General features: G+C 45.0%; 1 protein-coding gene across 2 annotated transcripts; it reads left to right on the top strand.

Annotated features, from left to right (window-relative positions):
• Nucleotides 1–37,601: 37,601 nt before the first annotated feature.
• On the top strand, nt 37,602–109,767 carry LOC138260009 (cdc42 effector protein 2-like). 2 transcript variants are annotated; one of them, XM_069208068.1, is made up of 2 exons: nt 37,602–37,710; nt 108,236–109,767. In XM_069208068.1, exon 2 carries the CDS (start codon nt 108,653–108,655, stop codon nt 109,412–109,414), a length of 762 nt encoding a protein of 253 aa, XP_069064169.1. In that variant the 5' UTR covers nt 37,602–37,710; nt 108,236–108,652; the 3' UTR covers nt 109,415–109,767. The 2 variants fall into 2 exon arrangements, with proteins under 2 accessions (XP_069064169.1, XP_069064170.1); XM_069208069.1 differs by lacking the exon at nt 37,602–37,710 and adding an exon at nt 77,644–77,663.
• The last annotated feature ends 34,412 nt before the right edge of the window (nt 109,768–144,179 follow it).

The following is a 144,179-nucleotide window of genomic DNA, read 5'->3' as shown; positions in this document are numbered from 1 at the left end:
AAATGCTGAGGTTAGTAAAAAGTCTATAGACAATTAGCATGTTTACGCCGATATTATACTTTTAACTAATAGTATGTCTTTTGCTTTTTGTTTGAACCGTAGAAAACAACTGCAGAAAGAGATGCTCTAGAGGGGTCTACGCCAAAGGTCAACAACATAAAATTTTACTGTTTATGCTGTTCCAGACAGTCTGAAACTGTTACACGCCAGAACAAAGAGCCGCCTAAGAAATGTGTCAGCACATACAATAGCACCGATTTTGAAAAGGAAACGCCGGGCGTACCCTACAACGCCATACGGCCTGTTAAAGGTTTTGCGGCGACCGTTGTGAACACGTGTGTTAACCCCTTCTGTGCCTTGGACGAGATCATCTCGTCCAAGGCTACAGTTCCCCTGTGCCTTGGACGAGATCATCTCGTCCTAGGCACAGGGGAACTTGGGGGCGCGCTAGCGCGCCCCCCCGTGCACCCCCCTTCCCCCCCCAGGCGGGGATGGAAGGGGAAGACCTTCCCCTTCCACCCCCGCCCCCCCCCCCCACGGCAATCCGATGACGTCAGCGCGCGCGCAGCGTGCTGACGTCATCTAGTGTTGCCGGCGCGCTGGAAGCCATTTGCTTCCAGCGCGTCTTCGGAGCAGGAGCTCAAAGGTGAGTCCTCTTCGTTTTTGGGGGGCGGGGGGGTTGAGAAAACAGACATGGGGGGAAAGGAAAGGGTTTTTCCTTTCCCCCTGTGTCTGTTTTCTCAAGATTCCTGCTCCACGATCGCCGGCAGGGCCCGCGATCGTGGAGCAGGAATCTCCACTAGCCACCAGGGATTTTCTTTGTGCCTAAATTTGGGGGCGACCCCTTGGGCAAGGGTGGCCCCCCCAGGGGGCAATTTTTATTTGGATTTCGCCCCCCCCCGGTGGCAGATCCGCCGTTTTTTCGGCAGATCTGCCCCCGGGGGGGGGGGGGGGGCGAAAACCACTAGACACCAGGGATCTCTTTGTTTATGTGTGTTTTTGGGGGCGACCCCTTGGGCAAGGGTCCCCCCCCCCGGGGGCAATTTTTATTTGTATTTCGCCCCCCCCTGGGGGCAGATCCGCCGTTTTTTCGGCAGATCTGCCCCCAGGGGGGGGCGAAAACCACTAGACACCAGGGATATCTTTGTTTATGTGTGTTTTTGGGGGCGACCCCTTGGGCAAGGGTGGCCCCCCCGGGGGCAATTTTTATTTGTATTTCGCCCCCCCCTGGGGGCAGATCTGCTGATTTTTCGGCGGATCTGCCCCCAGGGGGGGGCGAAAACCACTAGACACCAGGGATATCTTTGTTTATGTGTGTTTTTGGGGGCGACCCCTTGGGCAAGGGTCGCCCCCCCCGGGGGCAATTTTTATTTGTATTTCGTCCCCCCTGGGGGCAGATCTGCTGATTTTTCGGCGGATCTGCCCCCAGGGGGGGGCGAAAACCACTAGACACCAGGGATATCTTTGTTTATGTGTGTTTTCGGGGGCAATTTTTATTTGTATTTTGCCCCCCCCCCCGGGGGCAGATCAGCCGATTTTTGGGCTGATCTGCCCCCGGGGGGGGGGGGGGGCGAAAACCACTAGACACCAGGGATTTTGTTTTTATTGTTTATTTTGGGGGCAACTCCTGTGGCAAGGGTCGCTCCCCTGGGGAGCTTTTTTTTTCTGTTTCACCCCCCCCGATGGCAGACCAGCCATTTTTTGGACGATCTGGCCCCGGGGGGGTGGAAGCACACTAGGTGCCAGGGATTGTGTTTGGTGTGTGTTTGGGGGCACCCCTTGGGCAACGGTCGCCCCCCTAAGGTGGGGAAAATTTGTATTGCCCATCTCTGCCCGTAATTTTGTAGGGCCATCTGCCCCCAAGGAGGGCAGAGACCACCAATACGGCAGGGATTTTTTTGTTTTGTGTTGTGCTGGGGGTGCCCCCTTGGGGAAGGGTCGCCCCCTGAAAGGGGGCACAGAGGTGTTGCCCATTTCTGCCCCCCTTGGGGTCAGATTGGCCAATTCTTTTACGCCCATCTACCCCGAGGGGGGCAGGATCTACAGGTAGGCACTTCGCAAAAAAACACCTCTGTTTTTTTCCAAAATTTAGGATGTGTCCACGTTGCGCTTTGGGGTGTTTCCTGTCGCCGGCGCTAGGCCTACCCACGCAAGTGAGGTATCATTTTTATCGGGAGATTTGGGGGAACGCTGGGTGGAAGGAAATTTGTAGCTCCTCTCAGATTCCAGAACTTTCTGCCACAGAAATGTGAGGAACATGTGTTTTTTTAGCCAAATTTTGAGGTTTGCAAAGGATTCTGGGTAACAGAACCTGGTCCGAGCCCCACAAGTCACCCCTCCTTGGATTCCCCTAGGTCTCTAGTTTTCAGAAATGCACAGGTTTGGTAGGTTTCCCTAGGTGCCGGCTGAGCTAGAGGCCAAAATCTACAGGTAGGCACTTCGCAAAAAACACCTCTGTTTTTTCCCAAAATTTAGGAAGTGTCCACGTTGCGCTTTGGGCTGTTTCCTGTCGCCGGCGCTAGGCCTACCCACGCAAGTGAGGTATCATTTTTATCGGGAGACTTGGGGGAACGCTGGGTGGAAGGAAATTTGTAGCTCCTCTCAGATTCCAGAACTTTTTGCCACAGAAATGTGAGGAAAACTTGTTTTTTTAGCCAAATTTTGAGGTTTGCAAAGGATTCTGGGTAACAGAACCTGGTCTGAGCCCCGCAAGTCACCCCTCCTTGGATTCCCCGAGGTCTCTAGTTTTCAGAAATGCACAGGTCTGGTAGGTTTCCCTAGGTGCCGGCTGAGCTAGAGGCCAAAATCTACAGGTAGGCACTTCGCAAAAAACACCTCTGTTTTTTTCCAAAATTTAGGATGTGTCCACGTTGCGCTTTGGGGTGTTTCCTGTCGCCGGCGCTAGGCCTACCCACGCAAGTGAGGTATCATTTTTATCGGGAGACTTGGGGGAACGCTGGGTGGAAGGAAATTTGTAGCTCCTCTCAGATTCCAGAACTTTTTGCCACAGAAATGTGAGGAAAACTTGTTTTTTTAGCCAAATTTTGAGGTTTGCAAAGGATTCTGGGTAACAGAACCTGGTCCGAGCCCCGCAAGTCACCCCTCCTTGGATTCCCCTAGGTCTCTAGTTTTCAGAAATGCACAGGTTTGGTAGGTTTCCCTATGTGCCGGCTGAGCTAGAGGCCAAAATCTACAGGTAGGCACTTCGCAAAAAACACCTCTGTTTTTTCCCAAAATTTAGGATGTGTCCACGTTGCGCTTTGGGCTGTTTCCTGTCGCCGGCGCTAGGCCTACCCACGCAAGTGAGGTATCATTTTTATCGGGAGACTTGGGGGAACACTGGGTGGAAGGAAATTTGTAGCTCCTCTCAGATTCCAGAACTTTTTGCCACAGAAATGTGAGGAACATGTGTTTTTTTAGCCAAATTTTGAGGTTTGCAAAGGATTCTGGGTAACAGAACCTGGTCCGAGCCCCGCAAGTCACCCCTCCTTGGATTCCCCTAGGTCTCTAGTTTTCAGAAATGCACAGGTTTGGTAGGTTTCCCTAGGTGCCGGCTGAGCTAGAGGCCAAAATCTACAGGTAGGCACTTCGCAAAAAACACCTCTGTTTTTTTCCAAAATTTAGGATGTATGCACGTTGCACTTTGGGCTGTTTCCTGTCGCCGGCGCTAGGCCTACCCACGCAAGTGAGGTATAATTTTTATCGGGAGACTTGGGGGAACGCTGGGTGGAAGGAAATTTGTAGCTCCTCTCAGATTCCAGAACTTTCTGCCACAGAAATGTGAGGAACATGTGTTTTTTTAGCCAAATTTTGAGGTTTGCAAAGGATTCTGAGTAACAGAACCTGGTCCGAGCCCCGCAAGTCACCCCTCCTTGGATTCCCCTAGCTCTCTAGTTTTCAGAAATGCACAGGTTTGGTAGGTTTCCCTAGGTGCCGGCTGAGCTAGAGGCCAAAATCTACAGGTAGGCACTTCGCAAAAAAACACCTCTGTTTTCTCCCAAAATTTTGGATGTGTCCACGTTGCGCTTTGGGGCGTTTCCTGTCGCGGGCGCTAGGCCTACCCACACAAGTGAGGTATCATTTTTATCGGGAGACTTGGGGGAACATAGATTAGCAAAACAAGTGCTATTGCCCCTTGTCTTTCTCTACATTTTTTCCTTCCAAATATAGGAGAGTGTGTAAAAAAGACATCTATTTGAGAAATTCCCTATAATTTACATGCTTGTATGGTCACCCCGGAATTCAGAGATGTGCAAATAACCACTGCTTCTCAGCACCTTATCTTGTGCCCTTTTTGGAAATGCAAAGGTTTTCTTGATAGCAATTTTTTACTCTTTATATTTCAGCAAATGAATTACTGTATACCCGGTATAGAATGAAAACGCACTGCAGGGTGCAGCTCATTTATTGGCTCTGGGTTCCTCGGGTTCTTGATGAACCTACAAGCCCTATATATCCCCGCAACCGGAGGAGTCCAGCAGACGTAACGGTATATTGCTTTCCATAATCTGACATTGCAGGGAAAAGTTACAGAGTAAAACGTAGAGAAAAATTGATGTTTTTTTCACCTCAATTTCAATATTTTTCTTTTTCAGCTGTTATTTTCTGTAGGAAACCCTTGTAGGATCTACACAAATGACCCCTTGCTGAATTCAGAATTTTGTCTACTTTTCAGAAATGGTTAGGTTTCTGGGCTCCAGCATTGGTTTCATGCCCATTCCTGTCACTGACTGGAAGGAGGCTGAAAGCACAAAAAATTGCAAAAATGGGGTATGCCCCAGTAAAATGCCAAAATTGTGTTGAAAAATTGGGTTTTCTGATTCAAGTCTGCCTGTTCCTGAAAGCTAGGAAGCTGCTGAGTTTAGCACTACAAACCCTTTGTTGATGCCATTTTCAGGGGGAAATCCACAAGCCTTCTTCTGCAGCCACTTTTTCCATTTTTTTTTAAAAAAACGAAATTTTCACTGTATTTTGGCCAATTTCTTGGCCTCCTTCAAGGGAATCCACAAAGTCTGGGTACCTCTAGAATCCCTAGGATGTTGGAAAAAAAGGACGCAAATTTGGCTTGGTTAGCTTATGTGGACAAAAAGTTATGAGGGCCTAAGCGCGAACTGCCCCAAATAGGCAAAAAAGGCCTGGCACAGGAGGGGGAAAAGGCCTGGCAGCGAAGGGGTTAAACGTGACTGTTATAACCTGTGTTACAGGCATAAAATTAATGAGCCACAGCAGGAGGCTCACAACTGTCTATACAAGTCTGTTAGAAATGGGGTCTTTGGTTGGCAGTCAGGTTACCCCCGGTCCAAGCAAGGACCCTCACTCTAGTCAGGGTAATTCACACACAATCCAAATTATCCTGGGCTCACCCTCTGGTAGCTTGGCACTGAGCAGTCAGGCTTAACTTAGAAGGCAATTTGTAAAGTATTTCTGCAATAAATCATACAATAACACCATATAGCATCACAAAAAATACACCACACAGTGTTTAGAAAATATATCATATTTATCTGGATAAATGCAGGTCAAACGATCAAAGATGCAATAAGTAAATGTAGAGATATCACTGAAAAGTGATATAAAGTGTCTTAAGTCTTTTAGAAGCAAACAAAGTCTCTTTCAAGCACAAAGTACATGGTTCGCATGAAAATTCTCCGCAAAGAACTGCAGAGGAGGAGAAGCATGGAAACAAAGGGATGTGTGTCAATTTCTCGCGCTCACACGGTGATGCGTCATTTAGTTTTCATGCAGGGACGGCTGTGCGTCGATTTCCGGTGCACAGTCGTGGATCCTCTTCGGGTTGCGGGGTTTTTAGATGCCCTGGGGACGGTGCGTGGATTTCCTGCGCTGGCAGGACGAAGTCACAGGAGCTGCGTTGATCCGTTGGTCGTTGCGTCAAATTTTCTACCACATAGCAGGCGCTGCGTCGATTCCTCTCTGGAAGTTGGGCTGCATTGTTCCAGGTCAGCCATGCGTCGAAGTTCCGGTCGCTACGCTGGCACTGCGTCAATCGTCTTGTTGCGAAGTCAGGCTGTGTTTTTCCAGTTCAGCGTGTGGTGACATTTCCACCACGGTGCAGACTGTGCGTCATTTCTGGCAGGCTGTGCGTCGAATTTAACCGCACAAGGAGTCCTTCTTGAAGAGATGAAGTCTTTTTGGTCCTGAGACTTCAGGGAACAGGAGGCAAGCTCTATCCAAGCCCTTGGAGAGCACTTCTTCACCTCAGCCATAGAGCAGCAAGGCAGCAGGGCAACAGCAAGGCAGCAGCCCTTCACAGAAAGCAGACAGGTGAGTCCTTTGGGCAGCCAGGCAGTTCTTCTTGGCAGGATGCAGGTTCTGTGTCCAGTTTTCTTTTCCAGGAAGTGTCTGAGTTGGTAGGGGCAGAGGCCCTGCTTATATACCTAAATGTGCCTTTGAAGTGGGGGAGACTTCAAAGAGTGGCTTAGAAGTGCACCAGGTCCCCTTTCAGTTCAGTCCTGTCTGCCAGGGTCCCAGTAGGGGGTGTGGCGATCCTTTGTGTGAGAGCAGGCCCTCCACCCTCCCAGCCCAGGAAGACCCATTCAAAACGCAGATGTATGCAAGTGAGGCTGAGTATCCTGTGTTCGAGGTGTGTCTGAGTGAATGCACAAGGAGCTGTCAACTAAACCCAGCAAGATGTGGATTGTAAGGCACAGAAAGATTTAAGTGCAGAGAAATGCACACTTTCTAAAAGTGGCATTTCTAAAATAGTAATATTAAATCCAACATCCCCCATCAGCAGGATTTTGTATCACCATTCTGGCCATACTAAATATGACCTTCCTACTCCTTTCAGATTAGCAGTTACCACTCAAACAATGTATGAGGGCAGCTCCAATGTTAGCCTATGAAGGGAGCAGGCCTCACAGCAGGGTAAAAAACGAATTTAGGAGTTTTACACTACTAGGCACGTAAACTACATAGGTACATGCCCTGCCATTGCCTACACAACACCCTGCCCTATGGGTTACCTAGGGCATACCTTAGGGGTGTCTTAGATGTAGAAAAAGGGGGAGTTTTAGGCTTGGCAAGTACTTTTAAATGCCAAGTTGAATTGGCAGTGAAACTGCACACGCAGGCCTTGCAATGGCAGGCCTGACACAAGGTTAAGGGGCTATTTAAGTGGGTGGCACAATCAGTGCTGCAGTCCTCTAGTAGCATTTAATCTACAGGCCCTGGGCACACATAGTGCACTCTACTAGGGACTTATAAGTAAATTAAATAGTCCATTTGGGTGAGATCCAATGTTACCATGTTTAAAGGGAGAGAGCATATGCACTTTAGCACTGGTTAGCAATCTAAAAACCAGCAATAACAGTATCCAAAAAGTGGAGAGAGGCAGGCAAAAAGTTAGGGGTGACCACCGTAAGGCTGTCAGGTCTAAGAGAGTCGTACACTTCAATTCGGCACATATGTAGCTGTTAGACCCACACAGGGTATATAGGTTGTTAAGGGTGGTGTACGGGTTGTCAGCTGTGAAGAAAGGTGTCCACGTCAATATGATTAAGGTCTTGGCGGCATTGGTCAATGAGATCTGATACGCTGCTGAGCCCTGCTCAAAACTTGAACGTATGCAGGGGCTGTGTACCTATTTTGACAAAAGCTTGATAGAAGGGGTCATAGAAAGACGAATGTGTGATATTTATTATAAAAATAGAAGAATGAGGTCTTTAGCTCCAAGAAAGTTGTTTAAAAAAAAAAACAGATGTTGTGGATAGCAGACCATAACAGTGTTACTTAACGCTACACGCTTACTCACTTTTAGGGCGAGAATCAGAGTGTTGCGGTGCAAGATGTCTATAAGTTACACCCAGGCTACATCTGTATTGGGAGACTGATATATGTGCTGGTTAAAGAGAGAATAGCTGAAACACACCCTGTGACTCTGCGTTATCTGAACATTACGGAACCTCCAGCTGCGTTGCAGTGCGACAGCCCTGTGTGTATCGCCAACTGGAGTATCAACGCGTGGCTACCCACAGCGGATAAATACTTGAGCGCAGCCCAAGACAGTGCGCGTGAGTTAAGACTTTCAGTACGGACTAGGCTACACTGTGCTTTGTCACTCCTGACTGAAGATGATTTCACAAATAAAGATCCTGTATTATCCGACCTAGAACTGTATGAACTGTTCAATGTGTCGTCCAGAGTTATAGGAGAGGGGAGCACGAAGGCATGTCTAGAGCTGTTGAGTGTATAGCTATAAAAATATCAAAGCTTGCGACACTGACACCTAGTAAAAGGAACAGCTCTGAGTAATATGTGTAACATGTATCGCACTACCTATATGTCATCAAAAGGCCTCAAGGTGTCCAGGAGCGGCGACCGCTATAAGCTGTGTACCGAGAAATGTAAAGTACACGGTGTTTATGTAGCGCTAACCCACTTTTATTTATTGTTTTTTATGTTTAATAAAATGGCCTTACACAAAACAAATGTCTTTCATTTCTTGGTTGCGGTGTGACAGCATGACGGGGTCTGCTTTAAGGAAGCTTTATTAAAATACACAAGGGGTTGTAAGCTTCGGAGGCTCTGAAGCTCTATTTAGAAGGGCTCAAGTTGAAAATGAATCTGTAAACCGATCAAGGGTGAAGACTTGGTTTGCGGGGGAAGAGGCGTATGCACTCCACAAACCAGCCAGGAGATGTTTTGAGAGGAGGGCCGCTGTTGTTAGCGCACAGCTAGATTATCAGTGGCAGGCGGACATAATCAGTCTTCAAGATCTAGCAAAACATAACAACGGCGTAATGTATATATTAACAGTCATAGACATATTGTCCAAGGTCGCCTCTGCAGAGGCGTTAAACAATAAAAGTGCTACCAGCGTAACCGCCACTTTAAAGACAGCTTCGCGAGAGGTTGAGTACCTCAAAAACTACAAACAGACGTTGAAAGGAATTTTTAAACAAACCTTTTCAGAAATTATTAAAGCAGCACGCTGTTCAGAATTTTGTAACGCACACCTAGGTAAAAGCAGCGGTTGTAGCGCGTTTTAACAGAACTTTAAAATCAAAGATGTGGCGATATTTCCCAGCCAACAATACCTACAGATGCGTTGATGTTCTACAGGTTTTTATAAATGTTTATAACACTTGTTACCATAGGACCATCAAAATGTCTCCAGTGGAGGTAACGGCGGATAATTAGTTAATGGTGTGGAGAACTGTGTACGGGAGTCGTCTCGAGGCTAAGGTCAAGAAACCAGCTTCAAAAAGGGGATCATGTCCTGGTTTCAAAGATGAAGAGTGCCTTCACCAAGGGCTACCAACAGACATTTACAGGTGTCTTTTACAACGAAGAGTTACAAAAGGTGCCCTATGATCTGAACAGGGTGTACAGGGTTGAAAAGGTTCTGAAAAGGAAAGGCAGCAGAGCTATGAGACAGGCGGAGGTCAAATGGCAGAGGTGGCCTGGGAAATTTAACAGTTGGGTTTTGGCCAGCTCGCTGCACGGTGTGTGAGGTCGTGCTGTAAGCGCAGAGATGGAGACCTCGCCTTTTTATATTACACTACCATCCAACGCCTCGAAGGACATGTTCCCCAACAATCAGATTTCTAATTATACGGTGAAACTGGCTAAACCGGTGGACCTGAAAGGGTCCTGGGAGGGGGCCCTAACGGAGATACAGTACCCTAGAACGTGGAATACATTTACAAAGCATGGGGCTAAATTTCATACAAAGCGCTCTCAGGACTTCTTGAGCTTCCCCATGAGTATTGCACCACAGTAGTGGCGGTGGGCGACGCCATCAACAGAGCCATAGCTGTCGTTGAAGAGTATGCAAATATACAGCTAGTGTCAGATAACGTTAGAAGAAAAGTGTTTCTTAAAGCCCCTGAGCTCAATACCAGGTTTACCTGTACCGGTAAATTACAAAGGGTTTTAGGGACCATACAACATGTGAAAAGACAGGGGAATCCAGACCCTACGTGCCCTGACATTAACGGCGGATTGTATACACTCTACGGGTATAGCGACATCGTGGAACCTCAGAGTATAGGGGATAGTTATTCGCCATTGTTGAGATGGATCCCTGTGAAGGGCAAAAATAACACAATGGTTAATATACAATATCACAAACCCGCCTACATGGCAATTTCCCAAAAACATTTTGACAGTATAACCATCATGATCTATGATGATCAGTCAGAGCCAATGGCCTTTAAATACGGGAAAGTTATTGTTAAGCTTCATTTAAGGCCGCTGCGCAACGGTGACTATTATACAATAGCGATGGTCATTATGAAAACATACGGTGATCCCTCTATGTACAGGGACTATTATAGAGCTCAGGCCGGTTATGGAGGACTGCTGCCCTATTTTCAAGGGCCCCCGTTATGTACGGGCCGGTTTGGGGGGCTTCTTTCAGAGTTTGTTCGGAAGACCCATGCCATTTTTGAGAAGAGGATACGAAATTGCAAAACCTAACATTAAAGCGGCTGCTACGAACATTGCCCATGACGTTGTGGGCTCTGTAATATCGGCTGTCCCTGAGCACATGAACAAACAGCTCCAGGAAGGAGCTAAGTTGTTGTACAAGGTGCGTGCGGGTGTTAAAAGGAAATGAAGGGCTTCGAGGCATAGGGGCCCGCCAAAGCCCTATAAAAAACGGAGGAGTTCTTCAAAAGGCCCACACAAAAGAAGAGTCGTAAGATGGAAGAGATCTTCCAAGAAGAAGAAGAGAACACCCTCTAGTGCGAATATTTTTTAAATCAGCTATCATGGCCTTTGTATACTGTGCCTCGGGGTGAATGAGACAAATCTGAACTAGATTTGTTTTCTCTTAAACCAACACAGACCAGCATCGAGAACAGTTTTTTCATGGAAGTATCGCCTCTAGCCTCTCTGACGCCTCTGGCGCCAATAGAGTTTTATGGGCGGGGTCCACGGATATGTATTTGGATCTCAACAACACTCTGCTACACATCATCTGCAAAATAACCAAAGTGAACAGCACCAACAAAGAGGCTGATGCTAAAGAGGCGCCGATCGCCTACCCCGTCGCAACCATGTTTAATCAGGTGGACATTAAGCTGGACAATCGACTCGTCACGCAGAGTGATAGCATGTACGCCTACAGGGCCTACATCAAGAGTATTCTAAATTACAGTCATAAAGCCCTGGACACACAGCTTTCAGCTGGACTCTTCTACAAAGATACTGAAGGGCAATTTGAGGACACGGCGTTAGCAGGTGGCAACAATGGTTTTTAAACAAGAGCCAGCTTCGCCGCTGCCAGTAGGCAGTTTGACCTCCTGGGGCGCATACATTCAGACCTTTTCTTCCAAGATAAGCTTCTAGTCAACGGTATCGATCTTAAGATCAAACTCAACTGCAACTAAGACGCGTTCTGTCTCATCAGCGGCGATGCAGAGCAGTATAAACTGGTTATATTGTCCACAAGCCTGTTTGTAAAGAGAGTGAAAGTGTCACCGAGCGTCAGACTGGCCCACGCTGAAGCTTTACAACTATCGAACGCCAAGTATGACGTTGAAAGAGTGGCTCTGAAGATATTCAGCACCCCAGCCGGTACTAGATTAACGGAGCAGCAGAATCTATTTCTGGGACAACTACCGAAACTCATCATCATAGGGTTCGTGGACAATACAGCTTTTAGCGGACTCGATCCCTCTAACCCTTTCAACTTCAAACACTATGACATCAACTACGTCGCTTTGGTCCACAAAGCTGGGAGCTGTTATCCCTGCAAAACCGTTTACTCCAAGTTTTGGAACAGCCAATTTTGTCAGGAAATATCTCAGTCTGGTCTCGATAATGGGGAAACATCTGCATGACTCAGGAGTCATTGTTTCAAGAGAGGGGTAAGGGGCCGGTTACACGTTGTTTGCGTTCGACCCGACTCCTGACCTGGAAGATGGTGACCACTACAACTTGATCAAAAACAGAAATCTAAAAGCTGAAATACGGTTTACACAGGCACTGGTACCAACGTGAATATGGTTGTATTCGCGGTATTCAACGGCATTATCCAGGTCAATCGTGCTCAACAGCTTATGTTTGACTATCATTAAAAGATTGTAAAATGGACACTGTGGAGATAAGTGACTTCTTAAGTAGGCATAAATACGCTAAGAAATAAGTTTTAGGTGTATTTCTTAGCGACGGGCTACCTGAAAAGATAGACCCAGAGAGGCCCCACACCCTAGTCTTTAACACCGACCCACATTACAAGGGTGGTGCACATTGGGCGGCCATGTTTCTGGATGTAGACAAGGTTATAGTGTTTGACAGTTTAGCGGAGTTCCCCGACCATAACATTTATACAAAACTGATATTCAAATATGTAAAAAAAAAGCATCGCCCACGGTTGAATAGAACAAACGGCATGTACAGGATTCTCTAGCCATCACATGTGGGGAACATTGTATATATTTCATTATTAAAATATCTGAGGGTATGACGTTTACAAATTTTTTTAATCTGTATTCCGACGATCTAGTAAACAACGATGGTATTGTTATGAAATATGTGAATGAAAACACTAGGACTATGTCGAGCATTGTTAAAACAGAATACGGTGTTTGTCAAAAGTGTAAGGCCTTGTAACACCGCTATTTGTACTGATGACTGTCTAAAATAAAAACATCTTAGACATGAATTCAGACTATGCATTTTATTCACCCACCACACATTTTAAAACCATTTTTAAAAAGATGTTGGACTACTGTTGAAAAGTTAAAAGTGTTTTTTATAAACAGTTTACACCACAAACATTTACGAGGGTAAAGAAATAATTGAAGCAAAAATCTTTTGAGACATGAACCTTTTTTAAAAAAAACTGTACAACGGTTCAAATTTCGTGATTACATTAGAGCAGTAACCATGTGTTCATTTTGAACAGTCTCTTTTTAGGTTCCATAGTTAGAGCGTAGCTGCTCCTAGAAGAATTTGTGTGTATGGTCCCTATTGGGGCTTTTTTTACTTGCTATGCCAAGCTAATTATGCATAGGTATTGTTGAGGGGCGGGCTCAAAAATATATTATGCTTTATGGTTACACTTTCATAACACTACACCAGGGGGCTACCATTTTCCACGTTGACAACTGTTAGCATGTATGGGTCATTCTGACTTGCAAAAAACACACGTTGAAAGTTCACTGTTTGACGTAAGCAATAACAAGCAGGTCAGATAAGATACTACGGGTGGTGGGCTACAAATCCTCTAGAAAACTACATATCTGTCTGAAGACAGTCGTGGGTCACTCTGACTTGCAAAAAACATAGGCCCTCATTCCGATTCTGGCGGGCGGCAGAGGCCGCCCGCCAGAATTCAGCCCTCCATAATACCGCTCCGCGGTCAAAAGACCGCGGAGGGTATTGCGACGGGTGCTACTGCACCCGTCGCGTATTTCACTGTCTGCTATGCAGACAGTGAAATACATTTTGGGGCCCTCTTACGGGGGCCCCTCGACTCCCCCTCCCGCCATCCGGTTCCCGGCGGGAGAACCGCCAGGAACTGGATGGCGGGAGGGGGAGTCGGAATCCCCAAGCCGGCGCAGGATTCCTTGGGGGCAGCGGGAAACCGGCGGGAGACCGCCGGTTTCCCTTCTCTGACCGCGGCTAAGCCGCCGCGGTCAGAATGCCCCGCGGGGCACCGCCGGCCTGTCGGCGGTGCAACCGCGTCCCGCGGCCCTGGCGGTTCTATACCGCCAGGGTCGTAATGAGGGCCATAGTTTGAAAGTTTGCTGTTTGACGTAAGCAGTAACAACTGGGCCAGATAAGATACTAGGGGTGGTGGTCAGCAACTCCTCTACAAACTACTTATCAGCCTGAAGACCCCCACGGGCCCGGTTAGGTCACACCTATCTTCCCCTTACACACAGCTAACCCCCTTAGGTAACTGTGACTTGTGTTTTTAAAGGTCATGCTCTATGTTCATATACACCCTGCTTGGCCCTTTCTGTGCCTGGGGGCTTCAAGATTATTATTATTATTATTTTTTTAAAAGGTCACTATCATACATTCCCTCTAGGTTATGCAAGGCTCTGTGGAGGGTGGGTGGGGGCTCTGTACTTCCACCGGTCCTCCCTCTGAGGAGGCACATCGCAGCCCAGCCCCTCTTTTTGGATTAGCCAGCAGTGTGGAGGTTTGGCCTTACACTCCCAATGCGCCGCCCTGAAAGGAGGCCCCCAAGCAGCCACTTGGGCCTGAATGTCTGACATGTCCAGACCTGTCCTCTTAGGGCATGAAACAGGTTGCACACCAGCACAGCCCTCATTTTACACAGCCCATAGATCTAGACACAGGGGCTAGGACCCAGGCACATGACTAACACGGGACTCCCTGATGTCACAACCACGTGACGCACCTGCACCTACGTCAGTGCCTACATCAGCACGGGGCAGGGGCACCCACGTCACCACCTTCGTCATTGCCTACGTCAGCATGGGGGAGGTGCACCTGTCAAAGGTTTGATGGAAGGTATCCCCTCCTACTGCTGTGATGTGTTCACATTTATTAATTACACACACACTTTACAGCGTTCGTTTTATAGAGTAACTTGTACATTAAATTACTTACTCATAGATTTACCTTTCCATAGGTTTTGTTCAAAGCAAGACCGGACAAAGTAAAATGGGTTAACAGTGGGGTTCTCCTGTTGAATGGTAGGAATATTAGTATTGGTAGTAATAAAACTAGTGATGGAATCAGTAACAGTTGCACTAGTGTTAGTTTTAGTAAAATAAACAAACTGTGGTGTCACTAGGCATAGTTCTACTAGTGGTAGTACTGAAATTAGTAGTGGAATAAGTTGGAGCTGCGCCAGGAGTCATGTTTATAGTTATGAGTAGTACTACTAGCATTAGAAACACTTGTCGACTGCAACAGACTGATGAAATTCATCCATCCATCTATCTATAGACTGGCCAGCCATACACCAATCTAACAGCAGTCTTTGGGCAAGCAAGTTCCTAATGAGAAGAGAAAAACACCAACTCTTCTAAGAAAGGTGGTTTTGGAGACTTCAAGAGTGAATAGCTAACAGAACATATGTGCTATTAAAACCGATCATGCACATTCCACTAACCCATAACTAATAATATTATTATGTGGATTTGTTTTGAAGTGCAGCATTCAAACAAATCGAATTTCTTGCCACAAGTATATATTTGATGGCATTAAAAAGCTTCCCAGGGCGCAAAATAGAGGAACCAATATAACAGCTGCCATCTGACAACTGAGGGTGCAAAAGGAATACTTGCTGAAGCTGTTGGCTGTCATCTTAAGGAAGCTTAAGAGTCGGGATCAAACTTTAGCAAAATAGGAAAGGTCCCTCTGGATCAGAAAAGAACACTGATAATAGTCACAAGAGGCCTAGAAGAGGAAAACGCAACTAATTTGGAGGACAGAGGTGAAATACCGGAACTGCTTCCTTTAAGCCTGAAGTCCTTGTATGCTTCTGACCCGGAAGTCTTTTGTAGTTGCGTCCTCCAAACACTGTCCGAAGCTAGAGACCAGTCGGCTATATTCTCTATTGTCCAGCGAAGCAACAGTGGTGGACTCACTCTGTTTGAAAGAGTTCTTCATATTTCTCTCATTGCTGCAAGGGCGACAGTCGTACAATTAATACCAGACAAAATATTAACAGAAGGCGATCCAATAGAGGTATACGTGGCAGCAGTAGTATTTGTTTCACTAATTATGGAAAAGGGGTCTGAAGTAGTGGTGTCTACCATAGCAGTATGTTATATTAGCAGCACCATTAGTAGTTCTGATATCAGCGGTAACACTTAGGGGGTTATTCCAACTTTGGAGGAGGTGGTAATCCGTCCCAAATGTGACGGATTTACCACCAGCCGTATTACGAGTTCCATAGGATATAATGGACTCGTAATACGGCTGGTGGTAAATCCGTCACTTTTCCGTCACTTTTGGGACGGATTAACACCTCCTCCCAAGTTAGAATAACCCCCTTAATGTTCTCCTACTAACTATGCTGTGGGTAGTGCTGATGACAATAGTAGCTGCTGTATGGATGGTACGTCACTTTGTATTTTAAGGGAAATCACTACCAGTAGTGGTAGTTCACATACTAGTAGCGCTAGTAGTGGGACTGAAGGCAGTTCTGCTAGCAGTAGTGATACATGCCTACTTTTAAGTGTTAAAACTTTCCAAATTGTTTTATTTATTACATTTAGTGTGATGTATTCTGTTCATTTGAGGTGCTAGATAAAACGGGAACTCGGATTTAGATTTTACTCCAGGGAATAGGACTCCTAAAGTTAATGTATGAGTAGATTAAACTGACGGAGTATGGGAGTAGATGAAATGGAGTTAATGAAATCACACAGATCAGTGTGGTGTACAGCTATAGTGGGCAACATGAATAAACAACCTGTTGATTTGAAAACATATTAACAAATAACAGTTGTTAACTTACCTCAGTTCTAGACCATATGACTGCATAAATGGCACCACAAAAACTACATTAGTGACATATACGAATGTGCAATTTTAATCATCCCCAAACCTCATGTGACCAATTTGACCCTTTCCCTAAAAAACTGTAACTGGATACCTTCAATGTAGCATTGGTGTCAGTCATATTCAAGCATACAGGAACACCCTTCTACACTCAGCTCAGGGCTCCAGTTCACTGGTCATGCTAAGCAACCCTTTTGTTTGTGTTTGTGAAGTAGCCTGCCTATTACTGTCCATAGATGATGTATTTTTAGAACAACTTCTGTGGCCACAGACTATATGATCCATGTAGATCACAAAGCAATTATCCTTTTCTTCCAAATAACTAATATCGCAAGTTTGGGTCAACAAGGTTTTCAAAATGTTCTTTCAAAGAATTGTTGTGTAGGTTAATTATTCAGCTTTAAAATACATTAGGCACAACAGGACATTACAAAGCTTAAAATAAATACGCATGTCAAAACTAACCCAAGAGTTGCACTAGAATGTAAAAAAACAAGTTTATAAAAAACAATGTAGTCTGTGAATCTGCAAATTGGACCATTCAAACACTTTTTCCTGTTGTCAGAGCGAAAGGTCTCTCATCTCTGTAGGGACTGCATATCTGCATTATGTCCAGGAGTACATTTGGTGTGCCAATGTAGGTGCATATGCATGCACAAGGTACATGAATCTGTCATTGAGACAAGTGTACAGGATAATACATTTCTCTTTAATGTCAGCGAAATAACCTCAAATCGACCAACACCATACAAAACTGCAGCCACTTCTTGAATCCAATGAATAACCGAAGAGAAAAACCTGCCCCCCACCATTCTCTGACAAGCCATATGTGTTCCTCAGGATTTGAATGCAGCTCAGTAGGAAGTATAAGCTAACACTGAGGCTGTCATTAGGACCCTGGCAGTCTACAGACCACCAGGGCCGCTTTTGCTGTCTGACAGCTGCCAAAGCGGTGGTCCGACCACTTTAGCGGCGGTCAGACTGCTACATTATGACTGTGGCGGTTCATCCATGGTCAGACCGCCAGCACTGCCAGTTTCCCTCCACTGGATGGACTGGCGCTGCTGCAGGTCCTACTCTGCCAGGGCAGCGCTGCTTGCAGCTCCGCCCTGGGGATTACGAGCCCTCTCTCCTCAAGCTATTACATCGCGGTTGCACCGCCATGTAAAAGCTGGTGGAGATGGGGTGCAGAGGGCCCAATGGGGGCCCCTGCACTGCCCATTCACATGGCATGGGCAGTGCAGGGGCCCTCATGGACAGCCCCGTTGCGCTTTTCACTGTCTTCTATGCAGACAGTGAAAAGCGTGCCCAGTGCTGTTGCACCCTACGCACTGCAACATTGTCTCCGGCTCCATCATGTGCCGGCATCAGTGTTGTGGGCTGTTCCCCGCTGGGACAGCAGGGAACTTGTATTGGGGCCCGTGGGAAGGCCGCCGCACTGGCGGAAGCCTGACCGCAGGAGTTTGGCAGGCAGGCTTTTCCGCCAGCCAAACTCAAAATGACCCCCTGAGTCTCCTTGCATGAGCATTAATGACAAAAACATTCCACTAGTTTATTTTATGGCTTCCCATCCTGGGTCACACCTGTAATGTTAACGTGACTTTTAAACTTGATACAACATTCAACCCCATCTTTCTTATAAAATCGACCTCTCATCCTGGCTTTGACTGAGCACTGCACATTCTCCCATAGACCCATTGCCAACAAAACAAAGTTCTGAATCACAAACAAAGACCTGAAGACGTCACCATAGCTTATGTGTTCCCATCCAGTGTCCCAAGACAGGTCACCCTGTTCCTATTACACAAACGAAAATGAGGCTTGCTTGCGCTGGTATTCAAGAAACTTGTGAGTGATTACCTAACTGCCAGCTTGTACAATTATTCATGTATGATTACAGAATGTAAATGTACAACAATTATTTAACTGCCAACTAGTACAATTACACCTTTACAATTAGAGTATGTAATCTCCCACCTGCTCAGATTACATGGTGATAGTATGCCTATGGCGTGACCCTCAACCATGGGGGACCTCTCTCTACCACGTGCAGACTGGTAACCCAAAGCAGCCCTAGCAATTTGTCACACCAGCCCCCAGGTTGGGGGGGGGGGTGCAAGCTTGGACCACTGCTGCTTTTGTTACTGAAGGTCAATTTTGCAGTACATCGACAAAACCAGCCTCCCAGTAACAAAACCAGCCCCTACCATTGCAAAACCAGACCCTCACCCTTCCAGCCTCCCAGGAAAACACCCAATGTCTGCTACGGCCAGTCCAGCCCTGCTCTCTACCCCTTCTCAGTGATGAACCACATATAGGGACTTTAACTTCAACAATTTATTGGAGCATGCTCTGAGTTTTACAATACTTCTTAAAATTCACCCAGTTGCATTGTCTCGCTCAGTTATTGGCAACTTAATTTTTAATGGCGTCACTGTTCCTTGCCTTCTCTGAAATGTGTTCATTAGCAGAGCTCGTCCTAGCCAATATCTTATTGTTCTTAAGTGAGATAACTAACAAAATATTGGAAACAAAAATATTGTATGGACAGATTACTGTGTCAAAAATATTAAGAAGGTAAGTATAGATTCACTATTCTTAACTCCACATCTATGTACCTTGATGATATATATATATATATATCAAGGTACATATATAGTAAAACTTTGCTTATCTATAGAAAGTTTCCTTTACAATATTTCTTTAAGTTTCCTCTATATTCTTGACATGATATTTTGTCCACACAATATTTTTTCTCCAATATTTTGTCCAAACACCTTTTAAGTGTCCACTTCTCATCAAATTAACTATGGTTGGGCTTTGCTCGAATCTTCATGGTGGCATATCTTGATCTCTGATGCTTTTAGTCTTTGGAGCCTCTCTACACCAGGGGTATTCAAACTGGGGGGGCCTCAAGTGATCCTGGAGGAAGGGGTGGGGCTTCAGGCTCTGGCCAAAAGAAGCATTATACTAATAACAGGGCTTTGTTTTAAGCTGAAAACATTAAGAAGCAGTAAACCGCTCCAAAGTGGGCCATCACTAACATGTTATGTCATTTATATCCAAGCTGGGAGTATGTGTCAAATGGGAAGGGACTCCAAATACTCTTCAAAACCACAGCCCCTACTTCTAATAATCACACTGTGAATAACTTTACACGTTAGTAAGGCCTGCCTGGTATGGTATGTTTGGCGTCATTTATTTGATTACATATTTAAAGCAGCAACAGAATTTAACTGCTATGTTTAAATAAGTCCACACATTTAAACATTGCCAGTTTAATAGAATAATTGTGAAAACATCATAGGGGTCCCCGATAAAATAAATTTCATGGGGGGGAGGGTGGCACTGAAAAGCTTGAAGACCACTGCTCTACACCACAGCACAGTTCAATTCCTTCTTTGGGTCACTGAAACACGAGGATGCCTAACCATCTATGAACCCCATCCCAGCTGGAAAACATGATTTCTGAACTCACCTCGACTCCATTTTGAAGGTCTTAAAACATGTTTCTTTTACAAAATACTGTGCTTTAAATACCCCCTCATAATCCACACTCCGTTCTCTTTCTACTGGCCCTTAAGACCCCCTCATGCTCTTGAAATTTTCAGTAAATCATAAGCTCACATCCCCGGACCCCCCAACCCAAGTCTTACTGACCAAGCTACGCCCCTGACTACTTGTGTGTCTTCAGGAAAATATCAGTATTTTAGGCCCCTCATTTAAAACATGGCCTCCCTCTGTGAAGTCAGATCTGGGTGTCGAGTTGAGACGTTTCGATAACAAAGTTCTAGAAGATCTCTCCTCTGAGAGATAACTGAGTAGACACTAGCATCTTAATCTCATGTTTCATTTGCAGCTCCATGTTTGTTCCCTTCACTAAGTCATTGTTCCCACTACAAGTGTTTTCTTAGGGGAACAGAATTTGGCAACCTCTATCTCTACTCTACTTTATAGGTCCTGTTAAGCAGGCCTTTTGTTTCTATTTTTAAAGTAGCCACCTACTATTCAAGGCCTGTGTTTCACTCCACTTTGGTTGCTCTGTCTGCACATCACTTGTTAGATTATGTCCACAGAGTACATCTTCTGATCCAAGTGGTTGTGTGATTTTTAAAAGCTATTAGTTTCTTTGTGAGTGCTGCAGCGCCCTCAACACCCTCAACTTCATTTGGGAAACTCCCTCCTGCTCTTGGGCTTGCAACTGGCTTTTCCACTCACATCCATACTTGTACATTCTGTAATTTTGCACTTGCTTAGATGCTTTATATTTTACCATGTGGTGCACCAGACCTTAACCACCTTCAGAGATGATACATTTCGGAATGTGGAGGTCTTTGGTATCCCCCAATGTCCCAACTGTTAAATGTTCTGGTAACAGGAAATACAGCCGTACTTACCCACTTACTGCCCTGCCAGCAACGTCGGGGATAACACTGCCAGGTATGTCATCACCGAATTCTCGCAGCCCTGGTGTGATAAAATGTCAGCAGTCAGGACTGGGAGAGGCTATTACTAGTCAGGGCGGGAGCATTACCCCTGCAAACACACTGTACAAAATGTATCATCTAGAACCATCTCAGATGGGGATTGAGTGCTCATGACCCCACATCAAGTCTAATGTTTCAATTTAATCATAAAAGACTCGGTCCCTCATTTTTCTGCTGCCTGCCAAAGTTCCCTCCGCGGTATGACCGCATATGCTGCAGTCCCTCCGCGGTACCTATTAAGAGTTTCCTTCTGGGCCCGCAGGCGGAAACAGCATTTCCACCCGTCAGCCCAGCAGGAAACACACCACAACATTGAATGTTGCAGTGCGTCGGATGCGACAGCACCCTTCGTGCTTTTCACTGCCCGTAATTTTGGTAAGATATGAGTATAATCAATAAAACAGATGAATATTAAGAGCCTTCCAAAACATAGGGGGGTCTGCACTTTACCCTCAGAGCCCAATAATACAATCAGATCCTCTTCGACACAGGTGACATCACAGTCGATGTCAGGGGTGACTCAGAGGCGTCGGCTAAGGCGCCAGGTGCATCACTGAGACTAATGCCAGTAGAGCCCACTCCAAAGGGATAGTAAGCATCAGGCATGGTGCCAAACTCGAAGTCAGTGGAGTCTGGTTAAAAGAATATTTCAACCCTACATGGCAGTAGAACTGTACAGATTCTGCTGGGGAAGTACTCTCTGGTGCCGAAAGGACTGGAAGCCACCTCAAATTAATAGGGCTCAAGGGTGCTCCAGAGGCACCATAGATCTTCTCAGGCACCATAGATCTTCTCAGACCAGTTTCAGCTTGCCTATCTGTTGCAGCGTCACTGTGCGTTCCAGGCTGAATCGGGATCAGCACCAGCACGGACTCCCTGGATATAGGCAGGAGCTGTGGTCTAGAGCTGCCTGGTTGATCTCACGACACCGAACGGTAGGAGCAGCGAGCTAGGAAGCCGCTCTTTGTCTTTTTGTGTCTTGTGCGACCTCTTGGACTTACCTTAGCCACACAACTTCAACAAAGACTGTTCATGAGAGCGACCTAGAGAAAGGGATCTGAACTAGTCTGCGCAAGTGACCTTGATTGGGACAGCTTCTTCGACTTGCTGAGTTTGGCGACTGCTAACTTGGCTTCCTCTTCCCAGATGACCTCTTTATGTATGTTCGTACAGCATTCACATGATTTGAGTTGTGTTTAGTGCAAAAGTACCAGAGATAATAGTCATGACTGTCTGTAACTGATATCTGCTAATTTTAGAGTGAGACATGCACACTTTTGTGCAAAATTTTGAGGGAAATCACAGTCAGAATGACAGGAGCAAGAGCTCCAGTTCCACGTCAATAGGTGCAGAAAGAAAATAATTGATGTCAGAGCATGCAAATGGTGCTCTTATAGTGTCCTGGACATCATACCCGGAACCGAGGGATCCAAAGCAGAGCCACACAATGCCATCTATCAACAGGCATGGAAACTGATTTAACGTTTGCAGATCCAGATCCAGTCTGCACATGGAGAAATTCACAAGGTTAGAAATCTGCAGCTAGAAGTCTCTATCAGAAGTACCACTGCTGTGTATTTGTAGAGGTTGTGGATCTGATAACTGTTCATTTCATTCCTCTTGATCTATATTCAGGCACTTTAAGAGAAGCTCATCGTGGCCAGATTACAAGTTTCACAGTGCTGACGGCTGCAAACTCTGCTTCAGTAGTTACCAGTACAGTGCAGTAATGCCCCACCAGTACTGTGCACTTACGAATTGACCCACACAGAACTGGGAAATGGTGTGCACCCTGACTTTACCATATGGTACTCTGCACGGTGTTTCCTTTTCATTGGGGATCAACTCACACATTTACCACCTGTTCTAAGAAGGCAGTAAAAGTATGCAGGGGGCTGTGGTAAACGTGTGCATGTTGCTGTTGTAAAGCAGAAGTGGACAGAGGGTGGAGGAGGTTAAAGGAAGTAGTGGGGAATGTTGTCTTGTGGGGGGAGCATGTAATTCTCCACTCGTATCCTTGCCTGAGGTTGGGCAGGGGTTATAGAAGGGGTCTGAGCTACAGTGTAGCCTTCTCCCACAGTGATCTGTCCCATTGAATTTTCATGCAGGAAAATTGGGATATTGTCCCTGTAGCCAGTAAATCTGTGTGCCACAAAACAGGGCATCTTATAATTTTGCGGAACAGAATTCCAGTCTGCACAGTTCAAATCAGGGTCCATTTCTTAAATAGGCATCTTGCAAGTAGTGTGAATAGGCAGTGAGAACGCAACACCATGAGACTTGAGAAGCAATGAAAGAACAAAGCCTCCTCTACCTTTAAATGGATTTTTAATTACTTCAGTGATAGCAGTGGGTGAGATCTATTGGAAACGATGTTCCCAATTGTAGCAGTGGGCCAGGTGATAATAAGGACTCGGATGCTTGAGTGGGTGTGAAACCGTGAATTTATTTATACTTCTTTATAGTCTTTTGTTTTTGTCAACAGTGTAGGGGTGGTGTGCTCCTTCCCATAGAATGCCTCTTCTCTCTCTTTTCCCAGGTCCCTTCTTGACCGGCGAAGATGTTCTGTCGTACTCCCAGACGCACCGGAAAGAGGAATGAAAATGAAGGTAAGTCAGGGTTATATGGGGTTAGCAGCTTATAGCAGGAGTAGATAGGAGGGGGGGTAGGAGGAGGAGGAGAAGGAGGAGGCTGAGGAGGAGGAGGAGGAGGAGAGAGAGAGAGAGAGAGAGAGAGAGAGAGAGAGAGAAATAGCTAGCTCCCGGGTGTGTAAAGTGTTATTATATAAGTGAGTTTGTGCACAGTCACCTCGTTGTGCTTTTTCCCGTGAATAGGACTTTTGTTTCATGTGCTCTTTAGGGTTTCTAAGTGAAGAAAGTCTTGTAATTTACATCCCCTTTTTTTATTCCTGCTCGTCTCCCCTCTGCCCCTTCCAAGCTCTCCCCTCCCCTCTCCCCGCACTGTCCCTCCCCTCTCCCCTCCTGCCGTAACTCTCCCCTTTCGTAAATATACTGTCCTTCAAAAAGGACCGTACCTTCGCTAGCCACGTCCCTCCTGGGGCGTGGCGGAATGCGCGTGTGTCACCGTTCCTCTCCGTTCCCCGCTGGTCGGTTGTTTCCGAGGGAACCACGCTGTTCCTGTTCCTTTTGCCGTCGTCGTCCTCCTTCCTTTCCTCGTTCTCTGTGTTTTCCTCGTTCTCCTTCCTTTCTGTCTTCTCCGCCTTCTCCGCGTCCTCCTTCTCCCTGAAGTGTAGTCCGTCCACACTTTTAGTTCTGTCGGGAACCCGGATATCCGGGTTCCAGAGGGAGGTTCCTGCATCTCCGTTGCCCAGGGAACAGGGCAAGCCGTCTTCTCGCCGCGGACGCCGAGTGGCAAACGCTACTCTGGGGCGTCATGAGCCGGGTTCTCCGATAACTGGCTACACACCCCATCCCAAGATCGGGACTGATACAGTACCGAAGGATCCGGAAAACGAGACAGAAAGTCCGCGGGCCCTTGGAGAGCACCCGGAATATGCCGGATCTGAAAGGAGAAGGGCTGAAGTTCCATAAACCATCGAAGTATTCGGGAGTTGGAATCCTTATTAGAAGCTAACCAAGTCAAAGGAGCATGGTCTGTGAACAGCACGAAAGGGCGGCCCAGTAAATAATATCTCAGGTTGTCCACAACCCATTTAATAGCCAAGCATTCTCGTTCAATAATCGGATAATTACATTCCCTGGGAAGCAATTTTCTACTAATGTAAACAATAGGGTGGTCCCGTCCCTCCTCGTCGGGTTGTGAGAGTACAGCCCCTAACCCCACATCCGAAGCATCCGTGTGGAGATGAAAAATCCTGGAAAAGTCAAGGCACTGTAAGACCGGCTCTGTAGTGAGGCATGTTTTCAAGTGGTGGAAACTAGATAATTGTATATCTGATAGGGATGGCAATTTTGACGGGAAATTTTTCCTGAGGAGGTCAGTGAGGGGGGCGGCTAAGGTAGAATATTGTGGTATAAAGCGACGATAATACCCAACCAACCCCAGGAAGAAGCGAAGCCCCGTTTTGGTAGTGGGTATGGGGACCTGTTGGATGGCCTCGACCTTGCTTTTCTGTGGGCGTAGCTGGCCTTTCCCTATGAAATATCCCAGGTATGCAATATGATCGTATCCTAGATTGCATTTGTTTGGATTGGCTGTGAGACCGGCCTTGTGCAATGTGCAGAATATTTCATGGAGGTGCTTAATATGGTCATTCCATGTGTTTCTGAATACTACAATATCGTCTAAATATGCGGCAGCGAAAGTTTGGAATGGTCTCAAAAGGTGGTCCATTAATCTTTGGAACGTGGCTGGGACCCCGTGTAGACCGAAAGGGAGTACGGTAAAGTGGTACAACCCTGACTGTGTGGAGAAAGCAGTTTTTTCCTTATCAGCTGGCGCGAGTGGTATTTGCCAGTATCCCTTTGTTAGGTCTAGGGTGGACATATAACGGGCTTTTCCCAATTTTTCTAGTAAGTCATCAACTCTGGGTATGGGATAGGTGTCAAATAGTGATATTTCATTCAGTCAGCGGAAGTCAATACAAAAACGGATTGACCCGTCAGGTTTTGGCACTATGACCACTGGGGAGCACCAAGGGCTCGTTGATGGTTCTATTACTTTCAGTTTTAGCATATTTTGTACTTCTTTTTCAATTAAGTGTCTGCGGGCTTCGGGAATACGGTAGGGTCGTAATCTTATTACTTTTCCCTCAGGGGTTCTTATATGATGTTGGATTAAATTGGTTTTTCCAGGACTTCCCGAGAAGAACTGTTGATGATTTTTTAATAAGTCCTCTAGTTGGGTCTTCTGACCCTCTGTAAGATCGATATTGATATGGGGAGTCTTAACTGTTTCCTGCGTGTTTGTAGGATATAACTCTATGTCTAGTGGTTCTTCAGGGGTTACTAAGAAACCTGTAGCCGATTGTGTTGGGGTCCCAGTAGGTTCTTCCCATTTTTTTAACAGGTTAACATGGTAAATTTGTGTTCTTTTGGGGTGTTGGGACAGTTCTATCAGGTAAGTAACCGGGGATATGACTTTTAAGATGGTGTACGGACCCTGCCACCTAGCTAAGAGTTTATTATCGGAGCAGGGTCTTAATATCAGGACTTTATCATTCGGTTGAAAAGACCGGGTTTTCGTTCCTTGATCATAATACCTCTTTTGGTTAATTTGGGACTTTTCTAGATGTTTACGAACGTCTTCCCATACGGACTGTAGGTGAGTTTTCAATTTATGTACATATTCTAACAGAGGCTTTTCCTCCTTGCCCTCTTCTTCCCAAAATTCCGCTGCCATGTCTAATAGGCTTTGGGGTTGTCTCCCGAAGACCAATTCAAAGGGGCTGTGTCCTGTTGAAGCCTGTTTGTGTGTCCTTATGGCATATAGGACTAAAGGGAGCTTTTGATCCCAATCACGTCCAGATTCAGTGACTGTTTTCCGTAGTAGTGTTTTTATAGTCCGGTTATAACGCTCAACCAACCCATCCGTCTGGGGGTGATAAACCGAGGTTTTTAGTTGCTTGATCCCAAGGATCTTACAGATATTATTCATCAGTGAGGACATAAAGGGCGTTGCCTGATCAGTCAGGATTTCCTGGGGAAATCCAACCCTAGAAAAGAAAGTGATCATGGCATGGGCCACTGTTTTAGAGGTCATGTTAGAAAGGGGTATAGCCTCGGGATACCTCGTAGCATAACCAACTAACACTAAAATATATGTGTATCCCTTTGTGGAGGGTAAAAGGGGACCTACCAAGTCCATACCGATCTAGGAGAAGGGAACCTCAATGATAGGAAGGGGTTGAAGTGGCGCTTTTCTTTGGGGTCCCGGATCAATTAGTTGACACCGTGGGCACTGAGCACAGTATTGTCTGAGTTGAGCATACACCCCTGGCCAATAAAATCTCCTCAATAGGTATTCCTCGGTCTTTTCCCTACCATAGTGTCCCCCTCCTGGTTGGTTGTGTGCCAGAAAAAGGACCTGTAAGCGATACGGTTCTGGTACAACTAGTTGTCTTTTTTCGATGTTGTTATATTTTACGACCCTGTAAAGGAGATTATTTTGGATGATAAAGTAGGGACCCACCTCATTAGTGGACTCAGATTTGGCTGTCCTCCAAGCATGACATAATGTCGGGTCTTCTCGCTGACTGACTTGGAACGACGGAGGAGGGACTGTAACATTGGCCACTACTCTCTCTACGACCCTTCCCTTTCCAGTGGCGTGATATGTCTGTTTTACTTGTCTCTTCTCTCGTCTAGTAAGTCTTGTATGACATGGTTTGTTTTCAATGTGACTATCATGAAATAGCGCTTCTTACCACCAGTCTTCGGACAGGGTCCGCGATTTTACCCTGTCTAAAAGCTCAGTGAACCGTATATAGTCCGTTCCCAGTATACACTCCTCCACTAAGCAATCCATGACCCCAACAGGTTGAATGGGAAGAGAACCAGGATTTACTATGTGTACGAGTGACAGGGGGTAGTTGGTTTTGTCCCCATGTATGCAACAGATTGATACCCATTGATTGGTATTTTGATCTGAAGGGTTTAGCACATCTGCTTGCACCACAGATTGGCTACATCCTGAATCTATGAGAGCCAGGAGTACCTTTCCGTTCACGTTAATTGTTTGTTTGTATTTGGGATTACCCCCACCGGTACACAAGACCCTCCCTCTAGTAACCCCGATTTCCATGGGTTCCGCTCTTTCCCCTTTTCTAGGGCACAATCTCGCTATGTGGCCCCACTCGCCACAGCTATAACACTGTGGTTGCTGCATAGGTGGGTTTTCTCCAATTATGGGAGGTCCTGCCTCTTCTGGGGGTTTCTGAGAAAAGTTCCTGAAAGGTACAACGGTCGGTTTTGGTGATATCTTAGGGCTAAGGTTCTTGAAGTCGACCGACCGATGGTAGGCACAAGCTAAGTCCACAGCCATATCGGTATTAACATTTGGGTGCTGCCTTATCCAACTCCGAGTGGATGAGGGAAGAGATTCCAAATATTGTTCCAATATTACTGCCTTTATGATATCCTCCCTCTCAGTCCCTAGAGGTCCCAACCATTTCAAACCCAGGTCCTTGACTTTAAAATAAAAGGTTTGAGGATCCTGTCTGCCCCCACTTGATCTTCCGGAATCGTAGATGGTAATATTCAGAATCATGGCCTACTCGCTCCAATATACTTCTTTTGATGTCTTTGTAGGGTGTGGTACCACCTGGGTTGGCGGCCTGATATGCCGTTTGGAGGATACCGGTTAATAGCGGTGCGATATACTTACCCCAACGGTCTTCTGGCCATTGGGCAGAGGAGGCCACTCGTTCAAAATTAATGAAGAACGCGTCAGGATCCTCACCGTCTTGGAACTTCTGAAGCACGGAGCTAGGTACATTGGGGTGGACCTTACTAGCTGCTATGGTATCCGTAATCTTTTGGAGGGCCGTCTCATGCACTAATTGGTTATTGGCCATTATGATGGCTTGGCTCTTTAGCGCACTCTGTAGTGCCTCCCGGTCCTCCTTCGCCTCTCTCTGATGTGCCTCCCATACTAGCTGAAGGTGTTGTTGTCCTTCAGCTAGCTGTTGTATCATGTCCTCCAGTGTAGGTTTTTCCCCCATGGTTTCCTGTTTTATCCTTTTATCACCTTTCACAGTCCCACTTCTGACACCATTGTAGCTATGGGCCAGGTGATAATAAGGACTCGGATGCTTGAGTGGGTGTGAAACCGTGAATTTATTTATACTTCTTTATAGTCTTTTGTTTTTGTCAACAGTGTAGGGGTAGTGTGCTCCTTCCCTTAGAATGCCTCTTCTCCCTCTCTTCCCAGGTCCCTTCTTGACCGGCGAAGATGTTCTGTCATACTCCCAGACGCACCGGAAAGAGGAACGAAAATGAAGGTAAGTCAGGGTTATATAGGGTTAGCAGCTCATAGCAGGACTAGATGGGGGGGGGGGGGGGGGGGGGGAGAGAGAGAGAGAGAGAGAGAGAGAGAGAGAGAGAGAGAGAGAGAGAGAGAGAGAGAGAGAGAGCGAGCTCCCGGGTGTGTAAAGTGTTATTATATAAGTGAGTGTGTGCACAGTCCCCTCGTTGTGCTTTTTCCCGTGAATAGGACTTTTGTTTCACGTGCTCTTTAGGGTTTCTAAGGAAGGAAGTCTTGTAATTTACATCCCCTTTCTTTATTCCTGTTCGTCTCCCCTCTGCCCATTCCAAGCTCTCCCCTACGCTCTCCCCACACTGTCCCTCCCCTCTCCCCTCCTGCCGTAAATCTCCCCTTTCGTAAATATACTGTCCTTCAAAAAGGACCGTACCTTTGCTAGCCACGTCCCTCCTGGGGCGTGGCGGAATGCGCGTGTGTCACCGTTCCTCTCCGTTCTCCGCTGGTCGGTTGTTTCCGAGGGAACCACGCTGTTCCCGTTCCTTCTGCCGTCGTGGTCCTCCTTCCTTTCCTCGTTCTCTGTGTTTTCCTCGTTCTCCTTCCTTTCTGTCTTCTCCGCCTTCTCCGCGTCCTCCTTCTCCCCGAAGTGTAGTCCGTTCTCTCTTTTAGTTCTGTCGGGAACCCGGATATCCGGGTTCCCGAGGGAGGTTCAGCGTATTCGTTGCCCAGGGAACAGGGCAAGCCGTCTTTCTCGCCGCGGACGCCGAGTGGCAGACGCCACTCTGGGGCGTCATGAGCCAGGTTCTCCGATAACCGGCTACACCAATCTTTTTACATTTCCCATACTTTCTGTTAAAAAAGAGCAGTTCCAGAACATAGTGCCGATGTTTCAGGTGCCTCAGGTTGAAAGGGAAGCAAGGGGGTCTCCTGTTCTGTGAAGCCAAGTGAGAGGCAAACAGCAAAAGAAGAAACAAACATTCTCACCAAGTTGCTGACTAACTTAAATAAATGTAAATGTGTGCTATTGGATAAATAGCAAATTTAAAGGTTGCGTGCGAGCCAGTATATGACTTCAATTGATGGAGTCATTTGAGATTTCATAGGGACAAAGATTAATTATTTTTGAGAGGTAATGTAAGGGTGTCATCAGCTAAGTTCTGGAGTGTTTCCTTCTAATGGAAATGTATTAAACAAACACCGGCAAAGCCAATAGGCTTTGCCTATGCAAGAGCTATTTGCTTTGCCAATATGTTTTAGCAAAGTTGTACACCCGTGTTGCTGCTGTTCAGCATGGCTAAGAAGTTAATGGGGTAAAGGAGAGTGGAGTGGAGTGGAGTAGAGTGGTGTATTATGGCGTGGCAAAGAGAGCTGTGGAGTGGCGTGGAAAGGCATAGAGTAGAGCTGAGTAAAGTGAAGTGGAGTGTCATGAGTGGAGTAGTGTAGAGTATTGTGGAGTGTCATGGCAGGAGCAGAATGTCATAGAGTGGAAGGGCGTAAAGTAGAGTAGAGTTGACTGGTGTAGAGTGGAGTAGAGTGTAAGAGTGAAGTGGCACAGAGTGGTGTAGGGCAGAGTGGAGTGGTGTAACGGGTGTTTCGTATAGTGTTGTAGAGCTGAGTCACGTAGAGCAGAGGATGTTGTTGAGTGGAGTGGTGAATGAGAGTCGAATGGCATAGAGCGGAGTAGAATGTTGTAGAGTCGTGAGTGGAGTGGCATAGTCTGTCAGAGTGGAGCGGCACAGAGTGGAGTTGGTTAGAGTGGAGCTGTGGAGTAGAGAATACAGTTGTAGAACAAAGTGGAATATAGTGGCATAGAATGGCTTAGAAGGAGTTGTGTAGGGCGTTGTAGTGCAGTAGTGTTGTAGAGAGGTGAAGAGTGGAGTAGAGTGTTGTAGAGTGGAGTGTCGTATAGTAGAGAAGAGTTTAATGGCATCGAGTGTCATAGAGTGGAGTATTATTGAGTGTAGTGTTGTAGAGTGGACAAGAGTGTAGTAGCATAAAGTACAATAGTGCAGAGTAGATTGGAATGGAGTGCATTGACTTTGAGTACAGTGGTGCAGAGACCATTGGCGTAGAGTGCATTGACATAGAGTACAGTGGAGCAGAGTAGATTGCTGTAGCGTAGAATGCAATGAAGGAGAGTGGTGTTGCGCAGAGTGGTGTAGAGTGCAGTGGTATAGAGTGCAGTGACGTAGAGTAGATTGTTTCAGAGTAGAGTGAAGTGGCATAGAGTGGAGTTGTGCAAGATAAGGGTGCAGATGTGTAGAATAGAGTGACTAAGAGTACAGCGACATAGAGTGGAGTGGTGTAGTAGTGCAGTGGTGCACAATAGAATAGAGTGGTGTAGAGTGGAGTGATGCATAATGGAGTGGCATAGTGTAGTGGCATAGAGTGCACTAGAGTTGCATAGAGTTTAGTGATGCAGGGTAGAGTGCAGCGGCACGGATTAGAGTAGTGGTGTGTTCACTGACAGAGAGTGCAGTGTTGTAGAATAGAGTGTCATAGAGTGCATTGGAGTAGTGTGCATTGGCGTAGAGCGGTGCAGAGTACAGTGATGCTGTGGAGAAGAGTGCAGTGGTTGTAGGAAGGTAGCCTCTTTCTAGCATTGTTACCCCCACTTTTGGCCTGTTTGTGAGTATATGTCAGGGTGTTTTTACTGTCTCACTGGGATCCTGTTAGCCAGGACCCCAGTGCTCATAGTGAAAACCCTAGTTGTCACTGTGTTTTATATGTCTCACTGGGACCCTGCTAGCCAGGACCCCAGTGCTCATAGTTTGTGGCTGGAATGTGTGTCCCTGTGTAGTGAGTAACTGTGTCACTGAGGCTCTGCTAATCAGAACCTCAATGCTTATGCTCTCTCTGCCTTTAAAATTGTCACTATAGGCTAGGGACCATTTTCACCAATTCTAATTGGCACACTGGAACACCCTTATAATTCCCTAGTATATGGTACCTAGGTACCCAGGGTATTGGGGTTCCAGGAGATCCCTATGGGCTGCAGCATTTCTTTTGCCACCCATAGGAAGCTCAGACAATTCTTACACAGGACTGCCACTGCAGCCTGAGTGAAATAACATCCATGTTATTTCACAGCCATTTTACACTGGACTTAAGTAACTTATAAGCCACCTATATGTCTAACCCTCACTTGATGAAGGTTAGGTGCAAAGTTACTAAGTGTGAGGGCACCCTGGCACTAGCCAAGGTGCCCCCACATAGGTCAGGGCAATTTCCCCGGACTTTGTGAGTGCGGGGACACCATTACACGTGTGCACTACATATAGGTCAATACCTATATGTAGTCACACAATGGTAGCTCCGAATATGGTCATGTAACATGTCTAAGATCATGGAATTGTCCCTCCATGCCAAATCTGGTATTGGGGTGCCAATCCCATGCATCCCCGGGGCTCCAGCATGGACCCCGGGTACTGCCAAACCAGCTCTTTGGGGTTTTCTCTGCAGCTACCGCTGCTGCCAACCCACAGACAGGCTTCTGCCCTCCTGGGATCTGGGCAGCCCAGTCCCAGGAAGGCAGAACAAAGGATTTCCTCTGAGGGAGGGTGTTACACCCTCTCCCTTTGGAAATAGGTGTTAAGGGCCTGAGAGGAGTAGCCTCTCCAGGCCTCTGGAAATGCTTTGAAGGGCGCTGATGCTGCCCTCCTTGCATAAACCAGTCTACACTGGTTCAGGGAACCCCCAGCCCCTGCGCTAGCACGAAACTGGACAAAGGAAAGGGGAGTGACCACTCCCCTGTCCATCACCACCCCAAAGGTGGTGCCCAGAGCTCCTCCAGTGTGTCCCAGACCTCTGCCATCTTGAATCCAGAGGTGTAAGGGCACAATGGAGGCCTCTGAGTGGCCAGTGCCAGCAGGTGACTTCAGAGACCCCTCCTGATAGGTGCTTACCTGACTAGGTGGCCAATCCTCCTCTGAGGGCTATTTAGGGTCTCTCCTGTGGGCTTTTCCTCAGATAACGACGTGCAAGAATTCACCAGAGTTCCTCTGCATCTCCCTTTTCAACTTTTGCTAAAGATGGACCACTGACTGCTCCAAGACGCCTGCAAAACTGCAACAAAGTAGCAAGAAGACTACCGGCGACATTGTAGCGCCTAATCCTGCCGGCTTTCTCGACTGTTTCCTGGTGGTGCATGATCTGGGGGCTGTCTGCCTTCACCCTGCACTGGAAGCCAAGAAGAAATCTCCTGTGGGTCGACTGAATTTTCCCCCGGCTAACGCAGGCACCAAACTTCAGCTTCACCGGTCCTCTGGGACCCCTCTCATCATGACGAGCGTGGTCCCTGGAACACAGGTGGTGGATGCAAGTGACCCTGACAGTCCACAGGTCCATCTCTCCAAATTTGGCAGAGGTAAGCCCTTGCCTCCCCTCGCCAGACAGTAATCCTGTGTACTGCGTGAACTGCAGCTGCTAGGGCTTCAGTGCACTTTTGCATGGAATCCTTCGTGCATAACCTAGCCCAGGTCCCCAGCACTCCATCCTGCATTGCTCAACTCGCTGAGTTGACCACCGGCTTCGTGGGACCCTCTTTTGTAGTGTTGAGACGACTGCTGTGCTCAGTTTTCTTGAACCCTTGTGCAAGTACTTCTTGTGCGTGGGCTCTCTGTGTTTCTGAGGGCCCCCTCTGTCTCCTCTTCCAAGTGGGACCTCCTGGTCCTTCCTGGGCCCGGGCAGCACCCTTTACCTTCAACTGCAACCTTTACAGCTAGCAAGGCTTGTTTGCGGTCTTTCTTCAAAGAAACAACTCTGCATCCTCCAGCATTCCGTGGGACATCTTCTGTGCAAAGGAGAAGTTCCTGGCATCATCCGTTGTTGCAGAATCTTCAGCTCCTTCCACCCGGAGGCAGCCATTTTCCCCCCCCACACTTTGTGACTCTTGGACTTGGTTCCCTTCCTTTACAGGTCCTCAGGTCCAGGAATCCGTCTTCAGTGCTTTGCAGTCAGTTGTGGTCTTTGCAGAATCTCCTATCACAACTTTAGTGTGTTTCTGGGGGAAGTAGGGTCACTTTACTCCTACTTTTCAGGGTCTTGGGGTGGGGTATCTTGAACACCCTTAGTGTTTTCTTACACTCCCAGCTACCCTCTACACACTACACTAGGCCTGGGGTCCCTAAGTGGTTCGCATTCCACTTTCTTAGTATATGGTTTGTGTTGCCCCAAGGCCTATTGCACCCTATTGTATTCTACAGTGTTTGCACTACTTTTCTAACTGTTTACTTACCTGATTTTGGTTTCTGTGTATATTTTGTGTATTTTACTTACCTCCTAAGGGAGTATATCTTCAGATATTTTTGGCATATTGTCACTAAAATAAAGTACCTTTATTTTTAGTAACTCTGAGTATTTTGATTCTTATGATATAGTGCTATATGATATAAGTGGTATGGTAGGAGCTTTGCATGTCTCCTAGTTCAGCCTAAGCTGGTCTGCTATAGCTACCTCTATCAGCCTAAGCTGCTAGAACACTAATAATCTACTAATAAGGGATAACTGGACCTGGCACAGGGTGTAAGTACCATCAGGTACCCACTACAAGCCAGGCCAGCCTCTTACAGTGGTGCATAGTAGAGTGGGGTGGAGTGCACTGGCATACAGTAGAGTTTGCAGAGTGCAGTACAGAGGCATAGAGTGCAGTAGTGCACAGTTGATAAGAGTTGCGCAGTGTGTATGGATAGTGGCATGGAGCGCAGTGGAGTAGGTTGCAGTAGAGTGACATAGAGTGGTGCAAATCAGAGTGAAGTGGCATAGAGCAGTGGTTCCCGACCTTTTGACTCTTGAGGACCCCCAATTAATCATTACTGGAAGCTGGGGACCCCCAGCAATTTGTACGATTTAATTTGCAAACATTAAAACAGTAATTCGCAAAAAATTTAACAAGTACACACCAAACAAATACTCAAATTACTAAAGATAAAATTCTTTTATATTGAAAAAATATGCAAAAATCAAAACATTTTATTGGAAAGGTTGCCGCTGCATTTCGGCAACTACCTTTTCAATGTTTGGTTTTATTTAGGAAAGGTGAATCCTCAGGTCAGATTCTACATTTCCGGAGCAATTTCTGTTTTAATTTTTTAGGTATGCAAGATCTGGGAAAGCGTTTTCACATAAATAAGTGAAGGGGAAAGGAAGTAAACCATAAGGGCTTCTCATCTCTCCCCAGCCTCTCTGTCACATGTACTTCATTTGTTTGATTGCACCTCTCATACCACTGTAGGGTGTCAGGGCACTTTACAGGGGACTACAAGGTGTAGGATTCACATCTCATCCACACTGGTAGGCATTTTCTAAGAGTGCTTGGTCCGGAGAAGCACAAACTTAGGATTCAGAACACAGCACAGTGATTAGTGATGACGTTAGCACAGTGCTTAATTTGTAAATAAAAACGTGCCGGTGCCCAAAGCCCTCTCTTAAACACGTGGCTACTGCAATTAAATGTGGGAACACGGAATACTGAGGCAGCTTAAGCCTGAGGCCATCTCGGGCCTCTTCAATCCATACAAAGCCACTCCCTGCCACTTCTGCTCGCTCTAGCAGCTTTCTACTTTATCCCTTTGTGATGCTTTTTCGTTTTTCCCTTCCTCCGTCTTTCCCAAATGTGTCTTTTGCTCGCATCAAATGCTTGAGGCAGAAGAATAAGCCCCGTCCCTCAAAAATAAGTGCCGGTGCTCAGCACCAGAAACAACAAGCACAAATGAAGCACTGCGTTAGCAATAAGAATGTATTTCTACAAAGCAAACCTTTTTTAGCAGCATAAGGAAAATGAAATACTAGGAAAAAAACAACTTTCTAATTTGTGCCATGCGGTTTACATGCAGATCTTTAATGGCAGTTCACAGCTCACTATGCTAGATTACGATTATGAACTGCACAGTAACAAAATAATCTCTGTGACAAAAGCAGTAACACACTCTGCCATGCACATACTGTTCTTTGCATGATGCATATTCTTTGCAGTAGGCATATTAACCATCTGCGCTACCTTTGAGTCAAAACTGCCACTGCACAAAACTCCCATCTCTCTCCAGCAGATACATTAATAACTTGAGTTGGCTTGACGGTTTTATTTTTGTAGTACAAGGAGCTTTGCAGTGCGTTTAAAAATACTCAACAAAAGAAGTAATAAATATGAAAACACGCACGCTCGTGTTTGTCAGAGGCCCCAACTGGAGAAGTGCCTTCCTCCCAGCCCAGGCCTGCGGACCCCCTGGGAATGTGTCACGGACCCCTGGGGGTCCGCGGACCACAGGTTGGGAACCACTGGCATAGAGTACAATTGTGCACAGTAGAGTGGCATAGATTTCAACAGCATAGAGTGCAGTGTTGCAGAGTACAGTGTCGTCGAGTGAAATGGTGCACAGTAGAGTGGCGTAGAGTGCATTGGTGTAGAGTGCTGTGGCACAGAGTGGTGCAGAGTACAGTGATGTAGAGTGGGACAAGATTTAAGGGCCTGTTTATAGAAATTCACTAATAAGTGGAAAAATACAGTAAATAGGGTTTGGGCAAGGAAATGGAGAGACAAACTCAAGCTGGATAGCCTAAAACAAATATAGCAAATAAATATAAAGCAAGCAAATGTGAGTTACTAATCACAAAGCCATTAGAAGGCAATGGGTGGAATGCATTCCCAGGGAAGCTTCCGAATGGCCCCGAGATGTTGTTAGCAAAAGACCCAAAAACGGTTTACACTGGGAACAGTCGAATTTCTCTGCACTAAAAATATATATTTAGTGCTTGTTATTTCTTTCTCTAACACACTAAGGGCATTGTTTATAGCTTACAATAATAAGGGTCTTGTTTATAGCTTGAAGGCTGGGGTGCTCCAGCACCAATGTGGCAGTTGTATCATTCTCCTTATAACACGTGCATTTTAGCCTAAGGCACTTGTAATTCAGCAGATGGGATATCTGTCACATTTAAAGGAGCAGGCCATCTGCCAACCGCTAAATGCACCTTTAATTTCCTTGCACATTATGAGGAACTCTATCTTATACTGTGTCTAATAGTTTTAAACTAATGACTTGTATATTTTCACTCACAGACTGGGACCTTGGGCACTGCACAAATAGGTCACTATTTCCATGTGCCTGGTCTGGTGCAGCATTCTGTTTTGTTACTGGTTACACATAGACATCTGCAAGGATGGCATTAACCAACTGAACGTTCATAACATGAAAGAATGCATTTCTCAATGATTACTTTAGGTTGCATTTATTTTCAATTTGGGGTGTGTAGGTTATACCAACATAAATGCATAATATTTTGTTCTTTCAGGCTTGTCTCTAGTACTGCCGGTCTTGAAACTCCCCGGCCTTGCTCCCATAGCACTCAGAATCACAGTTCCTATCTTTGTATGCGGTTCAACCTCTGAATGACCCGCGAGACACTTTGTAAGAGGTTGTCATTGAGGCCTCATCTACCGCCCACCCAGATAAGAAAATTGTGTGTGTCCTGGAAGCCTTTGCTAAGAAACACGAAAGGGGTGCTGAAACCCTTTCACCGCAAAGGGCGTTGGACGCCTGTGTACAGCTGTTTCGCATGATCATAACATGGCGGCAGAGCTAAGAATGGGGCGTTCACTCAGCATCGGCAACGGGATCACCCTTTTGGCTGCCGGTGTAACCGCAATGTTAGCGCCAATACCGTACAATCGCGACAACACGCGCGCCACCCAAGTGCGTGACGTCTACTCGCCCCGCCTTAGTGTGGGCATGACGACAGAGGGAGGGCAGTGAGGGGCGTGGTTGTATGCCTGCGAGGGGTGTATCACTAAGAAGGGGCACGGCACTGTAGCTGAGGCTTGATCGCATACTTTTCTGGAGTTCTGCTGAGTTGCGTATTTCTGGGACAGGTGGGTGAGGAGCGGATTCGGTACATGTCGTAGTGCTTAACAGATCACTTTAAATGTTTGTCACGGGTTAATCTGCCGTCTTGTGTGCTATGTCATGCCTGTTAAGAAGTACGTTTATATCGTGCGTTGAGTGAGCTATAATATTTTCTTGTACCGATCGTTCTATAAATTGTGCTATATTTAATGTATCGAGTGAGTGTATTGTGTACACAAACCCTAATGTGCAGTATAGTTACATTCTGTGTGATAGAATAGGTAGTATATGTTTATTGCGTGATTGCATGTGATTGTTTTTGAAGTGCTATACTTATTGCAATTTATAGTGAGTGGAGGTGTCTTGCCTCGTGAAAGGCAGGGTCTTGTGTTGGTCATCATGTTGGCCCTCCTTCCCCCTCTCTAAAGGCAATAAATAGCGTGTTACTGCCTCGCGATCTGCATCAAGGTTATATGCCATGCAGTGGTTTTCACGTACCCTTGTTATGAAGAAAAACATTTAACTGCTACTGGTGCACAAAGAGTTAGATCCATGTATAAGATAAAAGTACTGTGGGTAGTCCTTGTGAGAAAAATCTTTGTAATGTACAGCCTGTTAAGTAGTGTGTTTCACATTACCGTGATAGTACTATAGTGGTAACTTATAATTTGACCTTTCTACTGTAGTAGAAAATGGTGGCCTTATGTTTCTCAGGGCAGTTGTTATATATAACATTTTTTATTGCTCCCCATGTTTGTGTTGTATAGCTTATATGATTATAATGTATATAGCATAGGGCTGCTCCATGGTAATATCTTGTAACTGCTAAGGTGCCTTGCTGTGTTGTGAATGGGCTTCGAAATTAGCAGTCGCTAGTTGGAATTGGTTTATTTTAGTGCAGGGGTACACCAGCGATGTGTTAAAGTAGGCCCTGGTTCCGTTGGTATTGCTTCTGATGGGTTGGTTTTGGTTGGATTGGTATTGCTTCTGATGGGTTGGTGACCCCTCCAGTTCCCTGCCTCTCCCAGACAGCTCCTCCAGACAACTTTTTGAGTGCTGGGTGGGCCCTTAGACAGAGTGAGTGAATTATTGGACCACGGGGCTACTAAGGTGGAGGAGAAAAGGGGTGAGTTATGTTGTCTCCCGATGAATTGGAGCGTGTTCCAGGAGAAACGTGCTCATCCTTCAGAGAAGTGTGACCACATACAAACAACGTGGGTTTGGGAGGGGCACAATAGGTTGGGGTACCTGCGTGCTATGTTCTGTTAGAGAAGAATACTGTCAGGTTTCATTTGCTACCTATAGGCAAGGCCACTGGGTCCACGCAATTTTGCACTGTGTTTTCTGCATAATCATGGATTTGCATTGCTTGCCACGCAATCCAGGATCTGCTGCATTAATTGCATATTTCACAAGAAAAACGTTTTTAGCGCAAACGGATCAAAGGTTACTAAACAAAAAGTGCTACACACATTTCCGGGCCGTGGCTGATCCTTAACAAAGGTTAATTAGCCACCTTTCACTTGCTGAATGTTAAATTAATACTAATGATGTGCGATTTTGCCCAGGCAAGATTAATAGCTGTTAAAATGACAAAATAACGAAGTAATACTGCTACAGATTGTGCTGCATAATTTGTTTTTTCTTACCGCATACTTTTGTAAGCCCTACTGCATAATACCACGTTTCCTGTTCTGGTACACATTGTATTATCTTGGTGGAATAACATGTTCTCTATGCTAGAGCTCCCTTATCTGGTGGAATCCTCTTGTAAACAGGCTGAGCAATACTGTGAAGCACTTCGCAAAACTTGAAATTTAGGTTATGCAGAGAATAATTTTTTGCTTTATATAGTCTATAATGGATCTTTACTAAAGATCTGCATTTCTAGTGTAACGTGGGATGTCAGAATTGAAAGCCTGTGCAATTATGTTCTGCCTAATAATGTGATTGTGCAGGGATGGATCGGGTTAGGGCGGCATTGTGTGTGTGTTTCGGCTTGATAGTACCCAAGCGTCTTTGAATTGCTAGTATTATAGTTAATGTACCTATAGGGGTGCTCAGCCAGTCCTCTTCATCCATTGGTCTGTTGTGTCATTCACATTTTTCTTCCACTGGCTACAGCCTACAATATGGGCCAACAGGTCAGCCCACCTCATCCATTGGCTTATTTAATTGTGACTATCGGTATTATGCTCTTTCACAAGGGGCATATCCACACGTAAAGTTGTTCCAGTGAAGGCCTTGAGCTACTATGGCACTGTGTGCATTTTGAAAGTGAAAAAAATACTTTGCCTTTAACCAGGTATTTGTTTATATTGGCAGGGGCCTGACAGCTTTCCCAAAAATATATTTTTCCAAAAACCATGACAAAATTAAAAAAGCGTTGACCGGTCCAAAAGGCAGGAAGCCAACCTCAGATAGTTTGGCTTTGCCAGTGCTTGCTTTTAATTGGATGGCAGCTAGTAATGGGCTTTGGACATCGGAGAAGTGGCATTGGCTGAGCTGTGTGGTGTGTGCTCATCGAAGATGCACTGCAAACTTTACCCCTTTGATACTGTACAATCCTTCCCAACAGCTGTCTTTCCCACAGAGTGCTTAGCCCGCCCTGCCTTCAAGCTACCTCAAGTTTGGTGCAGTAGAAATTAATATTTCCCTTTTAACAACGTTTCAACTAGGAAACGGTATAGTTGATTTGTTTATAGTTTATTTCTACTGTATCTTAACTAGTCTAGCAAAAAGCTAAAAAGGTTATCAAACGCTAGACACATTAGTTAAGCTTCGAGGCGAGCAGTTAATTCATATTGTAAAAGTAAAACAGTAAAAGTTTAAAAGCAGTGGTCCAACAACAAGATGAAACTCCCTGGACGCCAGTCTGTGCGTTGGAACGCGTGGCGTGGACTGAGAAACATCGAAAGTTACCCTTCACGGGAAAGCATGTGTTTGTAAGCAGTCACTGGCCGAGATCACTTCTGCTTTGCTGGTCATTGTTCCTCAATTTTCCTCTATCAAGGCCCTGTTGACTTCTAGCATTCGCTTCCCAGTGTAGCCTGGCCATTTGCTTGTTGAACATGACTGTGTAGATTAAATGGCCTGCACAGAGAGTACCTGCTGACGGTGCACAGGCAGAGTCATCACATGTTATGTTGGGTGACTAGAAGGCACAAATGCCTTTGTCCATGAATGTCACTCGGTGTACCTGTTCGAGAAGTGCCTGTTCAGCAGGTTTTGTTCATTATAGGCTCCAGATTCATTTCACAATTTCAGCTTATCAATATGAGATCCATTTATTTACATTGAGGGATACGCACAAAAGTAAATTGGGCCTTAAAGGTAAGTTTACGAACGACATCCAGGAATTCAAAAGGTATTTCTGGCAAGTACAAGGTCATTTGTTTCTGCCACGGATGCCGAGTTCAATACATACATAAATCCCACTCACAGGTTGGGAATGTGGGTGTTCCATGGCAAAGTTATCCTTCAAAGTTTGTGAATGCCCACAAACGCATATGCTGTGGGTATTTACACACTCCTATTATTCCTCTTTCCAGCCTGGAAAGGGTTGGATTTTTATCCAACTCTGTGCTGGCCTAAATAGCCTTTCTGGGGTGGAAAAAGGAACGAACCACCCCAGATTTAGAAGAGATGTTGTAGCAAGAGGTTTCTGCCTGGGTGAAAAATATGTTTCCTGCAGAGAAAAAAACACAATAAAAATGTGCAATTGCTCAGGGGATCTCATTCCCTCTTTCTGGCATTCTCAGCTACTGAGAACTCTGTATAGCAGAAATGTGATCCCAATTGGAAATCGCATGACTTTCCAGGAGTCAGAATGGAAACTTGCATATGGCACAGATGTTTCTGTAGATTCCTGGAAAATGTGAATTTCAAAAAGTAGAGGTAGGTAGGCCACTGGAGGCTCGTGTCTTGCTCGGGCCAGAGGTCTGGCTCCCACTGAGGTTCTCTGGGACTCTTGATCACGAAACAATCCGAGTTTCTGATAGCTTTTAAATTCTCTTGTGTTGCCACTCATGCACCCTCTTGTCCCCTTCCAAGACTATGGTTTTCTTTCTAGCTGCAGTACACAGGTTCATTTCACAATTAAACGACTAAAAAGTATGTTGCGACAACGCTCCTTGCATTTGATAAAGAAAACTATTGGCATTCATATATATTTTTTTCTATCTTGTAACATTTGTTGCAAAGGCCTAATGGAAACAGTTACATACAGACCAGAATGCACTACTGTAACAGTTAAGGTAATTACATTCATTTATATGTAGATATAACTTTTTGCTGAGTGTTTTTATTTTTTATTATTTACTTGTGTGGGCCTTGGTTGCTGTGTCAATTTTCCCAAGACAAACTGCGATGCCAGAAATCAGAGTCGTGACAAGCTGCAGATCGCTGCTGGAGAGGGTGCGTAATTAAACTGAGCTGCCTTGGAGTAGGGGACTGAAAAACCCAACATACAGATTGCATTGCTTTTTAAATGTAAGCAGAAGTGGCACATTTGTAAGCTATTCAGCATATAAAATATGTCCTTTCTATGAGTCCCTCTATTTTTTCTTATCACTTGTTTATTGGCTTGGCTCGAGAATTTTCTGTTCGAGCCAATCCGGGCCTCTTGCTCTGCTCTCCCCGTGAATAATCTAGATGGCCCACCTCTACTAAATGTACAGTGAGGTAGATACAGATCTCTGACTGTAGATTTACTATTTTCTGTGAATCGGCCTTATTGTCCATCAATGCAACTCATTTAAATACAACGGGCATCCCAACAACCCACATAATTTAAAATCGTGTTTCTCGGAGATTGCCTCAGTCTGCCCTGTAAATCGATGGGTCCGTGATCTGCATCCTGGTAATGGGGGGCTGGTCTGCACCTTTGCGTCGCGCCCCGTGGGATAGTGTCAGTGATCTTTTTGGGCGAGTCTTACGACCTCTGCTTCTAAACAGTTGTGCGGCAGATGTACAGGGTGGAAATCAACCCGGCTTCTAATGGAGTGAAGAGGGAAAGGATTCTCCTTTAAGCCTCGCCTCAGCGTGCCCCTGGGCTGCTTGTTTTCTCTTCCTGGCCCCTAGTCGCTGGATCCACCCGAAACTTTGGCTTGGAAAGCTCGTAATTTCGTGGAGAATTAACGTGTATATGGTTAACAGAGTACAGGCCGAAACGCGCGGCCATCATATTGTCCGTAGCGTTTTGAAGCATATAAAAAATGATTTGTGTTATTCTTTGTAAGAAATCAAAGCAAAACTCTCTCCTCGGCTACGGGGACGATATCTGTAAGGATGCCAGGACGAGGGGAGAGGCGGATGAGGGTGATGCTGTAAGGGGGCACAAGATGAGTTGGCAGGCCAAACTTTATGCTTCTGAACAAACCAGTTTTTCTGTCGCTCACTTCGTATCTTTGGCAATCTTGGTAGCTTAGGAAACGAAACACGCAAGCACTGGGTGGGTGTAACAATGATCTGTGTAAGAGTAAAGCTCCTGGTTTTGGTCAAAAGCAGGATTTCTGTTACCGCATCGTCGCCACTCGTGGGCAGCTGTTTTCATGCAGTTACTACCAGCCTTTTTGTGTACCTAGTCAGCATTCCGCACTATGTAGCGAGCTACACGAGTGATAACACGACTCGGTGCTCTGAGGGCATAGCGAGCTATACGAATGCAGCCTCAATTACTCTAGCCTCCAGATGAGTGGGTTCACTTCACAACCCTCGCTCACTGTGACGCTTCGAAGCGCTACAGTTTGGAGAGTCACACATTAATACACTTGGAATGTGAACCTCTTGGTTAGATCCTGTCGACAACGTTGTTCTTAATGTTAAAGCTAACAGGCAGGGCTGTCCAAGGCTCCTGTCGTGGGTCCTCGCCACCAGTTACATAACTTTGGCCGTTTCGGAAGGACTTTGTGTTGGTTCGAGGCATCGAGGAAGGTTTGCTTGTGAACGAGACATTTTGTGGGAAGAATGGGAGGCCGGGAAGGGAGCCGCCTTTCATTTGAGCGCCCTCCGTAACCCCCATTCTGAAAAGGGGGCACATCTCGGAAGAACTCATCTGCATGTGAAAACATGTAAATGAACTTGATTTTTTTTCGTGTTGCAACAGTCGGGCCTTTGATGGTGGCCTCTTTGCGTGCGTTAAGGGGCAATTTCAGGAGTCAGATTGAAAAGACGCAGTTAAACCCCCCATTTCCAAATACTTGGAGGGAACTAGAATAACTGGAAAGCGTCTGCTCGGTCCTTCGTGGGTGTAGATGTTCCCTTTCATATCATTACAAACACTAGCGCCTGGGTTCCCCTTGTATGTATCCCGCATACAAGCTAACCGGTAATATTGAAAAAAAATGAACGAGCCCACTCAATTTTAATGCAAGTTGGGGTAATTTAGGTCAACCCATGTAATCAGCAGAGGCAACCAACGGACACCCGTCTAGCAAATACAGAATATCTGGGAATCTATTGGATTATGTTTATTTTTTATTTCTTAATCTATTTGATGTGGTTTACCATCTAGCATCACTATTGCGGTCATTACTTCTGTTCAATGCGGAATGGTCGCCTGGCTTACTATTAGCCAGCGTTCCATCGGTCCCTGAAAGGATTCAGGGGCGCCATCGATTTTATCTCAATACCAGGATATAGTGACCCAAGGAATAATCTTGGAAGCACCTAAAATTAGGCCTTCTGCGATATCTTTTACCTTCAGTGGTGCGTGGATTCTCCCTGTAAATTTGCATTACAGTGTTATTTAAGAGGAACAAGTAGCATATTGACTTATATAATAGAGGCTGAACTCGTGCATCATCTAACTTTGATTTCCCCCTCAAAATGCTGAAATGCAGTCCAGTGAAGGCTATGTGTAGGTGCCCTTCCCATGCACCACTTGAAGATTAATATTAAGAGAAGACGGTGCTATTCGTTGGAGTAGAGCACACCGATATTCTCTCCTTTCTAATGTAGTATGATATTTCTCTCTTACCTAGTGCAACAAGCCTAAAGTTATCTCTTTATTGACATTTGAGTTTTATGGTTGACCCCTGTCCTTTTTAGGTTGCAGCCACCAGACAGCCCAGCTGTCTGGCTTGCTAAAGACATCTCAGGGACTTTCAGAAAGGTGACCTAAGAATGCATTCCACTTGTTGGTTACCATTGGCTTAGTGGTTTGTAACTCACACTTTTTGGCTTTCCATTTGCTGGCTTTATTTACTTTAGGCTCTCCAGGTTCAGTTTGTCCCTCCTGTTGCCTTATGCCACTTCACGTTACGCCTCTCTACTTTACCCTGTACCACTCTACTCTATGCCAATGCACTCTTCACCATTCTACTCTACACCACTGCACTCTTATCCATTGCCCTCTACACCACCCCAGTCTTTGGTCACACCATTCTACTCAGCACAACTCCACTCCGCGCCACTGCACTCTATGTCAATACACTCTACACCAATGCACTTTATAACACTCAACTCTATGCCGCTGCACTCTACGCTCAGTCCACGGCACACCACTCTAATCTACCCTGCACCACTGCACGCTAAATTACTGTACTCTATGCCACTTTGTGCTCCTGCACTCTACTCTGCACAACTCCACTCTACGCCATTTCTCTCTATTCTGAAACAATTTGCTCTAGGCCACTGCTCTTTATGCCACTATATCATGCTCTGAGCCACTGCACTCTATGCCACTCTACTCTTAACCACTGCTTTCTATTCCACTTCGCTGTACACAAGTGCACTCTGTCAGTGCACTCTATGCCGCTGCACTCTACTGTGCACCACTCTACTGCGCACCACTGCTATTTATGCCACTCCACTCTACACCACTGCACTCTGACACTGCAACACTGCACTCTCCGCCACTGAACTCTCTGTCACCCTACACTGCACTCTATACTCTACTCTGCACCACTCTACATCACTGCACTCTATGCCACTCAAATCTAATCTGCACTCTACGTCACTGCACTCTTTACAATCAACTCTATTCTTCACCACTGCCCTCTGCATCAGTCATGCCACTCCACTCTGCACCACTCTATGCCACTCTACGCCACTGCCCTCTACGCCACTGCAGAATGCACCACTCTACTCTGCACCACTCCATTCTGCGCCACTCCATTCTGCACCATTTTAACCTACGCCGCTGCTTTGTATACTGCTGAATTCAATGCACTCTCTGCCGTTATACTCTGCAATACTCTACACCAATGTTCTCTACACCAGTCCACTCTACTCAGTGCCACTCCAGTGTATCCCACTCTATGCAACTCCACACTTTGCCACGCCAATGCACTCCACTCTCTGCCACTCCACTCTACAACACTCTACTTCAGTCTTCGCATTCCACTCTATGACACTCTACACCACTCTTCTCTATGCCCCTCACTTTTAGCAATGCGGACCAGCAGCCACGCTGATGAACAATGTGGCTAAAACACATTGGTAAAGCCATTAGTGCTAGCATGATCGAGATCTATTGGATTTGCCAATGCTTGTTGATCAAATGCACTTCTGAAATTGTTCTGTCCCTGCTCAAGTACAAACTTTATTTACCTCACTGCTGGCAATAGTGTTAGTTTTTGTTTTATGTGCTACAGAGAAGTCTTGCTAAGGCCAACCAGTGGTCCAGTACCAGGGGTGGCTTACTGCTTTTTGTAGTATGTCAGTGCCCTTCACTATTAAATGTTTATGAACATTCTTTCATGACTACCACAGTAGGGTTTGATAGTATTGTAAAGACTAGCAAGTGTATTTAATTTCTGAAGACTTTCATCATCATCTCTGCTGATTCAGACAAATAGAATACATTTTCCACCACGAATGCTTCTTTTTTGCTAACTCTTTGGTAATTTGAACTGTTCTCTGAAACTATGCAAGATAGTTGCTTAAGGTTTAAATTTTTCCTTATCAACACCACGTCTTGGAGTTGAAATCTCCAAGACAGCTAATTGAAGCCTGCTGATGTTGTTTCTCCTGAAAAATGCTTTTAGTAGAAGGTAGATTATTGCAAGTAGTTCCTAGAACATGCGCTGTTTTTAATTGTGTAATGTGAAGGAGGTTTCTGCAGTGTGAGGTTTAATAACTTTGATAAACCTCGTAAACACCCAGCCCATGTTTCCCCCCCCCGATACTTACAAATAACTTATCAGTGTACAAACATGCCTTGGTTCATCTGAATTTCTTGGAAAGTTGTTTTTTGTGGATGTTCGGGGAAGTTCCAGAAGTCTGGATCAGGGCGTTTGTTTATGAAACCCTGTGATCTGGAAACATATTTATCATGGAGTACACAACATGAGATCATTCTCCCTTAGACAGTAAGACTTAAGCACCACTGAGAGGTGGTAGGTTGAGGTCTATGAGGAATGAGGACTACATCTTGCAAGACATTGAGATATCTTTGCTTTTTATATGTATGCCCTACCTTGCTCAGGTAGGTAGATCAGTGATGTAATGGCAGTCTTGGGAGGAAAGAGGAGAGTAAGTAATTTTACTACTTTTTGCCTGAGCCCACTCACCCAGGATAGAACACAGAGTAGAATACAACCTAATCTTTTTCTCCCTTCTCCCAACTTGAAATAACTGCAATAACCATCTTATTCTTCAGTGCTAAAAAGCAGGTAATGGAAATTATCCTTCCCCAGCCACACCCCCACTAGCCATCGAGGAGATAGCAGTGGAAACTATGATCCCATCTCTCGCTCAAGAAGTAATAGTACAAACTATACTACTCTCCTCCTGCCGAGTGGAGCCGACTGGAAACTACGATCTGATGCCTCTCACCAGGCTCTTAAACCAGGAGAAAGCAGTGGAAGCCCCTCCACCCCTCCCTTCCAATCACCCACCCAGGGGAGCAATAGAAGCCACCTGACTCGTCCCCTGACCATATGACTGCAGGTAAAGACACCATTATGTCCTCCCCACACCCAGGAGAGGATCCAAATTAGTCAAGGCAAAGCGCTGCCCCCCTGATCAGAAGAGAGCTTATGAAGCTATCTACACCTCGCCCCACCAACTCTACCCAGGAGACAACAATGGAAGCCACCAACGCTACACTCCCTTAAATAGGAGACAGCAGTGAAAGCCATCATTTGGGAAAAGCACAGGAAGCCTTTGTTGTCAGTTGAAAATTTTAAAGGAGAGCAGGGGAAGCAATCTTACTCTCCCTAAACCGGGAGTGAAGAAAGGTAGGCAATTCTACACTCTCCTTGCCTCAGCCACCCCAGAAAATCCAGGTTCTGTAAAAGTTGAACAGGGATGACCAAGGATACTCAGCCATTGTATCCTATTGAATTAAAAATAATGTTTGGATTCTTTGAGGCCATATTGCAATATTTATCACAGTAGCAGCCTCTACACCAGAGTGTAGGCATGGGAAGACATACTGATGCTACATGCATTGGTTGAAAATATATGGTCGAAATCAAGCTCGATCCAGGCCATTTAGAGGGACAAGTAGGCATGCTAAATCACGACACAGTGCGCTGCAACTCCATAGAATTATAACCAAAAGATAATTTTAAGAAATCATTTTCAAGGGTCGTCTACACTTCTAAGATGGCTTTTTTAAACATGCAGTCATTTTTTTATGGGCCGACTTTCTCCTTAACAAACCGTACTTTCATTTTGGCATGTTTGCCTTTAATACACATATGATCTTTTGAATGTTCGTTAAGGTAAAACTCTTTGTATGAGTGATTTCATAAAACTAGAACTTCGGTTTTCAGACTTGTTAATATTCAATTGTCTTTTTTGTGTTTCAGCACCAAGTCCTTGTTTTGTTATATATGGTCTAGTTCTAGTACGTTCTTCTTTTCGTTAAACTACATTACGCCCAGAACTGAGCCACAGGCGATCTCCAGGGTAGAAGGCGGAGTCTTCATCCACATTTGTGGACCTTGAACCTTGGCGTCCTAGTTTCACTCTGTCCACTCAAGCAGTATTTCCAGCGACCTACAGTAAAATGTTGGTGAGCTTTGCAACATTTAGCCTAGGACCTGTAAAAATTCCCTTAAATAGTGGTGTACCTGCCCAACTGCCAAGGCCGAGTCATCAGTCTTGTAACCTAGGGCGTTGGGACAAGTATGGCTTCAATGAATATTGAGCCTTCCGGGATTGTATCTACTTACATTATGTGTCACTGTGCTTCACTCTCCTCTTGTTTTCAAAGTTGTTCCTGTAGTACAGCAAGCATGTGTTTACATGTCAGCAGGGACACGGTGTCCATTCTTGGGCTTTTGTTTAGGAAACAAGTGTGTACTGAGAGTTGCAGCCTTGGTTCGATTCAACTGATCGGTTGCATCAAGCGACCTAAATACAGTTATTAAGGACCGGAAACAGGGACTAGCCCATGAAATGACTCTATTTGGGAATTCATCACTGCCCCTAGGATGGCCCTCACAAGAGAAAATAGACAGCCAGGGCTTTGATGGTGATACCTTGGGTGAGACTACCCCGAGCTTCGTAAGGAGCGAGGACATCTTGGCTCTGTGGGAGAGAAGGGAGCAACCATATCTCAAGTTCCAGCCTAGGTAAGAGGCATTCGCTTTATCCTGAACAGTAGAGCTTACTGTCTAAGTTTCAATCATATTTATTGGCTTTTATATCTGCAAAAATGAACGGGCATATCCACATGGCTAAAAACACAAACACTGAACATTACTCCTCCCCTTTATCCCTGTACCCCAAAATCCATGACATCCTGAATCAAAAATGAATTCTGCATTCAGTCCACCTCACAGATATCCACCCGATTAGTGCAGCAAAAAGACACACTTTTTGTCCACGAGGCCTAAAGCCTGTTCGCTGTTTGGGCAAGTGAGGCCCCTGTTATCCTCCTCCTAATATAGTAAAACTGATTATTACATGTTTTGAACATCTACGCCCTCCCCTTTAAGCTATACCCTAGCTTATCGTGGCCCAGTAGAGACCACTTGTACTATAAGTAGTGAAAAATAGAGAGGGGACCCTCCTATCTCCAATATCCTGAGGGGGGCAGGGCACCACAACACAGTGAAATCATAAAATTCCCCACAGGAAAACCAACCGATCACTTCACATTCACACAGTCAATGAATCTCTCTGTTGATCAGCCTAAAGACAAAGGAATCAAAGGTGCATATTTTTAATAAAATCCCAAATAAAAACCCCACATCACACAATAACAAGATCAATAGATCAATACTAAAACCATCAATAAAAGCAAATAAAATTCAATAAAAGGGAGACAAAAAAAAGACATATATAATAGTCTATAAACTGAGACCGTCCCAATTCTGCTCTTTAAATAAAGTGATAAACGGCTTTCCGGCTCTAGCACACTCTGCAGTGTTATTTGGACAGATGCAAGTATTTTTCAAAGGCATTGAGCCAGTGGAATCTCGGCATAGAATATGTAAAAAAGGAGTAGAAGAACGTGAAAACATTGGAACATTGGCAAGTATTGTTCCCCAAAGTCGGGGCCACTAGAAGTATGTGAGAGGGGAGGACCATATTGTTTGGCAGGGTTGGCTAAATTAGGTGGCAAGAAAAGGCAAATTATAGGGCATAATGCTGCACATTTTGTGATAGTATTACTTCATTATTTTGTCATTTGTAGGCCGAAGCCTCCCAGATATTATAGCTCTCTGCTTGCTAAAGTACTTTTGGGGACATTCTGAAATCTTTCCTTGGAATGCATTTCACTCATTGCTTAGTTGTGTTGAACTCACATTTGCTTGCTTTCTATTTGTTGGTTTTATTTGTTTTAGGTTGTCCAGCATTTCTTTGTCCCTTCGGTGGAGCCTAGCCTGCTTAACATATTCTTATACCAGTGCTCACTTTCTGTAAGCTGACCATTACATTTTGATCTTAACTTGTCAAATTTGCTGTGCATTTAAAGACAGAGGTCAAATGTCAGGTTCTGTCTTCTGAGGGAACTTGGTGTTTACTTCTGCTTTTCGGACTTCAGAGTGAGAAGATTTATCCAACAATCTCTGGTGTGAAAGGAAAGTCTTTTTCCTAGCATATAACACATTTGAAATATCTGTAAATGAACTGTGCTAATATTTCAGACTATATAAGGATTATATACATAGACACATGAAGAGCATTTTTTTTGTAATTCTAAAGTGTGGTGGACACAGATATTTTAAGACGAGCAAAGGAAATCGTTACACCAAGTGATGCCATTCCCATACATTATCGTTTGTGCACTTTATAGTTTTATTAGTAAGATTGTATAGCTGTGCAAATGTAATGGTCATTGCAATTGAAAATGTGTTGTCTGTAATGGCAGTACACTACCACACTAGGCATATACCACTCTCCGACTCTTCACCCTGCAACACTTTATACCACTGTGTGTAACTGTAAGCCCCTCCACTCTAGGACACTCTACGCCACTCCACTGTATGCCACTCTGCGCCACTCTACTCCACGCTATGCGATTCTACTCTACTCTGTGCCACTTCACTCTGCTACTTTAGGCCACTCTGCTCCACATTACAACACTCCACCCTACAACACTCCACTGTATGACACTATGGGCCAGATGTAGTAAAAGAAATTTTGCGAGTTGCAAATTGCGAGTCAGACCGACTCGCAATTTGCAACTAGCAAAATTGTATGCAGAAAGGTGTCTCAGACACCTTCTGCGACTCGCTATGGGGTCGCAAAGACCCACCCCATTAATATTAATGAGGTGGGTCGCATTTTGGGACCCCATAGCGAGTCCATGCATTCACAGGGATGGTGGCCTGCTGTAGTCAGCAGACCTCCATGTCTGTGACTGCTTTTTAAATAAAGCAGTTTATTTTTTTCTTTTTGCAGCCCGTTTTCCTTAAAGGAAAACGAGTTGCAAAAAGAAAAAACTTCCGAAACCATTTGGTTTAGTTTTTTTCGGCATTCTTTTGCGAATGAGTTACCACCAGTGTGACACTGGTGGTAACTGCAAGTTGGTTTGCGACCGCATTCGCGGTCACAAAGCAACTCAGCTTGACGATGCGGTCGCAAATAGGAAGGGAACACCCCTTCCTATTTGCGAGTCGCATCCTCAAATTGCGAGTCGGTACCGCCTCGCAATTTGAGGATGAGCATCGCGTTCGGCCTTTTGCATGCCGCAAACTGCGTTTTTCGCAGTTTGCGACATGCAAAAGGCTTTCTACATCTGGCCCTATGCCACTCCACTCTGCGACACTACTCCACTTCACTTTACAATAGTCTACGTGACTATTCTCTGACACTCTACGCCACTCCATTCTATGACACTTCACTGTAGGCCAGTCCACTCTAGGCCATTCTACTCTACGACAGTCCACTGTATAACACTTTACGACACTCTGTGCCACTCTGCAACACTCTATTCCACTATTGACTACTCCTTTCTATTAAAATACATGCCACTTTACTCCACTCTACGACACTTCTCTCTGTGACACTTTACTCTACTCTACGCTTCGGCACTCCATTCTACTCTGCGCCACATTTTATTCTATGCTGTGCCACTCTATGACACTCCACTGTATGACACTCCGCTCTGTCACTTCACTCTACTCCACTCTGTTCCACTTTACCCCACTCCATGCCTCTCCACTCTGTGACAGTCTACACCACTTTCTGCCACTTAACTCTAGGCCACTCTACTCCACTTCATGCCTCTCCACTGTATGACTCTCCACGCCACTCCACTCCACTCTTCGCCAGCACTGTTCCCCACTCTTTTCTGCGACAAACCACTCCACCACTCTCTACACTATCCCACTCTATAACACACCACTCCACAACACTCCATTCTGTGATTCCCTACTCCACTTCAAGATACTTCACTCTACAATGCTTTACTCCACTTCACTCTATGACACTCTACTACACTCTATGCTACCCTTTCTAATCCCGTCTGCACCAGGCTCCTCCACTCTACTCCCCTGTACTCCACTCTGTGGCCCCCTACTCTACAGCACTCTACTCCACTTTATGCCACTCCACGACATTCTACAACTCTCCACTCTGATACTCTACGCCACTCCATTCTATGCCACTCTACAACACTCTGCTCCGTTCTGTGGCATTCCACTCTGACACTACTCCACTCTATGCCACTCACTCTACGGCACTCTATGCCACTCCCTCTGCACCACTCAATGCCACTTTACTCCACTCTGTGCCACTTCACTCTACAACACCCTACTCCACTCTAATCCACTACTCCCCTGTACACCACTCAACCCTGTGCAAGCCTGTGCCACCCCAATCAAGGGCACTGCACACCTCCCCACAACGACACTGTATTCCACTCTATGCCCCTCTTCTGTGCTGCCCTCCAATCTGTTCCATTCACCCCTTCTCTACTATACTTTCCACCACTCTATTCCCCTCTACTCAATGATACTCTGCTTTATTCCATGACACTCCTTTCTACTCCACAAAGCTCCACTCCACTGTATGAATCTCCAATCTACTCCACTCTGTGACACTCCATTCTACTCCACAACACTCCGCTCTGCTCCAAGACATTTCATTCTTCTCCATGACACTCCACTTCTCTGCACAACCATCCACTCTACACCACTCCACACCTCCACTCCACTCTATGACACATCACTTTATGCCACATCACTCCACTCCTCTCCAGTCTACAACACTCCATGCCACTTTCCTCTACGCCTCAAATTTTTAGCCAGTGCTGAACAGCAGCCACGCTGGTGTACAACATGGCTGAAACACATTGGTAAAGCCAGTTGCTTTTCATAGGCACAACTTTTGGCTTTGCTAATGCTTGTTACACATGTTAACACAGTCTAACAAAGACTGTACCTCAGTAGTACCACTTTAACTCCCAAATACAGCAATAGCATCTGAAATGTGATTAGTGATTAGTGAACCTTTGCAAAGGGCCTTCCACTGAATGGCAACACATTTTGCCATGTTTTTGTAACTTTTGATCTGTTCGACCTAGAAACATTTTTTTGTTCAAGTTTACCAATTATGCACCAGATGGTGGATTCTGTGGCACATGCAACAAGTCCATAATTTTATGCAAAAACTTCGGCCACAGGTTCACATAATTCCAGTGGACATGCTCATAATATACTGCTGTTGGGCAGATTAATATTCCAACTCTAGTCTTAGACTGTTTATTTAATTTTTTTTGTCACAGGTTATATGCAAATCAAAAGAATACCTATGTACAAGTTCTTAACCTAGTGGCACACAGCAGAAAAGATGACAAATGAGCAGGACACCCAAAGTTTTTAACTGGTGGGGGTGTTGCATGGTTTACTTGCACCTATTTTAAACCTAGAGCATTAAAATGGGGCTTCTAATAAGACTGCTTTTTATTTTCGCACACTGTTGTGGGTATGGGGGTGTGTACACAATTACAAGCCTTCATTTTGCAGTAGTTACTTTTGTCATTTAAAGTTCGACATGTAGCCGTTAGCCAAGCCAAAGAGCTAATTAACCAAGCCTTGGTAAAGCCAATAGGTCATACCTTTGTGAGAGCTATTGGCTTTACTGATGTCTTGCAGCCATGTTGTACAGCAATGTGGCTGCTTTGTAGCATGGCTTAGTGGTATAGCATATAGTAGAGTGGCATAGAGGCGAGTGGAGTAGATTAGCATCAAGTGGAACGGTGTAGAGTGGAGTTGCGTAGTGCACAGAGCCATAGAGTAGCATGGAGTGGCGAGTAGCGTAGAGTGTATTGGAGTGGCATAGAGTAGAGTGGAATAAGGTGGAGTAGAGTGGCATAGAGTAAAGTGGCTCAGAGCAGAATAGAGGGGCAGGGTGTAGAGAAGGGTGATGTAGAGTGGAGCAGAGTGGTGTAGAGTGGAATGGAGTGCCATGGCATAGAGTAGAGTTCTGTAGAGTGGCATTGTTTGGAGTGGAGTTGAGTGATGTGACGTAGAGCAAAGTGGGGTGGTGTAGAGTGGGGTAGCGTGGAGTGTCAAAGGGTGGAGTGGCGTAGAGTGCATGGCATACAGTGTAGTGGCATAGCGTGGCGTTACATAAAGTAGAGTGCTGTAGAGTGGTATGGTAGTGAGTGACAGACATAGAGTGTTGTATAATAGGGTGATATGGAGGGCATGGAGTACCACAGAGTAGAGTGGAGTTCTGTGGAGTGTAATGGAGTGGCCTAGATTGGCATTGTGTGGAGTGGAGTTGAATGGCATGGAGTGTCATAGAGAGAAGTGTCATAGAGTAGAATGTCATGGAATGGCATAGAGTAGAATGACGTATAGTGGGTGGAGTGGCGGAGAGTGAAGTGGTGTAGAATGGTGTGGTGTGACAAAAGTGTGGGATAGTGTGGCGTAGAGCAGCTTACGGTGGCGCAAAGAGATATGGTTGTGAGTGTAAGTAACAAAGGTGTCTATAAAGATGGCAGATTGAGTGACAGCAACAGCTGTATGCCAGTGTTAAAAGTAGAAAATCACATTGCACGTACAGGAATTACATGGAAACGCTTATGAAAAAATAGTGCATTCCAAAAGGCAAGAAAGAACTAAGACTAGGGATTACACATGTACTTGGTCTGTGCCGCAGGGAGGAGCTAACACAAGGAAGGGAAGACCCGTAGACCCTGGCAATCCTAAAAATGCAAATGAGACCGACTGTGTAAACAACCAATGAATGTTGTGTAAAGGCTATAAGCCCACTGAATTGTAAACAATACATCTCGCAGCACAGCCCGTGTACTGTGTGGGCAAGGCAGCAGGCAGGTAGTAAGGTGGTGTTTTTCCCCCCATTGGGTATGGAAAGTCTTATCTTTTGATGCTTAAAGGTCCAGTTGTCTACCTGCGAAAAATACTAAGGGTATAGCTAGTCTGATTTTATTCCTTAGCCCCACGATATACTAAATATCTGCACTGACTTTCAGTTTCTTAAATGATTACCATCAAAGCCTTTTCTATGGGCTATAAATCAATATTTTCTGGTCGACCCATTTCCTGGCTTCACAGCTTATTGTCCACCAGCCCACGTGAACGCTTAGATATTAAAAGTATGGCTGGCGGGACTTTTACGACCCTACAACCCTTTTTATGTAGCCTGTTGGTGAACAGGCCCACTGTGTTGCTGACTGTCCGCTGACAATAAGGAGGATGTAGGTCAAGGGGCAGACTGTGAAGCCTCGAATGATGCACCTTCCTAGTGAACAAGATCTGCACAGAGGTGCCTTTGAGCAGGCAGCATATGTTTACAAGATACATTTGATTAAGAAAGTGCAGCACCTAAAGTACCATGCTCAAAACACAGTGTTCTACCTAAAACTGTTTAGGAACATGCTAAACTTTAAAAATGTTAATTATTAATGCAAATATCTTCATAGATGCAGCCCTAAACTGGGCAAAAAGGCCTCCTGGCTATGCCTTCACTTCCCAGCTTCTAGATTTGGAAAGAATATATTCTGTCACTTGTTCTTTGGTACGTCTGGCCCTGACTTCCTTATTTTGTGAATTTATATTTTAGGTAACTCGGTCAGTTTACAAAATCTGACTCAGGTCGCAAAATTTGTTGCACATTTTGGAACTGTTTTTTGTGACTCGATTCTTAGTCCATTTGGCCCGAAATGCTGTGTTACCTAGGACGTGGCTGTTTCAGAGATGACATTGTTCAGACATCAGGTTGTGCGCTACCTCACTTTACAATGCAGGATTTGACTGCTCCTGCCCTTCAGGTTTCATTGGTAGGATATGGTTCGAATGGGTGAGCCCTTAATCCCCTTTAGTGATTAGAACCGGGGACCGCTAGTATCTGACGAGAAATAGGGCTTTCATCTCGTGCCACAGAATCGGCAGCGCTGCCTCCTCACCTTACATCCCTATACTGAAAGGGATCTACTTGGAGACCTGATCCACCTTCTTTTCTGTCGGTCACCAATGCATTTTGCTCTCAGTGAATTGTCTGTTTAGGATTCCCTCAGATTGAAGTTACTGTGCTGAATTTGTTTAGTTTGGCGAGATGGTATGGTTTGAGTGATGCTGTGTGAAAGCGACACCCTTTTGTTTGAAGGCTGAGAAGGTGTGAGGTAAAAGGAAACTTCTAGAATGGTATCTGGAAAATCTCCAGTTGTATTACTTTCTGAACAAACACCTGTTGGTACGAGCGGTACAAAGAAGGACTAAGTTAAGTGCATGTTTTGCAACCTGTCTGTGAAGAAGTTAGCTGTTGTTGCAAAGGAAGGCCCACTCAGCCTACCAGCTAAACCCCGTTCACCCTACCAGCTTTATCACGGTAGCCCGTGCTTTTCCTTGTCTTATTTGTGACATAGGGACCTCCTGCGCCACATTGTGGTGTGCTGTTGAATGTTTTGCTGATAGTGCGGAATAGTGTGTCGGATACTTGATTCGATGCCAATTGGTTCGGATTCGAGCCGCTCCGGGCCCCCTTCTAGCCTCAGTGCAAGAGCTTAATCCAGAAATGTCCAATCTGTGCATCAAATCATGTACTTCATCGACACCCCTCCTACCTGATAGACTGCCTCCAGAGAGTGTGCCCTCACACTGAGCTCAGTGGCAAGTGTCCTATGACTTTACCAAGAGGTCGCAGTCAAACTTTTGTTTTGCCAATCCATAGCTTTTTTTTGTTAATCCATTTCAGGCTCTCATCAGAAACGCCTTTTCCCAGGAAACAAACGAGCACCAAAATATCCTACATTACATACCCCCTTCGAGTGTCTGGATGCACTATGTTTTCATTCCGAAGCATTTGCGTATCCTTACGACCTAGCCTTCCCCAGTGAGCAAAGGTCTCTTATAACTGAATAACTTGCATGTAAAACTGGTCGACGCCCTAATAAGGGCGCCACGGCTATTTATAATTAATTGCCTTGTTTTGATGGCAACTCAACAACCACAATATGTTCAGTCCAGCCGGCTGGCCGGATGGTATTGACAGACAGAGATGCGGCAGTATGCTCGAGTACGGACTGCAGGAATATTTTTAGAAAGTGGCAGGCAGCGCAGTGGACATGAACTTTGCGCGGTGTTCAGAAAGGCAGGAAATAACCACCACGCCCATGACGTGACAGTGGAACCCCGCGGGGGTCTTGTTGCGGCCTGCTCGGGAGGAGCCATGGCTAGTGGTTACAGGGTAGATGATCTCAGAGGGGTGGAGGCTATACAATTACTCTACTATTTTTGCTCTGGGCAAGGCTTCTATTTGAGGGTTCTGCACACTGCACTCTGGATGCTTGTTTAGGATGCGTTCCGCTTAAGTCTGCCACTACGGTGCATAATCAGTTAAAACATTTGAAAGGGAATGAATATAGCGAATGCACTGAAACGAACATGCCGTCATCATAGGTTTTCGTTTTCATTATTCTAGTTTGGCGCGAAAACGGCTGTAATTAAGCCGCAGAAATTAAACTATTCTTTCTCCTGTCAAATGACAAATGAAGACTGCAGACCAGCCAACTTAAAGAACAATATCAATTTGTAAGTGGGGGCGTAGCCTTGAGAGTCTTGGCCTCGCGCTAAGATCTACCTACGGGCACTTTTGACCCCACACCAACCACCCCTCCACCCAAAAAAAAAGATAGTTTGCTGAGACTGGTGCTGATGTCATGGGGTGTTTTCACACCTCTTAATGGACATCATATTTTAAAAGCCTTTAAAGATGAGCTGGAAATCCACTCAGTGCACTGGTTTCCAGCCTCTCTCCTCTGCCACCTTGTGTTATGGACTCCTCACTGGGTAGCCATGTGAAGGGAGGTGATATTGTGTGACACATGGTACTACTGTGTGAGTTGGCTGGTCTGGCACTATAGCTGGAGTAAGGAAATGAACAGAGGTAGAAGCACAACAGGCATTGTCATAAATGCCAACATTTTTAACAGGAAGGTGGGAGATTCTGAAAACCAAATCAGGGGAATGGATTTTGCCCACTTACTTTTTTTGAAGCAGAGGCAATTTCAAGAAGCAGACAGCTCTAATATAGCCATATTTGGATTAAAAAAAAATTGGGAGTCTCCCATGTGAATAAGGTCTATTGGCATGTATGCATTGGCAAAGCCAGTAGGCCCTGCGTATGCGCTATTGAGAGCTATTAGAGTAATCAGTGTCTTTTAGCTATGTTCTACAACAGCATTGTTGCTGTGCAGCATGACTGAAAGCTAGTAAACAAAAGTACTATGATGCGGCCAGTGCTTCTTTTCTGGTGGGCGGCACAGGGCAAGCAACACAATATACATAGTCAAAGGAATGGTGTGTTGCATAAGCACAAGTGTTAGACCTGGCTCCCTCTTCAGGGATACATCCCAAAATGTTACCTTCACTCTTCCTGTTTTGCTGGAATTGTTTTTGTAGGCTTTAGGACTTCTGCACACTGTACCACTGTTAACCAGTGCAAAAGTGCTTGAGCTCTCTCCTTTAAACATCGCAATATTGGCTTATTCCCAAATGGCACTTATAATTTACTTGTAAGTACCTAGTGAAAGGGTGCTACATGGAACCAGGGACTGTAAATTACGTGATACAAGTGGGCCTGTAGCACTTATTGTGCCACCCACTAAAGTATCCTTTAAAAACTGGTCGCAAGCCTGCCTCTGCAACATGTGTGTGTAGTTTAAACTGCCATTTTGGCCTGGCTAAATAAAGCTTTTGCTAGGCCTAAGCCTTCCTTTTTGATATGTATGTCATCCCTAGGGAAGGCCCTAAACAGCCCATAAGGCACAGTGCATTGTATTTATAACATTGGACATGTAATTTTAAGTTTTACATGTCCTGGCAATGAAAAACTCTCACATTTGTTTTTCACTATTGCAAGGCATACCTCTTCCAGAGGATATCATCATATTACCTTATTATCTTTAATAAGTGATAACTTTAGGTTGGGAGCAGGTAGGAATGTCATGTTTGCTGTCAGAGAAATTGTACTTTAAAAACCATTTTCATGGTAAAGTCAGATAGTAAGTCACAATTCCAAAACTGGCACTTTTAGAAAGTTGGTATTTTCTTGCCCTAACCATTTGGTGCCTATAGCCTGTTTCCTGGGACACACGACTAGATGCAATTGGCAGTTGGTCCTTGGTTGGTACTCCCAGAAAGCCACAAAGTAGAGGGTCTAGATGTTGGTAAGATGGGCTACCCTAACTTGAGAAGGGGGTGCTGCTGTTAGCTGTCTCACTTACACTTCAAAGACCCTTCCTCACCTCAAACACCAACAACTTCACTCTAGTCTATTTTTTGCCTCAAGACAACCTGGGACCAGGGCATGGAGGTGTGAAATTCCAGACACCTAGACACTTCGGTGGTTGGGGGAAGGGAGGGGGTGTTCCAGAAGTTTCTTCCTCTTCAAAGTTGGCACAAGATTTAAAACAAAAACCTCAGATCCAATCTTCAGTACACTCTTGGACCAGTGGATAATGCAGTAGAAACCCTGCCCTTCTGCTAGGGAACTACCCTGCTGCTTGAGCCTGCCCTGCTATCTGGAAAGGAAGACTGGTTCTGCACCATTCATCCCAGGCTGAAGTAACTCCAAGGGTCAGCTGACTAACCTCTTGTTCTGAACTACAGGGACACAACAAGCCCAAGAGGCCTCTCTGCAACTACCCAGCTGACCTGCTGAATCTGACTTGCATAGACCTGGTGGACCTGCCTGAGTTTTTCTGGCCTCTGCTAGAGTGAGTTCCTGATCTCCAAGAGGTGCTCCTCAGGTCCAAGACACTTGGTATTGCATCAGTTGAGCTCCTAAAAGAAAACCAGAAATCTTGAAGTTTTGGGCTTTCTGAGACCTTGAGTGGGTCAGTACACACCATGCTCTTGCCACCTGCGCCGACCACCTACACAAAGCTCTCATGAACCCGACTCTTCACGCTTTTCACCCTACAGTGACTGCCAGCGACTTTGTGCTACAGCATTGAAGCCAGTTGTGACCACCAACGTGAAGATCCAGGAATTGCAGTCCGGGATACCCACCAGGATCTTCACGCTACACTGATGACCATCCACAACGTCTGGCCTGCTCTTTGTGCTACAGCATTGACCATACACAACACAATCCCTGCTTCTTGCGGCTTCCTCCACTGCAAACAAAACTATTTGCAGTGGACTTTGGAAGGTAGCTTTCACAGGAGGACTTTTTCAGAAATCGCTCCTTCTAGGCTGTTATTTAAAGTCTCAGTTGAGAAAAATTCAGACGACATAATACAGGAAGAGGGTGGAGGGAACGGGGCAAGCAGCACAACACATATAATGTGGGAGGAACATGGCATGCAAAACAGTGAGGGAGTGGGTGTTAGGGGTGTGAGAAGCAGCACAACATGGGAGGGGGTGGGAGGGATAGGACAACGATGTGGGATGGGGCATGGCAAGCAGTGATGATGGGGAAAACAACTAAAACATAAAACAAGCATATGCAATGGAATAAGCCTTGCATATGCTAGAGTAAGAGCAATTGGCGTTGTAAATGCATAACTGGACTTTTCTTGCCACACAAATTGGTCACCACCTGCTGCATAATTTGGTCCTCTCTGCCACATAATTCCAGTGGCCCTGCATATAACTGAAGCACTTCCATTTAGCTTCTTCCTGTATCTGCAGCTGAAAATGAAAATGCTTCCGTTATTTATTATATATTTTTAGAATATTATTTTGCCCCCCAATCCCCTCCCAGTCTAATGTGGGGACCCAGAGATGACCTAGACAGAAAGAGCAGGTTGTGCGCTGAGGTATGGGCAAAAATGTTTTGTAAAAGGAATGCCCAGCAAAGCATTATTGGGCGAGTTTCTGAGTGCAGCGAATATTGTAGTATCTTGACTGTAATGCTCAGAATAACCACTGGAGGGCACCACTATAAAAATAACATTTATAAGAAACATGGTCATGTAACCATAGAGTCAGCCCCTAGAGAGCATAACCTCATGAGAACAGAATGTCAGAACGTAATGCAGTGTAACCATATATTTAGCCTCTAGAGGGCTAGTGCATTACACGTTTTCAGACCTAGCAGGCCTACTAGAATAATATTACAAACAAGGCCCTTAAAACACAAACTACTCCCAGCTGTAAAACAAAGGTTCCAGCCATGAGAGAACTTAAAACAACAAGGACTAGTGGGAGGGGTTATTATTTTGCCCCCCTCCCCAACCTAGTGTGGGGACCCAGATATTCCCTAGACAGAAAGAATGGGTTATGCTGAACATTTTGGTGTTGGTCCCATTGTCGTAGGACTTACCACATGGTGAGTTATAAGCAAAAATGTTTAGTAAAAAGAATGCAGTGCAGTTTAGCCATATATATAGTCCTTAGAGGGTGTAGTGCCTTATGCATTTTCAGGCCTAGCAGGCCTACTGCAACACTATTACAAACAAGGCCCTTAAAACACAAACTACTCTCAGTTGTGAAGTAAAAGTTCCAGCTATGAAAGAGCTAAAAAAAGACATTGAATGGTCGGAAAGGTTACTATTTTGTGATTCCCCCAACCTAATGTGTGGATCCAGAGATGATGTAGGCTGAAAGAGTATGTGGTGCTGAGCATTTTGATGGGCGTCCCATTGTCCTAGGACCATCACATGGTGAGTTATGGGCAAAAATGTTTTGTAAAGGGAATGCTCCGCAAAGCATTATGGGGCAATTTTCTGAGTGCAGCAAATATTGTAGTATCTTGATTGTAATGCTCCGAACACCCCTAGAGGACACCATAATAAAAATAGCATTTGTAAGAAACATGGTCATGTAACTATATAGTCAGCCCCTGCGCTGATCAGGCGAGACCTAAAAAGTAAAAAAGAAAGAAAAGAAAAACTGGTAAAGAAAGAGGGTTTGCATAAGCAAAAAATATATAAATTAAAAAAAGATAAATGATGCATTGAGAGGGATACACCAAGAAGAACCCTCCATTCTAAGAACCTCAGTTACATTATGCCAAAAGGAGACAGCGGTCAAGAGGGGGAGAATGAAGCTATGGCATACAAGGTGGTTAGGGGGAGGTGTTTCCTTCTCGTTCAGGGAATACAGCAGTGAAGCAATGAGATGAAAAAGGAGAAAACATTCCATGTCAATGTGAAAATAATGTTTTGAACTCCACAGTATTTTTTTTAGTACAGTATATTCATGTAGAACCAGAAGATGTTTTATTCACACCCTCTCGTTAACAATATTATGATTGGTTGTCTGTTTGATTATAAATACGGTAATATATGTGTTTACATCATTACACAGTGCAGCAGGAATGAGACACATAGTGCTTAGATAATACACATTAGCATTCTTCTATTTGAGTCAGTGTAACTTCCAAGGTCTGGTGAAAAGTATAGGAAAATCGTTTAGTAAACAAGGCCAATCCTGCTTCAAAGAGGGCGGAAGCATTCCTTGCACAGTCCACATTTTCCGAAAGGACTAAATTATTTACAGCTCTTTTCATGTAGTCAGGTAGTCTTGCCTCCCTGTGTTAGTGTCCCCAGGCTTTCTCTGGAATGCTGACTGTACATTAACTGCTACCAAACTATGCGATATGATTCACACTGAGGGTATATTTCTGTCTAATGAAGGCAATGTCACAATTTCAACCGGATGAGAAAATACTGAAATTGTTATAGAGGGCATTGTTCTGTCTTCTGCTGATTAAAAAAAAAAAAAACATTTTTGAAAAGTTACGTTCGGTTGTTGCTTTGGTTGATCCTCCCTTTGAGGAGAATTGGGGAAAATCCATTAGCAAGGATTTTATTGTAACACTGTAGCTAGGTTTAGGACCAACTTGGCTTCTTCGTACAATGTGTATTATGTAGAACGAGAGAGTCTGTTAGGGTTTACTTATGGGCTTTTTAAAATGGATCCTATTCTGCATGAAACCCAAAGAATCCCACAAAGAGAATTATTTGCCCTTCCCTGACCGCTCCCCGTTATACCTCTTTAACGTTTCCCTCTTTAGTAAGAAATATGAGTCTGCATTTCTCAGAGGCTCTTGCTATGTCGGTGAATAGATAAAAATGACTGTGCCCTTAGCTTTCTTCTCCAGACATTGGATGTTACAGCTTCCTAAAAGTAATTGTAGTGTTTTAGTCTTCATTTCTCTGTCGAACAGGTTCACCATTAAATTATGCAATCAACTCATGCCCCACACAGAAGAGTGGGGTTGAGTTAGAACATTTCTGTTGCTCGCTGCCATGAGTCAGCCCAGGTTTCCATCTAGACCAGACTACATGTTTTTTGAAGGTATGCACTGATGCCTTGTTACTGCCTTGTAGATTAACACAAAACAAAGTAAGTGTCTGATAGAAGAATGGGTGTTGTGTTTGCCTTGAAGCCATATGGCCTTTATTGGTAGACCTCTTTGCCAGGAAAATCGTCACTTTCAGATTGCCTACCTAATAACATCCTCATATGTGAGTTTATCCCAAAATTCTCTAATTTTCTTAAAAATGTAGATTACAGTAAGTTGCCTGCCATTTGGATTATGATTTTGATTCTATACCCAAAAAAGTTTCCAAAATAACTCATATACAGGGAAATATGTGACAAAGGGAAGCTAAGCACATAAGTCGCTGTTGTGATCGACGTTGGCTGTAAAGTAGCTTGGAAGGACAATGTACCAGTCGGTGCTTCATGATCACATTGGACCATGGTGGAATGCTACCCTTTTCCTTGACAGCTCTTCCTATTCCTTTAGTCTTTGATGAATTTTCTGTAATTAGTTTAATTTCATGTCTTTAATCTGTGGAGCAGTTGATGCAGCACCAATCACACTCCGTGTCCATGGAACAATTTACTTTCCTCTGCTGCTTATCTCATTCTGAAGCACCATAATTCTGACAGTCCAGTGTTTGTCACCATTTGAGATGTGACCTGTTTCCTGAGTGACTGAGTAAACTTTAATTTGTCTCCGAGTAACCCTTTGGAAATGAGGGTGAGTAACACTTTACAAGGACAAGAAATAAAGGAGTCGACAAATGGCCAGGCACCCCCTGCAAATAGCAGTAGGGCACCATTGGTCACTCCACAGGCAGGAGCCAAGGTGAGGGGACCCTGTCAAAAGCAGTGTTGCAGGATTAAACAGTTCGTAGGCCTAGACTTCATTTACAGCTATACTGTAAAGCATTGAAAGGTCAGTGAGCACACTCTGTGGGTATAACCTCTGTTGGGTAGAGTTGGTAGTGAACAGAGTGTGTACAGCAATACACTCTAGCTAGGTGGAGTCTATACAACATTGGCAGGTTGACATGCAAACTACTAACTTGAAGGAGCTTTTGTTGACTACAATGCATACTGTTTGCTTCAGTGAGTGACTAGTGCAGTTGAACTGCTGAAACATGCATGTGTGCTCCTGCATGTGTCTGTTCTCCTCCTACCCATATGCTTGCACTTCCAGCACCTGTGTGCTTTTCCTGCACAAGTATGTGTCCTCCTAGTGCAGTTCTATGTGCATGTTCCTGCTTGTTATGAATTGTTCTGCGTGCACATAGGCTGAGGTTCTTTGTGCACACCTCCTCCAGTGTATTTATCCACTTGTGGTACTTCCGTGCCCACAGGCCTGAACATGCTATTCTGCTCTTCCTGCACATTTTTTTCCTCAGGTTTTTAGGGTCAAGCGCGCAAGCGCTCTGGCCCTTGTAATCTCTCTGTGGGCTTTTAACCATGCTGATGTCATGCCCATCAGTTGGGTTGGTTTGTGAGCTTACCTTTTAAAATTCGCTTGATTTCATTAGTGAAAGGCATGTATACGTCATGCTTTTTCTGGTGTTTAGCCCTCCTCAAGAGCACAGGTAAACTACTGAAAACATACGAGGCTCTGAGTTTTCCTCATGGCTTCTGGACTACTTTTTCTTTTTATTTCAAACGCAGTGTGACCTTGCTGGGCAGCTGTCGAGCGCTTTGTATGACATCAACCATGTTACGTGGATACTTGCACTTTTGCGCTTTATATGGATACTTGCACTTTTGCCGATACGTTTGACTCTGAGCAACTTATGTTTCCTTTTGTGTGTCTCCTTCATGCTCATGGAGAGCATCGGCTGGCTGATGTGAAACTGTTTTACTTTTAATTTTCATTTTATGTGGCAAGAAAAGTGCTGTTAGGAGTTTACAATGCTAAAAGCTGTAACTCGAGCAAATGCGAAACCCATTGCATTGCAAATGCTTGTTATGAAGTGCACCCAGGCCATACTCCATATTATAGTGAGGTACACAGCGGTTTAAGTGACATGTTCTACTGTTCCTTCAAAGGCTCTAATTACCGCCTAACTAATTATGTGTGGTAACTTCAAATACCACGCATATTGTAAATGCGATAACCCCAGCAGAAACGACATTTTCCATAGTAAATTTCGGCATGTAAAACCCGCTAAAGTGTACAGGTGGAGAAATGCCCAATAAATAACCGGGCAATGCACCACTATTCTTATGCCTCATTTTCACCATTATTCTTATCCCTCATTTTTCAGGCAGTAATCGTAAACGGGCACTGCTTATCACAGTATATAAGCCAGTGCCCATGTATTCGGAATGTATCTGTTGATAAATATTTCATCCTTTTCCGGGCCCACTGTGATCAGGTTCTCAACGTACCTATGAACAGTCGCACGTGATCTTTTCGAAAAGACGCCTGTGTTTTTCTTTTTGGAATAAGCTCGTTTGCGCTCTTTTCTGAATACTCTCCTTTTCTTTTCAAATGTGCATCTCTGCTGTGTTTGAAACACAAGCTTGGCCCCTTTGCTGTTTCAGAGTATGCGCCTTCTGAGAACAGCACTCTAAATTGCATGTTTTCTTCCCCGCTTGCCAGATACATAGATTAATTCCCATAATGGTACCACCTGTGCCCCCGCTGGGCACGTGCTCATTCACCTGCATGGCCCCGGGGCTTGCGGACCCACCCTTCGCAGTGACCCTCGTGCCGAGAAGCATCAGTCCTTCTCAGTTCCCAGCTGTTGTCGACTAGTGTTGTTTTCTTTTCAGAACATTGTATGTGCAGTTGCAAATTTCAAGTATACGCGTTTCCAGGTTTGCAGTTAAGCAGCTTCACGAACAGGCGTCAATCCTTTCTGGCTGAATTAATCGTACATATGGGTCTCTGTCTCTGCTCACGACAGTTCCCTATACATGACACAGCAGCTTAAAAGTTTATGGTTGTTTAAGGGCAACCCGGGCACCAGTGTAACTCAGTACAGGACAAGGATATTGAATGTCGAAAAAGGATCGTCTATGCAGCTTTACACCCTCTTTATACCCGTGGATAATCGGTTCACAACATAGAGCATTTATGACACCTTTTCTGCCCAAATTAATTTAATTCACTGGAATTTACTCTGGCCTGCATTCTATTACATTGTGTTTTTTTTTATCACCACGCCACTCTAGACAGAGAACAGCCAAAGGCAAAGGAGACTTTGGCCTGTAGGGACCTTCCAGCCTGAAGTGCCCGACCTCGCCTCCTCTACGTGCAACCAAGACTGGTTGCAGCATGTTTGCAACTCATCACTGAGTTGTAGCCTGAGTCTTGTGACATAAAAAAGAGAAAACTCTTATGTCTGACCACACCATTCTCACTTAAAGCATCTCACTCTGGACAACAAAAACGTGATGGCTTCTCAGCAAAGAGTAAGTGCAGTGACTGCTCACGAGCGGTTGCTTTGAGATATTACCAACTGAATTTTTATAGGCCTTCAGCTGTACCCGCTCGACCTGTTGCACAGACTGAACAATATAGCAGCACTACTCATGGCTGACCCAGCATACACATGTTACAACAGCATTGTGATCATTGCATTGGCTCCATGTCACATAATATGTAGACTTCAAGGTACTTTGAAGGTACATTAGGCCTTCAACAGCCATGACACCCCTTTCCTGCAAACTAAATTGGCCAACTGAATCCCCCTGAGATTAACGAGCAGTGCTAAAACCCCTAATGTGCCCGGAATTAGGGAAGTCCATATGGGTAACAGACAAATAATATTCTGCCTTTCAGTGAGTCTGGAGGGCCACAGAATGTATTTGTATTTAATAAAGGACTGACAATCTGACTTTTCCCAAAACACTAACTGGATTCTAATATGACTTTTATTTTGAAGAACATCACACACTTCTAGTACTTTGCACAGTGAAACGGCCATGAGTTGCAATACGGTCAAATATATGTAACGTAGGAGTCCCTGTTGCTTTCCTGGTAGGGAGCGAGAGGGGTAGAGGAAACCGCAGCCATAATAGATACAGTGTTATCTTCAGTTTAATCTCTATTTGTTCATTAGCGGAGGAACTCTTTGTATTCCTTCTTGCCCCCCAAATCTCCTAATCAATAATGTTATTTTGAGATGCAGTCGTAGCACAGGCTTATGTCGCCTTCTGGTGTAGACATTGCAGTTGAGATGCTCAAGTTCCTTAGTCTTAGTCGCCAGGGAATCATTTCTTTCCCTGAAACCCTCACTCTTGTGTATCTGTGAAGAATAATTTTGACTTGACTTAAATTCTTCAGCTTGGAAACTGCCGTAGTTCAGATTAAGTTTAGTAGTTAAGCCTTTCTAAGAGTAATCATTAAGGGCTTCATTATGACCCTGACGGTAAGCTGGCGGTAACACCGCCAACAGGCTGGCTGTGTTCCGCCAGCTATTATGAGCGTGGCGCAATAACCACGGCCATACCGCCGGCCCCGCCACCATACTTCCGCCTGGCGGTCATAATCCCCAGGGGTGCAAGCACCATAGCCCTGGGGATTATGAGTCCCCGACTGACAGCCTGGCCATTGTGGTAAACACTGCCATGGAAAGACTGGCGGTAAGGGGGACTAGGGGTGCCCCTGGGGGCCTCTGCACTGCCCATGCACTTGGCATGGCAGTGCAGGGGCCCCCAGGCATAGCCCTGTCACGCATTCCACTGCCCGAAATGCGCGACGGGTGCTACTGCACCAGCTGCACATGAGCATTGCCGCCGGCTCTATTACGAGCCGGCAGCAATGTTGATGTGACTTTTCTGCTGGGCGAGTGGCCGGTAATTCTGTTACCATCCGCTGGCCCAGCAGAAAAGTCGTAATAGGGAGACAGAAATACCGCCAGCATTGGTGGTATTCTAGCTCCCGCAGCCTCGGCGGTCTTTAAAAAAGACCGCCGAGGTTGTAATGAAGGCCTAAGTCTTTATAGCTATGAGGAAGATTCTCCTGTATCCCACTTTCATGGTAAATGCGTTCAATTGATGACCCATTTCTAATTTGGTCAAGATGATCTCTGTAAGAACATTAGTAGGAGCCTTGTTTGGTTGTCTTTTATGCCTCTGTTCCATATGGTCCTAGCATAGGGATCCAGTTGTATTTATCTATTTTGTTATGTTACTTACAGAGAGCAACTATCACTTGCAAGATGTTTTGGTGCTGGAAATGGCAGACCCTTTAGGTTGGGCTGGAAAAGGTCAGAGATTGCGTTGGAACAACCAGGATTTCAGAGGTGGACTCCTGCTCCAAGGATGGACCATTCCATTTCTTCAGTATTAAGATCTGAAATGCTCAGCCTCCACTGCTGACACTATAGAGCAGAAGGACCTGGAGTAGGATGCGATTGGTTAACCGAAAAGAACGAAAGGGGAATATCTCTTCAGTTTTTTTTATTTTTCAGAATCACATGGGCTGCTTCATAATTGGGTTTAAAGGGCTATAAATCTGCTTCTGGTCTTAGTTTATGGCCAATGCAGCTTCTTCAACAGAAAGGATGAAAATGAATTATGGGACTTGAACAAAAACCTTTAGTCTCATTGGGAGTCGCACCGGAATTTTGTGAATAGGTCTCTTAGAGTCTAACTAAGTGGGCTTCCATAAGACAACCAAGAATAATTCAGTATAGTAAAAGCAGTGTTCAGACGTGCCAGTGGCAGGCGAAGTAAAATCTTCATTAGTGTAGCATTACATACCTCGAGGTATGTATTAAAGAGTTGTTAGCAATGAGGTCCGCAGGGGGTGCCTTGCATGGTTGGCACCAAGTAAGCCAAGTGTTCAGAGGCCTGGAAGAGGCATAGAATGTATTTACTCCAGGAAGGAAGTCTGATGAGAGAACTGGTGAGACAATGGTTTCTGTGTACATAGAGATTTGCTGTATTTTGACAGACCACATGTGTATGAATGTGTTAGTTGAGATTCAGTATTGGAGCTGATCTCTGAAGAGAAGAGTGTCTAGCTTGTTTGCACTACCCCCAAAACATTTCCTTGTCAAATCTGACATGTTTGGCAGGGGCCTGACACTGTCCTTGAAAGGTGGGGGGATAACTATGGTAGTTCACTGTCTCCCCGTCTGACTGCAAAGAGCAGACACTTTGGTGGCCCAGGTGCTAGACTGTTAGGCAGCAGGCCTCATTGAGCTGGTGTGCAGATTTCCTCAAGGCTGTATATGAGTTCTAGAGTCTTTTTAGGTTGAGCATAGCAGTGCACGAGCGCTGCTTTTCCGACGTGTTGATATCTATGTGGGCTTTTAACCACGCCCACCTCAAGCCTATTTTTTTCACTCGTTCATATGCTTGCCTTTCAAAAATCCTTTGATGTCATTGGTAAATGCTGTACGTTTCTCCCACCTTGGAGAGGTTTTGTTACCGCCTTGAGGACCAACTCTATTACATGGATAATTGCACATTTGCCAATAGGTTTGACTGTGAGTGAACTTCTTTTTCTTTTTGGGTCTCTCCTTCACGCTCACGCTCATGGCGGCTGTGGCTTTGAATTGGCTTGCTTATATCAACTATTATACTTTTCATTTTCAGTTTATGTGGCAAGAAAAGGCCAGTTAGGAATTTACAATGCTAATAGCTCTAACTCGACCAAACGCGAGACCCATTGCATTGCAAATGCTTGTTTCTCTGGTTGCAGATTTGAAGAGTAATGCGAGGTATTATCAGGCCAGGCTTTCCCTTGGTAGCATTAAGTGGAAAAAGTACCACAAATCACGAGTAAGAGCTACCAGTAACTCGAGCGAGTTAGAAGGCACTTAGGTGGTTGCGTACCTTCAAACGAGGTGAGGGTGTCTTCCTACATATACAATATCACAAGCAACACTTCACACCTTTGCATGCTCAGATAGAGACGGTTGTTTGAAAATGTTCCTCCCACACATTGTTAGAAGATCTTACTCCTACACCTGTTTGCAGGGCAAGTGTGTTTTCACCATCCTGCAGAGCTTAGGCATTTATGTTTATTTGCAATATTGAAGAGTTAGTCTCATAGGGTGCTGTGCAAAGAGGCAGCCTCTTATCAGTGACCCATGGGTGGTTTAGAACTTAGTGGGTCTGTATGACTTAAAAACGTTTGTGCCACCACTGGCAGGATCTGGACTGCCCTGTGTTCCAGACTTATGTATCAGCAGAAATGGCGTATGATAAATTGAATGTGCAGAACGGCACGGCATTGAACATGGTTTTCTGCTTTATTGGCGGGTTGAGACCTTTACCTGGTTGAAGTAACACGTTCTGAAATCTTCAGATTTAGAAGCATACATACTGACAAGACGCTTGTGGCCTTTCTCCTCTCCCTGTAATGTTTGCCCTTTGTAATGGATGACGCCCTATGCAAGCAGATGGCGTTCCTGTGCATAAGGCAGCGATGGGTGCAAATAACATGGATACCTGCAGGTAGGCCTGCAGACAGTGTTACACTTTAGAAATCCACAGTTGCCTTTTAGGTCTGGCGTTAGCTAAGTCCTTCTGATTTTAGTAAAAAAAATATATATATGTTGTAAATATACTTATAGCGGTTTTCAGCCAACCCTTTTCATCTATTAGTCCGTTTTTGTGTCATTCACGTTGGTCTTCTGCCCACTACAGCATACAGCATGGAGCACTGACTCACTCCACCTCAGCCATTGGCTGACTTCAGCTCTCTCACAAGAAAAACATCCGCACACAAAGTAGTTTCTAGGAAGCAGGAGGCCTCTTTCACAATGTGTGCTTTTTGAGGCTAAAAATATTTTCACTTTTAGGCGATTTTTTAATATATATGTTGGAGGGAGCTAGCAGCTCTCTCAACAATAAAATGTTATAAAAGCAATGTAGGTAACAAAACAAGCATCGGCAGCCAATGCCAGACTATTTGGCTCTGTCAATGCTTATTTCTATGCATAACCGAGAGTTGCATAAACTTTTCAAAATCCATTTCATTCCAAACCCGTTGTGTCTCAGATATCATTGAATAACAATCAGTAAGTGCACATTCTGTAGTAGGTGAGTGTTTCCCGCCTCCTGTGTTCCACGTCTCATGTCAGTGGCATATCTTCTTAACCAAACATTCGAACAGTAAGAAAAGACTTAAAAATGCCACGAAACATGTTAATAGGGCAGAATGCATGTACGAGATGTAGATCAAACATCTGCATGCATTTAGGGTCACTGAGTGATATTCCTCTGCTCCGAATTATCAGGCCGAACGTGAGCTTCATTCATAGCCGTTAAAGTGCCTAATGCAGATTTAGTAAATGGTTTCTCTTCCCTCTCTTCTCCCCTCCAAGCCTGTCTTGTCTTTGACCCAGTCATCTGAGCTTGTTTGATGACCCTTGTTCAGCAGAAAGGAATGTGCTCCTGGCACAAGCCCAGGCACCGAGGGTGTGTGAGGAATGTGATGGACTGACTCTTATCACGTCAGGGTGTGTGTGTGAGAAGACCTCTCTGCCTTTCCCAGCCTACACTCATGTTGACTTATGTGCTTATGCTTTCGCAAGGCTTTTTTTTAAAGTTAAAAACGGCCTCTTTTTGCAAGAGGCGTTGCTTTTTTAAATAGTTTACCTTGCTCCTTTGTGTGTAAAAAGGCCCTGACTGGAGGGCGGCATATACACTATTCCTAAGTACTCGTTTTTTTGTGTTATTTAGTTATGCGTGTGCAATCTTCTCTCTAGTTGTCTCACTCTTTGTTTCCAGTCTGTTCTTTCTTTCTTTTTCACTTGCTGCAAATCCCTCTCTCATGGCAGAAAGTCTCGGCGCCGGGATCAGTGTCTGCTCGGTGTATAGGTCCATCGTTGGAAACAGTAAAGTTGTTTCTGTCATAAGACTGACAGGGGGTAAAACCTCCCAAAATCTGCTCATGGTTTCCAGTTATTCTACCTCTTCGCACTTTAAGGAAGAGAAATCAGTCCCGTTGTGGAGTGTTCTGCCAAAGGTTCCCTAGAAGGTAGGTTTCTGTGTGTGGTATGGCCATGGCTCCTGCTAATTGACAGACATATGAAGTGTGGTTGTGGTATTTTAGTTTTTGTCTAAGCGTGGGGTTTCACAGGGACGTTTTATGTTTTTTTACCTTCTGCTTGAACGTAGTTAGGCGTGTTGTGTTATCCTTCACATACTAGGATCTTCATGGACCTCTTACTAGTGGCACTGTACTTCTCTACAGACAAGGGCTTTCTTCCTTCAAGAAGTGATCTAACAAATCAAGGTGCGATGATTGTGCCTGAAATTGTCTAGGATGTTGCTTTTGGATATTGCATCTGGAGGGTATAGAGTCAGCTGGTAGATTATCTTGATCTGATTATTTTGAACTCCTTGAACCTAGACAAAATATTATTTTTCCTGAGCTCTAATCTTTTTCTTTTCTTCTCTCTGTCGCTCTTTCACTCTTGTAGTTTCTGCCTTTATCTTCTATCATCCCTCGTTTTTCCCTAGTGCTTTTTCCTTTCTCCTCTCTCCTTCTGCCCCCGCGAAGCATCTTTCCCGCCCTCCCGCCTCCAAGCTGACTGCTCTCCCCACCCCACTCCCCTTCTTAACGGCGGCAGTGACTTTGGCGTGCCAAAGGTGCACCAAAGGCAAGCCCGTCTGCGCCTGGACCACGCCCAGCGCCAGGAACCCTGGATCTCCATTAAACTACCCTCTGGACTGCCTCCATTACGACTCCGAGACCCTCCTCCGCCTCAAAACCGGACGTCTCAACAACTGCTGCACCATCTCCCTCAAGGACACCCACGGACCTTTCACCTGCAGGAACTGCAACTTCAGTGCCAACCTCAACAAACCAAAGGTACTCTTTCCACACAAAGATACCAACAAACTCCACAACTCCATCAACTGCCTGCTCCTGAACATCCGCACCCTCCACACACACGCCACCGAACTCTGCAACCTGATCGACACCACCCTACCAGACATCGCCTTCCTTACTGAGACCTGGACCAACCCCACCTCGGGTCCAGAAATCGCCATCGCCATTCCCGAAAGTTACAGCATCCTAATGAGGGACCGGCCCTCCCGCCCAAGTGAAGGACTCACCATCATACACAAGTCCTCACTAATGTGTCAAGGCCATACAAGAAAATCACTGCACCACCATGGAACACCTTCACTTACTGGTCTACTCCAACCACAACTCCTCCATCTGTGGCACCCTGGTGAACAGGCCACCCGGCCCCCACCCAGCTTTCATATACGACGTCATAGACATCGCTACCTCCCAGGCCCTGGCATCAGTCGACTACCTCCTCCTCTATGACCTGAACTTTCACCTTGAGGACCGCACTGACCCAAACACCACCGCTCTACTCGACAACCTGGCCACCCTCTGCCTCAGACAGCTGGTCTCCACACCCACACACATCACAGGACACACACTGGACCCCATCTTCACCTCTCAAGTGACCGGATTACCATTGAGACCATCTCCACCCCAGACTGGACCAGCCACCGCTGCATACACTTCACAATCACCGCACTCAGCAGCCGCACCCGCACCTCTAGGACCTCCCACAGGAAATGGAATGAAATCACCAACAAGCAACTCACCTCATCGCTCGCCAAATCCCTCCCTCCCCCCTCTGACGACGCCAACACAGCAGCACGCAATTTCAACACATGGATCACCGAATGCGCCAACACTTTAGCCCCTCTCTGGCTGACATCGGCCATACGCGTACCTAAGAAGGCCAGCTGGTTCACCACCGAACTCCAAGAATCAAAGCGTACCCACAGGTGTTTAGAGAAAAAATGGAGGAACAGCCAATCCCGCAAGGAGCCCTCGACTCATTCAATGCTGCAACCGCCGCCCACCAATGAAAAATCAACAACGCAAGGAAGGACGCACTCCGGGAGCACATAAACTCCTCCGTACACAACTTGAAGGAACTCTTCTCAGTCATCAACAAGTTCACAGATCCCCCCTACAAAACCACCAGCATCCCTCTGTCACAGGATCTCTGTGACAAACTCACCCCCATTTTCCACCACAAGATCCAAAACATCTACGACAGCTTCCTGTCACTGGAACCTGCGACCAACCCACCCCCCTAGAACCCGCCCAGACCATCCATGACTGGTCCACGCTCACCACAGAGGAAACAGTCAACACCATGAACAGCACCCACTCCGGAGCCCCCTTGGACCCCTTTCCGCACAACATATACATCAGAGCCAGTGCATCCATCGCCCGAGCTTTGTAATACAATCAACTACTCCATCAGAGTGGGAACCTTCCCCGAGGACTGGAAACACACTGAAATACGCCCTCTCTTGAAGAAACCTTCGGCCAACCCATCAGAACTAAAGAATTTCCGGCACATCCCGCTGCTACCCTACCCCACCAAAGTACTAGAGAAAGCAATCAATGCACAACTACGGAATTTCATCAAGGCCAACAAGTCCCTGGACAGCTCCTAGTCTGGCTTCCACAGCAATCACAGCACAGAGACAGCACTCCTGGCAGCCACGACGACATCTGATTACTCCTAGACCGTAGCCATGCAGCAGCACTCATACTCCTCGACCTCTCAGCAGCTTTCAAGACAGTCTCCCACAGCACTCTGCGCACCAGACTCCACAACATAGGAATCTGCGAAAGTGCCCAGGAATGGATCCACTGCTTCCTGTCCTGGAGGACATAGAGAGTCAGACCCCATCCCTACACTTCCAGACCCACAGGAGTCAACTGTGGAGTCCCCCAAGGTTTCTTACTGAGTCCAACACTGTTCAATGTATACATGGCCCCTCTTGCCATCGTCAGAAGCCACGGTATGAACATCGTGTCATATGCACTGAAAAAGCTCAAGGTTACGGGGTCTTTATAGTTAGGTTGATATTTCTCCACTGTGCGCAGTAGGGGTATGGTGTTTGAGATTTTTTTTTTCCATTGGGCTACGGATCCATTGCCAGGTTACACTGGGGGGCACACTGTGCATCGTGGTGGATCCGCAGATCAGCCCCCCAAAAAATTGGGCAATGCCCATGAGGTGTCCTTCAGAGGATTCTCCATGTGTCCTGTGGAGTCAGGATACCTTTATCCTGAACCCTTATGTGTGCTTTTATTTATGTTTGCTCCCCTGGGCCCTGTCAAGAAACAAAATGGCAGCCTCAACTCACCTTTCAAGTTGCGGCCAGCAGACATGGCCCTGCTTTTTGCTGGGATCCGCAGGTACCCACACATCTGCAAAGGATTGGTGTCACTAGATATCTATATTTTTCTGCCCTTAAAAACTCCAAAACTACTCAATAGGTTTACCCCATGATATAGCGGTTCACTGGTGTAAATTGCACAATACTGCAAAACAGTGTGGTACAACTTTGAGCAGTGGCTTACACTGGAATTCCGCTGGTCCTCATTAGTGTTCTCAGCTGGGTCCCATGTGAGTATTGCCACCTGGAAGGAGGGATACAAGACCATCTCAGCCTATGTCGAATTTGACGATGAATGATATTACCCTAATACGGGCTGTATGGGAGTTAGAACAGGAAGCACGTATGATGCCCATGGAGCATGAGGGAGTGCTGTCAGATAGGCAGTTATGCATGGAAATGGGAGTGGACATTGATAAATCAGAAGTGAGTGGATGCAAATGAAAATCTAGATTCTGCCCCAGTTACCACCAGGCAATAAAGTTGAAATGTTCCAGGAACTAATGGCCGATGACCTGAGAGATATTCGTAGGAAATAAAAACAAAAACATCATGGGGGTACATCCAACATGACCAAAGACGACTGGTGGGCACTGCGGGATTTACAAAAGGACAAAAATATTAGAAGGCAAGTATCGATTTAGGGCAACTATGAGAAATTGCAGGAGAATCCAACAAGTGAAATTGTGAAGAAATTTCATGATAAATTGAATAATTGGCATGAAATGGGCCTGCTAGAAGACAAGGAACTCATGTGTATGAAAAAAGATATCCGACAACACCAACAATATATGTGTTACCCAAAATACACAAGAGTCTGGTTAATCCCCCAGGTCGTCCAATAGTAAATTCATGTGACTCGGTCTTGGAGAATGCATCAAGATAATTAGACATATTCCTGTTCCCATGTGTGATGGCACTTCCATCTTAAATCAGGGATTCCATGGATTTTTTAAAACGGATTATTGGCACACACCGGAGACAAGAATATGTAATGGCAACAATTGATGTGGTGTCACTGTATACCTCAATAAAACATGAGGATGGTTTAAGAGCTTGTGCACACTTTCTACGCAGTAGGTCATTAAGTTTATGGGATCACACACAAATGCTGTTAGAAATGATGGAGTTCTGTCTCACTAGCAACATTTTCATTTTTTGAAGAAGAACGTTATATTCATAGGAAAGGGACAGCTATAGGAACATATTTTGCTCCAACCTATGCGAACTTCATGATGGGCTACTGGGAAAGTGAACATGTGTGGACAGAGGAAAATGTGGAAGTCCTAAACAAAGTCATTCTCTGGGTCCTGTATATAGATGATTTATTTCTAATCTGGGAAGGCGAACAAGGTGAATTGGAGATGTTCATAAACTTGTTAAAGCATAATCCATTTGGATTACAATTCACATCTGAGATAAGCAAAGAAAAAATAATTTTGTTGGATATTGAAATGTACATTGAATGTGACAAAATCTGTACAAGGTTATATCGCAAACCCACCAGGTGCAACAGTATTTTATTTGCCAACAGCTCACATCTTAAAGCACTTAAGTGGAGTGTACCATATGGAGTGTTTTTGAGAGCCAGGAGAAACTGCTCTGAATCAAATGACTTCAAAATACAAGGTGGAGAGATGTTTCAGAGGTTTGTTAAAAGAGGATACCCAATATCCTTATTGGAGAATGCAATGAAAAGAGCGTTGAAAAAGGATAGGGAGGATCTGTTAATCTCAAAGAATGAAAGTGTTAAGGTAAGTGACCTAAATCAAACCATCAGCTATATCATGGATTTTAATTGCTCAGATAAGAAAATTAAGACAGCCCTGAGGAAGAGTTGGAAAATTATAAAGAAAGATAAAGTGTTGAGAGAATGGATGGTGGAGCATCCTAGAATCACGTACAAAAAAAATAATCTTTTAATGATTTGTTGGTCAAAAGTTACCTACCTCTGCAAAGGAGTGAGACAAGAAATTGGCTGCAGATAGAGGGATTTTTTAAATGCACCAAATGCAAGACATGTTGGTATGGTAAAAATATGACATAGTTTAAATGCTTTGATGGTTCAATGAGGAAGATCAAAGAATGGATATTGTGTGAAACCCCATTTGTAGTTTACTCCCTTGAATGTGGCTGTGGCAAGAGATACATAGGAAGTATTGTAAATAAGTTGATGTTATGTATATTACAACATTTAAGAGCAATAGCCAACAAAGACTTTTCTTATGTTGTTGCCAAGCATGTTTGGGAACAGCATAACGGAGAATATAAGGATCTCTGATACTATGGAATTCAGCATGTAAGGATGAATGTAAGAAAAGGAGATTGCGAATTGATCCTCAGGAGGGCGGAGTCGAGGTTAATTAAGACAATTGGAACAGAAATACCCTGGTGTTTAAATACCGATACTGATCTGTATGTACATTTATGAACCTAAGATAGAACTGGAGAAGGAATCTTCTATCTGATCTAGGGATTTATTGCTCAGCGATTGATTATTGTTATATTGATATTATTTGGAACATCTGTGCTCCTGTGATCTCAGGGATTGACCATAATTATACGAATATTGTCTGGAATATCTAGGTCGCTGTAATCTTTAGCTTATACGCTCCATAAAGGTTACACATGATCATGCACTTGCATGTGGATATGAGATGAACTGCTCATTGAATAGAAGGCATGGGGAATGGAGTCTTGGGTAAATCAGTACTTTACCGTATTAAAATCAAGGGATATAGCAGGATTATTGTCATTTCCACTAACTTAGGTTGTTGATTAATTACTTCTGGGATTCAGGTCCTGATTGGGTCGAATTGTCATTGTTATATTGATTATACTTTATTACCATTAATATTAGGCGATGACAGCCTGACTCAATGGGGAGGACAGTTGATCTGTTTGGAATGACAACTGTGGAAAGAGATATATTAGCTATTATCCTTTAGAGATTTCTGCATATCTTATTTCGGATGCATTATATCATGATCATATGATCAAGTACACTGTATTATGGGAATGTGAACAGGAGGGACTAGACAATTATTGAGATCAAAAGAAAGAAAAAAACTTCATTTTCTATGGGAAGAGATTGACCGAGTGAGAAAAATTGCATGAAGCAAAGATGTGAATATTTGTTGTTATACGTTCTGTATGTGTGTGTGCTCTGTTACTTAATGGTGTGGGTATACTAGAAAAGGATTTTTTTTTTTTTAAAAGTAACAAAAGAAAAAAATGGAGTATGTTCTTTTTAAATTGCTGTTTTGCACTGCACCATGAGATGGCCCAGTCGAAGGCTTTTGCTGAAACGCTTAGGCAAGGTCTCTTTATTTGGCACCTCGCACTTTGCACTTCATAATTATGGAATGAAGAAAACCATTTTAATGGCAAGTTTGTGTACCGGATTGTGCCGTTTTTTGGATTCGTCCGGAGGTGAAGGTTGTGTACTGGGGCAGGAGTTCTTGGAGATTCATATATACATATATATGTATACATACACATACAGATATATACATATAAATATATATTTATATATATTTCACTGAAAAAGCTCAAGGTTACAGGGGCCTTATAGTTAGGTTGATGTTTTTCCACTGTGCGCAGTAGGGGTATGGTGTGTGAGGTTTTTTTTTCCATTGGGCTACGGATCCATTGCCAAGTTACACTGGGGGGCACACTGTGCTTCGTGGTGGATCCGCAGATCAGCCCCCCCCCCAAACAGTTGGTCAATTTTTGGCCCATGAGGTGTCCTTCAGAGGATTCTCCATGTGTCCTGTGGAGCCACGGTACCTTTATCCTGAATCCTTATGTGTGTTTTTATTTATGTTTGCTCCCCTGGGCCCTGTCAAGAAACAAATGGCAGCCTCAACTTACCTTTCAAGTTGTAGCCAGCCAGACATGGCCTTGCTTTTTGCTGGGATCCGCAGGTACTCACACATCTGCGAAGGATTGGCGTCACTAGATATCTATATTTTTCTGCCCTTAAAAACTCCGAAACTACTGAATAGGTTTACCCCACGGTATAGCGGTTCACTGGTGTAAATTGCACAATACTGCAAAACAGAGGGGTACAACTTTGAGCAGTGGCTTACAATGGAATTCCGCTGGTCCTCATTAGTGGTCTCTGCTGGGTCCCATGTGAGTATTGCAGTATCTACGACACAGGAAAAATTACTTTAAAAAAGTTAAGGCCTGAGGGGGTCCCCTTGGGTCCCCCCGCCAAAAGGGCCCAGGGGACAGTGTGTCCCTAGCAAGCCCCTCATACTCCTTTTTTTAAAAACAATTTCAGAACACAGGTACCAGATGCCAGAATCTTGTAGTAGCAATTGCAACATTTTGTTCAGAGATGCAGCTAGCCAATCAGATCTCTCAGCACCAAAGGACCTGGGGTGGTCCTGTGAAAACAAAATGGCAGACGAGGGAAAAGATTCCATCAGCCAATCAGAAGTCCTGACTTTTTTACATTTGTGGCACCACAGGGCTACAAGGCAATCATCCATCCAGATGTACCTACGCTTTTAACCCCTTCATGACCACACCAAGCACCTCTTTAAATGCTAATTTCTCACACTGCTGGATGGATGTACACTTAATCACAAAGAGCATGTTTTCTGATTTCATCTGTTTTGTCTGTATCAGAGAGCAAAGTTTTCTGTGGGAATAAACATAGCAAATCAACATTTTGAGACACACCTTTTTCCTTTGCCACCACTTGACGGGTCAGTGAAAAACTTTCTTTTTTTGTAATGTTTAATCAACATTCATCCACAAACAGCATTTCTATGTCAAAATTGTTTTCATGTCCTCTTTTTGTATTTCCACTTTTATTTCTTGCCTTCGCTTTTTATTTTCATTTTACAGAGCATATAACAACCTGTTGGAAAGTGCTAACAGGCCGCATTCTTGTCATGCTTTTCATCTGCGGTTCGATGCGTCCTGTGAGGGCCACTGCCTCTAAACTAGTCAACCCATTGTCCATAATCAGGGCTGCTCAAATTGTGCAACGGGGAGGAACACATCATGTGGGGCAGGTTTGACTAAATTATGCGTCAATTATTTGACAATGCGACAAATTTTGTGATCGTTTTACATCATTTTTTTGTCATTTATCAACACTGAAAGGGCAAAGGCTTAATCGTATTAATACCAGTTTAACATCTAAGTACAGTAAAAAGCAGCTGAAAGATGACCAGCCAGCCTTCGCATAGGACTTTCCACAGCCTGCCAACACAAGTAGCCGCAATTTCAGGAACTTTTGATCTGTTTGAGGTAGAAACATTTATTTGGTTACAATAGGCATATAGTGCAGGAGATGATCAATTATGTGTCAAATGGAGCAAATCCATAATTATGCAGAAAGCACTATGGCCACAGAATTGCATAATTCCAGTGGTCCGGTCCAAAGTGTACCATTGTTTTACTATTACAAGATGACCAAGGCATTGGTTGTAAATGATGCAGCCTTGATAGAACTTCAAAACAATGATACACTATGTACAGTACCTTTGTAAGATGGCCTCCCGTTACTTATTCAATTGTACTTGTTATCGCAGGGATATGTCTTACATGTTTAGGTGGCAGCATGTTATTTTTTTTTTCTTTACTCTTCATTTATCTTGCACATGTTGAGTTTTGTGTGTTTTGTTGTGTGTTGCATGTGGGTAAATGCACATGTGGGGCAGCCGAGGGAGTTTGAATGTATCAGTGCAAGGGTGAGTGGCAGTGTGCATGAGCTGTGACTTGAGTATCTAAACCCACTAAAGTCAGAAGAGACGCTTTCGCTTGTTGGCCAGATCTATTGCCACTGCCGAAGCTTGTTTGAAATATTTACATAGCAAAGCCCCGATGCCAGACCCAGAGCCTTAGCGTGGCACATTCCATTGTTTCAGGCAAACCAAAGCGACCAAACCGGTTTTCCCTCTCGCCTCATACTTTTGGCAGCCCAACAGGGATATGAGTAACTTAATATTATCCGTTGAAAATGGCAGACAATGCTGTGTCATTCGCAGGAAAGTATTTTTCTCTGTGCACAAAAAGAGAACAATTGTTTTTTACATTTAAATGCGCCAAAATGTCCTGCATGTCTTGTTCTTGGTATGTTGGGCCAATATATCTGAGTGAACAGGTGCAATAAATGTAGTCCTGGGGTCTCCCTGACCTACAGATAATGCGAAGCAGCACAGCTGCATTAGATGAATATTTGAGTCATAGACTATGTAGGAACATGCAGCTCATTTGAAACGTATCCAGGAGAGCCTGGGTTCACAATCACAGACTCTAGAGGCTCCACAGTTTAGTTGCCCCTACAATGAGACCAGTTGAGCTATCTCCACCATAATGGTACGCGTTTGAACCAATGTGTAATATCCTCCAGGTAACTGAACTTCAAAACACGCTGGCCAGACCTCTGAGGAGTGGCATATTAAGAAGGCAGGACTCCTAGGGAAGAATAAAAGATGCACGAACGTTTTATTGTTCCAGGAATCGGTATTAGAAAACTAAGCTAGGTTTGACGAAAAATGGAGCTGAATATTAAATTACTTTCAATTGAGGGCTAAAGGGGAGTGTTGGGTCTCTTCTCCAGGACTCAGACCTTCTATTGGCTTTAAAATAAGACTCTATGGGACTGATTTAGAGTTTGGCAGCCAGTGAACTCTGTCACAAATGCAACAGAGCAACCTGTCCACCAAACTCTATGTCTGCCCACCTCATTTAAAGATGGATGGACTATAAGCTTTCAGTCAGCGAAGCTCATGTTGGCTCCGTCGATGCAAAGCTCACTCCAGTGGCCCAGTGGAGTTGGGGCAGCCATTGTAAAGTAAATCACACTGCCCACTCTATTTAGATCAGGCAGTATGAGGTTTCTTTCTGTATTTCAGTGCCAGGAAAATGATGGCAGTAACCCGTCCGATCCCATAAGAATACTCCCAAGGTGCGATTTTGTTCCTGAAAAAAAAAGTTACAACTTTGGTGAATGGCCATCAAAACCGATGGTGGCTGTCAACCAAGAAATTAGATATAGTTGATAATAGTGAGGAGGCTTGCCGACTGAGTTGTGGTGTGGCCTGGGTGCGGCAGATAAAGATGCATATCTGAATTGCCTGCTGATGGCGAATTATCACTTACATATGTTTGCTAGTCTGTGAATAATTGTAGGGTCAGAGTTGTGTGAGCTCCTCAGAGCATCATTTTGGAGAATCTTAACATTTTCAGGGACTTTAAAGTCTCAGACCAAAATATTTTATGCCATATTTGTTCGATGCACCCTAATAGCTAGATGCTCGACGGAAGGCGCTTTGTCACTGGTGTGATATATTGTGGTAAGGACTTGTGTAATTTGTTTAGCAGAAAGCGAGAATTTCTGACAATGTGGGTCCTAGTTTGAAATTCCTCACTGAAACCCTTTCTCTCCCTTCACCCTTCACTGCTCTCCACCTACAGCATGAAAAACCAGAGTTGAAAAGCTACATGTCCACTGAACCCTTGGTAGTTGCAGTGCACTCCAACCTCATTTAAGCTTTTCGCAGGAGACAAGCCTTTCAGGGAGGTTCTTAGGCATGCTTAGCCCGTTTAGTCTCTGTTAGCTGGGTAAGGCCAGATGGCCAATCATTCTCCCTTCTGCAGTTTTTGCAGACTAGCTCTTGACCTTCTACTTTGATTATAGTTCTCTCCAATGTCCTCTGGCTGAAACATCACAGTGCTCATGTGTGTTCTTTTTCATTTTTAGTGACAGTGGGTGTGGAAGATGTGGCACACATGATGTATACACTAAATGACTGTCAAAATGTTGGAAGCACATTTTGGACTCAGAATTAAATGCTTGGATGCCACAAATTATTTGGCATGCCAAAGACTGGAAACGATGGGGGAACTTTAAGGAACTTGGCTTGCACATATCAATTTAGAGAATTCAGCGAGTCGTCCATTCGAGACCAACTGTTATGATGCACTGATAATCTAAGATAAAGAAGAAAATATTACCTAAAAATCAAATTAACTTAAGCTGTTGCAATACTTAGAAGTGTAAAGTGCACCGAATGGTGTGTGAAAGAGATGAAGAGAGATGGTTGCGTATATTATTAAGTAAATAGGTGAGATAAAGTAGGAAAAAGGTGGTAAATAAATGGGGTGTGTTAAAAAAACTGTTAATGGCAACAGACTCGGATGATTTAAGTGTGGGTGAATGTTTTGGACATCTGTGGATTTGTGTTGTGTGCAATGAAAGGGCACTATGCCATGGTGTGCAGAACAGAGAAGACCCAACATGCAGAGCAGTGATACGTGAAGAGGTTTGTATTGCAAGTAAGCAAGTGAGCAGTTGCTGTGGAAGACCTGGACATTCCTGAATGTGAAGTGGTGGTGGATGAGAAGAAAAGTATGGTGGTATTAATTAAGATTATAGATTATTGGCCTTGTATGCCCTTGTCAGTGACATGACGTTTGAGAGGAGAAGGAGTTAAAGGACCCAGTGTGAGAATTAGAGGAATCCAACATAAATCTGTAAAGTTAAAGAAAATGAAGATTGACTTAGTTGCTATGTTACGCATTAAAATTGTTCCCATGGGAGATGTACTGTTAGGAAGGTATGTGTGGCTAAGATGGGAGACAGGCTAGATGCATTAACATGATTTAGCAATAACTCTAGATCCCCGTGCAAACGATCAAGCAAGATTGGTTTCACATTCTCCAGAGGGAGGAAAATATTTGTGAACCAGATTCCCATGATGTTCAGTAAAAGTCTTGGCTTACTCTAATAATTTGAACATAAAATTACAATAAAGAAAGATGCCAAACCAGTAATGCCCAAGTGCTGACATGTCCTGAATTTGTTGAAGGAACCTTTGGAGAAGGACCTTCAATTGTTGATGAAAGCAAATGTGATTGAGTTAGTCGAAGTATCAGAATGGTTGCCATGAGTTGTTTCGACAAGCGAGGAACTGAGTAAGAGTTTGATATTGTGGGTCAATTTGAGAGACCCAGAAAAGAACATACTTGTAGTGATCATCCCTGAGGTACATATTTCAGAGGATAGCTGGCACTCTTCCTTTATGGACCCATACGCTAATAACAGCCTTATCATTCTTGAGCTTTACTGGTTGAAAGAGCATGTGCAACCACTTGCACTAAAAAGTGCCATACTCACACATCAGCATACCACAGCAAAGACCCCACCCACCTCGGTTATTCTACACTGGGACTTAGGATTTGAAACTTTAGTGGAAGCCCAGCAGCGGCCAGAACAATATATACCGTGATCACTGCTGGGGGAGAGGCAGGGAGCACATCACAGTGTCTCGGCTATTTGTTCACTGCAACCCTACCCACCAGCGCACTCCATATGTCACTGCATCATTACGTTTGGATGCAGCTGGGCATCTTAAGAGTAGAGAAACCCAAGGGGTCATGATGCATTGTACTAGCCCACCTGCTGCTGGCATGATGCGCTAATACTGTGTTTTTCATCTGCGGACAGCTTAGCAAGTATTGAAGTTTGTGATGCTACAATATGAGGCAGTGAAGGAGATGGAAGTAACAGGGATGGTTTTGTGTGCGGCATTGGTCAATAATTATGCACCTCCATTAAAATTCAAGTGAGAGTGTGGACAATGGTTCGGAGGGTTCTCAGGGCAGTCATGGATAACCACGCTCCAAGTGTGACAGTTGAAGCCTTTAGTTTCTGATGCCCTAGGACTACATTACCGTTTCACCCAAGTAGAGCGCCTAGTACACCTTTTTAGAACCTTCACCTTCAGGGTAGGAAGGTAGAACAGTGCTGTACTTATTTTGGGTGGAGGTACGGGTTAGAAACTCAGAATTCTGCAAAGCACACTTCAGTACTTTTCATATACTTTATATTTACACACAAGTAAACACTTAACTTACAATTACAAATGTACATAATGAAAACCAGAACTCTTTAGGCCTTCCTGAACCAGATATTTTTGCAAGACGGTTTCTCAATATAAAACAAACTCTTTGCTATGATGTTTGTGACAATACACTAGAGGATGGCGCTTTATGTTGGAAACTCTCTGCTGGACACTATAGTAAGGGACTTTACTCTACGAACACTTTGACAGGTTTCCTAGTGTAAAAACTCTTATCCTGGTATTTGTAAAAGAGAGCACAGTGTTAAACATCTTTCTATTTTATTTATTAGAGTTCACAACGTAGACCCCTCCCTAATATAGTTTTCATCGGGTTACACCATGGAAATACTCCTCTTGCCAAGTCAGATTTAACAACATCTCCATCGGTTAGAAACAATAGAACAATTTCATATGTAGACAGCTAACACAAAGGCCACCAATCACATGCTCATACAGCAGATCAACAAATGTATTGAGCCAGTGTCCCCAGCCCCTCACACATCCACAGCACCTTTTAGGTCTGGCTTGACAGCACGGCCGTTGCTAGTCCTTAGGTGATCAACAGAAAAGGGTTTTAAGAAGCACTGCTGAGGGAAGATGTTGAGTACAGGTTTTGATTGGGAAGAATTGGTTCGCTTGATGTGAAAAAGAGTTCTTTGAATGCACTTTTTGATTCATGGAAAAGCTTATGCTTAATACAGCAGGACCGATTTGGTTATGTAACAACCCAGTGATCAAGGTTGTAAGTCACCACAAAGGCAGTAGGCCTGACGTATTCATTGTGAAAAGAATATGTTAAAACCAATAGGCCGTTAAGGGTGAATTGTCATTTCACTGTGTTAAATCTTATAGACCGATATTTTGCTTCATGGAATACCATGGATTGCTATAGTAGGCAAAAAATGTTTGTGTTGGTTATCCCCTGTGACATATCGTCAGGGTAGAAGATTTGGACATTAGATTCCTTATTTTGACATTTTAGGAAGTGTTGTCTGCTTTTTTTGCCAACTGTAATTTTGTACATATTTGTAATATTGACCATATGCAGATAATTACTTCAGAGCTCCCAAGTTTCCCAGGTCCATGCAAGATGTGCTGCTCCAGTCCAGGTTTTTTTCTTTGAATTCTGGGACTTGTAGTATTGTTTTATGTCTCAGAATTCAAAGTAAGAACCTGGACTGGAGAAGCACATCACACTCTTACCTTGGAAACTTGGCAGGGCTGTTGCCTTTTGAGAAAGCATAGGTGAAATATAGTTGACCTGTTATTAGTAAAAAACCAGTAATAACGGCTATAGGCCTGATTAGCGCACTGGAAAAAGCTATGCCTAGGACGATAAGATCTGTATTAAGAAAATGTAGAACAAACGCAGCAAGTCTGACTCATGTTTTGTGAAACTCATATGCTGAAGCCAATAGGCCTTTAAAGGTAGATTATTTTACACTGTGTTATGACCCATAGATGGGTATTGCAATACACGGATTCTCACAGATTACTGTAGTAGGAAGGGTTTCGGTGTTTTTTTAAACCCTACTTCTTAGGAGATGCACTTTGATAATCCTTATTGATCCTTTTTAAACCCACTTAGGAGGGTTGAGTTTTGCCATCTGTAACTATATATATATATATATACACATTTTGTTTACTGAGACTTGCCCTGTGAGAAACTGTATGCAGAATTCAGTTGGCTTGGGGGAAGGTCCTTGGGACAGCTGCCTCCTTGCCGTCTGGTTGCCCCCCCTCCCCACCTGGCCTCCAGAACCCAGTTCTGTTCTTCAGCACCACTGCTGAGAGCACTTCCACCCAGCACCTTTCGCACCCTTGGTCACTGCCATTTGCTGTTATCTTCATGTTTTGTGGTTTCCTCCGTGCCCACTCTGCTCTTTTCCTCTGTGTGCTCTGTTGCTCTGTCACTGCCTTCAGCTGTTGTCTCCCTTTTTTGTGGGTTTCCTCCAAACCCACCCTGCTCTTTTCCTATGTGTGCTCTGTTGCTCTATCTTAGTGCTGGGTAGCAGTTTTTGTTTCCTTGTACTTTTCTCCCATGTGCTTTTCTCTCTGTTGCTCACTACTCTCTCCCCGCTTCACCCTGCTCCTTCCCTCTCTTTTTTCCCACCTGCCGCCAGCCTGCCCACCACCACCTTGCGCCCCTCCCACCCTAGGACCTACTTAATGGAGGCAGCAGCGCAGCTGGTTTGCCACTGGCACAACAAAGGCAAGTCCATCTGCGCTCGGACCGTGCCCTGTACCAGGAACCCTAGTTTGTCCTACCATCCTCAGATACTCAGCCTCCGAACTGTAGGACATGGCCCCCAGGACTTGAGACAACAACTGCTGCTGCGAGACCCCCCAGATCACTGTAGGACCTTTCGCCTGCCACCAATGGCATTCACCTGCAACACCAAAACTACACCGCCGACCATTCATTGCGAAAAACAACTTCATTGCCTGCTTATCAATGTAAGATCCCTCTGCAAACATGCCACGGAGGTCTGGGATACCATAACCACTCTCCAACCTGACCTGATGTTCATCACAGAACCTGATGTTCATCACAGAAACCTGGCTTATCCCCGCATCAGCTCCAGGCATCACCTGCACAACCCCTCAAAACTACAAACGTATCCATCTCAAAACTACAAACGTATCCACAGAGACCGCCACAACAAACACTGAGGAGACATTGCCATCAGCCACAAGGACGGCCTCCTGTGCACCACCGCTGAGGACGATATGTCCTCATCATGGAACACCTTAACTTCCAAACCGATGCCAAAACCACCATCAGAGGAACCCTCACATACAGACCCGCTTGGCCCCCACCCCACCTTCTGCAATACGATCAATGATTTCATCTCCTCCCTTGCCATCGACTCCAGACACAACGTCTTCCTGGGGGACCTCAATTTCCATCTCGCCAACCCAAACGACTGCTACTCCACCAACCCCCTGGATAACCTTAACAATATTGGATTCAAGCAACTGGTCACCAGCACTACTTAGGTCACCCCCTGGTCCCCATTTGTGCTACCAGCTATAGGATTAAATTCTCCCACACGATGGAGCTAACATGGACCGACCACCACATCATACATTTCAATTTCACAAGCACACCTGAACCCTTCTCCACACTGCCCGCCCTCCCACACCGTAACTGGAGAAAAATCACTGAGACCCAATGGACCGCTGCCCTCAATACCAGCAGACCCAACCCCACCGCAGCATCAAGCAAGACGCCTGCAACTTCTCCGACTGGATCAACAACTGCACCGATGAAATTGCCCCACAAGAAATTCCAACACCAGAAGAATCCATCAAGGCTGCCAGGTGGTTCAGTGAACTGAAGAGAGAATGCAAACGACTAGAAAAACGATGGCGCACTAGCAAAAAACCATCAGACCGCACCACCTTCAAAGCTGCCCTCAACAATTATCATTACCACCTTAGGGAAGCAAAAAGGAATGCCCTGATGAACCGCATTGAGAAGAGCATCGACTATGCCAAGGAGCTTTTCGGCATACTGAGAGAGTTCTCCTGCCCTGCAGCCGTGGAGAACACAATCCAGCCCTCCCAGTCCTTCTGTGATTCTCTGACAGACTATTTCCATGACAAAATAGGTGCCATCTACAGCAGCTTTACCCATCAAACCACCAGCCTCGACCACCTTCTAACCCCGACTGACGTAGGAAACCTCTGCCATCATGAGCACAGGCCACTCCGGATCACCCAGCGACCAATGCCCCCACTACATCTTCAACCTGGGACAGAGTGAGATCAGTAGCACCCTCACCCCCTTTCTCAGTGCCCCCATCACAGCGGCCACCATTCCCGACGTCTGAAAACCAGCAGAGGTAAAATCACTCCTAAAACAAAGTCCTCCAACTCCAGCAAACTAAAGAACTGCCACCTAATCTTGCTGCTACCCTTCGCCGCCAAACTCCTAGAAAGACCCATCAACTCACAGTTCTCCCAACACCTAAAAAAACATAATTTACTGGATGCCACCCAAGCAGGTTTCCGTGCCAACCACAGTACGAGACCGCCCTTATCACTGCAACAGGTGACATCAGAGCCCTCCTCGACCGCAGAGAGAAAACAGCCCTAATCCTCCTTGACCTCTCAGCAGCTTTCAACACCATCTTCCACCACACCCTCATCACCAGTGTGCATCACCTAGGAATCCGGAGCAGAGTCCTCAAACGGATCCTCTCACCTTCCTCACAGGATGTACCCAAAGAGTTTGCCCACCTCCCTATACCTCAGAACCCAAGAAGATCATCTGCGGTGTCCCTCATGGGTCCTCTCTCAGCCCACACTTTACAACACCTACATGACACCATTGGCAGACATCGTACACAGCCATGGACTCAACATCATCTCATACGTCAATGACGTGCAACTCATCTTCTCACTCTCTTAAGACCACGCCACCCCAAGAGCCAACCTCAGCAACACCATGAAAAATGTTGCACAGTGAATGAGATCCAACTTTCTGAAACTGAGGACAGACAAGACAAAGGTGATCATTTTCAGAAATGCTGCCTCCCCCTGGGATGACACCTGTTGGCCTGTCACTCTCGTGCAAGCCCCAACGCCGATGGACCACACCCGCAACCTCAGCATCATCAACACCGTATTCACCTTCAAGCATCAGATAAACACAGTTTCTACCACCTGCTTTCCCCTCCTCCGCATGCTATGAAAGATTTTCAGATGGACCATGTAGATGCCAGAAGAACAGTTACCCAGGCCCTCATTACCAGCAGACTGGACTACGGAAACACTTTCTACATCGGAGTTACCACCCAACTCCTCAACTGCCTTCAAACTATATAGAACCCATCCTAGATCTTCCCAGATGCAACAGCATCACCCCACGCCTCAGAAACCTACACTGGTTCCCTTGCAAAACAGATGCAAATTCAAGGTCAAGACCCTCGCCTTCAAAGCCCTCCACAACATCGGACCCAAACACATCAACCACTGTCTGAATTTCGACCAACCCACCAGAGAACTCCTGTCAAACTCCCTTGCACATGTCCCATGAGTCCGCCGAAGACACAGCGGAGGCTGTCCCTTTTCATACCTCGCCACCAAGACCTGGAACGACCTCGCCTTGCAAACCACTCCCTCCTGCTCCGATTTCAGGAAGAAGCTCAGGACCTGGCTCTTCGTTGACGAGAGACCACCAGCACGGAACGGCAGCCCCCAGCACCTGGATATCCCGCTGGATTGTAAAGCCATGCTATACAAATATCAGTTGATTGATTGGGTTGGGTATGGTGAAAAAACAATAATAAAGGCCTGATTGGTTCATTGGGAAATTTTATATCAGAGTCTATAGGTCTCATGTGTTATTTAGGAAAAGTTACAACACATAGTAGGCCTGACCAATTTATTGTGAAAATAGTTTGTTAAAGCTAAGACCAGTTAAGAGTGGATGTCTATGTTAGGTAAAGCCTTTAAGCAGGTATTTTGTTACATGGAATCTCACAAATTACTGTAGTAGAAAAGGATTTGGGTGTTGATTACTTCCGTAGACATATCCTGGCGGTTGAGGAGTGCACTGTGATGCTCCTTACTAGACACTTTTAGGAAACCCTAACAGATATACACGTCTCCCAGGCTCTTGTAATAAAAAAAAAAACATAAATAACTCTACATACACTGAAGATCTTTAGGTCAACACCTTTCTGTCTCCTAGATTGTAATTCACATTCTAATTCTTCTTGTGAAAGCATATTGCATAGGTCAGTGAGGTAGCTCGTTCCTACCACCGCATTTCTCGCGATCACGTGCACATCCACTTGAATCAGCGCTCTTCTGTGCCTTGGTTCATGGACAAGACATTTTGGTTTCCATTATTTCCTTTTCTACCTTCCCTTTTCATTTCTGTCCTTCTTTTTCTTTCAGAGTGTCTTTTAACTCCTAGCAGGTTGCTCGCTTTACTTTGATTCTTTTAATTTATCTTGCATCTGCTTGTTGAGTTCGCACCTATTTTATTGCAGATGGTTATGTGAGTTAACGAAAGAATGAGTCAGTGGGAGAATGAATAGATTAAGGGGCAAGCATTGGTTACACTGGGCAGTGGTTCCCAAACTGGGAGCTGCCGTTCCCTGGTGCGCCATCAAAACTAGCCAGGGGGCGCTGCACACAGTTTGGGAACCACTGAGCTATTTCCAGTTCGGACACAATAAAACTACAGCCAGTGGTTCCCAAACTGTATGCGGCACCCCTGGCTAGTTTTGATGGCGCACCAGGGAGCCGCGGCTCCAGTGTAAATGTGTTACCTATTGAGTGCATTTTCTCATCAGTGACTGAAGGGTTACTTTCAGTGGAAACCAGATCTATTGGGACTGACAGTGCTTGTCAATTCTTTTTGTTTGTGGTTACATGAGCTCTTGCAAACGGCTACAGATCTCCCTAGCGAAACCTAAAAAGATACATGTATCGTCAACCTCTTTCTTATGTATGGCCTAGATGCAGCTTTAGCGCCAGGCTCTTGTTTTTACAGAAAATGTATATTAAAAATACATACAAATATATAGAAATGCTTTTGATAATTTCTGTTCATCCATTTGTGTTTTCGAATGTCTTTCGCATTTTGCTTCTGTCTACCAAAGCTGTGAGTCAACCCACATTATACATTGCCTGTCTAGCGTTCTGATGCTTTGTTTTTTGTTTGATTACATGGGCGCAACCTCTTGAAAAAGAATATAGTTCAGCGTCAGTGCAAGTGTGCCTGGCTGTTCGCCACTCTTGTTTTTATTCATTTGACAATGTTTTTTCGCATATTATATAGGTTTGAAAAAAATTAAATAAAAACAGTTGCACTCTTGCTGCTTGCTTTTCTTCCTCTGTGCTCCCCGTGATTCCAGGCTCAAGTAAGGCATTATCAAATGCCCCTTTCATAGGCTATTTGTCTTAAAGAACATATTATTTGCAGTTGTTTGACTTTTTTTACTGAATCATCTGCCTTCTTAGTGCATTAGGCTGTGAAATCCACGAGTTCAGAAAGGATCTGTAAACGTTGCAACAGCACCGTCTGCTGGATAATGTGTGTTTAACAGGTACACTGCAACATTTAGACAATGGCCCATATTTATACTCGGTTTGCGCTGAATTAGCGTCATTTCTTTTTTACGCTAATTCAGCGCAAACCTAACTCCATATTTATACTTTGACACTAGACACGTCTAGCGCCAAAGTAATGGAGTTAACGTTGTTTTCTGGACGTGAAAACCTACCTTGCGTCAATACAAGGTCGTTCCTGTCCAGAAAAGGACGATTTGGCCTTAGCGCCTTATTTATCCCCCTGTGCTAAAATCCAGCACGGGGGATGGGAGCCTTAAATAATGGTGCTAGCTTGCTTAGCACCGTTATTTAATGCCTGGGTATGGGCAGGCGTTAGGGGACCTGTAAGCGTATTTCCATGGTGAGAGACCATGGTCAGAAACCATGGAAAGAGCCCACAGGTGCCCTTCCCTGGCCCTAGGGACACCCCCACCCCCACCAGAGGGACACAAAAGGATGGGGGACCCATCCCAGGTAAGTCCCGGTAAGTATATATAAATATATATTTCTTTTTCCACACCCGGGGGCCCTGACTTGGGGCCCCCTGCATGGCGTGGGCCCCAATGGCCATGCCCAGGGGACATTCATTCCCTGGACATGGCCACTGGGGTGGTGGGCATGGCTCCTGTCTTTATTAAGACAGGAGCCATGTCCACCATGTCCATGGGGGTTGTGCGCCAGAAAATTGAGCTACACTGCTTAGAGGCATTTTTTTGCCTCTAAACAATGTAGCGCCATAATTCGGCACACACGCTCCGGTTTCCCCTACGCCTCCCCCACTGTTTGCGTCCCTTACAAGGACTCTAACAGGGCATTAGCGCCGGCTAGCGCCATTCCATAAAGATGGCGGCCAGGCGGCGTCTTGGGATGGTGCTAGCCAGTGCTATACTTTTTCACGCAAAACTGCACTAACGCAGTTGTGCGTGAAAAAGTATAAGTCTGGGCCCATGTGCGGAAAAACTGCATTCCGGTAGGGTGTTGGCCATCATAAACTTAAGGCATTCTTTGCTATTGAAAAATCCACCAATATGACATATGCATAGCAGCCAGGTTTTCAGATTGCTTATCTGTGACATTTTCATAATTGCAGTGCAACTATGAGTGGCATTCAACGACCATGTGCAACACTTTCTTGAGAGCAAAATCAAGCAATGAAGACGAGGGAAACATAAATATCAGAAATTACACCCACGCTCTCCTCTAAAAATAAACTAAATAAGATAAGTAACACAGCTGTGTGCAGACTGCAGACAAACTAGTGACTGCAGTGCAGAGCTCAGCAGCTGTAACTCTACTCAGTACAGGCTGAATGATGACGTGTTCCTCTAAATTAATAAATTCAATTTAGGTTTGATGAGTGACACTTGCTCTGTGTCAGCAAGCGCCATGGCGCTGGGCGGTCAGGCCAGCCACGATTTTTCCCGGGCACTGCTACAGTCTATTTCAATTGCTCAGTCAGTGTGGTGCTAATTATCAGCACTGCAGCTTGCTGAAGAGATGCTATAAATGCATGACAATGATGTGCAGTGATGTGGACTACCACACAAAAATACGTTAGTCTAACCTGCGACGCAGGGTACTAGGCAGGGCTGCTGATGCCCCAGCTACTCCATATTACATTCCTATATGGCCTATGCTTAGGGGGTTATCATCAAAGGCACCACTTTCAATATTACTAGTTAAGGTTTAGTTTATTTAGCAAAGACAAATTAATGCTTCTCAATTAAATATTGTCTAAGGACCTCATATGAACCAGGGAAGGAAATGTGGCCTTCTTTTTATTTCTGAGCAGCGAACAACTCAATCCGTATTGCCCTTTTGGTGTCTTCTGAGGAGCCAGGCAGAGGGACAACTTAGACCCACTTGGCAACAAATTGACATTTATAATGCCAGCCTCCAATTGCAACTCCCTCTGTATTTTTAAAAATCATGGTGATCTCTTATCCACTTTCTTGATTTCCTTTTTTTCGCCAAGAGGTATAACTTTTACCTCCCCATCTCCCTAAGTCTTGTGAAAATTCTGTCACTGATCATGCTTTCACTACTCCAGTTGTTCCTTACACTTATCCTTCCTCTTTCTTGCACCACATGTGGTCCAGGACTGTGTTACTCTTGAACCTCACATTTAATCTCTTTACATAAAGAATGATAAATGCAGTGGTGGCTGGTGACATTTGAAAGTAGTGGGACGTAAAAGTTCGGTATGACTTTTATGTAGCGAGTGAAGCTAGCAAGCCTAATGGACTAACATGGAGTCCAGGGTGGGTCCTCCTCCCAAGAACAAATTAAAAAAAGGTGAACAAATGGTGCATTTGAAAGCAAATACATTTAGTGAGAAAGCAAGGTTTATAAAGCAGTGCGAATGTATAGCCTTGAAATATTAAACACTTTAAAAACTGCCCCATATCGTACTATAATAATAAGTTTAACAGTTATTTTAATGTGAAAATTGTACAGCGTGACAACTTCAGGCCCTTTAAAGTGCGTGCTTGCCCAGTGTCTTGCACTGCATGCTGCATCAACTTTGGAAGAAAATGTTCTAACCAGGTGTCAGGAAGCACCCACCACTGCTGGCTGAAATCAGTCATACAGAAATATGTGCAGACTGGTCTTTAAGTGGGATGAAAAAAGTGAGGGTTCTCTAAAAGGGACTTGTAAAAGAAAAATTTCAGTGATTCTCTTAGTGTGCCGCCGACCTGTATTTTGGATTCTCTCTGAGATGTTATTGCATCCAAAAATATAACACAACTGACCTACACCTAAAATGTGACAGTCCTATTGGTTTTGTCAATGATTGTTATCGGTTTAAGATAAATGAGTAACAACAATGATTTCTTATAAATAATTAACATTGTAAATGTTTAAATTCTGAAATTGTGAGACTATGAATTGAGGCCTTTGGAAGGAATATGGCCTTCAGTTATGTGTGCTTTATGTTAGATATGTATGCCCTTTATCTCTGCACCTCATCCATTTGCACGTTTTCAACCTCCTTTCTTTCATGTTTAGCACCCTCTTTTTACTCTCGCCTTAGTGCACTTCCTTGCATCTTCCTCATTTTACCACCCCAAACATACACTGCGCTCATTCACATTTAAGCACTTTATTTCCTTTTGCTTTTGCCTTCTAAATATTTTGACCTCTTTGCACAACCTTCGCACAGATTTACACTGAATTTCAGTTGTAACTGGAATACATGACCCATGTTCTGTGTGCTCTGCAGAGGTGCCAGCACACTGACAGGCACTGTGCTTTGCCGGCTTCAGCCTCAGTGCCAGCACGCACAATCAAAGCCCCTCATAAACACCTGTGAAAGTATGCACTCTACACTATGCACTATACAAAAGTAATGAGATGCACGAAAAAAATACAGAAACACAGCATGATGAAACAGCTGTCTTGGGAAATGCAACGTTAAGTAAAACATGAAAAAAGAGAGGAACAAAATCACTGACATACATTACCCTAACATTTTTAACATTCATTGTTTGCAAATCAGTCCATGTTTTTGGCATTAATGTTAAGGGCATGAAGATAAGGCCAGTTTTATTGGCATGCAGCAGATAAATGTCTTTCCTTTAAGCATGTATTTCTCACCAGTGATCTGCAGACAGGGGGTGTCAGAGTGGGGGAGGGTTAAAGTGAAAGGGGTCTCAGCACAATATAAATAACACAAGATAAGCATTATAACACTCACCATTACCGAGGACAAGGCACTAAACCAGATGTGCTTGCATTCACTCCTATTGTGTGGCAGATGGGGAAAGTGTGGGAACTATGCCTGTGAATGATGAATGCATGCTCTCACACAGGGAGGAAGACTCCAACGCCTGAAACCATGACACTAAAAGCGTCACTGGCCTACAGTGGATACCACCATAGACCACAATGGAAATGAAGGGCTTTATAGCAGTCAACCCTGCATCATGCATCACAGTGTAGAAAGTTGATTTACTGCTTGGCTTCTGTCCTTTGCCTCAGAGAGAGACGGGGCAGGCAGCCTGGGAAGACAGCCTAGAGTTAAATACTGATACCATTGTATCTCTAATTTTAAAAAAAAATTTTTATGTAGGTGTGCTGTAATTTCAGAGGGGTGCAGCCCCTTAGCCCTAAAGGAGAAACTGCCGCTGGATAAATGAGATCTAGAGCGCGATTCCAAACACATGCTATACCGTAACTGACCTTGTGATATAGGCTTCTCTAGATCTCTAGAAGGTGGCACTAGATCACAAAAATGTTTTTTCCACAAACCACATCACGCAACTTTAAAATTGCCAATTTGTTTATGCGGGGCCCATTGTAGACAATTTAAATTGAAAACATTTTTATTTCAGTTAAAAAAGTAAACATTTGTACTTGTGCATTCAACTCATTAAGGGGTCTGTTAGAATAGATGGGTGGCATTGACATGTCCTAATAGAAAATTGTATTTATCATATAGCAGCAATAAACCTTTAAATGAGCACCCCTTAGATTACTTTTTGAAAGGGGGAACTTACGTCCCTGTATGGCATGCTGCCTGAAGGTTTTATGGGGCTTGAACAGCAGGCTAACTTGTGACTCTGAAATTAATTGTGTGACTAGGTGACCCAAAATGTAAACTTTTGATGCATGTGATCTGGCTGGGAAGTTAGTTTTAGTAGCTTGGGCCGGTAACAGAGACAACTGTGCCACAAACTCTACCTGGCCGGAGTGTGTATAGGAATGAGTGAGTGAATAATCTGATTATTATTTTAGCCCGCAGGCACTTTGGTGCTGATGAAACAAAACCCACTTCAAGGGAGTGGTAACAAACAGGGCAGTCGGAAGAGATGATGTTCAAAACAACAAAAGAAACAAAAGTATTAAATATTTTTTTTTTTTAAATGGTTATGAAGAGAGAAGATATATGGTCACTTTGCGTCTCTTTGATGGGGAATGCAAGGGCCTCCATCTTTTGGACATGTAACAGCTGAAGTGACTCAAAGTGAAGGGATTGAGCAGGTCTGCAGTGAGAAAAGCAGGCCACAAGTGTACTCGATCTAGATCATAGTGTGCTTCGTGCACCAGACAATAAACCTTGATCCTTAGGTTCACATGTAATCCGCGTGGCGAGCTAACTTGTTCATTGGGCAGAGGTTTTTGGTTGACTAGAGTATGGATTCATTTGTGAGGAGCAATGTTGTGGAGTGTTCTATGATTCTATGAGAGTACCTTTAAGAAGACTTCCTCCCCTCTCACTCCCTCCCCACAAAACTGCTCTTTAGGCGCGAAAGAAGGCTTTTAGCCTCCCACATGACTCCAGAATCCCAACTGCAGCAACAGTTGTACCCACTGTGAGACAACCTACTCTGGTGGTTTGTCTATTATAATCGTAACTGTAGGTACATCAGGATAGCTTGCATCTGACCAATTGGGCCCTTGAAGTCTGTAACGAAATGTGCTCAGTAGGAACAGCGTTTATAAAATAGGAAATATTAAACATTTCAAGTGTATGTATCCCTAACTATAAATGCACTAGCTTAAATCACATTACACCTTTTAGCAATATATAAAAGTTGTTTCATTGAGTTTTTATGTGTAGTAATTTATTCCATGCCATGGGAAGTGTCTTGAATTTGTGCACAATAGACAACCCCCCAGGAGATGCAGTCAGCCCTTTTTAAAGCAAGGAAGAAAGCCAAAGAGCTGACAAGACCACGTCGGGGTTCTAAAAGACAGGGTAGGCAGGGAAAGGCTTGTCCTTTCCCCACAGGTTCCCTCAGGGGAGGCTGGGTTTCAGATAGTCATACAGTACGACGCTCTGGCTCAAAGCATTTGAGTTGGCTACTGCGTTAGTGTATTGGTACTTCAGGAAGATTCGCAGTGTATTCAAGGACCTTGAATAAAACCCACTACGCCACGAGCCACCAGGCAACATTCCAGACTTGATTGAGCCCAGTGGCACCTTTTGGTAATAAACACACAAGCTTTATGATTTTACTTCTCATGAAGATTCCCAATTCAGGTTCATGATAGTACTGTTGGATCAGCCCCATTCAGATGTCTTCCAGTGAAAACGTCAAGTTTCATCACGGGAGCTTTGTTAATATTTATAACCTCTAAAATGATATCTATTTTTGTTTAGTGGTCTTGCCACACTTTAAAAAGAGAAATATATATATTTTTTTAACTCTGCTTATCTGCAGCAAAATGTCAATCTGAAACTGTCTAATTGATGGTGCAGTCTCTCTGATAGACTTCTGGGGGTGTCGTGTTGGAATGACCCTCAGAAATGTCAGATAGAGTTGCAGAACCCATCTCTCTCTCCAAGCTCTTTGATTGTTTTGCATCCGTGTCATTCAGAGAGGAGGGTTTTTTTCTGAAACGCATTTAAGCCCTCATTACGAGTATGCCATAGATATCGCCTCAACAAATTCCATTGATTATAAGGTTTTTCCTAGAATGTGGAATAACTGCATAGGCCCGAGGATACCTAGTCTTTTTCTGGGTAGTTTACCCAAAGCTGGGGAGAGAGTTGCTGGCGTTTTCAGCCTGCTCTGAGCTTGTGTTTTTCCTGCTGGAGCATTGTTTGCTCTCTTCTCCTGTGCAGCCTTCCATGGCCTTTGCCCCTGCAGCAACAAAGATAGGTCAGTTATCTCCAGGCACTGAATTTCTGATGCATACTTATAACTGCAGATTCCTCACATGTAGAATATTCCCAGGTTTCCAGGCTGGACCTGGAAGATTTTTCAGATTAGTCCCTGTGCACTGGTAGCTCCACTTCAACCCCTCTGCCTGAAACTAATAATTCGAGCCGCATATACGCACAATCCAAGCATGCTGATGTCAGTTCCTTTATTTCCATGCCTCCGTACTCTGATGCGGAGCTAGCTCCTAACTTTTTCTCACCACTTGACAAGTGTTCTGCTAAGAAATTCTTTTCAGTGTGCTGGGGAACCTGTCCCCTCCAAAGACTACAAAGTTTAAACCTACGAGAGACTGTCCCAAACAGATGTCTGTGACAGATCCCCACACGATATGTCTGGTGTTTGGGTTTCGGCACCAACAACAAGTCATGTGAAGAGCATGTCCTCAGGCACCCAAAGGTAATTTGGGACGGCAAAGCCAAGATGTTCGTAGCTGAACACTGTAGAAAGTCATAAAAGACCAGTTCCCCGCTCGAAGTGGAGAGTGCTGACCAGTTCCCATTCTTAGGACCGCTCCATTGACAGGTCGTCTTTGTTTTCCAAGAGTAAGGGTAAGTCCCAAAAAAGTAAAAAAAAGTCCAAAGGGGCTTTGTCCCAGTCTTGCCACTGTCCTTCTGAGAAGTCAAGAGGAGGTGAAGATGCCCCTCAGTCTTGTTCCCTGCTCTATTCTCCGAGGAGCCAATTTCAAAACAGATGTACCCAAAATTTCCAGGCTTTTGGCGACGCCACAACACAACAGATAAAGGTTTTTAAGAAAGCCATATTGCTCCCTCATCCCTCCTCCAAGAAGCCAATTTCGCAACTGATCCCTGATGTACCCAAAATGTCCGGTCTGTTGGCAATGCCACAACACATTAAGAAAACTAAGGAAGCCATACGGAAAATCTTTGGCATCCTGCTGACTCCCTCTGCATGCCTTCCAACCCCAAGGATAGGTGAAATCCTCCATTCTTGTTACCATTGGCACTTCCACCCTCGTCTAACGCCAGTGCCTCTTGAACCCACTTCAGATTCAGATCTAACTCTGGAGCTGACTACATCCAGCACCACAATCCATGCCAAACGTGTTTCATTGTGTGTGTAAATAGACAGGTAGCCCTGCTTCTGACAACCTTGATTTTGATGCACTACCCTATGCTGGATAGTTTGAGGGTTCAGGCTTCCACTAGGAGGATCAATCCAAACTATTTTCCTATGACTCCTCCAGACAGGGAGTCGAAGAGACTAAAGGCATTCAAGAAACAAGTGTTCTGTACAACTAGCCATGCTTTTCGGTAAGTAAATGCTTACTGTGTGCTCCCACGTATTATGGGACTCGGCCACACAGAGATGTTGCCAGCTGACCCGGAAGAGTTCCCTGTCAACTTGGTGGAGACCATTCAGGATGTCCAGGACACAGCCATATATGTCATACAGCTGGGCCAGGACATGATCAACTGCTTAAGTAGAGCAGCCAACTAGAGTGGTGCTTGGGCGCCTTGAATAGATGAGACCTTTGGGCATTTTGGTTGATGTTCATAAATATCCCTTTTGACAGATATTGCTGTTTTGGCGAGAAGACTGACTCTGCCCAAGGCCTACCACCCCAACAACAGGCACCCTAGTCCTTTCGGCGTCAGGGTAAAGATTCTGCTAGAAAGCATAGAGGCCTGCATGGACAGCAAATCTCCCATATGACAGCAACCTCCAAGTCGCTTCAGTTTTCCCTTAGCAGGGCACAACAACCTTGTGGAAGGCACAATCATTACTTTTCTCCTTGGTGGCAGGCCCTAGCATCTTTCAGGTAGGTCCTGCAGATACTTCAACAGTACAATGCCTTGCCTTTCCTTTTTGATCCACCACCTCTTTCACCTAAATCAGAGCAGCTTTCAGAGGACCACTTGTCCATTTTGCTGAAGGAAGTTCAGGCTGTCTTGTTTAAAGGAGCCATACAGAGTCCTGGATCGGAAATCAGGACTAGGTGTTATTCCTGTAATTTTCTTGTGCTGAAAAAAGGACTAGATTTTTGACCTCTCAATTTCTTCATACAGAGGTACAAATTCAACATGCTCACTCTGTCCCAGATTCTATCTGTCTGATCCAGGAGACTGGATTGGTAGCACTAGAACTGCAAGGCACCTATTCCCATGCTCATGTCCTGCAGTTCCACAGATGCTACGTAAGGTGGGCCACAAGCTTTTCTGTTTGCTGTGCTGCCTTTTGGCCTCAATACTTATCAGTTGTTAACTCCGGTAATGGCGCTGGTTGCAGAATACCTTCCTAGTTGGGTGTACCAGTCTTCCCATACCGCAACGGCTGGCTACCTGTCATCAGAGCCAACTTGGATATGGTGCATTACCCTATTTTTTCTTTGGATTTTAGTCATAGAGGTTTGAACTATGATCCAGATGTTTCACCCTTGGTCCTGGTTCTCAGTGAGCTCTGAGGCTTCTTGGACTTTTGCATCCTGCTCATCATGACAGATGGCATATGCATGTCTCGCAGTGGGATTTGATGTCTCAGGGGGCCCAGCTCCAAAGGAACTTGTCAGATTAAATTCAGGTTTGTAGGAGACTACAAAAGAACTGCTGTGGTTACTGACTGCTCAACCGACATTGTATCAGCTGCAGACCCCTCTCCCCACCTCACCCAAGGTTGTAATGGATGCTTTGCTATTGGTTTGGGGAGGCCATCTGGAAGAGGCAGAGATCAGAGGACGCTGGTCTCCACCAGAGTCCGTCTCCACATTAATCTACTGGAGTTGTGGGCCATTCACTTTGCATTGAAAGCCTTCCTGCTATCTATCACAGAGAGGTTGGTTCAGGCCCTCCTGGACACCATCATTGCCTTGTGGAATTGCAACAAGCATGGCAGAGTGTAGTACTGTGTCCACAGCCAATAGGCATGGCGCCTCTAGAACTGGCTAGATCGTCAGGGCTTTCCCTGATTGTGCACCAGCTTGCAGGACTGCTAAATGCTGGGGTGGTCAAACTCAGCCGATGATGCATAGTAGATCACAAGTTGCAGTTACACCCAGAGGTGGAGCAGGGCATCCTCCAGCAATGTGGGGAATCTTGGCTCAATCTCTTTGCCACTCGTGAGAAGATGCAATGTCGACAATCTTGTGCTGTAGTTCCCAACAAGGCTTGTGTTTGGAGGTGTATTCCCCCTAGAGTGAAGCAAAGACTCCTGTTTGCCTTTCAGCTGCTAATTCTCCTGCCCCGAGTTCTGAAGAAGATCAGTAACAACTGACTGAAGTCTCCTGGTGGCTCTGGACTGGGCCAGTAAAGGTAGATAACCTGAAATTCTGGGCATGAGCATCTGTCCTTCGATCAGTCTTTGACTTCGGGAGGCTCTTATGTTGCAGCAGCAAGGCAGGGTCTTGCACCCAGGCTTGTACAATCTACACCTCCTTTTGTAGGGATTGACCAGTGCCAGTTGACTGCATTTGATCTTCGTCCCGTAGTAGTGCATGTCATCCTTGTGGCCAGGTATCCTTCTACAAAGTTTGTTTACGCCTAGCACTGGAACAAGTATGTGGCTTGGTGTGGCTCGTGTAATAAGGCCGTCTTCAGACCAAACTTTTGGACGTCCTATTAACTATTTTATCTTTGGCCGAGCAAAGACTTGCAGTGGGCATGGTTAAAGGTTATCTGTCTGCCCTTTCGGCCTTTTTGTGTTTACCAGACCAAAGTTCCTTGTTTAAGTCACCTGATGTGATGCTATTTTTCAACAATTGAATCCATGTTTACTCCTAAGCCGCTGCACAGCTGTCCTCTATGTTCAGATCCTGAAGACAGTCTTGGCAGTAGCATAAACTTAGCTCTGTTTGTCCAGCCACTCTACGCCCCATCTTTCCAGGCAAACTTGTGTTGAAGACTAGAGTGGCGTTTCTCTGTTTCATATCACACAGTCCCCCACACTTCGGATGTTCTTTACTCCGCCTCACCGCTGAAAAGAGGAGGAGAGGCCCCATCATTTGAATACTAGGAGAGCGCTGACTTTTTATATCTGTTGTACCATGATGATGTGGATGATCAGCTCTTTCTGGAATTGTCTGGGGTGAAGAAAGGCAAGGTAATGCAGAAGAGGACGTTACCCATTTGGATAGTCCTCTGAATTTAGGTCTGCTACACTTTGGCCAAATAACAGGCTCCAGAAGGATTGAGGGCCTATTTCACAATGGCCAAGGATGCTATCACAGCCGTGACACGTGGTGTGCAAGTTCTGGATATTTATCAGGCTCCTACACGAGCATCAGTGCACATGTTCACTGATGCCCATGTAGTGCCTCACCAGGTGGGACTGACAGGAAGGCCCTTTTGGACCTGAAGTCCTTAAGGACTTTTGGGTCTGAGTCATTTCACAGACCCACCACCAAGGGAGGTACTGTTTTGGTGTCTGTTATACTGGTGAAGAATGTGCAGTGAGAAGTATGTAACAGAAGAACAAGTTACGTACCTTCTAGTTAATACTCTATCAAACTACAGATTCCTCACCATCGTTGTGTCTCTCTGTTCTACAGAATTGACCTTTTGCCATTTATTAAGGTCCCAACTTACAGATTTGTACACTAGCACAAATAATTGATATTATGAGTTCCATGTCCAAGGGCATAGACTGTGTCAAGAAAGAAACTTGAGTTAGCCGCTTGGGTGGAGCTTATATGTGGCTCCAGCCATCACTTTCGGGGTGGGGTGTGGTTGACACGAAACAGTACAACACCACTTACCCACGTGTAGGGGCTATGCTCACCCATTTTCTGTATCCAGACTGCCACACGATTATGTGGAATCTTCAAGTAACTTGTTCAGCGGTTCTGGTGTTTCCATACACTCTGAATTGTGGGTTGCAGAATTCCACTCAAATTCTGCCACTTGTAATGGGAGCTTCTGAGTATTTTACTCAGACTTCATGTGGCCGTTGGTACTTAACTTTCTGTTCTTATCCTTCATCCTTTTGTATGGAATTTCCTGACAAATAAGGTACTTAGCCACAGTGTGATTGTCTGGAAGACAAACTAAGGAGAGAGCTTGTCCAGCTTTTCTTGGCGTATTCTCACCATGTGAAAGAAGATTTGACAGAAAGTGGGAGCAGGAAGACTGAAGAAGAAAGCTAACAGCAAAGATCAAGGCCTTTCTGACTTGCTTTGACAACCAAGGCACCAGGAGGTTTTGAATGAAAGAAAAAATGTGCTTTAAAATCATTTTTAACTCAAAGACAGAAGAAATGGTAAAACCAGCAAGATGATTGGTGTGCTAAATGAGATCAGTAGACATCTGTGTTTGCAAGTCACCACCTGAAATCCATGCTTAGTCAACTCAGTCTTCCATCCTTCCGAAGAGACAAAATTGAGTACCATTCACTAAGTGAGAACTAGTAACACCTATTTATTATACCACTTGGGGACCCTTGGTTCAAACATTAAATGTTTGCCGTCAGCTTTGATTTTTCTCTTTCTCCTTTTTAAAAGTAGTTATTGAACATTGTCAAAGCTAGTAGGCCTGATCTTAGCGAGCACGTATTTTTTTAAACATACACAATAAACATAACATATTTAAAAGTAATAAAAACATTTTTTAAAGTGCCATGGTCTCGCGGTGGCATGCATGGTATTAAATGAATGACCATCACAAAACAAATAAAACAAGAAATGAAAGCATAGCTTTTCTTACTAGTCTTGGCAGTGAAGTGGACTACCTTTTAGGCTGATGAGCATATGTCCACATGCAAAAATAAAACTTGCTGCCACTGACAGTGAAGTGGTCTGACCCTTTTCCACATGTATACTGTGGTGGGCGGAAGCAAACTGTGGATGATACTTAATCAGTTGTATTTCAGAATTGCCAGTTCATGAATATCATGCTAGAAAAATTATTGCGTCAAAAATATGGACAAACAAAATATCAACAAGGCTACACACACACATATATGGAAGTATTACATTTATTATTCTTAACTTCATATATACTAACCTTGAACGTATGTACCTTTAACTTTCATGTAAGTAGAGTTTAGTATAGTAAACCTGTACTTCTTTTTATATGCTTACACTGTCAATATTTTAGCTATGATTTTTTTTGTGGCTTTTTGTATCTCAATATTCTGGTACTGCACCACTTCAACAGACCAACAGATGGACCAAAAGCCTTTACCTGTACGTATATATGTGTGTATATTTTTATAAATTTGATTAGAAACCAGAGGCGAGCGAGAAATCTAGCGCAGTCTACAGGTCAGACCTAAAAAGTCTTAATCAGCCGTCTTATTTATTAGCATTTTTAAAGCTAGTGTTAATTACAATTGGGTTAAGAACATATTTCCTCAAATAGGCGTAAGACTATTTTGGAAAAGAGAGATTTCTAATTTTAAAGAGTGTTCCGGCAGGCCGGGTTATAATAGTGATTATGACTTTAATGAAGATAACTGCTACTGGAAAACTAGGATACAAACAGGCAAATACCTTTATTGTAAGGCCTGCAATGAAGAGAACTGGAACTAACAGGATAACAAAAATAGACACACAGGTTGCAGAGAAAACAGGCAGTGATGTCACTTGTTTTACTTAAGGATCAAAGAATTTTGAAAGCAGAAAATGTTGAACTTGTCGGGAGGGGAGAGTGATCCCTTGCTTTGTCTTAATACATTTTAGCATAGTGTTCCCAGGAAAAGAGTCTCTTAAAAACCTTTATTCTGGCCCATGTAGTTGCAGGATCACCACCCACCTAATACAGGAGCAGGCACATAGTGATGGCTCACCCAAGAGATGGGACATGTATGGAGCCTTGTGGTGTTGTGAAGAGAGACTGTTGTTGGAGACCTGATTGGAACTGGTTTTTTCTTGGCCAGGGGCAGTAGGCGAAATCCAAAATGAGGTAATTTAGTAAGGCCCAGAAGAGTGAAATAAGAAAAAACAGTAGGAGGTATAATAAATCCAGGGTAAGTCCGGGGTCTAAATATGGTCTGTAGTGCTAATATAGGTTGGGAAATGGAGAAAATGGCTGGGCCTGCGCTGCTGCTTGGTGGGGGCAACTGCATTTCTTTGGGGGACCTGCACTTCTACCTTGTGTGTGTGTCTGTGTTTTTAGGTTGAGCCTTCAAGGAAGCACAGCTGTCTGGTTGAAAAGGATCTATTGTGTGCTTACCTAAAAACTACAGCAACCTTAAAGCCTGCCCATTGCTTGCCATTGGTTGGCTTTATTTACACTCACCTTTCCTTGCTTCTTATTTAATGGTCTGCCTTATCCATCTTGTTTTCTGTTTGTCCCTCCAGTGGAGTATATCTGCATGATTTGGCTGGCTTGTGTCCTTCCATTGATCACTGTTGAGGAACTACTTGTTTCTTCTTAGATAGGCATCCCATGTGAGTGCATGTGTTTTCCAGCTCTGTTACTCCTGTGTTCCCCTAAATGTCCCCTGTGCTCTGTGTTCCTCTCTCATGTACTTCTTCCCCGCCTTCAGGGCTCCTCGTTATTCTCATCCTCCTGTGTTTCTACCTCACCCCATGTTACAGTCACCCTTGTGTGCTACGTGTTGTATCAAGTGCTTCTCTCCCATCCTCCCACTCCACTGTGTGCTTTTCCCCCACAGTGGCCTTCGCCCCGTGTTGCCCTCTCCGTTGCGCATGGTTTTCCCCCTGTTCGCCCTTTTCACTCCCCCCACCCTGCGTTTCTTTTTTAAAATAAAATTTGCACTTTCAGGGAAAGCAATCTTCATTTCTTGTTTTTCAAGATTCAAGTGGTTTCTACAAGCGGTAAACAAAAAAACTAAGAAAATAGCACCTGCATAATTCCACTTGTGTGCACAAGCATTGCAATGCATGCACAAATCAGCGGGGTGTCATGACCGGTCGCATCATAGTGCCTTTTTTTTACCGATATTACACAGCATTTTTAAAATTAATTTTCCTTTTCCCCCTGATGCTGTACACTGTACAGTATTTGAAAGAGCCATCAGCAAAGCCCACAGATCACAGAAAGAAGACCTATTGACTTTGCCAGTGATTGTTTTGCATGAAGGCTCGGCAGAAAGGCATTCAGACTGATTCAGCTTGCCATGAAAACTATCAGCTGGTAGGAGTTAAAGGTCAGGGGATCTGAAGATAAGCTGGTTGACCAGAGGTTGAAACATTGAAGGTACTAGTAAAGTTTGAGAGAGCAAGTTAGAAATGAGGACTAGATAGAGATGGTCACTCAGAGAGGGTGAGTATATGTAACTGATTGTGAGGGAGTGGAAGAAAGGAACTGAGTGGTCAGTGTATGCTGTGTTCTGAGTTTTAATGATCGGATCTATAAGTATTAGGGTGACCACCTCACTCCATGCCATCACAGATATTGTATTCAGTCCCCGGCTTTAAGCCTATAAATCATTGGTATCAGATGTGTTAATCTAATTAACTCAGTGGAAGCAAAGTAAGACTACAACTCCCAGAACACATTTGTTGGGTACGAGAAAACACAGGACTTGAAACGTTGACCTGGAGTGACGTGAACATCATACCTTGCATAATGAAGGCAGGGGATGGACCGAGTTGTTCAAAAAATGGAGTAGAGGTAGTCAAAAGTATGTAAAATAAATGTACAGGTTGACACTATTAATGTGTTTATATGTTTTAATATGTGTTTTGTTGGTGTAGTGGTAATAATGTTATGTGAAACCAATCTCAGTATGTAGGTAAACTGTTCCTAGTGATCCCAAAAAAGTAAGATAGTGCTGACTTTCTTTTTTGTTTATTTCTAGATTGGAAACCTTCCATTGTACCACAATATACTCCCCGGAAAGCATCCTTTCATCTGCAAGTGCCAAGAAGACAGATATTTGGTCTTGAAGCTTTGAACTTCGTTGCGGTCCCAGATTGCCAAAAGCATCTGGCCCCGCTCATTTGTTTCCATCCAGCTTTGTAAACTAAAAGATTGCACTGGTCTGGATAATATTGTGGAGTTAATTCCAGGGACGTTTGATTCTTGTTTGTTAGAAAGATAACGAAAAAGACTATTGGGCCTGACACTTTGACAAGCGCTGACATTTTTTTCCTTAGTGACTCATCTAGATGAGTGAAATTAAATATAGATTTGATACATTTGCTTGAAATAATTCTGTGGGGTGAACGTTGGCACAGAAAATTAAAAAAATAAATTGGATTTCTGAACGACAGCGATGTCAACAAAAGCTCCGATCTACCTGAAGCGGGGGAGCCGCAAAGGCAAGAAAGAAAAGCTGCGGGATATCCTGTCGTCTGATATGATCAGCCCTCCTCTGGGGGACTTTCGGCACACCATTCATATTGGAAGTGGGGGAGAGAGCGACATGTTTGGCGACATCTCCTTCCTGCAAGGAAAGTTTCATTTGCTGCCACGGACGCAGGGGAACCGAGGGGCGCAGAGAAGCAGTCAGTATGAGGTGCCTTTTGAGTTTTCACGAACTGCTACCATTGCTGGCCATGAGCAGCCGCACACAGAAAACTCGTCCCCTCTCCTGAAAAATGCCATCTCCTTGCCTGTCATTGAAGGGCCACAGGCTGTCACACTTCCTTCCACCCAGGTTCCACCACCAAAACCTCCAAGGCTTCATTTGGAAGACAGAATTCAACCACCTGCCGCCTGTATTCAAGACCATAAAGACACCTCACAACACAAGACCACAGGCGGGCTTCCATCGCCTTCAGACAACAACAGGACTGACCAGACGTCCCTGAGGTCACCTTCAGTTTTCAAACCAGAGCCAGCTCCTCACAACGGATTCGCTGCAGAGACGGCAGGAGAAGAGACCTTCCTGTCTCATGCAGGGTCAATGCTTTCCCTACATGTCGATCTTGGGCCTTCCATTATGGATGATGTGCTCCAAGTAATGGACAAACACCATGCTAATGCCCTCCCTGCACCCTTGCATGAGCCTAGCAGGCGGGAAATCTTCACGTAGATGTTGAATGCTGCAGTCTGAGAGACATCAAAAATCTGCAACTGTGCCAGTAGAGTTGTTTTCAGGGTAAATGCAGTGCCTGGTATGATTTAGAAAGCTACTTGGGACACAACGTACTCTAAATTGCCCCAGTTTGTTATGTAGATGTCCCTTTGCAGTGGGAATTATCCCTTCTTGTTTAGTCTGGCCATGGGACAATAATGGCAAACCAGGTTCATAAGGTTGTTAAAGAAAAACTACCACAATATCCCTTTTCTACAACAATATTGATGTTTGTGTAGCTTTCATTTTGTGTACAATAATCTATCGCAGCCAGTCCATTAGGGTCAATAAAAGCAGTTTTCGAGATACAAGGACGTCTAATTATTTTGGGGATAGGCTGGAAAAAGATGAGGATCCATCCATGCTAGGTGCACCAGATTTTAAAAAAAATAAAACAAACCTGAATGAGAATTAAATCAGTGGGGTCTTTGACCGCCAACTTCACAGAGAGTAAAAAAACCTCTTTACAGGAGTCTTATTCGCATGGCATATTTCGCCCCAAAGTAAGTGTCGCCTAAGCCTGTCTTATTACTGGTTAGTTGTTTCTGCCTACAGTTTGCTCTTTCATCACTTTTACTGAATGTCGTCTTATTTCGCTGTCCAGTTACCTTGGTGTGTTGTGTTTCTACGTCCACCCATCCAGAGGTTATATCACGAAATGTGCTGTTCAGTAAGCATCTAACTCAGATATAGCATAGTGAGACCTGGAGGTGTACATGTTGACGTTGTAGAACTACTACCACAATAGGCTTAAACATGCGAACTGCCTTTTTTAAATTCTTTGGTAGTTTTCATTAAAGTAAGTCCTGGGGAAAATAACGAACCTCAACAGCACACAATAGACATTGCAGGCAAAGTACTTGCAGCCGGATAGGGGGTGAATCATCTGGGTCATACATTTTATGCAAACCCTTGATGAAAAAGGTGCATTGAAATAATAGCATGCAGAGTGAAATTCCCAGTGAAGTGCCCATGGTGGTCCTAGAATCCAGCATATTTAACATAATGGAACTTATATTCAGTCTTTATAATGCCAGTAAATATTCTCCTTTAGGCCATACATTTCGGTCTTAATTGATGAGATCTTGTCAGTTACGTCCTTATTCTGATATTTTTAATGTTAGCAGTAGTGGTATTAGGCTATTTACAGATCACAGCATTCACCTAACCAGGTCTTTTGGCTTTTTGGAAAATGAACTGCAGTTTACTCAATTTCCTATGTCAAATACTCTATTCTTAACCATTTATTTTTTATAAGGTGCACATTTATCCAGAAATAGGGTGTCCTGGTGCTGTACTATCATCCGACAGTAAGCTCCCTAGGTAGGAAGTAGTTTTTTTTAGATGTTTAAGGAAGGTATATAGGCATGGATTATTGCATAGCTTAGTGGATAGGTGCTTCCATGCTCTAGAAGTTAGTATGGAAATCCTCTACCTCTGGCTTTTTCAAATCTTAGAATCTGAAGCAAGTTAGCCATGCTGGAACGTAGCAGTGGCGGCTGGCCACAATATTCAGTGGTGGGGCAAGCAAACTGGCACTGGGAGACATCAGCTGTGCCTTTAGAGTCAGTGCCAACGCTCTCAATCGTGGCTTGTAATAAACAGTGTTTCTAACGAGCCACGACTGAGATCTCTGGAGATGAGGCTGAAGGCAGCATGAGTTTCTCAAGTGCTGATCAGTGGGTTAAAGAGGCTCTTGTGCTATAGAAAGTCACTAAATCGCTAACATGCATTATATTAACCTTTTCAGTTAAGGTTTATATAATGCATGTTAGCGATTTAGTTACTGTTTTAAAAAGTGAAATAAAAACATTTTATTACCTACTGCCTTCACCCCCTCCAGTCCTGGTGTTCTTGAGAGTCCTAGAGCTAATGTCTGATAGGAGTGAACTTGCTCAGTGCTCTTTCAGGCACTGGCTGCCTGTGCTTTCTCTCCACTCCTTCTGTCTAAGACAGCTTGGGTTGGAGAGGTTTAAAGTGCGAATTTTAGGCTGGCTGTCGCAAGACAGCCTGCAAAGTGATATGCATACTTTAAACTGCTGTCACCACTCCTCCCATGCTGCCAGTCAGCAGGGATGGCCCCACCCCACCCTCACAGCTCGGGCTGACTGAGGAAAAATAAAATAGTAATAAGCTGAGTTTATTACGTTTCTGTTTTTCGATTTTGCTCCACCTGCAAGACAGGCAAGGCGACGCTCCTCTGCTCGTATGGAGAAGCCGCCTCTGGAACATAGGTTCTTAGCACGAGTGAACAAAAAAGCCACCTAAAGGGATGTGGATGTATATATAGCTTTATGTCTCATACAAAGGGGGTTATTCCAACTTTGGAGGAGGTGGTAATCTGTCCCAAATGTGACGGATTTACCACCAGCCGTATTACGAGTTCCATAGGATATAATGGACTCGTAATACGGCTGGTGGTATATCCGTCACTTTACCGTCACTTTTGGGACGGATTACCACTTCCTCCAAAGTTGGAATAACCCCCAAAGTGCCTTAAAATACATCTTTTGTGTATAGGTAACCAGTGTAGAGATTTATGATGATGGGAGATCCATGTCACGGTCCATGATCAAAGGACAGGCGTGGCTGCCATGATTTGAATGTGTTGGGGTTTTGTTAAAGAAAATGCAGGAGGAGCAACAAAAAAGGCATATCTAGGCGATACAGTATATGGGTGAATGGTGGTCTTTTTGTAAAACGCTAGAAGGGGAGGGACTAATGTGTGGATAGTTTTGAGAAGGAAGAAACATACAGTGGAAAGATTGCCAGTATATAGTGCAAAACGTCAGGTGGGGGTTGAAGATGACTCCAAGATTGTGTGCTTAGTTGGCATGCCAAGGACAGGGACCTAACGTTTGAGGCCACCATTCGTGAGACCAAGTAGATTTGTCCCCAAAGACTAATATTTCCACCTAAAATAGAGTTTAGGAATAAAACACATCTTTAGTTACTTTCGAAGTTTCAGGTGATAATAGGTCGAAACTGGGATGATGATTATTGTCTATGGATGTAGATATGCAATTAGGTGTGAACTGTGACCTGTATGTGAAATTCCATTGTAATGAACAGGAAAGGAACCATCTAACCAACCTCTTGTTTTACATCAATTACAAACAAAGCCCTGGGACCAGATTTACTAAGAATTCATGCAACGCAGTGCAGCAAGCAGCCCCAGGGAAGTTCAGGATTTTGGCGTAAATCCATGTCTAAAGGTTTTTGGAGATGTGGATATATGTCAAAATCCATTGGAAGATGCAAGGGAGGGCCCATACACCACCCAGGGAACGTCTTCCTCACACAAAGGCAAGGCATCACATTGTGCTGCATTGCATTACTTTTTGTTGCAAGCCAACACAAATCAGCATTTGCATTGGTTTTTATATTCCAAACAGGATTTTGCTTCAAGTCTGCGTTAAAAAAGTAACACAAATTAGATGCAAAACCTTTGTAAATCTGGGAACCAATATATAAATAAATTATGCAATGCAGCACAGCAAGTAAAGTTGCTGTGCTGCATTGCATTAATGGGATGAGAGCATAACAGCGCTTGAAGGGCCCTCAAGACCTGGCTGTTTGAATGAGCCTCTGGGACCTGCAAGCGCCTGGATACCTTGTCAGGTGATTAGCTGCGCTTTACATGTCTTGATTGATTGATTAATATACAAAGATGTGGTGCTGTTCAGCTATTTCCCTGCACTGGAGCACTTAATGCTACTCTTTCCCTGCACTGGCCCACTTTATGCCGCACACTTTATGCTCTTCTTTGTCACTGTGCCCAAGCCCATAATTCAGTGAGGCACTCCCCGTGTGTCCCCTGAGAGCAGCCCTCTGGAGGCTGGAAAGGGGTTCCTATGGACCCCCACAGAAATCCCCTTGCAGGAGGGTGCAGTCACTCCCTGCACCTGCCTGCAAAGGGATCTCTGCCCCCCTTCGAAGTGCAGGTGGGTACCGCTTTCACAGAAAAGACAGGGAGGCTGCTATGATGAACCTGCTACAATCCATCTTACACTAATGTGCGGCCCCCAAGACAAACACGAGTTCCTGGCTGCTCTAGGGGTAAAGTATTGATTGCAATTGGGGGAGGGGCACTGCCAGTGTTGGTGCCTGGTAAACCGTTGAAAGGTGCGCAGTGGTGCAGACAGTGACCGTGCACTCATTACATAAAACGAACCCTGGTGTCCAGCTGTCATGAATAAAGCTTATCTTGTCTATATCGGGTGTATTATAAAACATGACCTTTTTTCTTTCCGAGCTGGTAACGTCTACAGTCCAGTGAGGACCTTCCGTAAGGTGCCGCTTAGTTTTGTAAAGTGCCTCATTGTAAAAAATAACATGCTGGAGGAAGGACCTTTCGATCACAGGATCCCAGACTCTGGAATAAGCTGCCACTGGATAATTGGACGATCCAAAACTTCACTGCATTTAAAAAGACACCGCATTCTTATCTCTCTGCTTAAATTTAGGCACAGACACCTCCCCTCTAAGTCGTTGTTAGATGTTGTGATGTCTTTTGGGGTCTCCTGGTCCTTGGTTTGTTGTTTTTCCTTCTTTGGCTGTTCGTAGCGCCAAGATGCTTTGGTGAATGTGCACTGAATAAATATAAAAATAATAATTTTCAAAAATGAATGCAATGGAAGTGCTGGTAAACTTAAACCTCTTTCCTACATGGCAGGTCCAGCCTGCCTGGATGCAGCCTTAATGTGCTCTTTCAATTAGAAGGAAATGCAGTCGGTGTAAGTCAGATTGTGCCTTGCATTCAGCACTCTTATTGTCACATGATGAATGTTGCTCCACCAGTCTCATTAAAAGTAGGCGTCCTTAGTGAGCTTCTAAATGGTCCAGAAATATGCTCTTATTAAGTTTGGCGGGCAGCGGAGGCCGTCCGCCAAACTCTTTGGGTCGGGAAACTGCCACTCCGGTTTTCCACCCGCCTGCCCTATTATAAGTTTCCGCTGGGCCAGCCGAAAACTCACCACAACATTGAGGCCGGCTTGTAATAGAGCCAGCGGCAATGTTGTGGTGTGTTGGGTGCGACAGCACCGGTTGCACTTTTCACTGCCTGTAATTCGGGCAGTGAAAACCCCAACATGGCTGTCCATGGGTGCCCCGGCACTACCGATGACAAGTTCAGGTGCCCCCAGCGCCCTCTTTCGGCCAGCCTTTGCATGGTAGTGGGACCGCCATGCAAAGACTGGCAGAAACGAGGGTCGTAAGCAGCGCTACTCTGGCGGATTGAGACCGCCAGCACCGCCTGGCCATTGAATGTCGGCATCCTGGTGGTGCGGGTGGTCGGAGGGTGATTGTGGTCGGACGGCCCCTGTCGGCGTCAGTCCAAGCACCACTGCGAGTCTGGCGCTCCACGGACTGCCAGATTCGTAATGATTCCCATGGGGTCTTTCGTAATTGTAATGCGCATTCCTGAAGTCTAAGGGAATAGGCTAGTGGATGGAACATATGCGCAAATATTAGCATAAAAAAATTATAAAAATGCAATTTAAAGGATTAAAGAATATCAACTGATAAAAAGAGCATTACAAGTTTGTATTAAAAATGTAAAAAGTTGTAGCAGTGCAAACGGACGCATGTATTATATGTCATTACATAACATCGCAAAGGCCTTTTCTCTTTGATCTTGCTGTGCAGAAAAACAGGGCTACAGGAAGATGTACGCTTATTAGAGAGGTTCCTCAGGTGTCTGTGAGCGCTCTGAAGGATCCTAAAACAAGCACACATGGTGGCCATATTCCCAGAACGACCCTCTTCTTGACTCACCTCTCTTCCTCACAGATCAATATGGTTCTCCACATGCACACTGCCCTGGACAATCTCAACCCCCACCACAGTTCGAACCACCCTCTCCCCCACCTTCTTCCAACTAACAAGCATTTCCCTTAGATGCAGATCATTCACCTACCCATGCTGAACCATCCCTTTTCTCCTGTAAAACCATCAGGGGCTCCTCAGCAATGACACCTACTGCCGAGTAAAAGTGCCTCTTATCTCTCCATAGCCCCTCTCTCACATATATTTCATTTGTCTTAATGTGCTGGTAAAGGGTGGCTTTACTAATAAAATGTATATTTACGCAATTGGAACCTTCTTAGCAACATTAGAAATAGATAATGAAAGATGGGGGGGGGACATAACGTCCTCACCTATTTTATGCTGTTTGCATGCAGCTCTTTGATGACATTTCGTAAGTTGATGTTATATATTAGTATTGTATCATATGAACTGCGGTACCAAAAGAATCTCTGGGACAAAAGCAGTATTCCACTCAGCCATCCACATAAAATACAAATCTGTGATCTGCACAGTAGTTCTTTGCAGCAGGCATATTAACCCTCTGTGTGCTACTTTATGGGGAGTCAAAACTTCCCCGAGACTAAAGGACTCTCTCTAGCAGAAACACTCATTACAAGAGTCATCTTGACATGTTTATCTCTGCCTGAAACTGTGACAATGAACTCTGCAGCAGGTGTTTTTAATTCAGAAGTTATTGCTAAACACAGCGCCCCATCAGGTCAGTGCCCGCACCAGTCGTCTGCCCTAAAGCCGGTCCTAACCCACAGGTATTGCAAACACAATCCATCACATCAAACGTCCAAGCCCTCAACTTCGCACACAGACACAACACACAAGATGTAATGTTAACTCCACGAACTCATGCCATGGTAACATATAGACGCATTCGGTTCACAGCTAGAAATAGCGCAGTCAGAAAATACATACCAGAAACAGCTGAATGAACGTGTGGGCAAACAGATAGCTGTGAAGACATCCACAGGAAGCACGCACAAGAAAAGGACCTCAGGAATCATCAAAAAGATTAAGACATTGAAGACAGAACTTGAAATGCTACATCATAAATGAGGAAAGTCAAATCGTGTAACGCCACAGAGAGGGCATACAAGTCAGCTCTTTAATGTGGAAAGAGATCACTTTAGTTATTGTGCTTCGCCGACAAAGAATGCTCCTCAATAGAATGTTTCAGGATTTGTAAAGAATGGCGCAATCTAGTCAGACTGCACTCTTAGGGTCATAGCGCCACCGGAGCTTCACTTTTTGTGTCGCTGTGCAGTGCATCACATTTACAAGGTGGCGCTAAACCACTTTTTGTGGCTTTACAACTCTGTGTAAATATGGGCTCCTGCAATACAGTTTTCTGCGTCAGAGGGGCGTGCAATGGATGTTGCTGTGGGCGTTCCACCACAACAACCATTGCTTTTGATGATGCCCCAGATTTACAAAAGGCATAAATCTGTGACAGCATCAAAAACCAATGGTGGCATTAGCATGGCGCAACAAGATTAGCATGGCGCAACGAGGAGAAATACTTTTCTTCCTCCTCGTTTTTGCTTTTTCCATTTGTACTGCGTTCTGCAGTACACATAGAAAGAGCAAAAGGCCATGAATGACTGTTTATGTGCAGGAAGGTGTCCCTTCCTGCACATAAACAATCATTTAAAAAAGACAATTTGGCGCCAAATCGCCATTGTAGATTGTTTAGGTGCAGGAAGGGAAGCATTCATGCACATAAACAATCAATCCCCTCAATGCAGACAACCTTGCACTATGGTGCAATGAGGCTTGCGTTGGCGCTGGCACCTAAATTTAGCACCGACGCAGACGGAAATACAGGGGTGCGCCGTATTTTATTAAATATGGTGCATCTTTGACTTTGCAAAGTGACGTGGTGCTGCCAATTTTGGCACAGCACCGTATTGCACCATATTTTAGAAAATCTGGCCTTAGTCTTTCTGCAATACAACTTTCAACAAGTAGTTCTCAAAAATTAGGAAACTGTAAGATTAACTCAGAAACAATACAACAAACATGCAACAGGCAAGGGTCCGCAGCCACAGGACTGTAGTTGAATACAACCAGCATCCTCTATCTTTCGGTTATCCAATGCTGCTGTTAGCAACCCAATAAAACTGGATCTCCAGCAAACTAGGCACCAGCTAACATATTTAAAAGCATTCTACTAAATACTTGTGCTGGGTCCATGACCAGAAATATTTTTAACAATTCCCTAGATGTGGCATTTTTCATACAAGATCTAAAGACGTACTGCATCTTATCACTCCTGAAAAATAGAACCTTGACCCATAAAATCAAGCTATCTACAGACCGCTTTTCAGTGGCCTTTTCTTGAGAAAAGTGGTTTTCTCTCCACTGTCCACTTTTGTTGAAGAAAATACTGTACGTCCGGAACAATAGTCCAGGATGATGCCAGGCAGAAAAAAGAGACAACATTTAAAGCCAGCTGGGAGGATCTGAAACTAACAATGGACACAAAAAGAGAGGCATCATTACAATTTTTAGACCTATCGGATTCTTTTGCCACTGTACGCCATCAGACACTCAGATGGAGCATTGACGAGCTGCACACAAGGAAATTTACCTCTGCTCCTCACTGCTCACACTGTAGGGTCCCACAAGGCTCAATCATTTCTCCACTCCTGTTGGTATCAAGGCCCCAAGCTCCATGCTTAGGACCTTCATCAGGTCCTGGGCATAGGCGCATTCCCAGAAGAGATGGTAGTATGTCTCTTCTGTGATGCATCCTCTTCTGCAGGACTTGTATCGGCTGAGCCCTCGTGCATGCATGAAGGCTCTCAACGGCAGACCTTGGATGGCCATCCAGGGGATGTCTTTGAGGTGGTTTGCTAGGCGCTTGGAGACAATGTTCTCCCACATGGTCTGCTCTAGCAGAGGGGAGGGCGCTGATTGGTTCACTGACGTCCCTCACACGGATCAGTTTTACCCAGATTGAGGCCCTTTAGTTGGGTGTAGCTCGGTTCCATTTGCACAGTGAATACAGGACCGATGTCAGGGCATACCTTTGCCACTTAGGGCAGTACATCAAGCACACAAAAGATGAGATGAATGCTTGCAGTGTGTCAAACCACTGGCAGTCACTTGGGTAGCGTAAGAACCAACTGTTTTTTTTGCTTGCCGTTTCACCTCAGTTCGGACCCAGCCATATGCAAATTGGCCTTGACCCTACTCCAATAGAAACATTCCAGCCCGAACTGCCAGGCCTGGTCCTCACTGAACCACAACACAAGAAAACCAAGACCAGTTTTGCCTTACTGCGGCTCTTCAGTCGAGTGTAGCTAGGTTCCAGTCACACAGTGAGCAGGGGACCGAACTGAGACAAAGTACCTCCCCTGCCAAACCGAAGGTCTGTCTGTCTGATGTACAGACAGCCAAACCTTAATTATGTTAGTGATGGATACTACTACATCTCGGTCCATTGCAGTACTGTAAATCACCCACTAATTGAGCCTAGTTATTTAGTGATACCTGTGGCTCAGAAGAGAGGTTGTCATACTCAAGCGAAGTATTAAATTGTGTTTGTGGTGCAAAGTTTTGGTTCTGTCAAGGCGACATGCTCAGAATTTTGAAATTCAAGGAAGATGCACAGCGATTTATTTAATCTTATAGTCCCAAAGAATTTTGCCATTATCCAATATATCTACTATGTGATGGGGTAGAGCTTGAAGTTGCCTGGTGAATGGGGAACCTAGTAAACGATGGATAAATCTTAATGCATGATAAATATTAATTCACGAATTAGGAAAATGCGACAGCAAAAACCAATTGAAGCTACCTATGTTTCATACTCCTCAAACACAAATTGACAAAGACTGCCTTGACTGAAAAAAAAAATTTGGACACAGGATTCTGAATCTGGGACAAATATGCAAGCCTATTAACTTGGGTCTCTGAATTATCAGATGGTTATTAGCTTTTGTAATTGGATGATAAAGGATAGCAGGAGTGTAAGCTCACCTGCTGCATTTGTTTCAGAGACTCATCTAAAGCCCAGAAAATTTGTAAATATGGATATACAGGTTAACAGAGTAGGCTTTCATTAGGAGCCCAGAGCAGCACCATTTGAAGAATGTGCAGTTACAACTCTAGAAGAACGATAAGAACACATATTATTTATGGCACATAAACAGTACTGGAAAAGAATAGGAACCAGTCGGATTATAGTTCTTAACCTGGAACTGTGCTGATTCCAAAAAATCATCTTGATTGTCTGTCAGCTGTGTGCCAACTCTGGTACACAGGCAACAGTGCCTGGGGATAATCAGTGTGTGTTAGACTTTTCATCCTTGGCGTGGTCTCCCTTAACTTTTTGCCCCTGTTTCCTAGGTTGTTGATGTGTGCTGGACTCTGTTTTTGCTGTTTCTGTTACTCTGGGCACTTTACCACTGCCAACCAGTGCTAAAGTGCAAGTGCTCCTATACAAAATGTGTATGTAATTGGTTCATCCATGATTGGCTTATTTGATTTACTGATAAGACCCTAGTACAGTGCACTAGAGGTGCCAGGGCCTGTAAATCAAATGGTACTAGTGGGCTTGCAGCACTGGTTGTGCCACCCACTATAGTAACCCTGTAAACATGGCTCAGACCTGCCACTGCAGTGAACTGCCAATTCGACTTGGCAAGTGTACCCACCTTCCCTTTTCGTACTTGTAAGACACCCCTAAGGTAGGCCCTAGGTAGCCCCATGGGCAGGGTGCAGTGTATGTTTAAGGTAGGACATATACTAATGTGGTTTATATGTCCTAACAGTGAAATACTGCTAAATTCGTTTTTCACTGTTGCAAGGCCTATCCCTCTCATAGGTTAACATGGGGGCTGCCTTTAAATATGATTAAAGTGTAGATTCCCTTTGGGAGCGGATAGACATGTGGAGTTTGGGGTCCCTGAACTCACAATTTAAAAATACATCTTTTAGTAAAGTTGATTTTAAGATTGTGTGTTTGAAAATGCCACTTTTAGAAAGTGAGCATTTTCTTGCTTAAACCATTCTGTGACTCTGCCTGTTTGTGGATTCCCTGTCTGGGTCAGTTTGACAGTTGGGCTGTTTGCACCTCTCTCAAGACAGTGACACAAAGGGAGCTGGTGTGTAGCCTGGATATCCTAATGAGCCACCTGTGCTAGGAGGGAGGGGAGGAGTGGTCACTCACACCTGAAAGGGCTGTGCCTCCCCTCACACAATGCAGTCTCCAATCCCTTGGTGTGTGTCTGGGGCTTGGCCTGGGCAAGGCAGGATTTCACAAACAATAGAGACTTTTCTTTGAAGTAAGTGTACTTCAAAGGGCAAAATGGGTATAAGAAGGGCACCCAAAACCTCAGACTTTAGATCACTTCTGGAAACCAAGAGGAACCTCTGCCTGGAGAAGAGCTGAGGAGCTCAGGTAGAAGAGCTGCCCTGCCTGTGACTGTGCTTTATGGAGCTATCCTGCAGTTGCTGCTTCTGCCTGTGCAAGAGGACAAAGACTGGACTTTGTGTGCCTTCATGCTTGTGAAGAACTCTCCAAGGGCTTGAAATTGAGCTTGCCTCCTGTTGTTGAAGTCTCAGGGACAGCAAACACTTCTCTCTGCCAACACCTGGAGCCTCTGCTGAGACTCCTGCCCTGCCAAGTGGTGCCCTATCCAGTTCCTGGGACCCTGACAGGTGAAGCTGGTGGACCAATGTAGGAACTCCACGCACAGATTGCTGTGCGGGGAAATTTCCGACGCAACCTCCGAGAGTGGCTGATGAAACCAGCTCCGTTGCTGAAATCGACGCATCGCTTGCAGTGCGGCTGTGAAATTGACGCACGCGGCTGGAGAAACGACACTCAGCATCGCTGACGGAGGTTTCAATGATGCAACATCGCTGGGCGCAAAAAAAACAACGCAAGACTGCCCAGACCCCAGGTGTTTCATCCAGATCGACGCATCTCATCTCCTGCGGGAAAAGATACGGCGCACGCCGATCGGACCGGAGAAGGAGAAATGACGCTCGACCTCGCTTGTGGGTGAGAAATCGACACACCGCTTCCCTTTTTCAAAGCACAGTCGCCCGTGCGGGTTATTTTGACATGAGCCAGGTACATTTTCGCATTAACAGCGTTAGCGTTGTGTTTAAAAGAACATGAAGACTCTTTTTGCATTTTAATTAATAACTTGACTTGTGTATGGTGGATTTTTGTCATTTTGATCTTGTTTTATTTAGATAAATATTTTCTATTTTTTCTAAACCTGTGTTGGGTCATTTTGTAGTGTTTTCATTACATTACTGTGTGTGTTGGATCAAATACTTTACAACTAGCACTCTGAAGTTAAGCCTGCCTGCTCTTGCCAGGCCACCAAGGGGGTGAGCGGGGGGTTAGCTGAGGGTGATTTTCTTTTACCTTGACTAGAGTGAGGGTCCTTGCTTGGCAAGGGGTTTTGAAGATGTAATAATTGTGCCCCAACCTAGATGGTGGACCCCATACTAAAGAAGGTCACAATAAATCGTAAAAATTACCTTGCACTTAAATTATATGTTTAGTCATACATTACGTTGCATAAATACAATGATTCTAATGTATATTGCATTTTAAATTATAGTTACTCTTGAAATTACTATAAAATGAGGTGGCAGCATTTTATTCTCAGGGGTACACTGACCTGTGAATGACCACACACACTGCTAGTAGGAGGAAAGCCAGACTTAGGGCCTGATTACGTGTTTGGCAGGCGGTTTTGCCCATCCGCCGAACTTCTGACGGGAAGGTTGCCGCAATTGTGGCTACCTCCCCGCTTGGCCCATTATGAGTTTCCAGCTAGGTCGGCGGGTGGAAACCTAAGTTTCCGCCCACCTGCCTAGCAGGAAACTCCCTACAGCATTGTCTCTCGGCTTGTAATTGAGCTGGCAGAAATGCTGTTGGATGCAGGGTGCTGCCCATGCCAAGTACATAGGCAGTGCAGGGCCCCCCTGGGGCACCTGCACCCTTTCTCCGCCAGCCTTTTCAGGGCGGTGTTACTGCCATGAAATCGCTAGCGGAGAACAAAGTTGTAACTCTCAGTACTTCCCTCTTGCAGCACTGCCTTGGTGGATTAGGACTGTCACAACCTCCAGACTGCCGGGACAACTAATCCTGGCAGTGCTGATGGTCCAACCGCGGCACAACTGCCATGGTCATAATGTGGCGCTTGGACCGCCACAGTGAGTCTAGTGGTCAAGAGACCGCCAGACTCGTAATGAGGGGCTCAGTGTGTTATTGAAACACTGCCATCTACCTTTCCAAGTAAGTATTACTGAAATAAAAAAGATATTAATTGAAGTAATATCTTTTTAAATACCTTTGAATATATACATATTTTATATATATTTATATATAAATTTCTTTTTTTACACACTAAGATATCATCTGTAATGGACAAGATATGCCACATAGTGGAGATTCCCTAATGTACAATTGATTTAAAAATACAGAGTAGTATATTTCCCTTATTTTTAAAATATAAATTATTTTGTATTAACCATGTACAAACCCGAGGGATGTTTATATATAAAATGGGCATAATATGAAGAAGCACATTGTAACATATTTTTATGAACAAATACTAAAAGAATGAATAGAATTGATAGACAATACAGTTGTTAAATTTAATTTTTCACTTGAAAACAAAGCCATCTTAGAGATCATATGGGACAGTTGAGAAATTGGGTTATTAGTTGAGAAAGATTCAAATCAATTGGAAGAGTGACCATGTTCAAATGCATTCATTAAAATGGTAAACAGAGTATTGTTCATCAATAAAGCATTTTAAATTAAAAAATATGTGTGAGTCTTCTTTTTTACTATTTTTGGACTGCTTCTGTAGTCATATGACCAACCTCTAGGGAGCCCCACACTTCCGATTGCAAAAGCTCCAGCTGCGGGAGCACTTAAAAACAATGAAAACCCACGCTGAAAACCAATTTATGTATCAAAGGCAACCACTAATTGATTGCTTATCAAAACTAGAATATCTCTTTTGTACCCCTCCTAGGCTAAAAGTTCTATACCTCTTTGATTGAAATATATGGATTCACAAGTCTCCAAGAACAGGTAGCCCCCTAAGGAATCCCTCCCCGTACCCACGCAGGGGCCTCCCATTCTAGTACATTACACCCACCAAGGTACAGGATGTGCTCCTACCATAGATTCCTGGTTCGTCCCTCTTCCTCCCCCACCCCCAATTCTTTGGGGTCTGCCCTCCTCCAGGTGTTGAGAAGGTGATGAATGACTTTCCCCCATTTTTATGGGTGAGAGCAAAGCGCTCCGTCCATAAAGTAATCTCTCTTTGGGCTTCAAACCACACCCAGGTCATGTCAGTCTCTTTCATTGGTTCCTGAGCTTGCTCTTTAACATCTGCTTGCTTTCATTTGTGAAAGGCATGCATACATCATGCCTTTTCCGGTGTTTAGCCCGCCTACACAGCACCGGTAAACTACTAGAAACATATGAGGCTCGATGTTTTGAGGCTGGTTTCTGGACTACTTTATCTGTTAATTTTCCCCGCAGCGCGATCTCTCGGGTTTACATAGCGCGATCGTGCTCCGTTTTTTCGTTTTCAATTTCAGTGCGATCGTGCTGCATTTTACATAGCGCAATCGCGCTGTGTTTTTTGTCTTTCAATTTGTGTGGCAAGAAAAGTTAGGTTAGGAGTTTACAACGCAAATAGCTCCAACTCGAGCAAATGCGAGCCCCTTTGCATTGAAAATGCTTGTTAATACATGTTGTTTGTTGGAATATAGACCATCTGTCATTTTATGAGGCTGTTAATAATCCAACCTCTCATAACATACATAATGCATCATGTCTATCTTCGGTAGGACCTTTTTATGTAAGCTTGTACACTTGATTTTTGAGATGACAGTCTGTTATTGTTATACCTTACCTGAAATAGTTTAATAATGAAATGTAAACAAAAAAACTATGAATAACTCTCCGGTGTCAGAGTTTTAAGGCCCCAATAGACTTCAGGTTTGTTTTACTAAAAATAACCCTGGCAGCTGCTACACCACCTGCAGCCCCCAACAACACATTGGTAAAATATTGGTGGAGACATGTACCTTTTAGCCCCCTCGCAGGCACTCTGACGCACTTTGTTTCCGTTTCTGGATGCAGCTTAACCATTGGTCTGTTTGATTTTGTGGGGTGCTGCGTTCCCACTTGGGGGCTGTGGGAGGAGTCTCAAGGCCCCTGCAACCCCACCTAATGCCTATATGTAACCCCCACTCTCTGGGATCACATAGGAGCTGGCAACATATGTTTGTGGTCCTGCCCAGTGGGAGTAGCATTTTGGCTTCTGCCTGTGATGAGAGCAAGGTACACTCCTCTGCCCTTAAGGAATGCGAGCAGGGAGACTCAAGGTCACCACACCCCCTGATACACAGGTGTGGTGGGCAATGCACCAGGACCAGGAAGCACTCATGTCCTAAGGGATGGGGTCACGGGACCCATTCTTATTGCACCAGCACCTGGGGGGATGGGGGTTTCAAGGGCATAGCTTAGCATGGGGGGGCCACACGTACACCTTCTACCCAAGGGGAACTAATAATTAATAATGCGCTAAACCCTTCACCAGGAATATACGTTCGATTTTTCATTTTTTTCCGGTTTGGGGGAAAACTTTATCTGGCCCCATTGGGCCATTTTCAACAAACCTGGGTTTGTTTTGCTCTTGGTGTCCGGCCCTAGCCATCAGGAGCATTTTCGTCTGGCCTCCTTTCCTCCAAAGGTACTTTTTGAGGGGAGCTTGATTTTTATCCAGTGCCAGATCTGTCCTCTTGTTGGCTTATGGTGCTTTTCTTCTACTGGTGGGTGTGTCTTGCGTACCACTTCCAAAACGAGCCAGCAAAACACCATCCTTGCTGCACTCTTTGGCTTCAGAACTGCCGGGCTTCTTGAAGAGCACTTGTCGGTGAACGGAGTCAACAATCAATCTACAGAAGTCTCCAGCAGAACTATCCAAGGTCCCCAGCAATTTCATTCCCCAATGTGTTCCTCAGGAGGCACAAAAGGGCCTGCACCACTGGCCTTGAAGAGACCATCATATTCCTAGGGGCAGCTGGAGTCAATGTCCCAAAGACTATCCTTGCAGGGCATCAGGTAGCTTCTCCTTCCAGCTGGGTATCCTTTGACTACCATCGCTCCCAGGTCCAGGGTCTTCTCATCTCTCTCTCATTTGTTCAGTGGCTCTTAAGTGGGGTAGACTGTTGTAGGAGCCAGACAACCCGGGCAAGTTGTAGGATGACACATCATCACTTCACCCCAGTTCCAACCCTCCTGCTCAGCATTTTGGGTCAAACAGTGTTGAGACTTAAGGTTGTCTATGGCAGTGGTTCTTAACCTTGTGGCTTCTGTGGACCCCCACATAATCATCATGACAACCCATGGACCCCCACCGAATCATTGTTGGAATCCATTGACCCCACCAAGTAATGATTGTAAGGCGGTGACCCCGGCTAAGCATTTTCCATGTTTTGAACCGCAAAAAAATACACAAAAATAGAGAAACAAAAATGCTAAAATATTTGATTTAATTCACAAACATAAGAAACTCAAAATGTAAATTTTAATGGGAAAGTTTATGCTTTTCTTAATTCAATTGAAGCCATTCATCGTCCCTACTGCATTCTGTTTGATGCAATTGCACTGCTCCCGCAAATCAATCTGAGGATCCTATCCTCCTTTTTAACTTCCAATTTCAATTTCTTCCACATTTAGAGAACATTTTTTTATTTTTTATTTTACATGTTGCTTCTTTATTTATAAACACTTTCTTGATTTGTTAATTTTATTAAATTTTTCAGGCAGTTACAGACGACCCTGTGAGAAGACTTTGCGGACCCCCAGTGGTCCCTGGACCACAGGTTAAGAATCACTGGTCTATGGAAAGTGCTCCCCCAAGAACCTCAGCACCTCCCCCCCTTAATGACAGCTGCCTGATCCCTTACCACCAAAACTTCAGAGGTGAGCCCCTCCTGTGTTGGCTGCAGAGGTCTTGATCCAGTGAGCCTGGCTGTCCAAGCCCAGGTATAGTGTGACAAGGTAATTAACATATGAAGATTTCCTCCCCACCCCTTCCTTTCCCAGGAACTGGGTCAAGCACTATTAATTGCTGTATTGTTTGTGGAGGTCTTTAATCCCTCTGCTGGGGAGCAGAATAATTAACTTGGCCCAAGAGGGGGTCAGAGGTCTGGAATCTGATTCTGAGCTGAGCCAGGAAAATATTACAAACCTTAAAGCTCCATAATAAGTGTATGTGGGATGTTAGGGGCCGTACTTTAACACTGTTTATCCCCATATTGGTACCTCGCTCAACCTAGTAGGCCTAAGTAGTTTCAAACATTACTTTAGGGCACATTTTGTCTATGATGTGTTAGCACCACAGACCTGCAGTAAGTACGACAGGATTACACTATGAATTCCCACTAATAATACAAGGCCTGCCCCAGGCCAGCACTAATGCCTGAAAAGTCCCTTTTGCCACAGGCTACCAGTGCACAGATACTTGGGCCGAGCAAGACAGTAGTTTCACACGCCAGGCTCGCACAACTATTCATATGTACCCAACCCCAAGCACCTTACACTAGCTGCACAGCTGCAACCTTATCTTAAAAGTCAGACATTGGTGGTTAGCACCCTCAATCCAATTACTGTGACTTTACTGTGAGTGAGACTCAGTTAATAAAGTTCGTACACAGTAAAATTCTAAAAACTGGGTAGTCACAAGCATAAAATCCTGGGGGACTAAATGGGCAGAAACCGTTTGTTACAATAACCATTAAATCTGCATTTCTATACCTCATGCCTGCGTATAGTAAACATTCTCTAATTACAATTACTGGTAGCGTGCATCATTATCATGACCACACATGACATTGCCTTAAGACCCGGCATCAACAATGAGCAGTCTACTTATTAAGACACCCAGCCACTCTACAGGGGATCACTGACACAATATTGTGGAAATACTGTTGACAAAAATATTGTGTCAAAAGTATTAATTATCACAATATTGTGCTTCTATACTTACAATGGTAAGTACCAAAGCATCAGAAAAAATATTGCAGCCACTAATAGGGTCCAAACATTTACAAAAATCATTTTTTTAACATAAATTGAGTTTAAAGTAGCAAATATTAAATATTATAATACATACATTTAATATAAAGTACATTTAATAAAATTCACTGCTATTTAATAATATATATAAAAATATACTCACATAAACACACATATATATATATATATGTTGGTGTTTATATAACTATATATAGTGTAACATAATAAAACTTAAATTGATTATATTTTTTAATATTTTAAATATTTTAAATGTATTACTATAAAAAACACGTGTGTGTGTGTATATATATATATATAATTATTATATATATATACACATATATAAAATAAAACCACAAAAAATATAAACAATTCAGTAACAAAAAAACAAAAATATATTAATTAATTTAGGCAAGAAATAAAATATTAAAAATTGAAAGCCCCAAAAAACACATTTACTGAAAATACTATGAACATTAAAATAAATTTAAAAATAAAAACAAATAGTATAACATTATAAGGCAAACAATTAATGCTATAATCTTTTTAACCAATATTATAAAAAATACGGGGGTACAGGAATATTAAATATACTACCCCTACTCTAGTTTATACACCAGGTGGGAAGTGTTGTACTTCAAAGGGGTTAGATTTAGTATTCCTACTCCAGACCCACAATAGTAGGGAAAGTGTTGAACTTCAGAGGGGTTAGATTTACCATTCCTACTCCACTCAGTGCAAGAGTAGGGAAAGCATTGGACTTCATAGGGGTTAAAATTACCATTCCCACTCCTGTCTGAGCAACAGTAGGGAAAGTTTTGGACTTCTAAGGGGTGAAATTCACTATTCCCACTCCAAACAGCGCAATAGTAGGGACAGTGTTGGACTTCACATCAGAGGGGTAAAATGTAGTATTACCAGTCCAGTCTGTACAATAGTAGGGAAAGCGTAGGACTTCAGAGGGGTTACATTTACTTTTCCCACTCCAATCTGTGCAAGAGTATGGAAAGTCTTGAACTTTGGAGGGGTTAAATTTACCATTCCCACTCAATACAACACAACAGTAGGAAAAGTGGTAGACTTCCGAGGGGTAAGATGTACTATTCCCACTCCAACAAGCGCAACAGTAGGGAAAGTGTTGAACTGCAAAGCGGTTCATTTTACTATTCCGACTGCACTCTAAGCAAGAGGAGGGAAAGTACTTCACTTCAAACACGTTACTTAGATGAGTTAGAATTAAAATGATAAATTAATTGTTAATTACTTACGTAACTTCCCATGCTAAACCCCTTCAAATCCAAAAGCCCACAAATAACATAACAAAAATGAATCAGTATTACATCATTTACATAGTAAATATCAATCATATAATTAAATAAAATGTTTTAAATAATTCATAATTAATTATTACCTAGTTAACTTCCGATCCTATCCCCCTACAAGCCCAACAACCTGCCGCAACACTATGGCCCTCAGTACAAGTTTGGCGGGCAGAAAAGGCTGCCTGCCAAAAATTCCCGTGGTCAGGTCACCGCCAGTATGGTGACCTTCCCACAGCCCCTACTACGAGTTTCCTGCTGGGTCAGCAGGCGGGAACAGAGTTTCCACCCGCTGGCCCAGCGGGAAACAGCCCACAACATTGACACAGGCTCATAATGAAGCCGGCGGCAATGTTGCAATGCTTAGGATGCAAAAGCACCCTAAGCAGACAATGAAAAGTGCAATGTGTCTGTCAATGGGGGCGCCTGCACCGCCCACGCCTAGTGCATGTGCAGTGCAGGGGCCCCCATGGGACCCCCTGCACCCTGTCTCATCCAGCTTTTACATGGCGTGCAACCACCATGTAAAAGCTTGCAGGGTGGGGGTCGTAATTCCCAGGGCAGCGCTGCACGCATCGCTTCCCTGGCGGATTAAGACCGCCAGCACCAGCAGTCCCTCCAGTGGAGGGAAACTGGTGGTGTGTCAATTAGACCGTGGCCGAACCGCCACGGTCATAATGTGGCAGTCTGACCGCCACCAAAGTGGTTGGACCACTGCTTTGGCTCGAGTCTGGCAGTCCTAGAACCGCCAGACTTGTAATGAGGGCCTATAAATTAATATTCATAATTGAAAAAAACATTCTAGGTAACTTAAAATGACAAGCTATATTTAAAATAACAAAAATAACATTTATATAAACAATAGTAACATAAAATTAATGTGTCAACTAAAACACATTACAATAAAAAACAATATTTTAACAACTATATTTTTAAAAACTATATTAAATACATAAACATTTTTAAAACGATATTAATTACCTCAAAAAACTAAATTCTTGTCAACGGTATTTATGCATCAGAATATTTGTGTGTAAAACTATTTAATTTCCGATATTTATGATTTGCGATTATTTAAACGTAATATTTAGTCTAAACACCCCTACATTAATTTGCGGACAGCCAGTGGGATCTGGGTGAACATGTGCAATTTGTGTCATCACAGAAAGTATGCCTTAAAGTTATGAACATGAAGAAAATTGATAATGAGTATAAAAATCAGACAAATACTTCCAAATGGCAATCAGTGCAGCAAAGAATGACACCTGAAAAGCATCTCTAGATGGTCATAAAAAACAAGGACACTGTGAGACTGTAAGCCACAGTACCCTGACTATATTATGGATGATTCATCATAAATTAAGCACTACTGAAAATGGCTTCGCCTATGTGTCGTCCCGAGAAGCCTGAGAAAAAGTTATCCCACTAGTACACAAGTGGCATGAAAAATGGCAAAGACCAAGGCCATATTGAGAGAAAATTTGTGGGACCAAAGCATGGACGCATTAGAGGAGGAAAGCATTGAGTGTCAGCTGTGCCAAGCCACCAGTGTGGGTGATTGCCCTTCTTCTGTGATAAAAGATGATTAGTGTTGGCTCGTTGGACCAAAGTCAGTGCTGTTTTCTGCATGCTCCTAGATTACCAATATTTTTTGGTGCTGATCGATGTCTGGTTGAGTCTGTACAGTCAACTACTTTTAAGTGTGTCAGACCCAAGCTGCAGAAGATACTGGCAATAAATGGACGTCCAGCCATTTTCAAAGCAGATAATGGCCCTCTCTTTCAGGGAAATGACTTCCAAAGAAACATGAATCTGGATAAAGAGAGAAAAGATGAGGCCTACCTGAAGCGAGGAACTACCTAGCGTAGGCCCCAAGTCTAAAGGCCACTTGCCCCCAGACTCCAGGCAAGCGGTCCAGTGAGGGGACGAATTAGGCGCATAGCGAGCGCCTCCTATGACGCAAGTGTGACTATAAGGAGACACTCCCCCTCCTGGAGTCTGGGGGCAAGTAGCTTTTAGTCTTGGGGCCTACGCTAGGTAGTTCCTCGATTCAGGTAGGCCTCATCTTTTCTCACTTTATTGTACCCACTCTCTTACTGAGTATTGGATGTCTGTCTCTGCAATGCATGACTTTAAGGGATCCTAGGCCCTGAAGAATGCCCCCAGACCTTCCTTGGCTCTTTGCAGAGGGCAGAAACATGTCAGCCATTTTTAGATAGGTGACCCAGTGAGTCCTTGTTCTCACTAAGGTGTCCCATCCTTGTTTTTAAACACACCAGCAGACACCACTATTAAAAGTGTAGATTTCACACTGGTAACTGCTTAGGTGTTTTTATATCTTTCCTTAGCTTAGCTGGATCCCACTAAATTCCAGAAAATAATAATTTACGCACTCCCTCACGTTCTTTTAACGGTGAGGTTGAGTCCGCCCAGGTGGCATTGTCCTACCTGGGTGGGGCTAGGTGGTCAAATGATGAAGCATGACACTATATAGTGTGTGAGACCACCTAGTCTGTAAAGGAAACACCCCCCATCACCACTTCACAGCACTTACACTTCATTCATACACCCAGTGTGGTCAAGAAGCTCCAGGAAAATCTCCTTTGGGTACAGCTCCTCATTATAAGTGAACCCAAAACCTTTTGGTGTTTTTTGGTCCTATATTTTCTGACCTGTTTCTGTTGGCTTTTGAACTCTGAGCACTTTACCACTGCTAACCAGTGCTAAAGTGCATATGCTCTTTTGTGTAAATTGTATTGTTGATTGGTTTATCCATGATTGGCACATTTGATTTACTAGTTAGTCCCTGGAGAGACTCCTACTCTGCCAAGTGGTGCCCATCCAGTTCCTGGGACCCTGAAAGGAGAAGCTGGCAGCCTAAGAGGAAGAAATCCATGCACAGGATGCTCTGCGGGGAAAAGATCAACGTGACTCCGATCTGCGGCTGACAAATCGACGCGCCGTCGGCTTCGCAGCTGAAAATCAACGCTCGCCTGCAACGCCACCGAAGAATCGACGCACGGAGCTGGAGAAACGACATGCAGCATCGCTGACAGATGCTGGGAGATCGCAACCCGCGCTGCGTGGTTTTCGGATCATCGTGCTGCTGGATTTCTGACCCAAGTACCGCTGGGCGTGTAAAAACAACACAAGGCCTGCCCGGACCTGAGAGTGCTGACCGGATCGACGGATCGCTGTCCTGCGGAGAGAAGAAATGACGCACTCCGACCCGACGAAAGGAGAAACAACGCAAGGTCTCGCTCGTGAGTGAAAGCGATGCATGCAAGCCCTTTTTGATGCACACTTGCCCCTGCGGGGTTATTTTTGGCACACCCAAGGTACATTTTCACGCTAATAGTGTTAGTGTGTGTTTAAAACTACATGAAGATTATTTTTGTAATTGATAACTTGACTTTAACAAAAGGTTATTGGCAGATCCTGCTACAGGAATCAGACAGGGGAAAAACAGCTTTCTCAACCCCCTCAGGGCTATATCAATTCACGGTTTTACCCTTTGGGTTGTGTGGGGCACCAGCTACCTTTCAGAGATTAATGGATATTGTGATACGCCCTTATCAGGAGTATGCGGCGGCGTACCTAGATGATATTGTGATATACAGTACCACCTGGGAGAAACATTTAGAACACTTTTCAGAAATACTTCAGGCCCTCCAAAAAGCCGGACTAACAGCTAACCTGGAGAAGTGTAACATAGCTAGCAATTCGATTAATTACCTGGGTTATGTGATAGAGAAAGGAGCAATCACACCACAGGTAGATAAAGTGGAGGCTGTCACACAGATTCCCATCCCAAAGAATAAGAAAGACGTAAGGGCTTTCCTGGGTATGGTTGGTTATTATAGACGATTCATTCCACATTTTTTTGACAAAGCCGCTCCTCTCACGGCTCTACTAGAGAAGCGACAACCCCACCATATAGCCAACTTGTCTGAGCTAGAATATCAACCGTTTATCTATCTTAAATCTCTACTGATCACCGAACCGATCTTACACTGTCCTGACTTTCAGAAGCCTTTTCATTTACAAACTAATACTTCAGATCAGGGACTGGCAGCTGTGTTATCACAGGATGGGGAAGATGGGCAGTTCCATCCAATATTATACTTAAGTAGGAAGCTTCTACCAACAGAAAAACATTACCTATTGGAGGCTCATTGTTATCTTAGTTCCCAAACATTGTTCCTGTACATCATGTTTGCTTCATGGTTGCAGTCTATCAGCCCTTTGCCCCACCTGAGTGTCACATGAGGGGAAGCTCAGGTGGGGCAATTTGCTGTGCCATTATTACTAGGTGTGATGTGTATCCTTACTCTGGCTTAACACCATCTTATCATTGTCAACCCTCCCTATGCATCCATTTGCATGGTGAGGCCTTGCAATCGGTGTTGCAGTGTTCAAGCCACAGCACCACATGTCAATATGCTGCGGTCCCAGTCTTACATGTTTCACTTAAACCCATGCGGTACTGTAACCTTGCCCCACCCCAGGGTTGGCATTGCCAGGACACTATGCTCTTGCTACCACTGAAAGCTCCTCTTGTTGATGTATGTGTGCTACATTGCACAGCACACATGGACCTAGCATAGTTCAATTTCATCTTCTGTCTGTGCAGGTAGGTGCGCCTTACTACACACCTATTATCTCCCCCTCAACGCAGCCATCCTTGCACCATGATACATGAGATGCAGCATGGTTGCAGTGCAGCTAAATTGACACAGGCACAGGGGTAGACCCAGGGATGGCCAGCTTGGCTATGATATTATTTCTGTGTACATCATTATGTATGTGACAGTGCCTGATGGTAAATGAGTTTATCGACTTGGCCAGTTAACTGGAGTTTAACTTAGGTCAGGGCATCAAGCTAGTTTGACGGTGATTCTGCAGGTAGTCATACTGGTCCCTCATTTCAACGGTGGCAGTCCTATGACCACCTGACTGCCATTGTCTATATGACCACCCCCAAGCGCGCAGGTGGTAGTGGAAACTGTTGTCAATGATGAATGCCCCATGGGCCAATGGCCTGGCACTGGCAGGTTTCCAGCATCTTACAGACTGGCAATGGCACCTGTCTTGTGACACCAGATCAGTATTACGTTCAATGCTACACTCCAGGTCTGTTCCCGCATTTCCACCAGCCTTTGCATGGCAGTAAAACAACTGTGCCAAGGTTGGTGGTGATGAGGTGTGGTGTGCCATTGGGTGCCCCTGCACAGCCCTTGCACCTGGCATGGCCTGCCCCTTTGCCCTTTCCACTGCCAGATTTGCAGGGCTAAGCGAAGCCTGTCCTGTCACACCCAATGCACCCTAAGACTGGCACTGACTCTATTTGATCCATCAACAATGTTGTGCTGAGTGCCCCACAGAGCTACCATGACCAGACAGATCTCCACCGGCCATCCCAACCTGTGGCTAATCATGCCAACCGCAAAGGGTACACTGCACTGGCAGAGTTACTAACACCAGACTTACCCATGCACCATTCCCTACCCGTCAATGTAGAATTATACATCATTATGTTCACAGTCATACCCCATGTGTTGTATGTGTGTGTTTATTTCCCAATTCTTATGTGTCTCACATGGTTGTGTCAGAGTAGTTGTGGGCTTAGCCTGTATCTGTTGTGACCTACAGTTCGCTATCTGTGGTACATATTTTCTGTAGCAGCACATTTCTGTTCAGCATCAAGGTGTGTGGTTCCACACTACACCAGTTTAGTTGGTCTGAGTGGTGGCATGTTTCCAGTGATACATGACCACCCTGCTATTCCCCCCAGCGCCTGCTCAGATTATTGTTCCCTGCACCCAGGTGGCATCCTCACTGTATGATGGAGTGGTGGCTGCCTTATGTGGATGTGTTGTCAATTTGCGGGATGGTTGTGCTACCGGCACACCTGGGACAGTTGCAATGAATTGTGTGCTGTAAGATGCAGCACACATGTGTTTGGGCAAGAAGGCAAGGTAGTTGCAAGGTGTTGCGGCAAGAGACACCCCCAGGACGTGACCCCAGGTATGACATTGACTACTTGGTAGGGTTAATATGACTATATGCAAGGGATGTTGTGATGACACAACAAGAGGCACTGTCATTATACATTCCATCGATCTGATGTGCTCCATATCTACATGTAGGCATTTAGGCCTGGTGATTGACATATGTCCAGGTTGTGTATGTGTTATGGTGCATGGCACTACCAAGGCGTAGATACATGTGTAGCTTACGTCAGCATGGTGTAACTTGCTTAATGTGCAATGAGTCCCTCTGCGATCCTTTGACAGTCATTGTGTGAGTCCTATGTGCCTCCAACTTCTAGCACTTGACAATTTGACATTAATGTCCCCCATGCAGCTTACCCTGCATTTTTGGTGTTTCCTTGTAGTCTGCGCTGTCCTGCGATTCCAGTGACCAGTTCCTCAGAGATGACCACTGCAACCATCTCCTCCACCTCGTCCTAGTCCTCTTGTAGTGCTGGACTACCACCTCCAGTTTGCAGTGCTGCCTTCCTGAACCTTGCCATTTTGTCCTTTGTCCTTGGCTTACACTCATGCCAGCGTTTCTTGCACTCTGTGCCGCTCTCCTCACCTCTGCCACACTGTTAATCTTGCATACTATCTTCTGCCAAATTGTCTCTCTCCTGCCAATTGCCAATTTTGAGGTGATGAAGAGTTGATGTTGATGCTCCGTCGCCTCTCTACCCAGTATTTCATGCTCCTTGGCATTGAAACAACACTTTCTCTTTTTCTTCTCCCTCCCCTGGGTCTTGTCTGTGTCCTCCTGACTGGTTCCTGGTTGATTGGGGTCCCCCTGGGGTCTCTCCTGGCTTTCTGGGTCTATTTTGCCTCTCCTTTGCACTGTTTTCTCCATTAGTGTCTGTATTTGACGCTAATGTGGGTAAAAATTGTGCATTTCTGTTTTGCGATGTTTCTGTGTCGTAAAATGTGTTAGAGTAATTTTTCCAGAGTTGACGTCATTTTGCCTTACGACAAGGTGCAATGGGTAACGTCAAAAAAATTTGAATCTAACCTATTTTTAGTGCCATCCAGCAACATAGTATAACTATGATGCCCTGGTGGTGTTAAAAAATGGAGTTAGTTAGTGCTAAACCTTTTGATGCAAAACTGCATTCGCGCAGTTTTGCATCAAAAAGTATAAATCTGGGCCCATATGTGCAATTTCCTTTGCAACTATTGTAATACACCTCAATGCCCCACAACATTGCTGATATACCAGGACTGCAAATCCCATGTTAGAAATTGGGTTTCTGGTTTTCAGAGTATGCACCCTGCACAAGCAGGAACCACAATCCTAGTCAGGGTACAGCAGATACACACTGACCCACTTGTAGATTGGAACAGAGCTCACCCTCTGGTAGCTTGGCACAAAGCAGACATGCTTATCTAAATAGGCCACGTGTAAAGTAATTGTGCAACACACCACAAAGTAACACAATGACAGCACCACAAAAAGACTCCACACCAGGTTACCAAAAACAATTATTTTATAAATAAATCAAGATCAAAACAACTCAACGTTGTTTTCCCATCGGTTTTGTAGGATTTCGAGCTGGTGTAGTGTATATGATTGTAAACATAGGTACATACGTGTGAAGCTGTATCAGCTGACAGTGCTATATACCAGCAACAATGGTGTGTTTTAGGTTCAGTGCCTTCTGATTTCCAGGGTCAGTTATGGCTGCAACCACTGGCCCATGGAGCAAAGTGTTGCCCTGGGGTAGGTCGAAGTCTGTCCGGAAATCCTCAAAAGGAAGAAGGGTTGACTCCCAGAACAGGTCACCAATCTTGTCAACCCCCACTTTTGCCCGTTCCTGTAGTCTCCCCACCCCAGTTCTCCAATTCAGTAGTGAATTTAGAAGTTTAAGTGGTAAATCAGAAGAATACAGAACCCAGGTGTGTTTTTTCTGCAAGCAGTGGGCCCAGCACTTTCAGATAACCGTGTATTCTCCACAGTCATTCATTGGAGCACCTCCAATCCTTAAAAGCTTTTTTACAAGGTCTTCTAAGGGAAGCACAAGAGGGGCCATGATCCTGATGGCGGTCTGTCTGCCAGCGACCCACTGGGTGAACCATTGCAGCTGGGCCGCTAAGTAATATGATTCAAAATCAGGGGCTCCCAGTCCCCCCTGGGAGTTGAGGCGTTGCAGTGTAGTGAGAGCTACCTGTTGGCATCCAGTGCCCTAGATGAAGGTTGTTATGATTGAATGGAGTTCTGTAAAGAACGATCTGGGTATCTGAAGAGGAAACATCACAAAAAAGTATAGAAATCTGGATAATAATATAATTTTTAAGATAGCTATCCGTCCAGCCACCGCTAGGCATGTTAATGCATGGACTACCAAATGTGGTCATACCCAAAATGTCACACTGCAGCACAGCCCATGCCATATGTATGCTGATTCAGGGTGCATCTAAGGACAATGCAAAAAAACACGCAATCAGGAATTGAGTAAATAAAATATGATACAAATGCATCTAAAACATCCACAAACGCAAAGTAAATGACACATGGCCCCTTAGCGTGAATTCCACCTTTGCACTCCCCTCAATGCTGCCTTCAGTGAAATCGGCGCATAACCTCCATGCGTCTATATAAACGATGCACGTGCATCTAAAAAAAACTACGCAAATGTCAAATGCATCCAATAAATACACACATAACTGAAAAACGTGACACACGGGGACAGGAAGTGATGTAATAGGAAATTCTGCTACAAGCATGGTACAGTGCGTGTAGTTTCACTTTCTCTTTACAGTCTGTGCCTTTCTGACTGTGTTTGTGTTTTGGAGCTGGTGGTTGTGTCTTGGTTGTGTATTGAAGTCTGTGGTGTCCCTCCTGTAATATCCTGTCATATATTGTGTGCATTTTCTGCCAGTAGTTGTGTGTATTTTTGTCTATATTTGTATTTGTACTGTGGGGTGTCTGTCCGGGGTAGTTACGCATTTGGGATAGTTGAGATTAGTTACTGGGGTTAAGTTTTAGTTCATTTTTATTTTGTCCTGGTATCTGGAGTCAACTTTGATCATTTACAACATGTCAGGTAGGGGGAGGCTGACGAGCATGTCAGAGCATGAGCTAGGTGGATTTGTGTGGCTGGTACGCCACCACCTACCTATGATGCTAATGATGGGTGGCCGGGTCATCCAGGGATGACGGACCGAGGCCAGGCGGCTGCGGTGGGACAAGGTGCTCCACCACCTGAAGAGAGTGTATAGGAGCGGCAAGAATGAGCACCAACTCAAGCATCGTTGGGCAGATCTGGTGGCCAGGGAGCAGGCTCCGCTTGATCACCTTGGGGTTGAGATCGGCGGACCTGTTGGTGAGTCTCCCATTGGCATACTATTTACTGTTCACTGCTCTTGAATGACAGTAGGAGAGGAGTTGGAGTGCTGCATGCAATGCTTGTGGACCAGAATGAAGTGTATCTGCACCAGTCTAGGTCTGGAGTTCACATGTCCAGCCATGATACCAATGCAGGTCAGATGTCTGGTGAGTCCTGCACAACCATCTTGTAGGCACACATTTCAGAGGCCATGGCGACACCTGTGCCCGCATAGTGTCATGTATGAAACGCCAAGGCACCGCCAGCCTACCATATTTTCCCTGGATTGTGTCAACAAAGTTGGCCAATGCATGTATAGCGCAACTTTGTCATCATGTAATGCACACAAACCCTGCCCATGCCGTTATGTTAGCAAAGGGGGCTTACCCGCCTTGGGGGGGCAATGTATATGGTGCATTTGACACCATTAGACAACTTTGCCACATCAGTCATGAATTAATCAACGCATGATCATTGCAGTCTTAGAATTGAGCGGCATGTCTATCACAAAGCGCCTCTGGGTGCCTTGCAGGACATGGTTGAGTACCTGACTCATATGTCTTGCAGAGTGCCAGGGTAGTGTCATGTTTTTTTACACAAGCCCCCCTTATAACTTGTTGTTCAATCTTCTATAGATGGGCCCCATATGATTGTTGCAGGGTGTAGCACTACATGAGACTCTGGTCCAGTTTTAGTGTTCAGATGTGTGGCTCTTACTCAACTGAGTGTCTGTGACATTGTGTGATTGTAGTGGTGTGTCTATTGCACTGTTTTCTACTAGGATAACTTACTCACTCCTGTCAACTAGTTCACACTGAAATTTGTTGTCCACTCACAGTGACTGTGATATGACACTAAGCATGGTTTTCCATTCATATCTTCGAGGTGGACCTGCCCCCTACACAAACGGCGAAGTGGCGCGATGAGGTCCCTGATGTATCCAGTAAGTGTGATAATGTGTGTCCTGTGAAGTAATCCAGTGTTTGAAGTGAGTGAGTATTGTGTGTTGAATACAATGCCAGATGTGATATGCCGTCCAATGATCAGATATCAAAGTAGGCTGGATGCTGACATTATCGCCTATTTAAAGGATCCCCATGCACCACCACAGGGTCACATCTTGTGAGGCTCGTGGTGCACAATGGCTAGCATCGTGTACACAAGGTGATGACAAGCCACGTGTAGGGCCACATGTGACTAAGAATGACAGAGTGCAACGCTGTGAGAATATTGGTAGTGGCACATTCCATCATTCTCACAACACAGGGATGCACCATAATGAACCCAATTTGGTGCATCCCTTTATTGTCATGAAGATGGAGGACTGGGCTAGCAATTTTCCCCCAGCATGGCGCTCTGTCTTTTGCACTCCATGTATGTTACACTTATGTGGAATGTAACTGACTTGCATGCAGGTCAAGGCCAAACATGCTGGCATGGAAATGGGTGTGTAGTGTAAGGAATAGTAGTGGCACATCATGTACTGATGTGTGTCTACACGTGGACACATGAATGTAGATGTGAAAGACCTATGGTTACCAGCTTCCTAGTGGTCAGCCCTCCTAACATATGATCCACTCCTTGACTCCATGTTTGAGTGGGCATGCCTTTGTGGATGACCAGGACAGTTGAGATGATGGATTGCATGGCCATCCCCCCTTAGGTTCAAGGGGCGTGGAATACCAAATTTGTAGGTAGATGTGCTGCTCACAGTGTAGGTGACAGTCATATTGATCAGGCTTGCATGTGTACCTATCAGCTCTGACCCCTTATGGTTACCAACAGCATCCCATCCTCCCAATAACATGTCCAAGTTCCTCGTGATGTATGTTTGTAAATAGACACAGATGATGATGAGGTTTGGGCCTGATCTATGTAAAGTTTGCACTGCCTTTGCATTATTCTCTATAATGCAAAAGCAATGCACACTTCCATATGTTTGGTTCATTTTCACGTTTTGCGTCGCTTCAGTGTCAATAAAATGATGCTAAGGCAGCGTTGTCGTTACATTTATCAGGGCCATTGTCTTTTCTGGAATGTGAGTTGGAGTGCATGTGTAATTAGATGTAGCAGTGTAAGCTACTAATTTGTACATACTCCACTTAATGCTGACACTGATGGCTGCCTGTCTCCATTTCACAGCTGCCAACATGAGCAATGATGAGCTATGCCCATTTCAAAAGGCGGCAGTGAGGTATTGCCATATCCTGACAGTAGAATCTGGGTTCTGAAAAATGGCTCGCCTCTACCGTGCTGAGAGGGCAAAGGGGAATGGCGGGCATTCTGACAAGGGGTCCCCACAGTGGCAAAGAAGGCACTGCAAACACATTTCTCCTCTGCATTGCAGGGGGGCACATCTGGAACCACTCCCACAACCTCGGCTGCAACTACTTCAACCACAACACTGCAACAGCCCACACCACTTGCTGCCCTGGACAAGCAATTGCTGCAGAATTTGAAGAGGGACCTTTCCTTGGTCCTGAAACGTTTGGACAGTTTGGAGAAGGAAGTGGCCGCCAACACTAAGAGACTAAAGTTCATTAAAAAAACTGAAGAAGGCCAAACTCTGAGTTACATCTGAACTGCTAACTCCAAGTTCTGTCCCCTACCTTCTGCCTTTAAGTTATGTTTTATTGTGGGGCGTGGCCAAGGGTCCAGAGATGGCACACGCCTAAATTCCTCGCTCCGGAGGGGCCGACTAAAAGTCGAGGAGAAGCGTGCCATCTCCGGGCCGATCTGAGCCCGTGCGCGGGCACGGAACTGGAGGCTGGCCCTGGGCGCTGCCGGGCTCCGGAGAATGTTGCTGAGCGGGCCCAGCCGGCCGGAGAGGAGACCGGCGGCCTGTCTCGCCTCAAGTTGTGCAGAGGACCGCAGCGGGATAAGGGCGGACGGCCCGAGAGCGGCGGGGGACCCCGGTCGAGTCTCCCTGCTGCGCCGGAGGTGCTAGGGCAGCCGGCGGGGGCCTGGGGGTCCTGGAGGGGCCTGCCCCTTGGAGCGGTGGAGCAGTGCTGCTGCTGGATGCGGGCGCGGCCCCTATTCGTGGTGGGGCCGGCCCGCGAGCACGACGCCTGACCCGGGTGGGGCATGGAGGCATTGAAGAGGCGGCGCGGCCCCGGAGCTGAGATGGGGCCGGCTGCCACACCCGTGTGGCAGGGGGCTAGTGCCCCGAATACGGTGAGAGCGGGGGGCCCAACTCACTGAGGACCCCGGTGGGCCCATGAGAGCCCCTGCAGGATCGTAGGAGGCTGGTGAGACAGGTGGGGGAGCAGCCCAGCCTGGGGCAGGAGCCGGCCTGTGAACACACTGGGCTGTGGTCCCTCGGAGCTTGACTGGGGACGAAGTGAGGCCGACCCTCTGGCTGGACTTAGCCAGCGAGGGAAAGGAACGCTCGGCAGAGCTGGCGAGTGAGGAGGCAAGCCCTGCAAAAGGAACAGAGGGCAGATTGCCTGGCGGGTGAAGACCACAGACCGCCCCGGGTACCCTGGAGTGCCAACGACCCCTGAGTGAGTAGCACTGTGGACGGAGTGCCTGGAGAAGTTGGAGCTCGAGGGGTGGGTGAATGTGCCTGGACGTGATGCTGGGCCGCAGGGGGAACAGTGAAGAGGTGGTAACGACACCACGAGGAAGGGCGACCGGACCGGGACTACGACGCACTAAAGGGCCCGGGCGGAGGGGCGTAGCCCTGGACACGCAGCGCGCGGAGGTGCGGCCGGGACAACCGGAGCTGAAGAGAGTGTCAGTTTGTCACGGACCGACAACGTGGAGCCCCCAGCTCTGCGACCGGAAACTAGAGGTAACCGGCGGGGTGTCTGGGACCTGCCCGGGACCGCCTAGGGGCTGTGGAGCAGCCTACAGAGACCAGGGCGCGAAGGCAAGGATGGAGAAGAGCTCATGATAACGTTTGGCCCACTGCCTGGGCCTCTGGGGTGCGACCCCTTACTCATCCGATGCCCCCCAAGAGCCGTCACAAGAACAGAACCATGGACCCCGCGGCGCCGCCGGGGTACAAAGAAGCGGACTCACAGGACCAGGCACAAGTTAAAGTACAGGACACCCTATATAAAATACTTGGGGCGATAGAAGACACAAAGACAACATTACAGTGGGACATCAACCAAGTCGCGGTTGAGGTGGGTCTACTGAGAGTGGACCACCATAAACTGGTAGACAGAGTCAAAGAAACGGAATCCACGTTGGCGGACATTGTACCGAAGCAGAAAGACCTGGCGGCTGAAGTGACTTCCCTTGCTGACAGAGTGGCACGACTTGAAAAGAGAGCTGAGGATGCGGAAGGGAGGAACAGGAGGAACAACGTACGTGTGGTGGGCCTCCCTGAGGGGCCGAGGGGACGAACATGGTGGAATTTCTGGAGAAGTGGTTCAACACTACAGTTGCACCTGGGTGCCTGACTCCCTTCTACACGCTGTAACGGGCGCATCGGGTGCCGTCGAGGCCTCTTGCCCCTGGTAGACCTCCCTGTGCTGTGATCGCTAAACTATTACATTATAGAGACAGAGACATCCTCTTGCAGAAGGCCAGAGAGTCGGGCCCGTTTAAAGTAGCAAACGGAGAGGTGACACTATTTCCAGACTTTACAATGGAGGTTCAGAACAAGCGAGCTTCATTTCTTGCAGTCAAGAGGGCCCTAAGAGAAGAAGGGATCCAGTATTCGCTGCTTTATCCAGCCAGATTAAGAGTGATGTTGGAAGGGAAGACCACGTTCCTCCAGTCCCCTGAGAAGGCATGGGAGTGGCTAGAGACACATGGGTCCCAAACGGGGCGGTCGACAAGAGAGGGCCCGACTGGGAGCGGGCCTCGCCGGGCCCCGAGGGGACGGAGACCCAGGGAAAGCCCGCGACTAACACCAATGCAAACACATAAAGAAAAGGGCAGGAAAGCGGCCCTGGAGGCGGCGGCCCGCGTGGGTGGAGAGTTGTCTCCCCAGGAGGGCTCCCAGGAGGAGTCGGATGACACATTGGTGTCCTCTGCCGGAAAATTGGGGTGCTCGGCCCATGCCCCGAAGGTGACCCCGCAAACGGCTGACAAACTTGGCTAATCCAAAATCGCAAAAGGCCCTGGAGATATGGCACAACGTGTGAACAAGTGGCCCCTCCGGACCTGGCCACCCCCCTGACCAGATCCTCGCCTGTCTGGCCAGGCTGGCGAGTACTGCTGATATATTTTTGAACAAGTTGCACTGTTGCGCAGTTTTCTGGGCAACCTACAGTTTGGGAGGCGCCCTGGGGTTTGGGAGTTGGGGTACACAGTTACAAGTTAAAATGGCAAGGTGGGTGGTGAAGTCCGACTACAGCAAAAGTCTGAACATGCGAAGGGGCAAATCCGAGGCCCGGGAGAGCCGGGGACACTTTTACCAGACTGATATACTGAGATGGCAGACTACAATCTGTTAACATGGAACGTCAGGGGGATGGGCACGCCGGCTAAAAGACATAGAATTCTCTCCTACTTAAAGAGAAGGGGTGTAAAGGTGGCAATGCTGCAGGAGACTCATCTGGCACCGGGGGAGGGAGAGAAACTGAGGCGCAGATGGAGGGGACAGGTGTTTTCCATAGAGTATTCGTCTTATGCAAGGGGTGTACTGATATGGGTCAGAGCAGGGGTCCCTCTAACAATAGACTCTTCTAACATAGACCGGGAGTGCAAATTTGTGATACAGGAGGGGAGGCTACACGGTACCCCGATAGTCTTGAGTTGCATTTACGCCCCTAACCAGGACCAGGTCCTCTTCATGACAGGTTTATCGAGCCACCTTACCTGTCAATGCACTGGAGAGTTATTAATTGGGGAACTTCAATGCAGTACTAGACATAAATATGGATAGGTCAACGCCGCCACTACAAGGGGCAGTGGCAACTAAAACAGCCAAAAGACTGTGTGAATGGCTGGGCACTTGGGGGCTGGTGGATGTCTGGCGAGAGCAACACCCAAATATTAGAGACTACTCGTATTACTCGGGCCTCCACCGGGTGCACACCAGAATTGATAGAGTGGTTTGCACAGCGGGTCTTATGATTAACATGACACACTCAGAATATCTTGCCCGCACCCTGTCTGACCATAATCCCTTGTTGCTGACGTTGGAGCATAGACCCCCCATACCGTTGTGGAGATTGACCCCCGCAGCACTCG

The sequence above is a fragment of the Pleurodeles waltl genome, chromosome 9 (assembly GCF_031143425.1).
Source record: "Pleurodeles waltl isolate 20211129_DDA chromosome 9, aPleWal1.hap1.20221129, whole genome shotgun sequence".
NCBI lineage: Eukaryota > Metazoa > Chordata > Amphibia > Caudata > Salamandridae > Pleurodeles > Pleurodeles waltl.
Note: the sequence above shows the minus strand (reverse complement) of the source record. Positions and strands in the feature narration are given on the sequence as shown.

Bases quoted from the DNA above. Each gene is read 5' to 3' on its own strand.
- LOC138260009 (XM_069208068.1), top strand. From the start codon at position 108,653: ATGTCAACAAAAGCTCCGATCTACCTGAAGCGGGGGAGCCGCAAAGGC.